The sequence below is a fragment of the Pituophis catenifer genome, unplaced genomic scaffold, assembly GCF_029215685.1.
Source record: "Pituophis catenifer annectens isolate HBS135680 unplaced genomic scaffold, rPitCat1.0.hap2 SCAF_1, whole genome shotgun sequence".
Lineage (NCBI taxonomy): Eukaryota > Metazoa > Chordata > Lepidosauria > Squamata > Colubridae > Pituophis > Pituophis catenifer.
The window spans coordinates 276955617-277059440 of record NW_027256881.1 but is presented as its reverse complement, the minus strand read 5'-3'; the positions used below and the strand labels follow the sequence as shown (position 1 = coordinate 277059440).

The 103824-nt window shown below is 39.4% G+C and overlaps 4 protein-coding genes across 6 annotated transcripts; 2 read left to right on the top strand and 2 right to left on the bottom strand.

The window, feature by feature from the left end:
• The first annotated feature begins 333 nt into the window (after positions 1 to 333).
• On the top strand, positions 334 to 16668 carry RAPSN (receptor associated protein of the synapse). 2 transcript variants are annotated; one of them, XM_070931243.1, is made up of 8 exons: positions 334 to 549; positions 5684 to 6022; positions 7772 to 7930; positions 8573 to 8671; positions 8748 to 8870; positions 10616 to 10669; positions 11577 to 11776; positions 15539 to 16668. In XM_070931243.1, the coding sequence occupies exons 1-8, from the start codon at positions 334 to 336 to the stop codon at positions 15609 to 15611; spliced, it is 1263 nt and encodes a 420-aa protein (XP_070787344.1). In that variant the 3' UTR covers positions 15612 to 16668. The 2 variants fall into 2 exon arrangements, with proteins under 2 accessions (XP_070787344.1, XP_070787345.1); XM_070931244.1 differs by having other exon boundaries at positions 358 to 549; positions 5699 to 6022.
• Positions 16669 to 20691: 4023 nt separating this feature from the next.
• Positions 20692 to 29321, top strand: PSMC3 (proteasome 26S subunit, ATPase 3). Its single transcript, XM_070936844.1, has 12 exons — positions 20692 to 20774; positions 20980 to 21060; positions 22551 to 22676; positions 23514 to 23618; positions 24494 to 24556; positions 25324 to 25461; positions 25621 to 25764; positions 26485 to 26633; positions 27573 to 27669; positions 28004 to 28149; positions 28904 to 28985; positions 29134 to 29321. Exons 1-12 carry the CDS (start codon positions 20748 to 20750, stop codon positions 29242 to 29244), a joined length of 1269 nt encoding a protein of 422 aa, XP_070792945.1. The 5' UTR covers positions 20692 to 20747; the 3' UTR covers positions 29245 to 29321.
• A 2247-nt stretch (positions 29322 to 31568) lies between these two features.
• LOC139307888 (transmembrane protein 178B-like) lies at positions 31569 to 59293 on the bottom strand. The gene is made up of 4 exons (XM_070931242.1): positions 58900 to 59293; positions 40046 to 40159; positions 36173 to 36310; positions 31569 to 32985 (listed from the first exon to the last, which is right to left on the bottom strand). The coding sequence occupies exons 1-4, from the start codon at positions 59291 to 59293 to the stop codon at positions 32741 to 32743; spliced, it is 891 nt and encodes a 296-aa protein (XP_070787343.1). The 3' UTR covers positions 31569 to 32740.
• An 8150-nt stretch (positions 59294 to 67443) lies between these two features.
• Positions 67444 to 100929, bottom strand: SLC39A13 (solute carrier family 39 member 13). 2 transcript variants are annotated; one of them, XR_011599979.1, is made up of 11 exons: positions 100873 to 100929; positions 86310 to 86612; positions 85319 to 85432; positions 82648 to 82769; positions 81281 to 81433; positions 77630 to 77719; positions 75414 to 75464; positions 73747 to 73879; positions 73530 to 73629; positions 68069 to 69597; positions 67444 to 67664 (listed from the first exon to the last, which is right to left on the bottom strand). XR_011599979.1 is itself a non-coding variant. In XM_070936794.1 (10 exons), exons 2-10 carry the CDS (start codon positions 86578 to 86580, stop codon positions 69522 to 69524), a joined length of 1110 nt encoding a protein of 369 aa, XP_070792895.1. In that variant the 5' UTR covers positions 86581 to 86612; positions 100873 to 100929; the 3' UTR covers positions 67444 to 69521. The 2 variants fall into 2 exon arrangements, 1 of the variants encoding a protein (XP_070792895.1); XM_070936794.1 differs by having other exon boundaries at positions 67444 to 69597.
• Positions 100930 to 103824: the final 2895 nt, after the last annotated feature.

Sequence of the window (103824 nt, the reverse complement as noted above, 5' to 3'; positions counted from 1 at the left end):
CAGCCACTTAGGCTCTTTCCTGCTTTCCTCACTGTGCTTTTCTTGTCTTCCACTTTGTTTGTGGCCTGGGTTGTAGAAAGCTCTGGTAGGATAGCAGCACCGAGGATGCTATTCTAGAAGATCAGGGTGGTTGCATTAACATTTGGGTGGGCCTTTCTTTCTCATCTCCGATTGACATTCCTCCAGGCTGAGCCATCTGAGATTCCGGTGGGCCCTGAGCTTTGGCACCATGCAGTCCATCCTCCTGTTTTAGCACCAACTTCACTGTAATTGTTTCTTTTAGCCCATCTAAACAGCCACTCCGACAGGTCTGCTCTTCCGACAAGTTGGTATATGCAGCTCCGGAGCACAAAGAAGATGGGACAGGACCAGACCAAGCAGCAGATAGAAAAAGGACTCCAACTGTATCAGTCCAGTCAGACAGAAAAGGCCCTTCAAGTCTGGTTGCGGGTTTTGGAAAAGAGCACAGATGCAGCTGGCAGGTTTCGAGTTCTGGGATGCCTCATCACTGCTCACTCGGAGATGGGCCGGTACAAAGATATGTTAAAGGTAAAGCATTCTGATTGGCTGCATGTCTTTTTCTCTTGCTATGTTACGGAGAGGATGGTGGGTAGAAAAGTAGGGCTCCAGATTACAGTTCAGCCACAATCAAACAGTAAACATAGCTGTTTGACATTGGGATTCTTTTAAAATTGCAGATCCTGAAGCCCTGCCAAATTCTTGCCTTTGAAAATTGCCACTCTGCATTTTCACCTGCAGTCCTAGACCTAATGAGCAATCTAAAAGTTTCTCATCTGCAGAATTAAGTATGTTGGGTATTACAGCGTTAGCCATTTGCATATGTACCTGAGGGTTGTGTGGTTTTGCAAAGCTGAGATGCCGTATTCTGTGGCTCTCCTTAATTTTGTAGAATTGTCAGCTGTATAAAATAACTGTAGATTAAACAGTACCGTATATGTGTGTGCAGGTGTGTGTGTGTGTACACAAACACATAGTTTATACTAGTGAAGGTAGCTTCCAAATGGCACATCATTAGATTTTTCAGCATTATTTATTTGAATAGAACATTCTCTTTTTTTCTGTTCAAAATAACTACTTTCACAACGTGATGATTGCCGTAGAAGCCACCCAGATCTCTTTTCAGAGTGAGATGGGTAGCATATAAATCTAATAAATGAATAGATGCGCTGAGAAGTTGTTTTCTATTAAATGTTGCTTTGGAAGATCTTAAATTCGAGATCTTCTTACTTTTGGGTAAATACTGCAGAAATCTGTCATCATTTTCAATATACGTGGCCTTGAATCCAAAAGTCTTTTCTTTTTAATTATTATTTCTGTTTGAGGGGTGAGGAGTTTTACAAGGCAATCCAGAAATCCAGAGTTGAGATGAGATGTGAATTACGATTTTTCTATTCTCGATTCATTATCTTGTGGATGCAACTTTAGATCTTCTGGAAAGTAGGAAAGAGAAACCTGTGGAAAATCTAATGTAGTATTGAGTTAGAACTCTGATCCCCCAACACCACTGGTGTTGTACAGTGTACAGACTTACAACAGTTCATTTAGTGACTGTTTGAAGTTACAATGGAACTGAAAATAGTAACTTATGACCATTTTTCACACAACCATTGCAGCATCCCCATGTGGTTGCAGTGTCCTAGGGTCATGTGATCACCTTTTGCGACCTTCTGACAAGCAAAATAAATGAGAAAGCCAGATTCACTTAACAACCGTATTACTATTTTAACAACAGTGGCAAGCAAGGTCCTAAAATGGGGCAAAATTCACTTAACAAATGTCTTGGTTAGCAACTGAAATTTTGGGCTCAGTTGTAGTGGTAAATCGAGGACTACCTGTATTTGTTTTAGAAACATACCCATTATCTGATTAAAGATTATAGAGACTGCTATATTTGTATTGTACAATTTGGGTTGCAAATGGTTTTAAGAAGTTTATTAAGGGATCAAGACTGATAAGCCTGTGGGCTTTCAATTAAGGTATATTTGTGTTAATGGGCCCCTTGATGAAATATTGAGGAACAATATTTCTTGCAGATGTAGTAGTAACTTGGTTGTAGAGCAGGGTTTAGGATTTAAATCTACATCCAAATGGGATCTATAAACATTAAAAAAGAGAGGTTCAACTACTTTTGGAGGGACTGACTAGAGCAGGGATGTCAAACTCATGTCGTCATGGAGGCATCATGTGACGTATTGGGACTTTTTTCCCCTTCGCTAAACCGGGTGTGGGCGTGGCAACGCATCCGGCCTGTGGGCTGGGAGTTTGACATCCCTGGACTAAAGATTTCTAACATTAATTCTTCAGTTTATGGGAAGATTTTTTTAAACTAACTATGAGAGATCATGCATAGAATAAAAGATTAGAGTGTTGTTATAACAGCTGATACCAGTTGCTGATTGGATGATAGGAAAATAAACATTTTATAAGGAAGAAGAGTTCATCCATCCATTGATATTTTGAGGAGCATTCTAGATTGCAAATTTGTATTATTAGGTTTTCAGTCCCATGTTTAAAATCCTCCGCTCTCTTTTTTAATAAGATGTTACAAAAAGCAGGCTGGGGAGAGGAATAAAAAGACATAATGCTGAAGTCAGTAAATTTGTGTGTTCATAAATTGTAATATAAGTTCCATAAATTCACAGAAGTTTGAACCTGATGTGTTGATCTGACTCCAGACTATTAGGATGGATGGTGTTTTTGAAAACACAATATGCAAGTAGATATTCTTTCAGATGTTTTGAAGGGGACTATATTCAGAGTATCTATACAGCTTTTATAAGATTTAAACTAGCTGGATACCCATGCTTTGCTACGAAACTATGTGATGGGGCTTGATAAACTGACACTTACAGCTTGAAACTTAATGAGTAGTTACAATCGGCCCCTCCTCTCCCCTTCTCTCCCTCAGCCTTGCCCCACAGAATCTTCCCCTATCCTATCCCCTTCTCTCCCTCAGACTTGCCCCACAGAAGCCTCTCCTATCCTATTCCCTTCTCTCCCTCAGCCTTGCCCCACAGAAGCCTCTCCTATCCTATTCCCTTCTCTCCCTCAGCCTTGCCTGACAGAATCCTCCCCTATCCTATCCCCTTCTCTCCCTCAGCCTTGCTCCACAGAATCTTCCCCTATCCTATCCCCTTCTCTCCCTCAGCCTTGCCACCCAGAAGCCTGTCCTATGCTATCCCGTACTCTCCAGAGTTATTTTCAAGTTGGGAGGGGGGAGTAGAACGTCTAACTAATTAGCATCAGAGCCTGTTATAATAATATAGGAAATACTAATGCTCTGATGGTCATTTCGAAAAATCCTTTCTTAGTGAGCACCTAGAAGCCAAGAGGAACATACGTGGCAAATTTCAAGTTTGTAGGCTTTACGGTTTTGGAGATTTCATGAGTGGTTTTCGTTTTTATATATATAGATTGATAACGTATTAAAGTAGTTTGGTTAAAATGGTAGGAATCAAAGGAAAAAAAATAAATTGGGGTCTGAAAGGGATTTTCCGATTATTATAATTTATTTTTATCCTGATTTCCTCCAAAGAACTCAAGTGAAATTTGTTCTGTGAACTCCATTGCCAATTGAGTATTTCAGTCCATATCTCCACAGTTCTGGTTATAACAGTACTTTCTGTGCTGAATTAACTCTTTAGTCTATTCTGGCAGAATTCATCACAGACAATTTGCTTAGAAGTGCTGTGCAAAGCATTTGAAAGAGGCCCTTTGCAAAACACATCCCAAAGAATATGGCTAGTTTAACACTTTGCACACAGGTACCCTGCTCTAGTACTAACTTATATGCAAAATGTCTATTTCGAATGCTTTGTACAGCCCTGTTGTTCAGGAACTGATTTACAGAATATGTTTTATCTATAGGGTTAAAGGGTTTATCCGGGCAGTTGCCACAAAATAACACTTAATTAGAAAACACATACATACATACATACATACATACATACATACATACATACAGTAGATAGCAATAGCATTTAGACTTACATACTTCTTCACAGTGCTTTACAGCCCTCTGTAAGCGGTTTACATAGTCAACATATTGCCCCCAACAGCCTGGGTCCTCATTTTACCAATCTCAGTAGGATGGAAGGCTAAATCAACCTTGAGGCAGTCAGAATCGAATTCCCGGAATAAGCAGTGAGTTAGGCTTCAACACCACTGTGCCACCACAGCTTAATACATACATACATACATACATACATACATACATACATACATACATACATGATAGCAACACTAACTGTAAATCACCCTGAGTCCTAGGATAAGAACAGATCAGCTAGAAGCTGACTGGGATATGAAAAGAGGCATTAGAAGGCCTGTAGGAAGAAAATAAAATGCCGTTTGAGAATGCAAATATGTAAGGCTTACTTTAATTTATATAGGATTTTAGGAAAGAGAAGAAATTGCTTTTTCTTTTGTACTGTTAAGTACAGTATTAAGAGTTAAATACTACTTCAGAAATACTCTTCTCTCTTTTCATATGATTCCCCTTTGTCTTCAAAACAAACTGTTCATCAGGGTTAGAAATGTCTAGAGGAAGGGGAAGGAGCTCCTTCTGAACCTTCTCCATACAGGTCAGCATTTCAGTTTTCTGCCAGAAGTTAATTGAAGACTGGTTTTAAAAGCATTTTATTGCTTATACTGAAAGAGAGACTCCTAAATATCCAGATGCTGTGGATATAGCTTTACTCAGTATGAGTACTAGGCAACTGTAGCCCGGATCCATTTAATTTCTTTCTTGAACATGTACAGAGAAAGAAATTAGTAAAACAAAATCACCAAGACAAGGCTGTATGTAAAAATACATTAATAGGAAATAAAAACAACAGGTTATTTAATGTAATATTATTTAGCTTACTTACACAATTTTCCTTTCATCATTTCTAAATTTCATTTAAGTGAAAAGAAAAACAACCATATCCTTTTTAATTTTTTATTAAAAATTGGATTATTTTTCCAAAAGCAGACAATCAAAGCATATGCAAATATGATAACGACATTCCTTAGCATTTGACTGCTTTCCTGAGACACTATTTTGCACATGGCGCCATTTGCTTTATAGCAAAAAAACAAGGTAAGTTTTGTAACCCTGAGCCTTGTCTGCCACAGAGTAGGTCCAAATTGTCAACTCCAATTGTCAACTCCAAATCCAATTGTCTATCTTGATGTGAATATTGTGGTTGGCTCCATTCTGAATTCATTATAGTTGGTGAAAGTGTCAGAGCCACCAGACATGGCAAAATTAGCCAGTTTGATTAGAGAGAGATGAATAATTACATTTATCAGTGATTGGAAACCCCTTTTGAACTTTTTACTAAAAAAATGAACTTATGATTTATGGGTTTATGGTTAGCTTCTGGAAAGAAGGAAATTATGAAGTAACCTTAGAGAAAAAAAGTGTAAAATATAAATGCCTTTATAACAGCTGCCCAAAAGATCAGAAGCCACTTCTTTATTTTTTTTTTCTATTTTCTTTTACTTATTCACTATACCTTCTTATTTTCTTTGTTTCTTTTTTGTATTGGTTTTAATCTTGTTTAAAAATTAATCAATAAAATTAAATAAATAATCAATAAAATTACACAAATTCATTATGACTGAAGTTTAGGATTAGATTTGTTTCTTCTTAAATGTTATGTTCTTTTGCTAAAAGTTTGCAGTCATGCAGATTGACACTGCCCGAGAACTGGAGGATCCTGACTACCTTACTGAGAGCTACCTGAATTTGGCACGGAGCAACGAGAAGCTTTGCGAATTCCCCAAAACCATCTCCTATTGTAAGACCTGCCTGAACATGCGAGGTACAACATTGGGCCTGCAACTAAATGGCCAAGTCAACCTCAGCATGGGCAATGCCTACCTTGGCCTCAGTGTCTTCCAAAAAGCTCTGGAGTGTTTTGAGAAAGCTCTACGATATGCACACAACAATGATGACAAGATGCTTGAGTGTCGCGTCTGTTGCAGCCTAGGAAATTTCTACACACACCTCAAAGTGAGTATTGCAGAAATGACAAGAAAATGTAGATCAGAAGTTTTAGAAATGCAGATGGAAGAAAAGGAAATGGAGACACTTTTCCAACTGTCTGGAGGATTGTACAGATGGTAGATTGAACCTAGAATGCAGGGGTTTCCACCTGTTTTCTTTCTGTGAACCATAACTTTGTGATCTGAAGCTTGTGAGGACCATCACATAAATCAGAGCTCAAGTGCATGGTGTTTGGGGAAACAGTGCCATACACCAGGGTGGGCAACTGTGGCCCTTTTACAACCTGTGGACTTCAACTCCCAGAATTCTTGAGATAGCCAAGCTAGCTCAGGAATTCTGGGAGTTGAAGTCCACAGGTTGTAAAAGGGCCACAGTTGCCCACCCCTGCCATACACGACTCCTCTAAAATGGTATCTCTGGGATGGCAACATTAAATAAAAAATAATGTTTTGATTAGGTAAGGCCTGAAATCTTGCAAATTTGCTTAGTTTCACAACTTTTTAGAATTATGATCTAAAATCTTTGAGACATCAGGGAAAACGTGAAAATATTGTGTGGCTTTGTAATATTGTGGAATTTTGGCTATTAGTTTGGTGCCCACACAAGGTCCTAGATACAACCCTTCGTAATCTCCTGCCTCAATGGAACTATTGTTTCAACTCACATATTTAGATAGGGAAAATCTTCCAGAAAAAGTTAGATTGTTGTATCACAGATTGCCATTTTGGTCATGCATATTATTTGTCAGAAAATTAGATGTTGATTAGCTAATGGAAAGACTTAAATAGTATTTTTCTAATTTTATCATTCTATTTTATTAAAGTCTATTTTTGGATATGAAACAAAAGAACACTGAGAAATCATAGTAAATATCAGTAATATTTTTCACCAGTCTAACAATAAACGTAAGAAAGGAAAAAGCTTTTCTGATATTTCAAGGATTTGATCACACAATCATTTTCATATTATAGCTTAAGGTAGTAACACATAATATGATCACATACAACCTATTCTATGCTAATGCTTATGGATCCATTTGTGAGACAAGATTATCAAATGTATAACTTAATATCTATTACAAATTGCTGTATGTAAAGTTCTTGGAGAACATTCTTTATTTTGATAATGTTTTGAACATGAAATTTAAAGCATTTAGCTATTTCTAGGAAAATTCATGCCCTCAACATTAACATTGCTTATTTTGGTATAAATTTGGATAAGTTTACTTACAATAATCATTTTTCAATCTTCTTATTGTGAACTCAAATGAAGTGCAAGGACTTGCCTTATCTTAACAGAGACTTAGGATATATAGACTAGATTTCCTACTTAGTGGAAACTTGCCATATTGAACTCTCATTACACATTTCAGAATGTGTACATGTATAATCCACATGTGTTACAGTACTATCACCAGTTCATTTTTTTAACCAGAAAAATATAATTAATGGGGTAATCTTATATTCCAAAGAATTTACCATTCCCAAACTCCATGTTAGTGCTTCTTATAAAAGCAGGTTGAAACCATGGCTTTTTTCACTATAATTTTTAAAGCAATCAATCTAGGTTACAAGTTGTCATAAACATTATTCTTTGGTGGATTTATATCCTACCATTAACCATAGAAAAATCAAAACCAGTCAAAACAGCTTAAAAGATTTCATAGCTTTAAACAATCATAGCTTTTATCATTTCTGCAGCCTTTCTGTATCTTTCCTTTCAACCTCACTCCTTGCTTCTTCTTCTCTTTTCAAGGATTATGAAAAAGCTCTGTTTTTCCCATGCAAGGCAGCAGAGCTGGTGAATGATTATGGAAAGGGCTGGAGTTTAAAGTACCGAGCAATGAGCCAGTTCTACATGGCCGTAGCCTATCGAAAGCTGGGGCGCTTGCCAGATGCTATGGAATGCTGTGAGGTACAAGCACAGGTTTTTGGAGTAGGGGGAAGTCTACTTGGTAAAGTTAAAGGGCTCTCCAGTTTTGGGGGAGGGGTGTTAAGTTGCATCACTTTCTGAAGAAAGCAGATTTGACTACATTGAGTTATGCTTAAACCACTTTTTTGTTTAGACTATTGCAGCAAACCGATTAGTTTTTGGTGTGTTTTGTTGGCTGTACTACAGCCATCTTGCAGTAACTGCATCCACTGTCAATACAGTTGTTTTTGGTTATAAAGCCCCGTTATGGGGCAAAAAAATTGAAAGCCATCTTTATCTATAAACATCAGTACACGCCACTATTTTTTAGTAAGAACACAGATTATTTTCTTTGGTGGAAGAAAGTGGTTTTTGAACTGCGAAGGAACCCAATAAAACTCCGAAGCAATGGCAAAGTATTTTGACTGTTTGAGGAAGGTCCAAGCTGCATAACCTACCTCTTCCTTCAACCATTTATTTTGTTGAAACAATTTGGGAGAAGGGATGCTGTCTTTAATGTGGGTTGTGAATAGGACAAGACATCATTTCCTTCACTCAGATGCCCATTTCTTAGGTCACAATTTAGAACCTAGTATGTGATAGAAGTTCAACTTGAGTTCAAATTCTGAAAGCTTGTCTTATTAGGAGTCAATGAAGACTGCCCTTCAGCATGGAGATCGTCCTTTGCAAGCACAGTGCCTGCTCTGCTTCGCTGATATCCACCGCAGCCGTGCAGATGTACAGGTATGACCCTCTCCTATGAAAGAGGCTGCCTGAGAGCAGTAGTGGACAGCAACTGACACATTTTCTTACAACCCAGACAGCTTTTCCCCGCTATGATTCCTCCATGAGCATCATGACTGAGATTGGAAACCGTCTGGGACAAGTTCAGGTGCTGCTTGGTGTAGCCAAGTGCTGGTTGATGCAAAAGGACCTCGACAAGGTCAGTAGTAAGCTGAAACTACAGCCTATTAGATTCATTTGCATTTTTATGAGCCACCAAAATGGGCTCTAAAATGCACGAAGTTTTTTTTTCCCTATGGACAATCTTTCTGTCCACATAGTAACATCCATACCGAGGAAACAAGTGTTCAGCTTGTATTCAAAACTGTTTATCCAATGTACCCTTTAATGAATACCCTAGTTGTGTGACACAGTTATCTCTAAGCAAAATGAATAAATGGAGTAGTGCTGGGATTCATCATGGGCTGCCTTAACAAATATGATTTACTCATTGTAGTTGAGCATCTAGAAATGATCAACTTAAAGTTGTTTTCTCATAAGATATGCTGACCCCAGAAGTATACATGCCGTTTCCTTTCTGACATTGCAGAAGACACTAAAAACCATTGCTTATCAGCAGGTCTTAGGCCCAGAATGAGAACCTGTGGGCTACCCAGCTAGTTTTAGGGCTATAGTTGGTTTAATGTGAAGAGCATTATTAACATTTATTAGGGTTATTAACTATGACTTGTACACTGACCAGAGTCTACTGATAATATATACATAAATATAAATAGTTATGTATAATTTGGATACCATGTAATCTTGGCTCTTGGCAATTTCATAAACATAGGCAGTTTTCTTGCAAACATTGTGGAAGTGGTTTGACATTTCTTCTTGCAGGATGCTTTTCAAATCCCTAGGGCTGACTGTCAGGTCTAGGGCTGAGAGTGACTGACACAAAATGACCCATCTGGCTCAGTAGTGGGATTCAAATCCCGGCACTACCGGTTCGCTATTGGGAGCGTGCAGGTGCTTGCTTTGTGCGCACGCGGGACACAAAGTTCTGTGCAGAAGAACTGCACATGCGCAGAATGTTCTGTGCATGCGCAGTGCGTTTTTGATGAAATCTGGGTGGGTGGGTGGGTGGAGCCTCCCGCCGCCGCTACCGGTTTGCCTGAACCGGGGCGAACCGGTAGTAACCCACCCCTGATCTGGCTTCTATTCCTGTCTTCTTGCTCTTAATCCAGTGTCTTTAATTACTACAGCAAACTGGTTCTTTTGTGTACATGTACATGTGTATGTGTATATGTATTTATGTATATATTTTATAGAGTATATACACAATAGTTTTGCATATGTGTAGTATTTATTTACCTATTCTAAAATAGAGGGAGTAAATCTTTCTTTGTATTACCTAGACTTTCAGGGATTAGGTTAATGCAGTTCTCCCTATCTTGGCACCCTCTGAACCTCAGGTACATATCACAGATTCAAGCAACAAGTTCTTCAGAACCACCACGTATTTCAAGACATCTTACATACCTTGGCACCTCACCCTCTTCACCTATAAACACTTCGTATCATGGGGCCTGATTACTTGATGGACTACCTTTCCTTTGGTTAAACTGTGTCGTCTATTAGCACCCAGGAAGCAAGCCTTTTATGGTTGTAGCACTTACTCTTAAACAGCATCCTTCCTGAGATCTGCATGGCTCCTGCCCTGATCGTGTTCAAGATGTCTTTGAAAACCTGGCTTTTCCTCCAGGCCTTGGGTTTGGATAGTTATCAAGTCCTAGGATTTTATTTGTCTGGGTGTTTTTCCCTGGATGCACATGACTTACATTCATATTGTTTTATTATTTTAATTATCTTAATTATCATTAAGATAATTATCTTAATGTTGTAAAATGCCCAAAGTTTTATGGAGTTGACTCAAATACATGTATGTTCTGCTTTCTACAGGCATTAGAAAATATTGAGAGGGCTCATGAGCTGGCAGAGGGACTAGGAAACAAAGTAAGTTGTCCCGTCTGCATTTTTTTTTACTATATCCATGATAAACTGTAAGTTCTGTTTAATGCGAGTTTATCTATGTATGTCATAATTCTGCCTGATAACAGACCTCCAAGGTTTTGAAAATGTAATTACGTACCCAAATATTATGTTGAATCATTAATAACCCACTAATATTATGAGGGAGGGATAAACAGTGATGGCCCATATTTGTGTTCCAACCCTTTAGACATTGTTGATGAGGTTCTGTCACTCATCAGAAAAATAGCTCTCCCATGAGGGTTACATAGCAGAATGGAAAGCTAGCATCAGATGTTTTGATTCTGGGTAGTGGGGCATCTCCTAAAGTGGAATAATTGCAGCTCCTGACTTCTGAACAGTAGGGTATTTAATTATGGCTTTGGAAAGATGATGCTAGGAAAGACTATATCTTAACCCAAAGATCCTGAAACAATTCAAACCTATAGTTTTTGTGGTATCAGGGATATCCACACAAAATTTCTTGCACTGAGAAATCCAAGCCCTAAACATTCTACGTTGCTAGCATTATTCACGTGGAACTCATCAGAAGGGAGGATTTTGAAAAAAAGTGATTGCTGAATGTATAAGATAAAATGAAGAGTGAAATCACCCATTTTCCCCCAAAGTACAAATAGGAATGGTAAGAAGCAGTTTGGGAAGAGGAGGCAACAGATGGCCAAAGAAAAGAAGGATCTGTCTGACAGTTGGTGAGCTTCTGCTAAATAAATTAAAAAGCAGCAGAAGGGATGAGAAAACATCACATTTCAAACACTTAAAAGATGCCATGCTTTGGATAATCAGGAACTAGGAATGAGCTGGGCCCATGGAGTGCCTCCTTTATAATGTTCTCTTCATGTGATTATTTTTCTTTGTCTTCTCTTTTCTGCAGCTTTGCCTGCTGAAGGTTCATTGCCTCTGTGAAGGGATCTATCGCACAAAGGGTCAGCAGAGGGAACTTCGTAATCACGTGGTGAAGTTTCACGAATGTGTTGAGGAAATGGAACTCTACTGTGGCATGTGTGGTGAATCCATTGGTGACAGGAACCACCAGCTCCAGGCATTGCCCTGTTCCCACGTTTTCCATTTAAAGTAAGGGGCAAAAGGGGGGAATGCAAACCATGCTGGAATAAGAGAAAGCAAAACCCTAAAGGCAAAAAAGGGGATGTAATTCCTCCAGAATGAATGAAACAAGGAAGTTCTGTATTATCATTCATGATTTTTAAAAATCCCTTTCTACCACTCCATTGAAACAACAACTTATCTCTGAAACCTTTATCCTTGAAAGCTGGGATACTTTTCCCAAAATTGATTTTTAATCTCCTACTTAGATTTCCTTCTCAAGAATGCATTATTTTATCAATGTCTTAGCTGGCTTCTTATATCCTTATAGTCCAATTTTAATGAGTTCTGACTTAGGTATAATATCTGTCTACTTAGAGGTAGAATCAGGGGAACAAGCTTGAGAGTCAGACTCCCAAAACTCATGACCCATTGAGCCAAACACAGTTATCAGCTGTGGTTAACAACTTGCCAGCAGCCCTGCCTATCCAAAAATAGACAAAGCAGGTATATATTAAGCATGCAGCGGAATGTTCTAACTTGGTCAGAAGCTGCATTTAATTAGACATCACAAGTTGTCCAGTCCTTTGCTACACAACGTGATTGAATTGAATGTGTGTTGCGATTATTCCCTTTTTTTCCTGGTGCTTTCTCATTCAGTCATCTATGCATTAGAAAGCTGAGAGCTAGAAAACTAACAAGCTAGAATTGCAGAGATGTTAACAAATGTGCTTTCCATTTAAAATATGCACTTGAAGAAACAATTTAGCTGAAAACTTAATACTATTACATACACAAAACCTGTATATGTAGTATATGCACATACTACATATATGTAATGAGAGAGAGAGGGAGACAACAAGCACTGGCATTCTTGTTCTGTTATTGGAACATTCAGAATGTGCAGGGTTTGAGAAATATTATCAGCTACATGTAACGTTTCCTCTTCTGGATGTAGAATCCATGCACATAACAATTGAATTGGGTTGAAAGATAAGGTGAGTACTTTTCTGTACCAGGTAGTCCTCGACTTATGACAACAATTGAGCCCAAAATTTCTGTTACTAAGTGAGACAGCTGTTCAGCGACTTTTGTCCCATTTTACAACCTTTCTTACCACAGTTGTTAAGTGAGTCACTGCATTGTTGTTAACTTAGTAATACAGTTATTAACTGAATCTGGCTTCCCCATTGACTGTTTGTCAGAAGGTCACATGACTTTGGGATATTGCAGCCATCATAAATATGAATCAGTTTCCAAGCATCACCTTTAGGATATCCTAAAATCAGGTAAAAACCAAGAACTAGTACCATATACTTATCAGTCAAAAAATAAGTTGCATCAGGGTGGCATAGACTCAACTGCATTAACTGTGGACCTAATGGGAAGCTTTCGGGTCATTCCTTCTTCAGGTTTTAATTTGTACTGTGCATAAAAAGCATTGTTCACCGCCCCGAGTCCTTCGGGAGAGGGGGCGGTATAAAAATTTAATAAATAAATAAATAAATAAATAAATTGTTAAGAATTGATAACCTGTGTTACCCTCCCCTCAACTGAAATAAATACCGTATTTTTCAGATTATAAAATGCACTCCCCCCCCCAAAGTGGGTGGAAATGTCTGTGCGTCTTATACAGCAAATATTGCGGCGGGGGGGTGTTGGTGCGCTGATCAGCCGATGAATGGGCCGCAGCAGCAGCAAGCGAACAGTGGTGGCGGCGAACGGGCGGCGGCAACAGGAAGCAGAGGCCAATTTTTTTTTTCTTGTTTTCCTTCTCTAAAGCTAATGTGCTTCTTATAGTCCGGAGTGTTTTATAGTCCAAAAAATACGGTATATAGAATCATAAAAGCAAAATATAAATAGATTCTGAATCTACCTCTGGATTGGAAGAATTGCTTCAAACAAAATGCCTAAAATTGATGGTAAGAAATAGTCTGTTTAGATTTAACTGCTGTATCATGAGAAGCGATGCACATTGGCAGATCAAATAGATGCAGGAGATCTAGAAAAGCGTTGATATATTTATCCTGTTTTTCTTTTCAAACTGAGCACTCAACCTGAGTAAAGGAATAACTTGGACAGCCTTTTGTAAACAGAGCTATCAGGGCCCACATTACAAGAAAAATAGCAAATGAACTCATGGATGAGTGCTTTTGGAAGCCAGGGTCTGACAGCGAGGTTAACTTTAGACTGCACTAAATAGCACTGCAAATATTCAGAAACCAAAATATTTCTGGGAAACAAGTTGCCCTGGCCATGACAAATAGTGAATGAGCTAAAACACATAGTGTTGCAAAGCTGTTCAGCCTTCTTCAGTAAAGAAAACGGGATCTGCAACAGTTTTGGCAAACAGCAAAATGAAACAAGTAACTACTGTCTTTAAAATTAAAAGTCAGATGTGTGGCAAAATGCTCTTAAGAAGAATGTTCACTGCTTAACATGTTAATCATTGTCTGTTGAGAGAAATGAAGGAAGGAAGATTAACACTTTGGAAAATCTAGTTCAGGGACAGGGAATCTTTAGTTCATTCTTGTACGTGGCCCTACAGAGGCCTTGCCTTATAAGAAGAGAATGTTATGAGCAACCATCCTCTGCCTATTTTAATTCTCAAGGAGATGGGTAGCCACCTCACCATGCATTAACAGCTGGATCAAGACATCACCCTAAGGAATGTAAGAGATAAATTGTATATTAGAGTAAATGCATTCAGTTACTAGGTTTTCTGTCACCTAAACCAGTTTCTCTTCTTATAAATCTGGTTAAAGAAGATAAGGTGAAAATCTTGATTTTGGCTGTAAATGGCTGCAGAGTTCGACATTAATTTTAGCAAGACATTTTTTTCCTCTTGGGGATAGAAGTTAATTTCATGTTAGTGATCTAGACCATGGCAACCAAATAGTCATCAGTGCCACATTTCAACACTACCTACAGAAAAAAATGTTCAGATGTTTTGTGCTTGTACAGTAATACTTTGCAAATTGCAACCCTCTCTTTTTTCCTGGGATCAAAGGAAAACATTACAGGTACAGATAAAAAGTAGTGGTTCTTTTTCCAGTGTTAACCAGATTATTTTTATGTGGTAAAAAAAATTAATGCAAGAAGAAAATAAATTGGATCCAGTGTACTTTGTTACTAGGTCTCTTTAAAATCAGAACAAATTATCATTCTAGTCCTATTGCAATCAGAGATTAACATTCATCAAATTTTATTCTGCATTGCAACAATATATGTTGCTAAACACAGAGAGCTGGGTTATTCCCAAGTAGCTTGTGAATATATAGGATTGTGGAAGAGAGGGCAGAAGGTTCATTATTGCTGATATAATTAATAATTTTTAAAAAGGTAAGTACCTAAATATTGTAGCTTTAAGAGACCAAATATAGCAATATTCAATATATCCTCAAAGCACAAAAAAGCAGCAGTTAAAATGATGTTCATATTATTGGTTCCCTTCTTGAAGTAATCAAGTAAAATGAAATGCTTCTCAGTTAATTCAAATAATTTCAAATGAGTGAATTCCAATTAAATTAACATTGTTTCAATTATTGTTTATTTCAAGTATGTATTTTAATTATATTTGTTTATGTTGCATTTCTTTATAGGAATAGAAAGATAAGATAGCCTTAAAATATTAAGGAATATATTACAGTATTTAAAACAATCACTTCAATGAAAAATGCAGGAAATCACAGCAGAAAAAGTCATGACCTCCTCCATCAGGATTTGGAATATAAAATTGAACATTACTCAGACTCCTGCCTAAGATATTCCCTACTGTCTTTTCCACTGCAGGTGCCTGCAAACTAATGGAACACGAGGTTGCCCCAACTGCCGGCGTTCATCAGTTAAACCAGGGTTTGTGTGATCTGCTGATGAACTGTTGACCTAAGAGAATTCATCCAGTAGGCGTGAAAAGATGGAGCACTGGACCAGTTCTGTTACATGATCTAGAGATGAAACCCATCATATAGATACAAAATCTCCTACAGAATTGGTGGCAAATGAAGACCTAGATCTTTGTCATGACTTTTCACACATCTGACTTTTTACACCTCTTCCAGGAATTCTGTGTTATCTCCTTTTTCAAAGGAGAGACAATAAGCCACCTTCGCTCCTTCAACAACGTGTTAACTTGACCTTCCACAATCTCAATTTAATTTTAATTTTAATTTTGTGCTTCTTTTGATAGCTTCCTTCAGGGCCAACTCTGACACTCATACTTCACTTCTTTTTATTCATTCCTCATGGGAAGCATACTGATCCTGCCTACATACATAATGCTTCTTGGACTGGTACAGTATTGCTTTCTTGTAGGCATGGTGACAGCTACTCTTTTCCAGACATTGCTTGAAGTTACTTCAACTTAACATTCTGAGTGATGTTTTTCGTAATTTATATTGGTACCTAACAGCTGTTAATGCTTTAAAACAACTGTTAAGCCATTCATAATATGTCTTTTTCCATTTGCAAAGAATATTTCCCAACTTGATGCTCTCCAAATGATTTCCAGAATTTTTGGGTAGCCTGGGAATTATGGGATTGAAAGTCCAAATTGTCTGGAAGGAGCCAGATTGGGCAATTTTATGTCAGTCAAGAGACTGTGATGTCTCACCTGCCTCTCTGCAATGTAACTCTTTCAGTATGTCTCTATTTTCAGTGTATAGGCTCCTTCAGTTCTTCTGAAAGTATCTGATACCTTTAGTTTGCCTACATTCTCACAGAACATTCAATTTCTGCATGGGACTGGGGGGGTGGGGGGAGCCTTGTAGTGTCCCAGGGAATGTTTCTTGCCTTTGTGTTCCTTTCCCATCATCTTGTAATGTTACATGGGCAGTGATCGGTCCAATCATGGAATTGTCAGCAATATATGTATACTTTCTGTAAACTGTTTATACTGGAATAAATAAAATCATAGCCTAGAAGTGAGTGTTTTCTAAAGTTGTAGCTATGTTTTCATCTTTCAGAAACCGCAGAAAGAAAGAAAAAAGATGTATTTTGACTAAATATATATGTATGTTGTGGGGGATATATATTAGTGATGGTATGAATCATCTGAAAAATGGCCCAAAGGCACTAGCAAAGAAAGATCAAGGACAGATACTTGTATGCCCAGGGCACGATCAAGATAAGGGCAGATTTAGAACCTACAATATTCTAGGGAGCTAGAAGATTCTATAGTTCATAGAATTATATGTTGAAGGAATACAGGCAGAATTCAAGAAGCTGGAGTTGGAGGAAGGAGCGTAGGAAAGAGGCATCAGCAGGGGCTCAAGAGAAGGAAGGAATATAAAGGAAATGAGAAGTAGAAAATAAAAGCAGAAGTGAATTGAAGCAACTGGGATATAAAGGTCAAGAATATAAATAGGAGATAGAAAAGTAAAAATTACAGCTTTAGAGGGGAATACAAAATTAAGAGAATAAAGAGTTAATAGACCATATATTACTTTTACTTAGTTTGATTCAAGTAAACTTGACCTCATAAATTAAGGTACGGCATCATTGCAGGGATATTAAGATAGAAATAAGATTACAGAGAAAATATAGAAATCAAAAATACAAAATTATATATTATAAAGAACAAATGTATGAAAGACAATAAAGTAAAAGCTATGGAATAAGCTATGGAGTAATGATTAAAGTGTAACTGAAAAGGTATAGCAAAAGTTCAAAGTTTTACTTGGCAGATACTCATCAATTTGTTGGAAATCCATCCTAACTAGCTGAGTTGTGGATGAAGATCTCTCAACATATCTATACCAAGTTTACTTTACACCAAACTGCTCTAACATATACTCTGTTCTGATTCTTGATGTGTAACAATATACAATTCTCAATAATGGGAAAGGGGGAGAACAGAAATCAGCCACCACTTATAAAAAGCTTTGCTTCTTTTCTAATTAGTCAGTCTTTGTTTTGCCTAAGTTTGTACCAACCCTGAACTATAACAACCTTAGTAAGGCTCCCCTTATTCGTGATAAAGAGAATCTAGTAACTTGCACAAACATTCTAGGATATTTTCTAATTCCACAAACAGGCATTTTGTTAATTTGACCTGACCATCTTTTTACTGATGCAATGCAGTAGAAAAGCAAGTGATGTATATTAACTGTTAATTTGTTAATAGAAAAATGGAAACATAGTCACTAATAGGAAATGCACTGGTTTTGTGTTTAAGTATTTAATAAACATACTTTTTTACATAAACTATCTGCAGTCCTATAAGCAGTAGCATTTTTAAGACAAATCTACCAGCTTTTGTGATCAGTTTTCTTTTAAACAGCTGAAAAATACTTTATAAAAATATAGATACCAATCTACTGTTCTCCAGGTTTATTAGGACTACAACCTGCAAGACAACAAAAAATACAAGCTTTCTTGATAAAGTTCTATGGAAACATATTTATCCCTCTTATCTGGATTTTCCACATTTTTGCTACTAAATACTATCAGCTTCATCTTGTTCCTACCAATATCAAAAGGGAATGTGAGTAAACAAAGTTTGGTGCTTGTTTTCATATATTCCATAAAGTCATCAATTGTGTGATATGTCCATGTAATAGAATAATCTTTACATTCAGTAGTTGCATCACCTTTAGTTGGAGTAACTGCAATCAGATTCTTCTTGTAATTGGTAATCCCTCTTATGCATGCTTAATTTTACCATTACCCCAATACCAAATCATAGAAAAATATTAGTAGCATATATGACATTGCTCATAGACAAATGTCAGTGGAGGAGATAGTGATTTTAAACAAATTCTTTATACAGTTCATAGTGATGAATTGTAGCTGGGAAAGGAAATGGTACAGACCTCTATTTTAGCATTCACAGTTACGAATCCCATGATACAAATAGGTGTGGGAACAGTATACCATGATCCAACTACAATGGTTGAAAAGTTGAGCAGGAGTTGCAATGCCTATGCTAAGAAAATGCCAAATAGCACCTGAATCTGCATATACACCTCTCAGGCATGAGATTTAATTTAGGAGATACTCCAGCTCTTTTTTTTGTAGCAAAATTGGCTTGTTATTTTAAAACTGAAACCCTGGGAAAACAATAATCCGTTGTGTCTGAGCTGGAAAGAAATGACAAATATTCTTTCTTTGAAAGCTCTGATAAACAGCTGGAATTACCCCACAGAACTGTTCTACTTCTTTTGCTACATCTAATATTCATTGTATCCTTGTATAAGTGCATTTTATAACAGTCTGGAATTATACGTTAGGTATGTCCTTGTATTCTCTTCTTTAATATCTTAACAATAACCATAATTAGGATGGAGAAATTCTGCTTACCATAGCACCATCTTGTGATCTACTGGGAGCATTAGATTTTTAACGGATTTCTTTAAAAAAAAAAAAACAATTGAACCTGCAGCATCAAAAAGCCTTCAAAATGAGCCTTGATAGTACAAGGGTTTAGTGCACCCTGTTATTAACACAGCTGCCTGCAATTTCTGCTGGTTCGAATCTCTCCAAGGCTCAAGGTTGACTCAGCCTTCCATCCTTTCTAAGGTAGGTGAAATGAGGACCCAGTTTGTGGGGGCAATAAGCTGACTTTGTATAAAATATACAAAAGAATGAAGGCTATTGCTTAACGCATTGTAAGCCGCCCTGAGTCTCCGGAGAAGGGCAGCATATAAATCAAATTTAAAAAAAAAATTTTTTTTAAATATTTTATAGTTTTGATTATTTTTTTCTCTAATAAGATTGATTTATCTCACAGAAGGGCAGAATAGCTGAAATCTCTGACACTATGGCCTTATGGTAGCTTTCACACTGTAAAGCCAAGCGATTCCATTAGATGAGTGATTTAATTTTTACATTTTCATTGGCAGTAAAGCATTACAGGTGATCAGCCTTCCCCCCCCCCCACTTTCTGGAGTTAAAAGAGGAAATACTTCCTGGAGATAAATGGTGGTAAAAGAAACCACCGAGGCACACTATTGCAAGGAGGCAAAGTTGATTTTACAAAACATAATAGAATAGAATAGAATAGAATAGAATAGAATAGAATAGAATAGAATAGAATAGAATAGAATAGAATAGAATAGAATAGAATAGAATAGTTTATTGGAAAAGTGTGATTGGACACACAAGGAATTTGTCTTGGTGCATACGCTCTCAGTGTACATAAAAGAAAAGATACATACCTTCGTCAAGAATCATAAGGTACAACACTTAATGATAGTCATAGGGAAACTGTCAATATAAACCTTAAGGATACCAGCAACAAGGTTACAGTCATACAGTCATAAGTGGGAGGAGAAGGGTGATAGGAACAATTTCTTGCCTTTGAACACATGCTGCAACAGCAACCGGTATCTGTCCGGGTATAAGATACAAGAACAAAAAAAAAAAAAAGCCAAATTAAATTAAGAGCATTCTTAGTCTAAATTTGGGGGAGGGGGGGAGGTTGGGGTTTCAAACTTGGCAACTTTTTTAAGATGTGAGAACTTCAACTCCCAGAATTCCCCAGTTAGCATGTGGGAATCATTTGCGGGGGAAAAAAGGTTTTTTTAAAAAAATTGAAAACCATGGGTGCAATTTCAGACCAACACTAAAGGCGCCTTATCACGTCCGTGGTCCGCTCACACGGGTGGCGGCGTTTTCTTCCGGGCACCGAGAAAATCCGCCTTAGGTGAAACCACGTGCCGACTCTGTTTATTTATTTTTTTTATCTCTACTGGCTCCAGGCGGGCTTCCGCTCTTGCCCCTGACTAAGATGGCGGCGAAATCTCAGCCGCGGAACTGAGGAAATGCCACCCCCTCAGCAAATTTGGACGGCGATCACGTGATCAGGACACCGCAGATTCGACAAGTAGCTCCAAGTTAACTAATTAAATTGAAAGGGCGGCGGAGGCCAACGTGGTGGCGACGCTAACAGAAAAAAAGAGTTGGGTTTCACGGCAGGGGAGAGAACCCTTGTTTTTCCTCCAGCGTGTGGTATCTGCTCCCCAGAATTCAAAGGTCAGCTCTTCTCCTGAGGGGGAGAAAAATGGCGTCGGTTTGGGATGAGGCGGAGGTAAGTAAAGCCGGGGACGGTATTATTGCCGAGAATGAGGGGCCGGCGGGCAATATTAGTAGTGAGTGCAGTCGCTTTGTGATGTATGTGTGTGTGGGGGGAGGGGGGGCTTGCAGAGATTCCCTCAGGGAGCAGGCCTGGCTGTGAAGGTCCGTGATCGGCAGAGCCTGTTTGCCTTTTGCCATGACTGGCTATTTCTCTCTAGGATGGCATCGGGGAAGAGGTGTTGAAGATGTCCACGGAAGAGATCGTCCAGCGAACCCGCCTGCTGGATAGTGAAATCAAGGTCGGTTTAACTGGAGTTTCCCGCCTTGGGAACCTGGGCTTAAAAGTTTCTCTTCTTTCTAGGGTGCCTACAAATTGTACTGGGTGCCTTTGCGATTCGGGCCCTCTGAGTGTTTTATATATCTATATATATAATATCTACATCTATCTATCTAATATATATAATTTGTATAAAATATAATGTGTATATACACAAATATGTGTATGTATGTATGTGTATGTATGTATGTATTTATTTATTTATTTATTTAATTTGTATACCGCCCTTCTCCCGGAAGGGACTCAGGGCGGTGAACAGCCAAAATTAAAAAACATACAAATGCAAAAGTTAAGATAATTAAAAGAATTAAATCACTGGCTACCCAATTTAAAACCCCAAATCCATAAAATTTAAAATCCCAATTAAAACCATTTAGGCTAGGCCGGCTTGATGAAATAAAAACGTCTTCAGGGCTTTACGGAAGGTCCGGAGGTCCGGGATCAATCGTATTCCAGGAGGCAGCTCATTCCACAGTATGTATGTATATATATGTATGTATATATATATATGCATTATTGTTTCAGCCAGGGTTTTTCCTACATAAATCAAGATGTTTCTATAGCCATAGTTCAGTGAAATCCCAATTCACTATTTTCTAGGCTTTATCAGACATTCACCAGCATTTTGCTGTCTGTTGTAAGACTTAAGGGAGACTGAACTATGGCTATAGAAACATCTTGACTTACGTAGGAAAAACCCTGGCTGAAACAATAATTATATATGTATGTGTGTGTGTGTGTGTGTGTGTGTATGTAGGTCTTTGGTTATTCGGGTTTTCTCCCGTGTAAAATTGGAAGTGTCTACATGGTGTGCCAATAGATCATTAGGTGACTAGTGGGATGGCAGAAGTGGTGGAGCTGGTGGTGGCAGTGAGGTTTGGAGGAACTCGGCATAAATCTTGTGTCATATTTATTACTTTTTTTAAAATGCTGGTAAATTGCCTTTTTAATGCACTATGGGTTGCATAATTATGATGTAATTTATTTAAAAGTTGGCCGTTCAACCCAATTCTAAATGTGTTTACTGAACTAACAGGTACAAAACTTAATTTGGTTCATGGAAAGTTCACCCATTCTGGCATATTCCCACAAGATGTATCTCCTATCTTTAGCTAATATTGTAGTAGTGTGGGTATGAAATAAAGTGGCCTTTATTTTGTATTTCTCTTATTATCACATGAATGCATAATAGTCATTTACTGATTCTCATGCAGTTTTCACAAGAGCTTGCTTGCTACGCAATATTTTTAAAACTAATTGCTGATTTGGTTTTTCCTCAGAAAATGAATTCCACAAAACCGATTACCTCTGTTAAAACCAAGTTATTTTGCTATTTCATTTTATTTTTGACTCATTTGGTTCCTAGCATTTTCCCCATTTTCATTATCTTATTCCAGATTTGCAGGAAAGCTGATAATTGTTTTTTTAAGAATAATTGTTCTGGATTTTCAGATCATGAAGAGTGAAGTACTGAGAGTAACTCATGAGCTACAAGCAATGAAAGACAAGATTAAAGAAAATAGTGAAAAGATCAAAGTGAATAAAACTCTGCCATACCTTGTATCCAATGTCATAGAGGTATGTTTTTTATAGTATAATATATAGCCTATAGCATCTATATTATAATTTTTGTGCGAGTGAATTCCCTGAAGAAAAGAATAGGAAATGGGGTGTGCAAAATGAGATTATTATAACTTGGTCCTGCTTAAAAAAGAGGTCACTTTTTAATAATCTGAGTTGATATTCTTTCTTGTTATAATTTCTCAGATGCAATCCAAAAGATTTATGAAAGAGAATAATGAGTGTTATTTCAAAGTAAGCATATATAAATCGGTGATTACAATCAAATCAGGAATCCTGTTTTTTAAAAAAACTCAGGAAAATGTTGGAAGAAATTATTCTTGAAGTGGGATGATGGGTGATGCTAAATTGCAGATACAAGAGTCAAATTTGTTTTTATCTTGCTAACCTGGCTGTTTTCAGAGAAAGGTCAATATAAAAATTAAATATTTTTATAGTACAGGTAGGCTGTTATAGGTGAAGTTGATTCTGTAAACATTCCCCTTTCAGGAAGAAATAAGATCATTGCCACAATTTGCTTCTTAGGCTAAAATAAGTGATCTACTGCCTGATTACATCAATTAAGATTTATAAAAAGTAGATGATTTTATTACTTTATAGTTTATTTATCCATTTATTTCTGTGAGGGCCCTGCTTTCCTCAACAAAAGAAAGTATTATTTTTTGAGAGGTGGGTCTGTAACATTTTGAAGAGCTTGTAGGAGAACAACTGCATTAGACTGACTAAATATCTAGTGCCTTTGTCCACTGCTGTGTATTTCAGGAGTACATTGTGATAACATTATATGCTTGACCAATATAACTATGTTTGCATCTGATCTTTTTTCATCTTTAGCTTCTGGATGTTGACCCCAATGACCAGGAAGAGGATGGAGCAAATATTGATCTTGATTCACAAAGGAAGGGCAAGTGTGCTGTCATCAAAACCTCTACTCGACAGGTGAACGCAGCATAACAAAGTACTTTTAATTATATAAACATATGTTGCCTTATGTTGAATTTATATTTTATCGAATTTATATTTTATAAATTCAACACAAAAATAGTTTGTCACTAAAGCGGAAGCAGTATCCTCCGTCCTATAATTGGGTAGACCAGGTTGCCCTGATAGACGGGTCTTGCCGAAAAAACACTTGATGTTGCCCTATATTAATAAGATCCAGTTCAATCTTGACAATTCCAACTGGCCGGGGCTCTCAACAATATGTGTTACTTGACATCTTTCTCACTAATGATGCCTAGAATTGAATATAATTTCTTGAACATGGAAAGAACAGTTGAATGATACTACTATATGGTTTGATTTGGTGAATCTCATGATAGTCGAAATTCATCTTCTCCAAGTGGACGTCGTCCAGATGCGCATCCTTCAGCTTCCAGATTTCTCAGTAATGGCCATGTTTAAGAATTCTAAAGTTTATTTATCTGGACTAGAGGATGTCCAGCTTGAAGATTAGTCAGGATCGTAGTGTGATCTGCTAAAAGTCTACCCTCTTCGTGTTCCCACTCAAGGATGTGCTTAAAATGTATGAATTCAGACATTTTTGAGAATTAGTTTTAAACTGAAATGTTCTATTTTGGTTTTTGACATTTTAAGGTTATATGTTAGATGTAGAATATATTTTAACCCCTTTGCGCCTCTGCATAAAAAGGCAAAGTTGAAATAAATACTGTAATTAAGATAAACTATTTTGTTCTTAACAAGCATCTGCAATTTTAATCTAGGACATCCTACATCTAAAGTGAAAATATGCGAACAATTCTGATACGATTTAGGCCAAGCTGAAAACATTTTTGTTGCCTCTTATTCAACAGACTTACTTTTTGCCTGTGATTGGGTTAGTTGATGCTGAAAAGTTAAAGCCTGGAGATCTAGTGGTAAGTAGTTACTATGCTGCATAAGAATGAAGAACCAAATATACACCTTTATTTTAAAAACAAAGCAACTTCATAGATAACCCCACTGTTCCTATGACTTTCACAGTATTTGTAAACTTGCTTATTCCAGTTAATCCTTATGACTGCAATATTTATTCAGTCCTTAGTAGGCCTCCCTTGCAATGTGGTTGGGAAGTATGCTAATCACTAGTTTCAAGTATGGCAGATAAATGAATTCGGATTACAAACATCTATAGTTCATTATATCTTTAATAATATCTTAATAGTTCTTTAACAGACAAACAGCCTAATATTGTTTTAATAATATATAATGTATTTTCTGTAAGTCTGAATCTTGGCATATTTAATTTCAGCTGTAATTTAAATTACCATTTTGTTTTGTACCATCTACCGTTACTGCTTTTCTCTCATCTCAAAGCTGTTTAGTGCCTTAAAATAACACAAAAAAAGCTTGCATCTTCTTTCTCATTTTAATAGAATAAATTGATACAGTACTGCTCATTGTATTTAATGTTCTGAAATAATAGCTTTAAGGGCAAATTTAATTTTTCTCAAGCGACTGAGAATAATGTATTCTGCCCTCTTTTTTTCCTCCCCTGCCTTTTCATATTACTATGTTGTGAATCCATTTTGTGTATAATAGGAGTAGAGTTCTCCACCCTCTTAATAACTGCATGAGTAAGATGTGAGAAAAATGGGGGAGAAGTAGAATTCAAAAAAGCATTTTTGTGGATTTCTGTTCGCAGGGAGTGAACAAAGACTCTTATCTGATTTTGGAAACCTTGCCCACAGAGTACGACTCAAGGGTGAAAGCCATGGAAGTGGATGAGAGACCTACAGAACAATACAGTGATATTGGAGGGCTAGATAAACAAATCCAAGAGGTAATGAGAGGCTACTGTTTCTTTAGCTTAATATTTACAGAGCTTTGAAAATGTTTTAGGTGTTTTTAAAATGCTAACCTGTTCCGTAATCAAGATGACAAGAGCCAGCAGGGATTCATCAGTTAAGAAGATGATTTCATTTACTTTTTGTTTCTACAGCTGGTAGAAGCGATAGTTCTGCCAATGAATCATAAAGAGAAATTTGAAAACCTGGGAATCCAACCTCCTAAAGGAGTGCTCATGTATGGACCTCCAGGAACAGGAAAGACCCTCTTGGCCAGAGCTTGTGCTGCTCAGACAAAGGTAGAATCGATGTGCTTGCTGATGGCTTCTCGGAATTTATGGAATGCTTCAGGGTTTCTTTTTTAAAATTAAAGACATTGTACTGACAGTGAACCTAGTCCCCTAATTTTTAATTTAGTATTTGCTCTGTTGTGCTCTATGAAAATTTATTTTCTATACTGGTTAGCTTTTCTTGAACTTTGGTCTCCAGCATTTTAAAACGGCTATAAAGAAACTGAATTTAGAAGACAAGTACCAGGACAATAAGCCTAAAAACCAAACTTCAGGAGGAGGAGTTGAAGGAACTGTAGACAATTGTTTGAAGAAGAAGAGAATAAAGGGAAATGTGTTAGTAGTCCACAAAAAGCATGTGACAAAATTTTTTTGCTTAAAACAGTGTTAGATGCCCTCTTGCCAGAAATTTTGGGAGCTGGATGGCCACCTGTGATTTGGTCGTTTCCATATTGAATATGGGGCTGAACTAAATTACTCCAACATTATAGATTGCAAAATATTACCTTTAATACCATTTCTGTTATTACCTAGAGTACTACACTAAGGCAGAATATACCATGTTTCCCCGAAAATAAGACCCCGTGTTATATTTTTCTGAACCCTGAAATAAGCGCTTAGTCTTACTGCCATGCGCTCAAAAGCCCGATTGGACTTATTATCAGGGAATGTCATATTTTGTGGGAAACAGGGTAGAGTACACATATCTTATTTCTTGCCTTGTTTTAGGCTACATTCTTGAAACTAGCTGGTCCACAATTGGTGCAGATGTTTATTGGTGACGGAGCCAAGTTGGTCCGAGATGCCTTTGCATTGGCCAAGGAGAAAGCACCTTCTATCATCTTTATTGATGAACTTGATGCCATTGGCACAAAGAGGTAAGAGCTGGATTCTCAGTCTACAAGTTTTGAGTTAGAGCCGGCATTCTTCATATATCCCAACTATGACAGTGGTGTTCCTTTAGAGATCAATTCTTAATTAGTATCACCTCCAACTCTTCAAGAATATATACTGTATACGTTTTTTAATTTACAACTTGCATGTGGTAGGGAACAATTTTCAGCATATACTATATGCTGGCTACTATACTAGTAAGATCGGGTAACTGGGAATTCTTTGTTTATGAAATGCAATGTGAGGTTTGCAGTAAAGTCCAGTGTGAAGTGTACCTACTGAATAGCAACCGCTTACGACCAATTACGAGACAGTCCATTCTGTTACTGCCATCTTCATTTTTAATCAGTTCAACTCATTGAGATGCTTTTGGACTTTTTTCTCAGGGGGCCCAGATTCTCTTTTATTGGTTTCTCTTTGCTGCTCTGTTCAAATTTGTTATGGCTTAATGCTCTTGGATGGAAGAGCAAAATACAGAAAGGGACAAAAACTGATAAGAGTCACTGCATTTTACCCTCTGTTCTACAGCTGTAGTATCTTGAAATTTAGATACATGGGTCCTTGTAACATCTATTTTGAGGTGGAAGAAGGCAGTGTTTGTTTGAGTTTTTTATAGTTGCCAGTCATAATTCTCAATGTACATTGGCTGTCAACTGAAGGACAAAATTCTATGGCCTCAGCATAGAAGAATACTGTATATTAGACCCCCTTCCTCTGTTAGTCCATTAATGCTGATATAGGAGGAAACAATATTTACATAAAAACATGATATGCTAAATACATGGGCTATGAGAACATGGAATGATTTTTTGTTGTTATTACTTCAAAGTAGTGTTTTAATTAAGTCTATATATATTTCTACAGAAAATGGTAATAAAACAGAAAATGGGTAATAAAAAATAAATCTTTGTTTTTCCCACCAGATTTGACAGTGAAAAAGCTGGTGATCGTGAAGTACAGAGGACCATGTTGGAATTGCTTAATCAGCTTGATGGGTTTCAACCCAACACACAAGTCAAGGTAACTCTTTGCCTGCCATTAATATAGGAAGCAGTTCTTCCTATATAATAATAATATTTGTAAGCAGTTATTATAGAGTAGCTTTAGAAATCAGATTGGTAACCAAGCTGAAGTTTTTTAATAGCTTTGAGTCATTATTTTAAAAATATTTTATTAGCCTGTGGTGCAGGATGAACAGGGCTAGAATGTTAATCTTTTTTTGAAGAAAAATGTGTATACCATATCCAGGGGTTACATGAAAGCTAAGGACTGATCGCATCTATTACCATAATTTTAATAGTTGTAGTATATAGAATGTGCGTGTGCCCAACTACAAAGTATGTCCTTTATCCAGGTGATTGCTGCAACCAATCGTGTTGATATCCTAGATCCTGCTTTGCTACGCTCAGGACGGTTAGACCGCAAGATTGAATTCCCAATGCCCAATGAAGAGGCCAGAGCCAGGATTATGCAGATCCATTCACGCAAAATGAATGTCAGGTATTAAGCAGAAGGGGAATGTAATTTGGATGATGTTGGCTGCATTATGAATTATTCAGAGTATGCCATAATTACCATATTTTTCGCGCTATAAAACATACCAGACCATAAGACACACATTAGCTTTAGAGAAGGGGGAAAAAATCTGCCTCCCAGCATCCATCCATATTCATCTGGCTAGTGTCCTTGCAGCAAACAGCCTGATCAGCTTCAGCACATTATCGCAGTCCCAGCACGTGGCTCGTCAGGGTTCTGCTCTGTTGCGCCCACCATCGGTCAGCTGAGCTGCCACTGCCTGGGAACACTGGAGCATTTGCCGCCGCACCAACCCCTCTCCCCACGCCGCAATATTCACTCTATAAGACACACACACATTTCCACCCACTTTTTTGAGGGTGGAAATGTGTCTTATTGTGCAAAAATATGGTAGTTGCCTCTGAATATGGCATTCACTAAAAACTACTACACTTTTTCTGAATTTTAGCTATTTTGTGAAAAGCAAGTTCCTAATCTATATGACTGTGAAGATAGTACTAAAATATTACAGTAATAAAAACAGATGCTACAACAAAAGTTGAATTTTAGATTCAGAATTAAGTCAGGTCTTCATTTCTTGTCCTTCCCTATTTCTAGGAAAATGAAAATAAAGTAAGGGCGAATTGGTATGGGTTACATGGGTTATGTTCAACATTAAGTCATATATCTTTCCCACTGAGTTTTGTTTTTTTTTAAATGAAACTCTTGTTTTCTGCAGTCCTGATGTGAATTATGAAGAGCTGGCACGATGCACAGATGACTTCAATGGTGCACAGTGCAAGGCTGTGTGTGTGGAAGCGGTAAGTAGGTTTGGTCAGTTTCCATTGGAAATCTGTTTTTTCCCCTAACTGCTGACCTATGGAGACTTTGTAAAACAAAAGAGTTATAGTTTCTTATGTCAGTTATATTGAACTTTTGCTGAATGATTTTTCCCCCTTCTTGGGTCAGGGAATGATTGCCCTTCGGCACGGAGCAACGGAACTTACCCATGAAGATTACATGGAAGGAATTTTGGAGGTGCAGGCCAAGAAAAAAGCCAATTTGCAATATTATGCCTGATTTTTGCTCCTAAATTGGTTATTAAAGCCTTGATACAAAAAGTTCAGAGTTGTAACTTTTGCAACTGAGTTCATTGTGTGAACTCCTTTCATTTATGAAAAAAATAAATTAATAAAAAATGTTTCCTCTGACTGAGACTGCCGTTATATTTAGTTGAAGATGGAGAACAAATATTAATTATGCAGGATGTTCGTTCTTTCATTAATCTCTTCAAACACCAACATGTGTACAACCGATGTTATCTCTTGCTTTTGTGCTTGAATCTTTGGTACACTTTCACAATTTGTCTTCGGTTGTTAACAATTAGCATTCCACGTCTTACGTATAGGATTCTGAAGATACCTATATAAATTTTCAACTAAAGACAAAATCTGTAAACCATTTGATATGAAACTATATTTCTTTTTATCTCTGTGGTAAAACTTAATTTTTTTCATTTAAAATTGAAGATGAGGAGCAATAAGGAGCCAAAGATTTCTGCAGGGATTGGGAATATCTCAATTTATAACCTATATATATAAAGAGAGAGGTTAACAGTCCTTGAAATACACACCATCTAGAACAAGAGATCTATCTATTTCTGTCACCACAGAAAAAAAAATTCTCCTTTGTTATCCCTGTTTGGCTGTGGCCTGAAAAAGCAAATTGATGCCTGAGCATCCTCATTGGTAAAAAACAGAATTGGACTTCTCTGCAGTTTCTTTGATCCCATTTAGTACCCTTGTCCAAGGCTCAAACCAATTTTGTAACTAGTTTCCTGCTTTGAATATGAATACACACACATACATACACTTGAGGATTTTTAATGACATTTGCTATGTTAATTTGGTATAAATTCATTTATAGTGTTCACTCTTTTGTTTGTCTGTTGTTAAAGGATGTGTTCTCCCCCCCCCCCCCTTTCCCCTCAGTTGCATTAGTTTTCTATTTGGACAAAAGTTTATTAATTGAGAAAAAATTTTAACTCTAATGTTCTCTCTGATGTGATTTGATAACTCATCCTCTTGAATTTGATAGCACTTTCTCAGATTTGATGCATAATATACATTCTAACATCTATTGCATTTTTAAAGTAATATTCTGGCATTTTGGAAACAACTGATCCTCTTGATTCTCCCTTTTTCTTGAACAAGTGATCTCATTTTCTTTAACATTTCTTTAATCCTTTTTGCTGTAGCTTTATGGGTGCCCTTTCCTATCAGTTCAATCACTTTTTGACAGGACCTTAGTAGTCCCTAGGGAGATCCTCAGTCATCCAGGTCATGGTTCTCTCAAACATGCTTTTCAAAAGGCAACTGGACTTTCTTGGTTTTTTTTCCCCTTGAAAACAAACTGGAGAAGATAAAATGTTTTCAAGGAAAAAAACCAAGAAAATCCACTTGCCTCTAAGTCTATAATCATTCCTTAAATGATTAAATTTAACACTTAAATTGTCTTTTAAGGATATAAAAACATGTTTTTGTAATGGTTGGAACATCTGTTTTTTATAGATGTTTTTATTGTGAAAGGGTGATTAGCAATAGCACTTAGACTTATATACCACTTCCTAGTGCTTTGCAGCTTCCTCTAAGCAGTTTACAGAGTCAGCATATTGCCCCCAACAATCTGGATCCCCATTTTACCGACCTTGGAAGGAGGGAAGATTGAATCAACCTTGAGCGTGTCGGGATTGAACTGCTGGCAGTTGACGGAGCCTGCAATATGCATTTTATTCACTGCACCACCATGACTCTCTTAGATTAAAGTCTTCGTTTATAGGTGCCCGTTGAATTTCATTGCCAATCTGAAAATCACTATTAGAAAAGCATTAATATGTTCTTTGTTTGGGGACATTTTACAGATAACAATTCTATAAGTTTATGTGAAAATGCTGATTTGTCGGAATATATGTTATCATTGATAAGTAGGCTGACAGCTTCCCACTAAATGGCCTCCAATGTATTACAGTAAATCATCAGTTCCTGCTTCCCTCTGTTCACTTCTTACGTTGGGTACATATGTAATTGGTAGACAACAGATTGCTTACCTGGTCAGATAAATAATAAAAAACATTAAGAGGGGAGGAAAAGTCAGCAACTCCTTATTCTGCCAAATTGGTCCTGATTCCAAATGCTTGTTTACCTTGAGATTTGGTTCCCAGGACTGATACTTTTCATCCGATGATGCTTCCTTATTCCAGTAGAGATACTAAATAGAATGCAACAGGGTTTTGTTTTGCAGCTATAACACTTAGAAGAAATCTAAAGCCAGAGAATTGCTCTCCTTTTAACGTAACCAAGCCTTTTAATTTAATGCCTCTTGAAATGTACAACTTCCATTTAAAAATCACATTTGCCATGAATACATTAACTTTAGCACTGAGTAATTAATTACATGCCACTTCAAAATACAATGTAAACAGCCCTTCAACAAAGGGTTCTGTGCAGTCTTTGGGGGAGACAGTAAAGAAGTACAATGAGGAAAGACCAGGGCTTCCCTTCAGCACCATTGTTGATGTTCCTGAGTTAGGCTCAGCTTGTTAATCATCTGTATACTGTGGATCCCTCTCATGAGTTATGCCTCCTTATGTGTTAACAAGAGAAAATGTCAGATTTTTAGGGTCTGTGCTCCTTTTCCAAAACAAAGTTTCTTCTGTATTCTGGAAGGATTGAAAGTGGACCATAAATCTTAGGTTGCCTTTTAGAGCAGCTACACGATTTGAAGAGGGGGCCTGGCTCCCTTGCTCACTTCACTTGCGGTTTTTTTTTCCCCTTTGCAAATGAACATAGGGTTCTTACTTTAGTCAACAAGATTGTTGCAAGGGAGCAAAGGACCACATCAGATTTGTGCAACCCTTGACCTGGTTCCACAGTTGGGGTGATTACATCATTGCAACTTGCCCCCTTGTGGAAATATTCTTTAAGCATCTGAAGGTCTAATACGCACTTTACTCCAAGGTGCTTAATGCATATTTGACTTCCAGAACTAACAAGATACAGATACTGAACAGCCTGGATTGAGAATATTTCCCTCTCTTGAATGTTTAAAGCCTTCATCTGGACCAAGGATTTCTGCAGGGTGATGGGCCAATTCAAAGCATTGGGTCTCTGCTCAAAAGAGAATCAGTTCTGAGACTGGGCAGATTTTTTTTCCTTGGCTTTCCCTTCTAATGGATCTTCCAGTTCTTGGAAATAAAGCTCCTTGGCATCAAACAGAATTCACACTGGCTTCTGCTCCTAAGAAAAAGCTGACGCCGTTTAAACGATCAACAGGTCTTATAGCACCACAAGCCTATTTAACAGAAAACTGCCTTGTAGAAAAAAACAGGACTAAGAATTAACCCAGACGGTTGATGTGAATTCAGAAACAGGCAGAGAGAAGAATCATGGGCTGGCATTCCTCCAGGACTTTGCCAAAGCAACCCCTTAGTTCTAACCTGGTTTGCAGATCTCAAAATGTCCACACTGTGTTCTGGTAACGGGCGGTGGGCTAATAAGACTCGCTGGTATTCTCCACATCACACAGCTCCATTTTCCTGTCTGGGTTTCTGTACAACAGTCCGAGGGGTATTGAGAGAAGGAGCGAGGGTGCATAAGAATCCGGCCAGCAGTGTCAGTCCCAGGCCGCCCCAAGCGCAGAACATGGACCAGCCATAGCCATGGCTGATGTCCTCTGGTAATCCATAAACATACCGAGGGTAGCGAGACAGCTCAAAATTTATCCCTGCCACGCACGTGCAAAGGGAAATGATGCAGCATGTCCCTGAGAAGGAGGAGAAAGAGAGAGAGAGAGGGAAAAAAAACAAGAGCAATGTGTAACATCTTTCCTGCCAAAGGCAGAATCAGGCATGTGAAGCTGCCAGTTTTTATCTTTGTCAGCAGCCTTAAAAAAAATAGAGAAATGAAATAACTTTCTTGTACAGACAGATTCCTGATTTTTCCTCAGGCTCATTACTCTTTGATTCCTGCTCTTTCCTTGGCATGCAGCTGACTGGGCGTTTTTACTGCTGTTTTGGATTCTTTGATCTTTACATTTTGAATATTTATCTGCAAGGAGATCCTCAGGGTATAGTCCCAAAAGCCAAAATGGCTGTGATGGCACAGTGGAAACTCGCCCATTTGTGTGTGTGTGTGTGTGTGTGTGTGTGTGTGTGTGTTGCACATGCAGTGGGCATTTAAATAAAGGTTAAGTCTCAATCACACTGTTGTGGCCACCATTGACTTTTGGGAGCATATTTTGTAGACACCCTGCTTGTCTGAACTCTTCTATCAACTGTTGTTCCTTTAAAGTCAGCCTGCATATTAATCTGGCCACACAAAAGCTGCACACTCAGTAAAAGCACAGTAATATTCAGATTTTAGAGAATGGTTCTGGGGATTACCGTAAAAACTTTCAAGGAAAAAGACTGAGCATATGACACAACTGCAATGCTTCTATACTCCCTATAACTAGCAATTTCATGAAAAGCCACTAACCTCTGTATATCTAACATTCTAAATGCTAGTAATAGAGAAAGGGAACACACAGTCTTTGTGGTATTACTCTCTTATTTTGGTAAATAGAAACACTCCTATATCTCAGTAGTTAGTAGTATTTGTTTACATCAGTCCCATGTAGTTTTGGTCAGCTAAAACACATTTTTTTTAAAAAAGTATTCATATGCTTTGATGTTATAAAACTCGAAATGTACTTTATACATAAATATGCATTTGTGTTAATTTTAAAATTTACAGAAATAGGATTCTTTCATTACTGCTTTGATCCATGCAATTTTGTTCCAACCTGAAATGCATGTGATCTGTTTCTAATTTTGTTATAAATCAATTGACACAGATGAATTATCTGGTGCTTTAATCATTTTGTTTGTAATTACTTGCCAGGTAAATAAATATACTTTTTTCAACAGTGGCCAAACACTGCTTCATTTTTCAATTAAGAGGTTTAACCATCCAATCCTGTCAATATGAAAATGGTAGGTAGTTTAGTTTGCTTGTTCTCTTCCTTTTGAACTGTCAACTCTTTAACTGCCCCCCCCCATAGCTATGCTTTTAATGATCATCAGATTGTACTGTTTGTATTAAAGTAGTGAGTTAATTTCTAAACCAGTGACCATTGATAAGTATAAAAGTTTGGTTGTTTTTTTATTTCATTCGTTTGTATTTTTAGTTTGTGCTTGCATTTTCTGGTTTTTTATTTTAAAAAAAAAACAATTAAACATTGTTTTGTTCATCATTTTTAATTAAATTAAAATTTTAGTTAAAGTTAGTGGGGGGGGAAATGAAGTTAAATTTAAATTTTAAAATTTAAAAAGCAACCCTCAGACTCTCAGCCATGAACAAAGCACAGCAATTTTTTTTTTTCTAAATCTGAAGTATGAGTTAATGCAAAGGAGAGGCAATGAGAGGAGACTTTTTAATCAGTACTTTAAAAAGATAGTCTGTCTTCGGGCTATAATTCTACAATATATGTCCCTTTCCCTTCATACTAGGGAAAGATTAATCATGTATTAATTCTGCCTCTAACTACAGCTTATAGCACAGCCATAAGGGAGTGTTAAAAAGCTAACAACCCTAGAAAGCGAGACAGGAAACAAATTATATCACAGAGGCAAGCTATTCAGTTGATGCAGAACGTTTACAGCTGTGGCTTCAATGAGATGTGGCCTTCCAACAATTGCCTCTGGACTTCCATAGAAAACCCTGAAACCTTTACTTCTTCCTGCAAACCGTGCTATGACTCTGAAAGATTGCTTTAGAGATGGACAATGTGGGGGCTCCCTTAGTTCTGCACTGCAACTCCCAGCATCCATCAAATTAGCTAGGTTAGCAAGGGCTAGTGAGAATCAGGGATCTGCAGGTGATATCTGCAGAAGTAAACAATGCCCATATGTAATCTTTAAGGAGAGGAAAACCTTGTATCTAGCAAAGAAACCCAAACGTGTTTTTTTCAAGAGGCAACTGGACTTTCTGGTTTTTCTTTGAAGATGTTTCACTTCTCATCCAGGAAGCTTCTCCAGCTCTGACTGGATAGTGGCGAATGGAAGGATTTATATTCCTTGCAGACAGCTGGTCATTTGCATGCTTTTAGAGAGTTGTTGAGGCCACTTGGAGGTTTGTCCGTGTCCTGGGTCACCTGAGTAGTGCAAATGGGTGTAGAGCTTTGTTGGAATGGCTGAAAGGACTGTGTTGTAGACTGGAGACAGATGATGTTGTATCTCTCCCCCTCTATTGAGAGAGAGGGCTGTTCAAAATTGACAACACAGTGCTTTCAGCAGTTCCAAGAAAGCACCACATCCATTTGCACTACCCAGGTGACCCTGAGGACACGGATAAACCTCCAAGTGGCCTCAACAACTCTCTAAAAGCATGCAAATGACCAGCTGTCTGCAAGGAATATAAATCCTTCCATTCGCCACTATCCAGTCAGAGCTGGAGAAGCTTCCTGGATGAGAAGTGAAACATCTTCAAAGAAAAACCAGAAAGTCTAGTTGCCTCTTGAAAAAGCACCTTTGAAGCAATCAAGACCAGGATGATTAAGAATCTCTATAAATATTTAGCATGAAACCAGCAGCATACTCTGTCTTCATGCCCGCAAATCAACATCGCGCTAGATTTCTACCTATTTAACCGGCATGGAAAGTTTAGGTTGCAGTATATTAGATGAACACTATTATTGTGTTAATTCATTCCTTTGAAAATTCTCAAAACATTTTAAAGTTGAGTTGGTCAAAAAATATTTGAGCTGGTACAAGTACCATAGAGTCAGAAATTACCGAATGACTGATGATGATGGTACAAAGAATGGCATTCTGGCTTCCATGTTCTTTTCGTCTACGTACTCTGTTCTTCTGTTAAGGCATGGATTCATTGCATAAAATGCATATTACAAGTGCCAGGATTATATCCAAAAATATTTTGAACAATAATAACATTTTTTAAAAAAAAATTACCTCCCATAAGGAAGAGCAGACCAGCTACATATTGCATGAGCTCATGCTGTTGACAGCAACCTAGCATGCCAATGATCCATCCAAAGAGGATTATGGACACCGCCATACCGATGAAGCCAGCTGTCATTCTCCGCAGGTCTGAGAGGAGGCATTGTTGGTGCATGGAAGAAAGAAGAGGGAGAACAGAAGAGGAAGAAAACCCACAGAGATCCATGTGGACAACTTTAGAGCAGTCTTTTCAAAGCTGACACCCTCTAGATGTATGTAGACTACAGATGTAGTCCCAAAGGTGTTTTTTCAAACGGCAACTGAACTTTCTGGTTTTTGTTTGAAGACGATTCACTTCTCATCCAAAAAGTCTCTTCAGCTCTGACTGGATGGTGGGGAATGTAAGGATTTATTCTCCTTGCAGACAGATGGTCATTTGCATTCTTTTAGTGAGTTAAGGCTACCTGGAGGTTTATCTGGGTTGTCAGGGTCATCAGGCAAATGGGGGTGGCGCCTTCTTGGAACTGCTGAAAGGACTGTGTTGTAGACTGGAGATAGATGGTGTCCTATCCCTCCCCCTCTGTTGAGAGAGGACTGTTCAGTTTTCACATAGATGGCCTCTTTGACCCCTCTTTCAAACCAGAGGTTGCCTCTGTCCAAAATGTGTCTTCAAAAGAGTGACCACTGTCTTTTAAATGCAGATGAATTGCTGAAACTTGTCCTGATGGGTTTGTACTCCTATGTTGTGCCATGTGTTTATGAAGCAGTTGTTTCAAAGACACCCATTTGCCTGATGACCCTGATGACACAGATAAACCTCCAGGTGACCTTAACAACTCGCTAAAAGAATGCAAATGACCAGCTATCTGCAAGGAGTATAAATCCTCCCATTCCTCACCATCCAGTCAGAGCTGAAGAAGCTTCTTGGAAGAGAAGTGAAACGTCTTCAAAGAAAAACCAGAAAGTCCAGTTGCCTCTTGAAAAAGCCCCTTTGGGACAACCATGACCCAGATGACTGAGAATCTCCATAGACACTACAGCTATAGTTTTTGAGAGCCGATAAGCATCCTAAATCCAGCACAAATAGAAAAACACAAAGGTGTGAAAAAGGCTGCTCTAGAAATCAGCAATATAAGTTCTCCTTAGGACAGGATGTTCGTGGATTTTGGGAACTATAGAAAGCAATTAAGAAAACAAACCAAGCAAGGCCTTAGCACATCCTAAAATTATAAGGTCTCCTCTTAACTAAATCATTATCTTGCAAAGGAGGGATTAACTCTGTAAATCTGCCCCTCTGAAAATATTCTTTTTGTATGTGCTATTCTGTTTTCCTGGGATCATCTATGACTCTACAGGCTATTTGTCGGACCACCTGCAACCAGCGTCAACTTCCCATTGCCTGATACGCTCTCACAGAGAGGGCCTACTCAGGGTGCTGTCGGCTAGACAATGTCGGCTGGTGACACCCAGGGGTAGAGCCTTCTCTGTGAGCGCCCCCACCCTTTGGAATCAACTTCCCTTGGGGCTCCGGTTGGCCCCTGACCTTCGTACCTTCCGCCGTGAATTGAAAACCTAGCTATTTATGTCCCCCGGCCTGGACTGATGGGGTAGTATTTTTTTAATTTTTAAAGTACTTTTCTGATATTTTTTATGTATATTTGTTGGTTTTAACAGTCGCTTGGTCGATTGTCATTGTGAGCCGCCCTGAATCCTCGGAGATAGGGTGGCATACAAACTTTATAAAATAAAATAAATAATTTAGGCAATTTCCTTGAATGTTCAAACAGTCAGGTGGTTCTGTAAGTGCAGCGCAGTGCAATGCAGAGCAATCAGGCTGTGAATATGGGATCATCTATGATTTGTTGTAGAAGACATTATGTCATGATGTAATACTGCCATAGTCTCAGAGGACATTACGTTATGATGTACTGCTGCCACTGTCTCAATCTGATTGCCTCTTGACAAGAGCTCATAAGGATTCAAGAAGGTAAACAGATTAGGCAAATGGGAGGGGAATAATGGGAGTAGCCTAATAAATGATTGAGATTGTGGTAGTGAAGACATGGGGGAGGTTAAGGTTTCGCCAATCTTATGCTCTCCAGATGTATTAGATTTCAACCACCGTAAAGGATTTTCATCTGCACTGGAGAGCAACAGATTATAGCAACAATTTTCTCTGAATTAAGGTAGATTATCACTCAGATTTGAGTTCTAGATTTGATTTTCTGATCAAATTGCAAGGATCTATTGCTTCCTTGACAAAAATATTAAAAATTGATTGCTTAGTCAGGGTAGAACTTCATTTTTGGCCTTTTTTTTAAAAAAAAAAAAAGAGGGGCAAGTATTGCAACAAGTCAAGTTGTGCCACACAAATGGATAAGATCAGAATTTTGGTTTCTTTCCTTGGGAGAAGGACGATATGTTTTAACCACATGGGTCAAAGCTATTTTAGAGTTTACATAACCATTTCTACAGGTTTCTTACTGCAAAATAGTAGGCAATCACACAGGTGTAATCAAACAAGGTTCTAGGGCTGCCAAAATGTTTTGGCAGAGCTGCATGAGATCATGACTCAGCCTCAAATTCCCTTGCTGGTATAAGGTATAAACTAACTTAAAATGATGATCCCAGAGAAATAAGCTCTTGAACATTATATAATAAGCATTGTAGGGATATATCTGGCTTGAAAGTCAGGAACACTTGAACAAAAATATGCAAGATTCTTCCTGCAGCTTTCAATTCAGAATGAAATATGTGTCATAATGTCTTACAAATTGCTTTAACTCTTCAGAGCCTTTTTGGTAGAGGTAACTGCAGAACAGGTAGATTTGCTCGATCTAGATAAGTGATTGCTGCTTATGCTTTTTTCATTGCTTCCATTATATGATTAAAACTGTAATTCCCTACAACCATCTTTTTGAGGCTTTGCTTTCTGGTTGTTTTAGATGTAAACATGTACATTTTCAGCCATCTAAGAGTAACATATATTTACTTCAATCCTCTTCAACTGAATAATTGGAAATTCTGGGAAGAAAGATGGAAAGAAAGATGGTAAGCGGCTGATTTAGTTCCTTGCTTCTGAAAGAAACTAAACTATTCCAATGCAAGAACTTATATTCACTTACTTCTTGCTGAGATATTCAAATGTTAAATATGGAAACAAATTAGCAGACCATCCTTGAGCAAACATGGAATATGCATGTTTGGCACATATGGAAAACAAATACATCTGGTGCAAGACTATATCTCTCATTGATGTGCTAACATTCATGTCTATCTTTCTCTACAGAAACAAAGCATGCAAGCAAGATAGATGATAGATAGATAGATAGATAGATGATAGATAGATAGATAGATAGATAGATAGATAGATAGATAGATGATATAGATATAGATAGATGGTAGGTAGGTATGTATCAGTGGTGGGTTTCAAAACTGTTTATTACCGGTTCTGTGTCTGGCCTGCTGGTCATGGCATGGTTTGGTGGGCATGGCGGGGGAAGGATACTGTAAAATCTGCATTCCCTCCCCAATCCAGGGATTTGGGAGGCAGAGACTAGATGTGGGTGGGACCAGTCAGAATTTTTCCTACCAGTTCTCCGAACTACTCAAGAACTGGTCAGAACCTTCTGAAACTCATCTCTGGTATGTATGTATGTATGTAGGTAGGTAGGTAGGTAGGTGGGTGGGTGGGTGGGTGGGTGGGTGGATGGATGGATAGATAGATAGATAGATAGATAGATAGATAGATAGATAGATAGATAGATAGATAGATATAGATGAGTGAGAGTGTGAAAGACAGAAAGTCCTAGGAGAGACCTAAGGATGATTCACCCAAATAGCCATTTGATTCTGATAACGCACATACGTGCTTGGGATACTTACGGAGAGCATGCCATTCATCCTGGCGGATGGTATTTGTAACATTAATAGGCAGGTTGCGTGGCAGGGAAGATGATGTGTAATGATATTTCACAGCTGTGCATCGTTGAATGACTCCTGCAAAGAAAAATTCAGTGTGCAGTTGGGGATTCTGTAGCTGACCAATGACATTTGTAACACTGCTTTCCCTTTACTGGCCATAAATCAGATTAAACCTCTTCTGTAGCCGAGAAACTAAATTAAGAAGTTACTGGTTAGACTCACACACACACACACACACACACACACACACACACACACACACACGCTATTATTTGTCTTAGTTATAGTTTCTTTTTTCTTTTTTGCAAAAAAAAAAATAGTTTATTGAAAAAAGATTAAAACACAGAACACCAATATATTAAACACACACACACACACACACACACACACACACAAAAAGGCTGAATGCTAATTGGTACAGTACAATAATTTTGATTTCCCACCCTTTGAGAAACAGGGCAAAAGAATTTTAAACTGTTAAACTACTAAACCTACTTATAAATTGTTAGCCTGTCATTGGTAAACTATATTAATAACAAAGTAGTTAATGGAAAAAACAACAATAATGAACATATTATGTAAAAGTATAAAAGTAATAAAAATGTGAACAGTAATAGGAGAAAGACAAAGCTGAAATTCCAAAACCCTCAGCCAACAAGCTGTTATTGTAATCAGCTTGTAGAAAATTTACCATGACTTTATTCCCTTATCATCCCAAATGTTAACCTTAATTGGTCCTGGATCAAATATCCAAGATTGTTTCTTTTTACTATCTCTTATCAATTGCTGATTGATTGAATGTAAGAGAGTTGGAAGGGACCTTGGAGATCATGTAGTCCATCCCCCTGCTCACGCAGGAGACCTTAGGTCCAGTCTCCAAAGCTAATCTATCTTCCCCCAAAATTCCAGATAAAACCATTCCTCAAATGTACGAAATCCGTTTCCCATTCTCCATCAAATCCCCTAAAGAAAAACCATTTGCACTTGTCAGCCCAAAGAGTTTCTCTGCTATTATATAAAAGTACAGTGTTAAGCTTCCAAGAGATGTATGGAGTCAGCTCCATAATTTTTGCTTGATGCCCAGGCTCTATAATGTCTGAGTCTATATTTCTTCCTGGACATTTTGCAGCTGGGAAATCACATTTCTTCTTCTCAAAGTTCTCTACCATCTGTGTTATTTTCATATCTGTATTTCCTCCCAACAAATCTGCTGCTTTAAAAACAAATTATTCTTGCTGGCTTTAAAAAATTGTTTTGCGCAAAGTTTGTAAGTTAATCAAACTCTTTTTGGGTAAAAAAATCAACTAAGGATTGCATCTTCTTAGCCAGAGTCTGTTTTCCCCCTTGGGTGTCAGCCTCCTCCTCCTCTCTGCAATCTGAACTGTTGTTGGCTCAAAGCAGGGAGAGAGCAGGGAGGCAGTGAAAAAGAGAGGGAAGATATTTTCTGGCCATTTGATCAAAAATGTTTTTGCAAGTTAATAAAGTACAAACCCAAAGTCACGTGCGTCTTTCCGTACAGAAGGCAGAAAGGAATGAAAACGGTCAAATAAATCAAAGAAGGAAAAGAGAAAGAATCCAGCTGGGTTGAAATAAATCCGCATTCAACTAGTCAATTAACATTTAAAAATAAAAAGCAAAAGTTCAGAAAGTGGAAGTTAAAAGAACCAGCTTGCTTACAAATATGTCTGCTAGTCGAAAGAGGTTTAAAAGGTCCTTGACTTTTCAGCTACTCCCTCACAAGGAGTTGCAAATCTTCAAGATTCCCCTTCCTGGGTTAGGTCTGCAGCTGTTCAAAAGTCGTCTTGGGTCTTTCCTAAGTGCCCCCATCAAATCCAGAGAGCAAGGCTGCCAAAAAACCCCCAGCTCTGGCAGCAAACACAACAGATCATGAATAAGAGAAAGAAAATTCTCACCCTACAGCAGCCATTGGGTCTAGCTAATTTTAGTTTCTTAAATAAGCCATAATATCCAGTTTCATTAGTTATTATCAAGCCACAATGGTTCAGAAGTATGTAATACTTATACAGAACAGACATACCCCATTATTTTTACATTACCTGAATCCAGTAAGTATTTCTATATGCTGTACAGGTAGTGCTTGATTTATGACTACAGTTTTTTTTTTTTAATTTGATTTATATGCCGCCCTTCTCCGGAGACTCAGGGCGGCTTACAATGTGTTAAGCAATAGCCTTCAAACTTTTGTATATTTATACAAAGTCAGCTTATTGCCCCCACAAACTGGGTCCTCATTTAACGTACCTTAGAAAGGATGGAAGGCTGAGTCAACCTTGAGCCTGGTAAGATTCGAACCTGCAGAAATTGCAGGCAGCTGTGTTAATAACAGGGTGCATTAAACCACTGTACTACCAAGGCTCAGTTGGGACTGTTACATACTTAGGCAGTTAAGTGAATCATGACCTTTTCGCCCTCGTTATTAAATGAATCACTGCAGTTGTTAAATGAAGCATGCTAATGTTAAGTGAATCTGGCTTCGCCCATTCAATTTGCTTGTAGGAAGCTGGCTGGGAAGGTCACAAATGGCAATCCTATGACCCCCAGGATGCCGCAACCATCGTAAATATATGCCAGTTTTGATCAATTGATCATGGGAATGCTACAATGGTTGTAAGTGTAAATGTAAGGATGGGTTGTGAGCAGTGGTGGGATTCAGCCAGCTTGCACCACTTCGGGAGAACCGGTTGTTAACTTTCTGAGCAGTTTGGCAAACTGATCGTTGGAAGAAATCATTAGGGCAGAGAACCAGTTGTTAAATTACTTGAATCCCACCAGTGGTTGTAAGCCACTTTTTTTCAATGCTGTTGTAACTTGGAACAGTCCCTGAACAAAATGTTGTAAGTTGAGCTCTACCTGTATACTAAGTTGATAATGCTATAATGCTGATATATCCCCTAAAGAGGAACTATTGACATGCAATGGGCTAAATTGTCAGTTGTAAATATATTGAGAGCAAAAACGGAGGTCTGCTACAGAAGAAAAGAGCAGAATTCAAGAAGCTTTTGAATTAATATTGCGATTTCACTCTTGGGCACTTTTGAATGGAACTGAATTGTATACTATGTGACTTACAAAGGTCTTCTATTAAGTCTGCCCACAAATAGCCTTTTATAAGTTGTTTTGCACTAGATAATCATTAGGACGCCAAACCACAGAATTGGCAATGCGTGACTCTATTGTTAATCATGTAATTTCAGTACATTACACAATCCGGCTTTCCTCTTAGCACAATCTTTACTGGCTTTGGTAAGTCAAAGAGGATTCAAGCATCTAAAATTCTGGCATGAATTAATTCCTTATATTTGTTTTCCCAGCATTGTTTCTGATTGATTTGTCATCACTTGTTTCAATTACAACACAAGATAAGATAATGTTTACTGGTCTGCTATTAGGTCTGTGCAAATACCTTTGGCCTGCTTCAGAACTCATAACCAGAAAGAACCTGACTCCTAGTTCAGACCTGGAATGGGTCTACAACAACTCATTATCTCCAACTTGCCATGGCCAACTTGCTCCAGCCAACTAGTCATGGGAAATTTGCTATGGCCAACTCGCCACAGGCCAACTCGCCATGGGACAAGAGTTACACTAATATCGAAAAAATAGTGCAATAGAATCATTAAAGAAAGGATGCCAAAGGAGAGACCAAATGAAATGTGAATGATAAAAATTAAAATATTTTAAAACCATTTTAAATAATTAAATTGAATTGTTGAATTGTCCCGCAGTGAGTTGTCCTGTGGCAAGTTGGCTATGGCAAGTTGTCCCATTCTGCCCTAAAACGATGGCCCCCAATTCTCTTACCTGGTTCCAAAGTATGATTCTAATATTCAAATCATGAGATGTCCGATCTAATGTAGTCTTTGCAAACTTAGAAAAAAATCTGTTTAACGAACATTAGACAAACAGTATTGCTTTTCTCAGTTGTAAGAGAATGATGAAAATCAGTAAAAGGCATAATTGCATTGTCTCTTTTCCTAAAGGTCTAAAAATTAATCTTTGCTGGCTTTTTACAAAGGGAAATTAGGACAGAAAATGTTTTATATGTAAATAAGTGGCCTTTCCAAATGTGATTAAATTTTGGATGCAGTGGTGATGATAATGCAGTTTTATTAAACTAGATAACTCATGATCTGTTAAATTGTTTCAGAGATATTTCTTCACTAGATTCCTCAGTGCTTTTAACAATGGCAGAACTTCTAAAGTATTGTAAAAGTTCTTAAAAATTCAGGGAGGTATTAAGAAATGCATCTGGACTGCAAGTAGCCCAACCTGAACTGTATAGCCCAGTCAAACATCAGCAGTTGACCACAGGAAATGTTTTATGAAATTTTCTATCATGTCATAAAACGCTTAATGCTAATTTTTATGTCATAAAACGTTTTATAAAATTTGCCAAATTTCAGTTCCATGGGAATCATAGGTCCCAGATTTTGGATGCATTCTGTAAGTTAGCCCACTTAAGTTGCTTTTGCTGAAAAAGTTCTGCCCTTTGATGCATCACTTCTGCCAGTTAAAGGTTATAGACGCAAGAGTTTTAGTAGTATGTAGATATACTTCAGCATCAGAATGGTAGTAAGACTGTAACCCTTTCTATGCCCACATAATGCAGCCCAGAGGTGGGTTTCAGCAGGTTCTGATCAGCTCTGGAGAACCAGTAGCAGAAATTTTGAGTAGTTCGGAGAACCGGTAAATACCACCTCTGACTGGCCCCACCCCCATCTATTCTCTACCTCCCGAGTCCCAGCTGATCGGGGTGAAATGGGGATTTTGCAGTATCCTTTCCCCTGCCATGCCCACCAAGCCATGCTCATCAAGCCATGCCACGCCCACTAAGCCATACCCACAGAACCCTGTAGTAAAAAATTTTGAAACCCACCACTGATGCAGCCCCATCACACAGCTATAAACCTTAATCTCATCAGGCTGGAGTCCAATTAGAATTTTTGAGTTAGAAAAGGCCTTTGTACTATTCAGTCTTTCAATGCAAGGATCCAAATAAAAGCATCCCAGATTGCTAGCTGCCGAGATTCTGCTTGTAAAAAGAAAATAATATGTTCTCTGTTTCTGAAAACATCCAGTTGTTTACGTTAGGGTTCTTCCTACCATGTTTCTCCTCCTTTTTTTGGTGTGGGGGGGTGATATTTTTTTGTAGCTTAAAAGAAGACTCCTACAGTACATAGTTTGGTGAATGTTTTCTACTGATATTTGATTTCTTTTAAAAAATGCTACTTCAGCAGCCTCTATAGTGGTCCTCAGTTCTGCCAAAGTGGTGTCACAGGCATGCTGACATCATCATATGTTTGACTCATGGATTTAAGTCACAGCATTTGTGTAATGATGTCATGCCCTTCCTTTATCGCCTTCATCCCCTTAGGGATGCCCCTCTGCTATTTCACCAATGTCTATAATCTCTTCATTTTAGTGATCTTTCTGAAACTTCTTTGCAGTTCTCCAAGTCTGAATTTCAACCTAAACACGACATGGTGCCTGTGTACCGTAGAGAGATTAGCCTGGGTTTCTACAGTTGTTAGGTACAATGTTATAATTGGTTCCTTCCCCATCTGTGCAGAAAGAAGTAATAATTCTTGTGACAATCTGTCTCTCTATCATTCAAATTACAAGTTCTGGATAAAAGCAGAAGCACATTCTGTGTTTTAAAGGAAAACAATTCTCTGTTCTGGTGCTCTTTTTTGATTGACTTCAACAAAATCAGAAGATCCAGGACCTTAAAACATAAATATAACTGTATAACTTTTCTTCTCTGCATATTTGGTCCTGAATTGCAGTCGTTCTTTGTTGAGTTTTTCAAGTGTCTTCAGTGCTTCTGGTACAGAGATGCAATGGGGCAATTTGTCCTCAGATGTGACACACTCAGGACATCAGCTTGTCTGAGGACAGTTTTTCCCTTAAAATCATGATTTCCTATTTCTGATCCAAGGACCACTGGATCAATGCTCTGGTGGCCCCTATTGCAAATGTCAAAATAAAAATAAATATCAAAATTATCAATATCTTGGTATTGATAATTCACTTTCTTATTCAAAAGTTTGAGAGATTTGAGTCAAAAGTTTGAGGTGGCTCCACCAATATGTCATGAAGTTTAGCAATTTGCCATTGTTTCTGCTAGATGCTACTGCAGACATTGAAGATAACCTGCAGATGTTATCTGCAATTTTAACTCTTAAGGTATATTTATTATGTATCAAATTTATATGATAAGCCTTACAGTTGGGGAAGGAAAATGGCTCCGCGGTTAAAAACGCTGAGCTGACAGCCCGGGTTCAAGGCTCAAGTGCTACAGTATATGACAGGATGAACTTGTCTCAGTTCCTGCCCACCCAGCAATTCGAAATCATGCAAATGCAAGTAGATAAATAGGTACCACTTTGATGGGAAGGTAATATGTTCTGTGTGCCTCAGCATGTAGTCATGCTGGCCATATGACCACAGTAGTGTGTTCGGACAACGCTAGCTCCCTTGGCTAAGAAACAGAGATGAACACCGCCCAAAATGACTGGAGAGGGGAAACCTTTACCTTTATCTTTATAAATCTTCCTCTGATGACACCGTGATATGTGTAAAATAAAAGCTGGGAATCAGTGCCTTATGAATTCAATTCTAGATCTATAACTATAGCAGAAATGCTGATACTAAAATGACAGTAGCACATATGAGATGGCTCTGTCTGTGGTTTTTCACTGCTCGGTAAGATTATTACCCATAGGAACCTGGCGCTAAAAATAAATATAATATTCCCAGAATACTGAGAGGATACTTCACAACTGCATTATCTTATCACAACAAGACATGGATTAATCAATGCTGTTCACCAAACCTATCATTTTGTAATATCAGGAAAGCAAACCCAGTCCACTCAACTGAAAACCATCCTTGCTCAATGTATATCATACATTATACATGTCATATGTCTGTCAATTTTTTTATCAGGCTGATATCCACTCTGATGTCTCCGTGTGAAGAGATGTCACTTCATTTACACTGAATACTTGGGATGTGAGACATGTTCTTCTTCCCTTGGTCATCTGTTTTACCTTAGCTTGTCTTTTAACATTAAATCTGTTTTTATCAAATTGATATCTGTCGAAGAACTGTGATCTTTTTGTCCCAAGAGTCAAATTAGCATTTGAACGGCAAGTGGCCGGACAGCAGTGGTGAAATCTAAAATTTGTTACTACCGGTTCTGTGGGCATGGCTTGGTGGGCGGGGGGGGTAATGTAACTGGGTAGGCATGGCCAATTTTTTTTAAAACTTTTAAAACCATTTTTTCTACAACCTCTTCGGCGAAGAGGTTGTAAAAAAATGCTTTCAAAAGGCTCTAACGATCCCAGCTGAGTTGCCTGATCATCAAAGGGTTTTTTTAAAAACCCTCTGCCGATCAGGCAACTCACCTTGGATTGTCAGAGCCATTTAAAAGAAAAAAAGCCTCTGATGATCGTGCGGCTCAGCTGGGCATGGGGGAGGCAGGGATTTTTGCTACCGGTTCTCCGAACCACCCGCCTCCATCGCTACCGGATTGGGCGATCCAGTCTGAACCAGGAGCATTTCACTCCTGCCGGACAGAGTTTGTTTCTATGTAAGAAAGAGAGAAAAAGTCTAAAACTGATTAATTTGAAAATTGAAAACACAATTAAGTTGAATGAATACAGGTATCCTCAAATTATGACCACAATTAAGCTCAAAATTTCCATTGCTAAGCAAGGAAGATGTTAAGTGAGTTGCACCTCATTTTATGATCTTTATTGCCACATTTGTTAAGTGAATCACTGCAATTGTTAAGCAAATCATATTAAGTTAATCAATTAAGGCAAATAGGACTCTCTATTTAGCAAGGGTGTATATTGAGTGAATCTGGCTTCCCCCGCTGACATTGCTTGTTGGGAAGTCAGTTGGAAACGTTACAACTGATGATCACATGACAGTGCAATGGTCATAAATACATGCCAATTGCAAAGTATCCAAATTTTAATTATGTGACCAGGGAGATGCTGCAATGGTCATAAGTGTGAAAAATGGTCATCAGTCAATTTTTTCAGTGCTGTTGTAACTTTGAACGGTCACCAAATGAATGATTGTAAGTCAAGAATACTACCTGTATTCTTCCCCTATGTTTAATGGTTTTCTCCTCCTGTCCTGTTTTAATTAATTAATTAATTCATTTATTGGAACCACTATGCCTGTGATGGCGAACCTATGGCACGGGTGCCACAGGTGGCACACGGAGCCATATCTGTGGGCACGCGAGCGTTGCCCTACCTCAGCCCAACACGCATGTGTGCGCTGGCCAGCTGATTTTTGGGCCTTCCGGGTCCACCAGAAGTCTGTTTCTGGTCTTCTGGAGGGCCTCTGGGGGAGTGGGGAAGGCTGTTTTCGCCCTCCCCAGGCTCCTAGAAAGGCTCTGGAGCCTGGGGAGGGCAAAAAAATGGGCCTACCGGGCCCACCGTGCCATCACGTGCCAAAAGCGGGCGGAGAGCGTGTGTGTGTGTCACGTGCTCATGCATGGGGGGACAGGACGCATTGAATTATAGGTGTGGGCATGGGCGTGCGCAATCCCCCCCCCACTACCCCTGCTTTTGGCAGATGACGGCAAAAAGGTTAGCCATCACTGCACTATGCTATTCCAATCCAACAGGATTCTGTTAAAAAGTACAAAGTGGTAGTAACTACCAGAGGGTGCTGGGAGCTGCACCCAAGGAACCATCCTCAGTTCTGGGGCTCCCTTGCTAGCAACTAAAATTCAAAAACAGTAAATTTTAATTTAAAAATTAATTCTTTTGAGTTGTAACCTAAAAGTGAAGTGTACTACCATATTTTAAAAATGCGCCTTTAGTCAGCAGAAGTTAGTTTATTTCGTGTCACTCAGAAAACTGCTTCCTGTATGCCAACTGTGAGCGATGTATTGTGGTCAGGGCTGTTTCTTAAAAGATTAAGCAGGGAAAGTACAAAAAAGAAAAAGGCTGTAGCCAAGAGACCAGATACAAATTGTGAGATCGGGATTCTACTGTATTTGCTGTGGACATGGGTCCATACCAGTGGTGGGTTGCCCCCAGTTCGCACCGGTTCTATAGAACCGGTAGTAAAAGTGGCAAGAGGCTCCGCCCACTGACCCTGATGTCACCAAAACACTTCTGCGCATGTGCAGAAGCTTCTGCGTGAGCAAAGCGCATGCGTGCGTGCGGCCCCGCTGCGAACCGGTAGTAAAGGTATGAACCCACCCCTGGTCCATACATTCTCCTCCTGCCCCCAAACCACAATGGCTAAAGTGATGTGACCTTTTATCAGGTTCGCCTGATCCGCCAGTTGCGGCCCTTTCTTGATCGGGATTCCTTGTGCACAGTCACTCATGCCCTCGTAACCTCTCGCCTTGATTACTGCAATGCTCTCTACATGGGGCTCCCCTTGAGGAGCACCCGGAGGCTCCAACTGGTCCAGAAAGCAGCAGCGCGGGTAGTGACGGGAGCAGCGTGGCGCTCCCATGTAACACCGCTCCTGCGTGAGCTGCACTGGCTCCCGGTGGTCTTCCGGGTGCGCTTCAAGGTGTTGGTTATCACCTTTAAAGCGCTCCATGGCATAGGGCCTAGCTATCTTCGAGACCACCTACTGCCACCGACGACCTCCCACCGACCCGTGCGCTCCCACAGAGAGGGCCTCCTCGGGGTGCCATCAGCCAAACAATGCAGGCTGGTGACCCCCAGGGGGAGGGCCTTCTCTGTGGGGGCATCTACCCTCTGGAATCAGTTGCCCCCTGAGATAAGGAGAATCCATGACCTCAGTGCCTTCCGCCGTGCCCTTAAAACTTTCTTTTTTCAACAAGCCGGGCTGGCTTAATTTCTTTTTAAGGGTTTTTTAATTGTTCTGTTTTGCTTATCGTTTTAATTAATGGGGCCAAATCTATATATATTTTTAAATGTGTTTTAATATTTGTATTTGATGTTTTTATCTGGCTGTTCACCACCCTGAGTCCTCAGGGAGAAGGGCGGTATACAAATTCAAAAATAAAATAAAATAAAATAAAATAAAATAAATTGGGAGGAGCGAATCTGAAGGCATGCTAGCCTCGTAGGCTGGCAGTCTCCAAAATCTATTACACAAAATGGAAATCACAATCCAAAATAGAGTTAAGCTTAAGATGCTGGATTTAATGGGTTTATACACACCTAATGTGATATTGGATTTTAGCTTTATTATATCCAATATGTGCATTAGCTTTGGTAGAGTCACAGTGGAGAGAGAGGGCGACCAAAAGAATGGGTTTTAAATTCCTTGAGATCATTGGTGGACACACAAAGCTTTTAGCTAGAAGGGAGGAGGGCCTATCACTGAGAAGAAAATATTATGCAGAGGGAAATCAATTAATAAAATAAAATAAATGAATTGCCTTTCAGTGGATAAAATCAGCATGGAAACTTAACAAAGGCAGAAGATGCATACTGTATGGGCGAGGATTAAATGCAGGAGAGCAGCTGATGGTTTTATAATAGATTCTGGAAACAGAATACTGCAGCTTTACTTTCGCTACAAAGGTAGGAACAGGAGAATCTCGACATTATTTAGCGCCACAGGGCTTAACAAAGGCAGTGTTTGACAAATCCCTTTCCCAAAGCACAAACAATCAAAAAAACAAGGAGACAGGAATAGGAAAGGGAAAACGGAGGCAAGAATAACTTGTGGCATGCAGCATATTCTATCAAATACTGATGTATTTGTTTCTAGATGGAAAGATCTAAAGGGATGAATTTTGAGAAGGGATTCTAGAGATGCGTTTGGGGTGGGTGGGTGTGCCAATTCCAAATTTAAGGGAAAACAAAGGAGAGGCCATGTATTCTAGTCCCACCTTAGTCCCAAAGCCAGCTGATTGGCCCCATACCAACCTCTCTCTCTCTCTCAACCCTAGGAAGAATGAAGCAAGGGCAAACAATTTCGGAAATTGTACCAAGAAATCTGCAAGGATTTGTCCAGGCAGGTGCCAGGAGTAAAAAATGGACCTGAAGGCATATACCTCACAAAAGAATAATAATATATGCAGTGGTGTAATTTAATTTTTTTTACTACCGGTTCTGTGGGCGTGGCTCAGTGGGCATGGTGTGACTTGGTGGGTGTGGCTAAGTGGGCGTGGCAGGGGAAGGATACTGCAAAATCCCCATTCCCTCCCCACTCCTGGGGGAAGGATATTGCAAAATCTCCATTCCCACCCCACTCTGGGGCCAGCCAGAGGTGGTATTTGTCAGTTCTCCAAACTATTCAAAATTTCCACTACCAGTTCTCCAGAACCTGTCAGAACCTGCTGGATTTCACCAACAGGTAAATATATGGCAAATAGAATTATTGTTTACTGGAACTGGAATTCTTTTCAAACAATCATCTATGCTGCCACAGTGGTTAGAATTCAGTATTGCAGGCTAATTCAGCTCAATGCCAGGAGTTCAATCTTGACTGGCTCTAGGTTGACTCAGCCTTCCATCCTTCTGAGGTCGGTAAAATGAGGACCCAAATTCTTGGGGGCAATATGCTGATTCTGTAAACTGCTTAGAGAGTGCTGTGAAGGCTAAGTGCTATTGCTATCTTTGGAGAAGCTTACCAAACTAGAGCCTGAAGGAGATTCTATGGTAGAATGTAATCATACTTAGTTCTGCTCTTTCGTTGATCCCATATTAGAAGCACTTTGCCCCCCACCTACTTTAATGGAATAGGACAGTGTGTTCTACATCAATCCCCAGAGAGAATGACACCCACTCCAGCATTGGTCCCAGCACACCTCAATTTCCTCTTCCACTTCAGTGGAATGGCACTAGTGGTTAAGTGTTCTACAGGCTGCCCAATGACATGAATTACCCTACCAGTGAAGCAATAGGCAGAGGACTTTTCAAGTGGTTTCAACCAGCAATACTTTTGCACTCTGATCTGTTGTGAATTATTCCCAAATCACCTTAGGCAGTTTTCTTCCATTTTTCTTTAGATTTAATGTGTGCCACATAGTTTATTGTTCAAGAATGATTTTTTGATGGGAAAAAAAGTTCTGGAAGTGGATGAAAAAGGCTAAAGAAAGTTGCCATCAGGATGAATGATTTAAGAAAACTCACGTGGAATGAAGCTGAAGGGAAGAGATGCTAGATGAAGTATTTTAGAGATTTGAATGGGAATTCCAAACAATTGAAATAAATGTTATCAATGTTAGTATACAAGAAAAAAAATGAGTGAAGCAAAGTCCTAAATGTTGTTAGAATGTTGAAAAATGGTAAAGCTGTAGGAGCAGAAGATATAACAGGAGAACTGTTCAAATGCAGAAGTAAAAGAATAACAAAATAAAGTTGGAAGGGAACTTGGAGGTTCTCTAGTCAAACCCTATGTTCAAGCAGGAAATCCTATACCATTTCAGACAAATGCTTGTCCAATCTCTTCTTAAAAACATCCAGTGTTGGAGCATTCACAACTTCTGGAAGTAAGTCATTCTACTGATTAAGTATTCTAACTTTCAGGAAATTCTCCTTAGACCTATGTTGGTTCTCTCCTTGATTAGTTTTCATCCATTCCCGTCTTGTCCTTCCTTGTTGATTGTGGATCAACAATGCAACTGTTGATCCACAAAGTAGCAAAGTGAAAAGTACAAAAGCTATAGATGAATCAGTTTGTTAAATGTGCCTTGGAAAGTTTTTGGTAGAATTCTAATCAATGGACTATGAAATGTAATAACAAGGAAAATTTGGGAAATGCGATATGGCTTTATACAAGACTTTATGGCTTTAGGCAGATCCATGTTTTGCTTTTCAGAAACTCATTAAGTACAGTATTATATAACTATTGGTTTAGAGAAAACATATTCTTCATTGGTATGGAATAGAAGGGTGGTTTCTTAGCATGAGAAGAATCGTATAATCATATATGAAGAAAAGCATAAATGGGAATAAATGGAATGCTTAGCAAATGATTGAAGTAGTTGTGCTTCACAGAAAAAAATGGAAAGAACAATTGTGACTTATACACAAGTGGATTAAAAATAAGAGCAAGTTGATGAAAGTACATTTTTGTAAAAAGTTGAAAGAAGGAGATTTCAAAAATTGTGGTTGAATGGAATCAATTGGATCTTAAAAGAAAAGAGGTGTAAAGAACAAAAGGCCATGTATGGGTAGTCCTTGACTTACAACCACAATTGAGCCCAAAATTTCCATTGCTAATCAAGATTGTTGTTAAGTGAATTTTACCCCATTTTACGACATTTCTTGCCACAGTTGTTAAGTGAACCATTGCAGTTGTTAGGTTGGTGAATCTGGCTTCTCCATTGACTTTGCTTGTCATAAGGTTGCAAAAGTTTATCACATAACCCCAGGACACTGCAAACCATCATAAATGCATGCTAGTTGCCAAGTGTCCAAATTTTGATCACATGACCAAGGGGATGCTGTAACAGTCATAAGCATAAAAAAGGTCATAGTCACTTTTTTTCAGTACCATTGTAATTTCAGATGGTCACCAAAGAAATGGTTGTAATCAATATGCAGCCATGTAAGTTCTCTGTCTATAATTATTGTCTAAATTAATTACTTTTGTAATTATTATTTCAAATTTGTTTTTAGCTATTATACATACAGGTAGTTCTCTATTTGTGGCCATTCCTTTAACAACCATTTGAGCTAATGACAAGACATAAATATGACTCACAACTGTTCCGAGTTTATAATCATTGCAGCTTCCCTGTGATCCTGTGATCAAAATTTGAGCACATGGCAACTGGTCTCCATTTACAATAGTTGCAGCATAACAGGGTCATGTGATCACCACTGGTGATGTTCCCAGGGGGGGCCTATGACAATATGCCATGGCCAACTCACTGCAGGACAACTTGTCATGGCCATCTCACCACAGGACAACCCACTGCAGGACAAGAGTTACACTAATATCAAAGAAATGGTGAAATTAAAGAAAGATGCAAAAGCAGGGACAGAATGAAATGGAATGGAAAAAATTAAAATATTTGTTATTTATTTTAAATAACATTTAAATTAATTAAATAGAATTGTTAAAGCTGTCCTGCAGTGAGTTGAGCCACGGAAAGTTGGCTGTGGCAAGTTGTCCCATTCCCAGGGGTCTTCCAACAAGCAAAGTCATTGCTTAATGACTGTAGCAAAAAGGGTAGTCAAATCAGGTGTGACTCACTTCTCAATTTCATCATTGATGGAAGTTACAGTCCCAACAGAGGTTGTAAGTCAAGGACTACCTGTAGTAATGCTGAAGAGCAGGATATGTTTTTAGGAAGCAGAAGAATTATTCATTCTCCTTATCTGTAAGCTGTAGATGTTGCACTTTTCAGAAATGTAAGGTGATCAAGTGAAATTTCTGATATTGTTTATATCAGAATAACATATTGTTGTATATATCATAACCAATCCATTATTTTTGCAATTTCCACAACTGTTTTATCTGAAGGATATCCTTTGCAAAAAACCTGTGTGATTCGGTGATTATCATAAAAAGCTCAACAGTGTCAGCCTTTGGCTCCTGAGTCAGTGATGTAGAAAAATGAAGATAACCGTTATCTCCTTTGAGTAGCACAAGGCAATAACCATGCTTCATAAAAAGCTCTTGGGGGCATGTCAAAAATATCGGGATGGAGGGAAAAAATGTTATTTTTTAAGTAAGATTAGACATTAAAATTAAAAAATTAAAAGAAGAAAGTAGACCGGTAGACACATCCATTATTATTTAACAGTCAGAACCAAATCACTTAGTAACAAATGCCAGACAATACATCAAAAATGCTTTGTTTAAGTCTCTACTACTTAGTCCTCTGGAAAATGCCTACAGCTGCATCTGGATTTAAAAATCAGTAATGGCACCCACTATCATATTTTGGATTACTTCTTATAGCTTGACCATGCAGCTCAAGAACCCTTTCACTGCCCCCCAAGAAGAGGGCAAGCCATTCATTTATTTAATTACCTATGTGACTTATATATAGCCACTTAACTTGCATTTGTGACTCTTGGCCCCTAAATCAAAGAGCAAAAAATAGTCCACAACAGTAAAACAATAATAGGCATAGCACCACAAATAGAATACAACAAAGGCCAAACCACAAGTTTATTCATAATCCCAAACCATTGCAGAATGGACTCACCCAACACCCTGGCACAATGCCCAGTAGAAAGACAGATTTTCAGGGCTTTACAGAAGGCTAACCAAACTGGAAATATTTGAATCTTGGGGAGTGTGATTCAAAGAGCAGGTGCCTCACATGGCATTCCTTCATAGAAAGGACACAAAGTATGTCTACCCAATCAGCTTTTATGAGATAAGTAATCGGAGATAGGTGGTAGTCCAACTTGTGGTATGACAGCTTTTATAGACAGTAACCAGTACCTTGAATTGCATATTCAAGGTACAGTTGACAAAGTGGTGGGTATACCAGATGGGTATACCAGAGTTAATTAATTAATAAATACTCACACATACTCACACACAAAGACACACACATGACTATCTAGAAGCTTCATTCTTCACCAAATGTAACTTCTAGATAGTATTTAAGGATAGCATTATGAATTACAATAATAGAAATGAGAGGTGTCCAAGGCATGAGTAACCCTCAGAAGAGTTGCCTAAACTAGGAAAGGGTGGAATTTGTACACAAGACAGATTGGTGCATAGGATGGATTTGCTCTTCAAACAAGATAACAGAATCTGACAGGCTTCCCAAATTGCATACCAGCATACTGGAGGAGTGTTATCCCATCCAAAATTAAAGTTGTAATATTCCCAGAATATAGTCTTTCCCTCTTCATCAATCCTGTGGGAATGTTTAGTTTTTCTTGGGATTTTGGAAGATGAACACCAAATTCCTAGATTCCTAGAGCACTATTGAAGGATGACGAACAATAAATCCAACTGAAGATATGTAAGGCCCATCGTTAAAATTACATTGAATTAATAAAAGTGGCAAAACAGTTATTTTCCCATTCTTATTGTGTCCCATGACTTCTGAGGGAAATGTACTGGAGGCTTAAGGCTATTAATCAGGTTCATTTGTTTAATTAGATTCCCAGCACTTGGGTTAATTAAAGTCTCTGGGGACATAATACATGGTTGGATCTATTTGGTGTAAAATTCGTCTTTGACAGAGGGGACAGTTGTGATTTCCTTGAAGGAGGTGGTGATGCACAACCTCTTCAAGTAGTCATTGATGGATCCAATGGTTCTGAACATTTTCATCCAATTTCCAATCTTCCCTTTTTGGATAAGGTTGTTGAGAAGATACTAAGTCTACAACTTTTGAGGGCTTTTGAGCAAGTCTATTATCTAAACCCATTGAGCTCAGGCCAATGCATAGTATAAAGATCACACTTGTTGATAACCTCTGGTGAACCCATCCTTTCAGAGAGCTCTCTTTGATCTCTTTTAGTACCATTGACCAATGGTCTTTTAGTACCATTGATCAAGGAATCCTCTTGGACCAGCTATGGGGTTTGAAAATAGGAAGAAGTACGTGTTGTCCTTTCTTTGTGGCTGGTTACAGTCATGCTCACGGATTGGGAGCGATCTAGCCCCAAATGACCATGTTTGGAAGCAGGCTTTGGGCTCCACATACTCATTACTACTGTTTAACATCTTTATGAGCCTGAGGAATAGGACAGGGTCATAGAAAGTTGAGCCCTGCCATCTGCATGCCGCCTCATATCCTTTCTGGTTGATTAAAGAATCCTAGGAGACAACATGTCATTGGGTCTAGTTGGTAGTGATCCCTCCTTGTGGGAATGAACAGTGTTGTCTGCTTTGAAGGAAGCTGCAGTTTTCCCTCTCCTCAAAAGGTCATCAATCTAATAATTCTGGACAATTTTCATCCCATTTCCAATCCTCCTTTTTCAGAAAGGTTGTTGCAAAGTTGAAAAGCTCACTATACCAAAGGGCCCTGAAGGAAATGGATTATCTGGACATCATTCAGTGTAGGTTCAGGCCAGAATATAGCACCAAGGTAATATTACTCATGCTTGTGGAAAACTTCTGGTAAGGGATTGTGTCTCTGTTTATTAGTGACTTTCAATACCATTGATCCCTGAACTAGTTCAGGGAGTTGGTAATGGGGGTCATTGTTCTTCAACAGTTCTCTTCCTTGCAAAAGCTTATGAATCATGTAGCCTCTTAAAACTCTTCCAAGCCTTGAGAAGCCCAGAAAACAGATATTTAAAAAAATCACCCCAGCTGGGTCAGTGATGCCACAATATCATTAGCCATATCCCTTGGAGCCTCTCCCGGATCAAAAATGACTTTTATGACTCATAAAAGATATACTGTATAATACATGCTTAGGGTTTGGATTTGTTGCTCTAATGTTCAACACCAGAAGAGCAGGTAGAATTCTTTGAATAATCTCATTGCATAAATTCTGTGTTTACTGAGCAGAAAAAATATCTCCACTTAGTCGAGCAAATTAATCTCCTACAAACTATCACATTCCTATATATGCATGAGTCAAGAAACTGGCATAGGCTAACTAACCTGTTACATACAGAACATCACAAGCACCTGTCTTAACTATATTGGACAAAGTAGCCAATGCCTGGACAGAGAAATAAATGGGTAGAAATCTGACATCAGACATGTCACTATTTTAAAAACATAAGGGAAACCATCTGTGACTGCTCTCAAAATTCTGCAGGAAAAGAATTACAACAATTTATTTCATTATAATAATTATAAAATATCAGAGCCACAATTAATTGAAAATGATTAAACAAAGGGAACTCTCTAATGCCAGGATATCTGCATGCCACACTCAGCAATTGTTTTCTGAATGGTCCCTACCAATAAGCAATTATCATTTTCTGCAACTCCTGTATTTCATTTCTCTCTGACTCCACAATTTAGTTTCTCTCTCCACCCCACCCCCAAATCACATAGACATGGCCCAGAGTTGTATTCTAGGGATTTGATAAGATGGATTGTATTCCATAATGTTTATGCAGTAATAAGTGTATTAGCTGAATATGATGATAGAAGACTCTGGTTTTGATGTAATAGAAGGATAATGTTTCCAGGGGTATACAGAATCAAATAAGGGCTCCTAATTCTAAGCAGATGGAAGACGTTTTGATAAGGGATGTGTTCATATGAAAAAATCAAATATGAAAAATTAAATCAGCTTATCATCCATCCATCCAGCCCCAGCAGTGCTTCCTCAAATGCTGCAATCACCAAAAACCTTGCCAATCGTATCCACAATCAGTTGGTTCATCTAAAGTCCCCAGAATTTGCACAGAGGACCACCGTAATTATTTTTTCATGTTCATGGCAACTCTATAGGTGACTAGGGGCGTGCATGCACATAGCAACCGAAAATTCTACAGAGTCTGAAACACTAGAAATCCGGAGCTAAGGAAGTAGACCCATTTTATGAATCCTAGACTTGTGAAGAGTCGGTTCTACGGTCAGCTCTTCTTGAGCCTTCTAGCCACCTTGTGATGAAAGAAAAGGCTTCAGGACCTCGGAAATTTCGAGGATAATCCGCGGGAGGAGGGACCAAGAGGGTACCCTCCAAATAAAGGGCTGGGGAGGGTGGGGGGTGCCGTTATCACAGCACAACCGAGCTCAACAGCTAAGCTACAAAGAGCGACACTTGGAGGTAGCTCCCTCTGCGGTTCAGCACCCTGGCCAGCGACATTCCCGGGGCGCCTTAAAGAGTATATAGAGCTGGAAGAGAAAGGCGCCCAAGCCCCTCGCCCCGTCGCTCAGCCTGCCTAACCTGCCCACTGAACGGGGCGCGTCGCTCGCTCGTTGCCCCTCCGCACCTTTCCGGATAAGCTCCTCGCTCTCGGGTTCGAAGCCTGCGCGGTGACAGCGCCGCCACAAGCCGGAGACGGTGGAGTTGAAGCGGCGGCCGCACTGCGATTCCAAGGCAGCCGCAGCAACCGGGAGCCGAGCCGATGGTGGAGTCTGGCCGGCCACCAGGGCCCGAGGCGGTCGGGCGCGGAGTGGAAGATGCGGGCTGGGCGCTGACATGGAACCCGGCGGGTCGTTGCTATTGGCGTTGCGCTTGTGGCCGAAACCCCGGCAGCGCTCCCGGTGTCGCCGTGCGTCGGTCTCATACCAGGAGTCGGTGCCGATGGCCACGGTCAGCAGGGCCAGGGCGGCGGCGGCCAGCAGCAGCCCCGAGCAGCTCAGCGCCTGAGCCGCGGCCGCCATCTTCCCCGCGCCGCCGCCGCCGCCGCCGCCGAGTCGCGCCGCCCGCCACTGCTGCTCCCCCTGCAGCCCGGCCGGGGGGCCACAGCGCCAGCCAGCCAGTCAGCCACCGGGCCCGTTCCTCCCCACCCACCCCTGCAGGCTCTCGTGGCTTCCTTACCCCCCGGGCTTAAATTATGGGGCCGGGTGGGATGGGACGGGACCAGCGCCAGGCTCCTTTTGCGCAAGACAGGGACGGGCTGGAGGAGAGAAAGAGAAATCCCCCTCCCCCCTCGCCTTCCTTCCCACCCAAAAAAAGTAGATTTCGGGCTAGTTCAACCCTGGGTGCGAGTTTCTGCATAATAAATCTCGGAGTAGCCTTTATTCTATATTTGAAATGACTATTTACATATATGACCGCTGACAGGATTCCATCCTAGGCGCATGTTGCTCATGGTATGTAGGTGTGTGTGTGTAGGTGTGGCCCAATGGTGTGTGACACACCGTCGTCAGAATTGCTACAAGCTGCTGACCTCTGAGTATCAGGACCACGGACTTCTAGGATGTTTTGAATGGGAAAATATTCTGAAGGGGACTAAAAAAAAATGGCTTCTTTCTCTTCATTTCACTATATGCAAAGAACACCAAGGCCAGCTTCAGATAGCTTTGTCCTTCAGCTTGTTTGGCACCATCTTGCTGGTGTCCCGTGGGCTGGGTTCTGTCTTCCCATAGAAGCACTCCCTTCCCATGGCCAACCAAAAAAAAATAGCAACCCACAATAATCCACCTTCCTCCCTTTACATGTATTTTTCTTGAGGAGGGAGAATGGCCTTTTTGGAGGGAAGCAGGAAAGATGTCCTTCAGAGCAACTAGGGAGTTTCAATGGGGGAGGGGGCAACAAAGCAGATGTTTTCATCAGTAGGAACTGCACTCAAGTCCAGTGGAAATGGCTGAATGGACATACAGTATGTCAGCCAGTTCATTAATCCCTGGCTTCCTCAGTTGGGTCAGTCCTTGCTGCTCCATCAACAGCTTTTCTGGCTGGGTCATTGGAGATTTTGGAGCACTGGGGGTGGGGGGGAGGAGGTTAGATTTCCTTCTTGGAGTCCATATCTACTAATTTGCTTCTGCCATTTGTTTTGCTTTAGAGACTTGAAGAGGTGGAGTGGGTGGAGTATAACTCTGAAAAGCTCCTCCATTGTTCTTCTTGGATTGGGCAAACCATAGAAGCAGGAACACTGGACCTCAAAATACCACCATTATAGGTAGTAGGAAGAGGAACCTGTTACAACATTACCCCATCTGTGTAAAAGCAAATGGATAGTCTCATGGACCGAAGGCTGGAAATTGGGAATAAAATTATCCATGCTTTTTGATCTGGTTAATGCAGGCATCTGCAACCTTCAGCCTTTGAACTGCACAGTACTTCAGACTCTCGTGCTGTCTTATATTTAAAATTGAGCTGCAGCTTTGAGTTTTGGAAATGTGCCAAAATGCTGCTAAACAGGTGCTTTCAACAGTCAAAATAATTCTGTTGCTGCTTTTAATGGCAGCAGAACTACAGCACTCTGCTCCTGATCGTTGGGGGAGGGACTAGGGGATGAAAGCGTCATTGCTTCCTCTTTCCTTCCAGGGAAAAGGGCTCAAAATGGAGCAAGAAATCAGTGATTTTTTCAGCCATTGGAAAAGATGCTCTCCAGAGCAGGAAAAAGCATAGGTGTGAGAAAAAAGAAAAGTATGATATAGGTCTGTCTGTATGTCTGTCTGTCTGTTTATCTATCTATCTATCTATCTATCTATCTATCTATCTATCTATCTATCTATCATCTATCTACCTCCATATGCAGGTCAACCCCCCAAGATCTAGGTACCTGGAGCATCTTCCAAAATGGTTCACCACTTTGGCTATCCCACTCAGGAGAAGGAGAGAAAGGTAGAGGAGGAGATATTATAAGGGATTATGAAATTATTCATGGTATGGCACAAAGGTACTGTATACAGAAAGGGGTTTCTACCCCACCACTTAATATCTAAGTGATGGCAACAGTATTTTGACCAGACAAAAGTTTACTATCTTGATATCTTGGTCTGTTGTGTGGATGTTTGGGTGGTTTAGGGGTGGAGAATTTGTGGTGGGTGGGAGTGTGTTTGGGGATTGTTATGTGTGTTGGACCTGGTCTTTGGGTGTTAAGAGAAATTCGTTGTATGGGTATACTGTATATACACGTACAATGACAATAAAGTTATTATTATCTTGCAGTGACTTTAAAAAGTGCCTTATCATTTCTGCTTACTGCCCCATATAGGATCTTCATATTGATTCCTATCACTGATTCTGTAAGATAGCCAGATATCACTGCCATTCCTTTAAATGATCTAGTCATTTTTCTTTCTTTTCCTCCTTTTTGTTTCCTTAGTCTCACTGGCTCAAGGTTGACTCAGCCTTTCATCCTTCTGAGGTCGGAAAATGAGGATTTGGATTCTTGGGGAAAATATGCTGACTCTGTAAACTGCTTGGAGAGGACTGTAAAAGCACTGTGAAGCGGTATATAAATCTAAGTGCTATTTCTATTGCTAAGTCAACGAAAACCAATCTAAAAAAATCAATTCTTCAAAGAAGTGGATGTTTGGACTTTTCATTTGAAGTCTGAATTTCTATGCCCCCCCCCGCCTCATCTGGGCCATTCCTTTCAGTACAACATTGCGGGGATTGGAATCTCTCTGGAAATGCATAATCTATAACAATAATTCCTGTATATGGCACTATAATTCTGAAAAAGGAAAAGACATTGTCACAAATAATATCAACCACTACTCTTTAGAGAGAATTCCTTTATATATTGCACTTCATTGGCTAGCCTTATGAATTCTATTGGGTACATTTACAATAAAAGCTTGTTTAACTGTTGTCATATAGAATAGCAACATCATAACAGAAATACTTAAGAGACAATGCTTGAAATATTCTGAAGTTCCAGAGGATCTACTTCATTTTTTTGTAAAGGATGTGCTTGCAGATTTTGAAACTTCTGCATTTTCTCAGCACAATGTTCAATAAACAGAGGAAGGCATTAGTTGAATGCAGGAAGAAAGAGGGAAAAAACAGTATGTAAAAAGCTATGCACAATCCATCACAGTCATCCCTTGTTCTCATTGAGATGGATAGTTTATGGTGGATTCCACTGCAGTAAAACTTGTAATAGCACCGATTGTTGTGAATACTATGTTGTCTCTCTGCAACAAACACTGGAGACCTTGCCAACAAATGTATCAATCAATGGTTATTAGCCATATTGGCTACATGGAATCTCTGCATTTAGAGGCTCAATGCCCAGGAATACTAGTTTCTAGAGAGCAATAATAAGAAGGCACCAATGTTTCCAACCATCTGGTTGCCTTCAGTGAGAAGCAATATATTCAGCTAAATGGATTTGATCTTCAGTGAGCTAGAGGGCAGGAATAAAATCAATGGACGAAAACGAAGAGAAATAGATCTGAGTTACCCCAAAGAGAAAATGTCCAAATGGTAAAAAAGTGTCCTGGTCAGCAATAGCAGCCTTTGGGAAGCAGTCAATTTGTCCTTGTGAGATGGCCATCTATCAGAGGTACGGTGGCACGTTGGTAGAATAAAGTTCTCTTTGAAGAAAAAGGGCCACACATTATACAAAATGAATTGGGCCACACCACACATATGGAGAACGCTAGGGAAATTGGAGAGGTTTCATTTAAAAAAAAAAAGATGTCTCTTTTTTAAGGTTTGCTAAATAATCTCAAAACAGCAGTAAAGATGCCACCAACTTTTTGGCAAGAGTAATTGGAGAGGACTGTAGGAGGCTCAAAAGCAGGGAAGGGGACTGAACCAAACGACAGCTCATGGCCTTAAATTGCCTGCTACTTTTGAAGCAGAGCTATTTTTATATCAGGAGAGATTTGGACTAAATTCCATCCAGTGAACTTTGCAATTTTGTGATCTAACCTAGCAGTGCTCTTTTTATACCCTGCATGGAAGAATACATGGAAACTGCATAAATTTCTCCAAACTTCTAATCAAAATCACTAGATCTCTTTTTTAAAAAAAACTAAACTAAACAAATAAGCCTCATGTAAAGCAAGCTGATTTGATAGTTTTAAATGTAGAAAGATTATCTCCACTATTTCAGCCATGTAATTGTTGTTGTTATTATTAATAGACCCACTTGCTTCTTTTAGAGTTAAATCTCAATAAAGTTAATCCCACTGGATAGTTTGGAATTATGTATACTATCTGACCATAGATACTGTTTGCTTCATCTCTGTTAAATCGAGAATTAAAATTAATGGATGTTGAGGGACTGCAACTCCCTACAACACTCCAACATTACTGAGAATATTCAGGGTCTGGAGAATATCATCACTTTCTATAAAACGTTTAGCTTGTTTTGTCATTGTAGATAATCCTTGGTTTATGACAACAACTGGGACCATAATTTCCATCGTAAGTAGGTGCAGTCATATAGCAAATCATCACCTGACTGGACCCAATTCTATGACCATTTTAGTGTGGTCGTGAATCACTCGTTAAACAAATCAGGTAGTTGTTAAGCTAATCACATTGTGGCTAAGTGAATCTAGATACCCAATCAACACTTATTGTCAGAAACTGGCTGGAAAAATCACAACAATCACGTGACCAGAGGATGCTGCAACCAATTGCCAATGCAAACAGGTTGCCGAGTGCCCAAATTGCAATCATGTGCAAGGACAGAGTATAAATTACTTTTGCTCTGAGGCCATTTTAACTTTAAACAAATGGGGTAAGTCAAGGACTGATCAGTTCTTATTGGAAGAGATTCCAAAATTGAGCTCAACTGAGACTCTGCTTTTAAAATGAGAGAAATGATAAGTTGTTGCTAGAGCAACCTGGCCTTGGCTGATTTATGAGATCACTGGTCAATATGGAGAGCATACCAACTTGGATACAGCAATAGACCTGGTATTTGCCTGAACACTCAGGACAAAATAAAGCCGTTAGTAAAGATGAGCAATGCAAAGAGCCACTTCATTCATCCACACCATGACCACCTAAATTTGGCTGAACTGAGTTGAGGCGATGAGGAAGGAAGAGGAGCAATCAGTGCAGCCATATGGCAGATTTAAGACTGCTGGGATTCCATCTTCATTTCAGCTCTCTTTTATCAGGACTTTTTCAATGTCTACCTGGGTTTCAATTTAATCTGTTCACCAGAACTCAGAGGCAAAGGATCATTGCTTTCATTAATCTTGCCTACAATGGTTTTATAATAGAATAAATATTTTTGTGCTATTCCACAGGCTCTTGACAGAGTTCAGATTAATATGGTTACTTCTTCAAGATTTTCCTCTTCCTAAAATGTTTGGAAGCCATGAGCCTTGGTGGTACAGGGGTTTAAAGCACCCTGTTATTAAGCTTATTAAGACCAGCTGCCTGCAATTACTGCAGGGTTCGAATCTCGCCAAGGCTCAAGGTTGACTCAGCCTTCCATCCTTTCTAAGGTAGGTGAAATGAGGACCCAGTTGTGGGGGCAATAAGCTGACTTTGTATAAATATACAAAAGGATGAAGGCTATTGCTGAGCACATTGTAAGCCGCCCTGAGTCTTCGGAGAAGGGCAGCATATAAATCAAATTAAAAAAATAAAAATAAAAAAATAAATAAAGCCCAATGCAGCAGTCGCCTGCCATTTTTATTCCCTAAGAGACTATGAGACTTAGAGGCAGACTTGGGACCAAAAAAAAGCGAGACAAAACTAAAAGCTGCTTTAAAATTGAAATTTATAAAGTCGGGTAGGTGGAGAGCCTGCCGAGCATTAAGGGCGGTTTCCATAAGCACACTGAGGCCAATAGGCATCCTGCGAACTTGATTTTCTCCTGCAATAAAACCTTGTCATTTTGAAGTGCTTTCAGAGACTGTCATAAATGAAACAGTAGAGGGGCTTGTAACACATACTCTCTCCCCCTCCCTCCCCTCCCCTTTTCTCTCATCCCTTCCTGTAAAGGAATGGCAGACGGAGATACTATGCTACATGTTGAGCTGCAATTGTTTTTCATCCAGCAGATCTGTAGCTATTACCAACCCATCCCTAGACCAAATCATCTCGTGTCTTTGTAACCCTAGTCCTCTGAATGTAGAGTGCCCTGGGGAGAGAGAGGTTTCTGTCATTGGATTTATCCCTTCTTAGAGGTGCCTCTCCAAACAAAATGTATGGTCCTTGGGACATCCTTCCGGAGATGCAGGACTACAGTGCCAGGCTCAAGCATCTTTATTGTAGTTTTATTCTGCTTCCCTTAAAAATCTCTCAACAGTGCTCACATGACAATAAATTGATTTAAACAGTAAAAATAACAGAATAATGGACTTGGACCGGACCTTGGAGATCTTTTAGTCCAAACCCTACTCAGGCAGCAAATCCTATACTTGTGATGGCGAACCTATGGCATGCATGCTCAAAGTGGCACACGAAGCCATGTAGCATGGCCTTGCCTGTTTTGTCTTCCAGGTTTCTGGCATGCACGCACACGTGACGATCAGCTGTCTGTGCGCACGGCAGTGCTGAAAACCAGTGTTTTCGGCTGATTGTTGGGTGTGCATGCGCGCCAGAACCCAGAACTTCAGCTTTTCCGGAGCGTGGCCCCAACGATCGTGGGTGCAATGTTTCCGCGCATCCTTTTCGCCATCACTGTCCTATATCATTTCAGATAAATCATTGTCCAATCCTTTCTTAAAAACCTCCAGTGTTGGAGCACCCACAACTTCTGAAGGCAAGTTGTTCCATTGATTTAATTGTTCTCACTATCAGGAAATTTATCCTTAGTTCTAGGCTGGATCTCTTTTTGATAATCTTCAATCCATTGCTCCTTGTCCTGCCTTCAGGTGCTTTGAAGAATAGGTTGACTCCCACTTCTTTGTTTGCAGTCCCCTAGATATTGGAACACTGCTATCATGTCACCCCAGTCTTTCTTTTCATTAAACCAGACATATCAATTTCTGCAACCATTCTTTACATGTTTCAGCCTCCTGTCCCCTCATCATCTATTGCTCTTCTCTGCATTCTTTCCAGAATCTCAACATCTAGAGCAGGGCTGTCAAACTCGGGCTGGATGCGTCACACGCTGGCCACGCCCATGCCCTGTTTAGCAAAGGGGGGGAAAGTCCCGAGTGACACCATGACATGAGTTTGACACCCCTGATCTAGAGTGTCAGCATCAACATATCAAAAGTATATATTTAATTCTCTTTTAATGAAATATAAGTTTTAAAGTGAATGACCCTGTCTTCTCCTTATGATAAATATCTCAAGGGCTGGAAAGAAGAGCCAAATATTCAACACCTTCTTAAAACTTACAGTGGGAGACTGATTAGATCCCAAAGGAGATGGCCAGCCACCCCAAAGGCCTGCTTCTGGACCACTAAACCTCCTGAGGCCACCAAGACTCCTGTTCCTGGTGAAACTCACAGATGAGTAGATTCAATCTGGTGGAGCCTAGGATCCAAGTCATATAAGACATAAATAGGATTTTGAATTTAAGCACAGTAAAGGGTTCCTTCCTTAACTTTTGTCCAGATTGTTGCAAAACCAGAAACAGGACAAGCTTTAACCAAGGGAAAAATGGAAGATCAGAGGCAAATGCAGGTTTTGTTTTATGGGCTCATGTAGCTGATTTTGCCTTCTGTTAAGTCTTGACTCAGGAATAAATCCATGAAAGATGGCTGTTGACAGATCTATTTGGTTTTGATCAAGTGAAATCTGTATGTCCACAGGATATACAAGCCAGAATATAGGTGCTAAAGATAGATAATGGGGATAGGGTCTTTCAAAGTTCACTGGATGAAATATTGATGTGATCCAACATGGTTTCTCCCTCCTTTCTCATCTGCTTTTTATGAATTGTGATAAATTCTCCCCCGAGCAATGGCTTATCTATCATACTTTAGTAGACAGTGGACTTCTACAACTGGATTTTCTCCAGATATGTTGAACAGTAATTCTCATAATCAGAAGGCTAAATTATATGGGAAGGGTAAATTATATGACCTTTTTCTTCGTTCCAACAACTTCCTCCTATTTAAAAGCGAGATATATGCAAGAGCACAATGAAAGAGCAGAAGCATACGTGTGAATAAAAGGCCACATTCAGATTTTTAAAATTTAATCTCTATTGCCTCCGTGTGAAACCGAAGAAGGTGAATGCACAAAAGCTAGTATTAAATAATGCCCAAAAGTGATAAGTATTGCAGAAATATTAACCATCGTGCTTGTCTGTAGCATTGTGAGCCAGTTCCAAATGCAGTAGAAACTTCTTCCTTTGGACTCTGCATGGCCACTTCACTTCACGCCAATGCTCCCCAGTATCTGCAAATTCACTCCAGGCAGCCTGGGCTGCAAGCCAACAATAACAGCTCAGAGATTAATGAGTCAATGTCACCCACTTTGCATTCCTAAACAGTGAGCAGAAAATTCCTGCTGCAGCTTGCAGCCTACATCAGACTTAACCCTGATTCCAATAGCATGATCTTCTATGTACTCTCTCATTCCGGGAATGCACTACTAGAGGCTCTTAATAATGCTGGTCGGAATGTAAAGGGCAACAAGTATTCTTGGAAAATATTAGCTAGGGTGCATAAAAAAGGAATAAAACACACAAGGGATGAGTAGGGAAAGGTGCCCTTTTGGCACTCTGTACTGGGAACAACTGAAAGCAACTTTGGAAGAGACCAACTCTTCAGACAGACAGATTCATAAAGAGAGGGTGTTTCATTATGAGAGTCAATAAAACAGATTACCTGCATCTAGTGTTGCTTTATGGAGGAATTGATCAAAATAGGTGAACATCTTTCAGCGAGCCACCACAGTAACAACAAAGGAAAGAAAATAGAGCTGTTATCTATGTATATTTAAGGCTGCTACACCTATTGCATTTCTCTCTATGCTGCCCATGTGTGTTTCTTATCAAGTACTTTCTTATCCACGGTAGGAGAATGTAGGTTTGTCTTACCTTTTAAATAGTTACCACATGAGTCAAAAAGGAAGCTGTAGCCAAAAAGCTGTAGAACAAGACTAATCCTGCTGCTTTTAAGCTACCTCACGGCCAGAATAAATTAAAACCTTTTTCACGGAGTGCTACATTTGGAAGAAGGATATTGTTGGCCTTCTTAGGTTATATCTTCTAGTTGTGGGGCCTGAGAGGTTTTTGGGGTTGAGTTCCAACGTTCCCAGTTACTGTTGATGTTCTAGTTGTGAGAAAAAGTGATAGCTAGAAATAGGATTATTAAATAATCCGTGTAGGCATTTCCAATGTAATTCCTGATTTCATAATAAAAATGTGTCGAAGAAGCCTAAGAAAGGCTCAGCTGAATCCAGTCAAATTTTCAGTTACCCACCTTTAGAAGTAACAAATCATCAATTCTAGAACCAGGTTAGGAAACCTGGATACCCCTTCAGATGTTTTGGATCGCCAAACCAAGTCCCTTGTTAATGGCCATACTGGCTGGGATAAATGGAAGCTGGAATTCCATACAGGTAGAGGGAATGAGATTGTCTATCTCAGAAAAAGTGCAAAGATGCTTTTATGGGAAGGGACGACTTCAAAGTAGCAGGAAACACGCTTCAGTCCCTCCTGTCTCCATTTTTAAAAGGATTTCAGAGAGGAAAGAACTGGAAAAGCTCTCTAGCTGAAACAATGAAGTATCTGCCAGTCCAGATATACTGAGCTAAATGGGGAGATTCCAACATATGTCAAATAACAACCAAGTATTTTGCTGCTGGTGAGGTACTTGAGCCCAGGAGAGAAAAAAAATACATACATATATATATATATTGCCTGCATGCAATGCAGGGCTGCAATCTTGCTTTCTGTTTCACTCTGGAGTTTTGTCCAAGCGATCCCAGCACAGAGACTGGTCCAACAGGCACACCACCATCAGTCCCACTAAAAGAGGCCCTTCCCTTCAACTGCTGTTTTTTTTTTCCTTTAAATTATTATTATTATTTAAAAAAGAGACTCTGACACTTCTAAAAAAAAAAAACCTCTCATCTTTTCTCAAAATTTTTGGATGTCTAGCTTTGTGCCGTTTAAGAAGAAAAAGAAGAAAAGGCGCTTCCTTTGTTCACCATCCCTGAGCAGCAGTCAGATCCGCAGGCACACGAGGAAGAAAGATTCCTGGGTGTCCCTGACTCCTTTGTAACACTTCAGAGGGAGGCAGCTTTGTGAAACAGCAGAAAAGAAGCCGGAGCCCCTCATTCGGTAGTGAAGGAGAAAAGCACCATGACAACGATGCCGGCGCAAAGGCAGAGGACTTGTTGCACGGAGTTCCTAGGCAAGGGAAGGAGAAGAGAAGGACAGGCATGACATGTATTCCAGCCTCACCCTCTTATATTTTTTTTTTTATCTTTCCCGGAGCTTCAAGGCAATTACTATAGAGCCACTGTATAGAGAAATACAGATAAAAGTATATAAAAAAGAGATTATATTGTGGTACTTAAATGCTTGTATTTATACAACATGCTTAAAGACCAAACAGATGCCTTTGAAATGCCAAGTTTTGGGGTTGGGGGGTGGGTGGGCTAGGGCTTTCCATGTTGAATTAAACCCAGCCTTTTGCTAAGAGCTTACGATTCAACGTATTTTAACTAAGAGTTTATGATTCAAGGTTTATGGGAGGCTAGAAAATAGCTTAACTCAGTAAACCAGGTTAAATGGGCTGTATGAATGCATTCGTAGTGTCAGACGTGGACAGGGGAAACGGAAGTTCAAGTTTTTATTTGAACATGGACATCCCTGGGTGACTGTAGTCTAGTCACCCAGGGATGTAACATGTGGACTCCTCGGCAGGGCCGGATTTTCCTATAGGCTAACTAGGCTTCAGCCTAGGGCCTCAAGATCAAGAGGGGCCTACACAGTGGTGGGATTCTGGGGGTTCTAGGGGGTTCGGCCGAGCCCTTTGTTAAATTGCTGGCTTGCCCGCCCCTCGCCTCCCACCCGCGCGGCGCCAGCCTACCGTAGCCAGGGGTGGGCAATTGTGGCTCTTTTACAACCTGTGGACTTCAACTTCCAGAATTCCTGAGACAGCTTGGCTGTCTGAGGAATTCTGGGAGTTGAAGGCCACAGGTTGTAAAAGAGCCACAATTGCCCACCCCTTCCCTAGCCTGAGTTCCGCTGCCTGGGATCCACGTGGTTCCCCACCGGCTCCGGACGCAAGAGAGCAGGATGGAGAAAGCAGCTTCCACGCCTTCACTCACCCTCACTCTGCTCTGTTGGATCGTCGGCCGTTCGCTTACCCCGCCCACTCCCCATCTGTTGCTGCCTCCGATGGCTAGAGGAAAAAAAAAACTTCAAATTCTTGCCGCAGGGCTTCAAAGGGCCGCCCTAGAGCCAGTGCTGCAGCCGAACCCTTTGTTAAATTGCTGGCTTGCCCCGCCCCTCCGCACCACTATTTATTGCCAATAAATAGTGGTGGGCGAGGGGCGGGGGAGCCAGCAATTTAACAAAGGGTTCGGTGTTTTTTTTGTAATTTTATTGGCCCCCGGAGCTTCAGCATAGGCTAATTAGCCCTTGCTTAGATCGGCTCCCGACCCCCAGCTGATTTGCTCTCAGCTGTTTTGCTCACGGATCTGCTCCTTGCTTGCAAAGAGTGCTGATTTTTTCCCCCCAAGCTATACTGAAAAACGAAAGAGAAAGTAAAGCAGGCTGTTGGCTTTGCACGTTGGAAAATTAGGCAGGCAGATTTCTTTTTCCTCACCAAAAAAGGTAGGTGCAAACAACAGGAAATTTAGGGAAAAAGAGGAGATTTTAAAACACAAAAGAAAAAAAGCTCTATTTAACTAGGGAATTGTAATAATTGAGATACTATTAATTGTATATTGTGTTGAAAGCAGAAATGGTTAAGTTGTGGTTTGGAGGAATATATGGGGGAAATTATTTGGTTTATTATTATTGGTAAATATAATTAATTGATTTGTAAGAAATTGGATTGCATGGAAATAATTGGAATATTCATGTTCATATTGATTAATATACAAAAAAGGTAGTTATATTAAAAAAGGTAGATTTATATTAAAATGTTGAATTCATATTAAACAACTGTAATATTACATAATTAACCAATGTGAGTATGGATATAAAAATAGATGACAATGGGAAGGGGTATGATATAGAATAGAAGGGAAAAATTGAATTTGATTAAGATTAGAGATGAGGATGAGGGTAATATTGGTTTTTTACAAAAATAGATGAGGAATAAATATGGCAAAAAGGAAATATAGAAATTGTAAATTTAATTGAAATGACTAAACACTGTTTAAATTTGTGAACCGGCCAAATACTCTGTTCAAAGAAAATACATTGTATGTTTGTATGTGTGTTTCTAATTATTGTTATTTATTCATATTTGTTCTCTTTTATTCTTTAAAGTTTAACAATTCATTCTTTATCTTAATATCTTTATATTTGTTTGGGGTTGGCTTTCTTCCCTTTCATCTTTTTTATTGTACAGCAATCTTTCTCCTCAAACCTTACCACCTCTCTTTTCTTTCCTTCTTACTTTCTCTTCCTCCCCCTCTTCTTCTCCTTCCTACTTCCTCTTCCTTTCTCCTTCTCCTCCTCTCTTCCTCCCTCTCTCTCCTCCTCTAATTTCCCTTCCCTTGCTTCATCCCTCTCTATTGCTGTATCCTTTTATGCATATGGACTACTCAGAGGGCTGAAAAAGTTATTTCTGACTGGTCCTCGCACTTTTGATCAGTCCTCGAACTTACGACTGTCCTCACATTTTACACTTTTGCCCTATCTTGTCACCATGGTGAAGAGAAGCAGTTGTGAAATGAGTGACATGGTTGTTAAGAAAGCTGCACGGGCATAAATGTGAGGATGGTCATAAGTGTGAGGACCGGTCAAAAGTGCGAGGCCCAGTCAGAAATGACTTTTTTCAGCCCTCTGGGTAGTCCTTTTGTGCATATGGACTACTCAGAGGGCTGAAAAAGTTATTTTTGACTGGTCCTCGCACTTTTGACCAGTCCTCAAACTTACAACTGTCCTCACATTTTACGTTTTTGCCCTATCTTGTCACCATGGTGAAGAAAAGCAGTTGTGAAATGAGTGACATGGTTGTTAAGAAAGCTGCACGGGCATAAATGTGAGGATGGTCATAAGTGTGAGGACTGGTCAAAAGTGCGAGGCCCAGTCAGAAATGACTTTTTTCAGCCTTCTGAAAAAAGTCTATGCACATAGCCACGCCCACCCGGTCACATGACGAGCTACCCACGCCTACACAGTCACATGACCAGCTAGCCACGCCCACCCAGTCACATGATTGCCAAGCCACACCTCCAACTAAGCCACGCCCACAGAACCTGTTGTTAAAAAATTGAATCCCACCATTGGTGAAAGGGCCTCATAAGTGGAATAGCCTAGGGCCTCTTTCAATCTAAATCCAGCCCTGCTCCTCGGAGATGAGAAACTAAGGTTGAGAAACACTGGTTCTCTCCCCCCCCCTCTCTCTCTCTCTCTGTCTATATATGTATATGTATATGTATATGTATATGTATATGTATATGTATATGTATATGTATATGTATATGTATATGTATATGTATATGTATATATGTATGTGTATACACACACAGGGACGCAGTGGCTCAGTGGCTAAGACGCTGAGCTTGTCGATCGAAAGGTCGGCAGTTCAGTGGTTTGAATCTCTAGTGCCGCATAACAGGGTGAGCTCCCATTACTTGTCCCAGCTTCTGCCAACCTAGCAGTTCGAAAGCACGTAAAAAATGCAAGTAGAAAAATAGGGACCACTTTTTGTGGGAAGGTAACAGTGTTTCATGTGCCTTTGGCATTTAGTCATGCCGGCCACATGACCACGGAGACATCTTCGGACGTGCTGGCTCTTCGGCTTTGAAACGGAGATGAGCACCGCCCCCTAGAGTCGGGAACAACTAGCATATATGTCCGAGCAGAACCTTTAACTTTACCTTTTTATACACACACACACACATATTTACAGAGACCGAGAGATTTATAGAGAGATTTGAATCTATCAAATTCTCTTTCCAAATTCTCCTCAGGAACAGATCCACCTGTGTAGCAATCCTCAGCAGTGAAGGCAAAGGAATTTAATAGACCCTTCCTCATTAAAAAAAAATGCCATAAAAGCTTTTCTAGTCTTTGGGGTTTCAAATGATTCCTTTTGAAAAGCTGTTCAAGCTTTTCTTCATTAAAAAAATAATAATAATTAGAGCAACTCTTACCAAACATTCTTCTCTTCTAAGAGATCAGGCACCACATTTACCAAAGCAATGTACAGGAATCCTCCAGAGGTGAAAGGGAGAATCCAAGCGATGGTTTCCCCTGAAGAGATAATGAACAGCATGTTACGAACCAAGGGATGCCCATATTTCACATTCTACTGAGAGCCGAAAGGAATGGAGCTTCTCAGCCATCTGCTCTGCGTTTGAAGAACCTTACCTGTCCCTTTTGGTGACTGAGTACAGATGGCAAAGCAAGCACCCAGGATGCCCCCAAGGGCTGTAGAGAGTTGTAGCTTGGCTGCACTCCAGCGATCAAATCCAGCCCGGAGGAGAATGACAAAATCACCCACCTACAGATAGGGAAAACAGAATGTAGCATCTGGAAGTAAGGCACCCAATCGGAAAATGGTTATGGTGGCTGCAGCATGTTACTTAAGGTAGCTGTTCCATGGAGGGTGGGTTTCGCCTAAAACCAGGCTCCGGGTGGGTTAATCAACTGTGGCTTAGTAATTTGTTTGTTATTTTTATTGAATAAGTAGGAAAACAAGAGAAAAAGACTATACAGACAGTCCTCAACTTAAACAAACCATTTGTTTAGAAACCATTTGAAGTTACAATGGGACTGAAAAAAACTTGACTTATAATCAGTCCTCACACTTATGACCATTACACCATCCCTAGGGTCAAGGGATCAAAATTCGGATGCTTGGCAACTGGCGTGCATTTATGACAGTTGCAGCATCTCAGGGTCACATGATCACCATTTGCGAACTTCCCAGCTGGCTTCCAACAAGCGAAGTCAATGTGGGAAGCCAGATTCATTTAATGACTGCATGATTCACTTAACAAGAGCAGTGACTCATTGAACAACCATGGCAAAACTGTCATAAAATTGGGTGCAACTCACTCAACAACCATCTTGCTTAGGAATGGAAAGTTTAGTACCAATCGTGTCCATAAGTCAAGGATTACATAGTAACCTAGTAATCTTTAACTCATTTATGCTGCTATTTATCTTTTTTTGCTGTTGTTGTGGTTGCTGTTAATATTATTATTACTGTGGCGTAAGTATGTGCTAAGGGTGCCCTCGTATTTAAGTAGCTCTTAAGAGACAGGGAAAAAAGAAGGAGAAAAAAAAATGTAGAGGGACTACTGGAATGTTTTTTTCTATAATGTCGATAGATAATATTGATATTATGCAGAAGATTGTCCCAAAGGTGCTTTTTCAAGAGGCGACTGGACTTTCTGGTTTTCTTTGAAGACATTTCGCTTCTCATCCAAGAAGCTTCTTCAGCTCTTCTTCATGCAGAAGATCCAATTTATGGGATGAATTGTTCCACCAACTATATCTCAGCCTGAGATTTACTGTGATAAGATAGGCTTGAAACATTTTAATAAATATGTACAATTGAAGAAATTCCAAGATTCAGAGCTGGGGTAATTAATGACAAAGCCTAAGCTAAGATGCAAGGCATTGCATTTTCTCCAACATAGAGTCCTGGAAATGCATTGAAACATCTGGTATAACCTAATATGTCTGGAGAACACCAGATTGGGAACATGATTTTCGCCTTAAAGAAGAAGACGACTCTTCTGGTTGCTTAACAAGAAGGGATGCTAAGCAATATTTACCGTCTGCTAACCCCTCATTTTCGCAATGAAGAAACAAAAAGATCAAGATGTCTTCACACCTATTGGTGGCCTCTCCCCTCTCTTCCAATATTAGTTTTCATGCTGTTTTATGAACAGAAGAAAATATTTCTCCGCTTTTGGCTTACATCAGCCTGCAAAGCTCTCTGTGTTACCGATGCTGTGTATATGTACCCAGGATTTCTGCTCAACGTGAGCTCCGCTTCCCAGCACACATATTCCAGACGCACTCACCTCGTGGGGTATTTCATGTAGAAGAATTGCCAGGGTTGTAAGGAGTCCAACCTAAAAAATCAAGGAGACAAAACTAGCTACGAGAAGGTTTTTATAGCTCAACATAGTTCTCCCTGAGACAGTGAGCTATGCAGCTTTAGCATTTAGAGTACTTCTAGGAAACATTCAAGTGGAATTTGGAGGCTTTGTTGTAAATATTAAAGAAGAATGTTAAAAAAATGATGAAATTGTTTCCTAAATATTATACAGACCTTCTAAAGAAGTATAGATAGACAAATCTGTGGCCCATGACCTCATGTGGTCCTCCACCTGAAACAATAAAGCCTAAAGATTCCTTCTTCCTATTTTCTTACTGGCCAATTGATCCTTTTAATCAGCTACATAGCTATCTGGCACAAATCGCTAGCTTTCTGTTGCCATAATCAACAGGAAACTAAACAATCCAAACTTTGCCAGCCATGTGACTATTTGATCAGTTGACTGAAGGAATCAAATCCCGGATTTCCTGCTGCTGGCAATGCCATGGATCAAGTTATCTGTTTACAGAGGAAGGAGTACGATGGAGAGGAAGGAGCTTAAGTGAATACTGTGTGTTTGATGGGTTGCATTAAGTGTATGCGTTACAATGAGTTTTCATGTTCCCCTAGTTTGGCCATCACATCCCTTTCATGTTTATACATCACAAGCCATCCAGATTTTATCTGGCATTGGATGGCACTGAAATAAAATGAATCATCATCATCCTATGTAATCTTGGTGGCAAAAGTTATATTTCTGTAGATACGATTAAAATGTCAGAAGAGTCCATATAACAGTTAAGGCAGCTTACAAAATTAAATATGTATATAAACGAAAAAAGCAATTAACCTAGCAAGCAAGTGACAAACAGTGCTGACCTTTTAAGAAAGATACCATATGAATCCTACATTTTGCAGCCAGATAGCAGTCTAACTGCCATGCTTTACATTCATTACAGTTCTTGGAATCTTCTCAAGAGCAGACAAGTCAGCTCTCTTTGCTGCATTAGTCCATGATCTGCCACTACATGTTCAATCTAGTTTGCCCTAAGAGTTCTTCCGCTTGCATTTGAAACCTCCTCTATTGTACTTTATTGGGAAGAAGGCAGTTCATCTGGGTTCTCTCCTAATTTCACAGATCTGCCAAGGCTTTAACTCTGTTGCCCAAATGAAAGCAAGAAATTCTCCAAGCATATTTAGCGAACTCTTGGATCTATTAAGTGCTGGGCCAGACTATTTTAATTCTATGATGGTTTACAACAGCCATTAAACTAAACTGACCAGACAGTAATCTGTCCATGAGAATGGAATTAAAACAGTTCCTCCATCTTGGGACCATGGGAACCAATCAAATACCACACCTGCTATATGTCCTATATAAATGCCGCCAGAAGAAATTGAGCTAGACCAATGATCACGGTGGGCCTGCAATCCTAAACCATTCCTACTGCACAACTTCAGCTGCCCTGAGTCTTTGGAGAGGGGCGGCATATAAATTTAATTAATTAAATTAATTAAATTCAGTGTGGACACTATAGTCTTTCAAAACAAGAAGTTAGGATAGTCGTCTACCAGATATCATCCTGATTAGCTGATTGTTGTGCAACAAGATTGTCACTGCGTTTTTTTATTTACCAGCTGAGCTCTCATTTCTGGACTATCTGACTTTCCGTAGCTTGCCAAGAATCCTTATCAGTAAGCTAAACTGCGCATGTACTCCACCCACATTCCTTCACACACTTTCTTTTTGTTCTCTTGCCAAGGAAGGTCCGGCTGCTGAGAAGCAGCTGGCACGAACTTTATTTCAAAATGTAACTAATTAGATCAGTAAGATGTTTTATTTTTTTCCTTACAATAAATATGAGTTTAATTAGAAGATGTATTCCGGTTTTATTTTTCAAAAGTATACACAAGGAAAATGCCACGATCCAGGCAATTACCCCAGGAAGGTAACGGGGCTGATTGCCTCTGACAAAGATGAACAGTACACCACAGTATCCCTGCACTGCCAAAGCCACAACCCAAAGGTAGCAATAGATATTCAATATAAGTAGACTGGATGTTGGATAGAGATGGAATTTTTAGTACATTTGTGTTAAGAGTAAAGGAAGCAATATATTTGCGGAATAGGGTACATTTCTTTTTAAATCATCTTCACGTTGTTAAAGGAGAGCCAGTCTCCTAAATAAGTGAACTTACCTTTCTGCTAACCAGGAAGCTAGCTGCCACTGCCAAGCCATGTGTGAAATTATCTATTGTATTAGCCAAGAGATTGAGATATCCACTCATCTGCCCAGGGCAAAGGGAAGGGGTGAAGAAGAAGAAGAAGAACAAAAAGAAAGGAATTCAAAAGATTAACCAACATACAGTAGATAGCCATTTTCACAAGCAAAGCAGAAAACATGTATTCCATTCCTAGTTTTTGCTTACATGTACTTTAGCTTTTGCATAAATGTTTTGTATAATGTTGCTTACGCTAGATGAGCACAGCTTAATGTCATCCCCATATATGTATGTATAGCACAGTTGTGTGGAAAGGCCCATCTAGTCTGTATGTTTCAATGAATTCTGATGTTGACAGAGCCTGACACAACAGCTTCATGATATAAAGCTAAACACAATATATTTCTATACATTTGAATGTATACTTAGTATTTATGAGCTGTTGACAACAATGAACATGGCAAGTGCAGATGAATAAACTACAGTTGATTCAGGGTTACTTTGTTCTAGCTCTAATGTTTTTAATAAGGCAAAAAAGGTGATCAATCTCTATCAATAAAATCAATACCACAGAAGAACAATATTCTGATCCTTCTCACCTCTCAAGTCGTGATTGTTGTCATTTCTACTTCTGACAACCACTGGATTTCTCCAAAGAGCTGTCGGAACATTTATAAATGAAGCTAATTCACTGTTACAAAGCGGGGAAAAGGTATAAAAAATATTGAACCAATTCCAGCTAGCGATTTTGACTGAGAGGGACAGAGTTAAGAAATGGATATTCTGAAAAACAGAATCCACGTATCAACGCAAACAACCTGTTTGCAAGTTCAGCTAAAGCTGGAATAGTTATCAGAAGTTCATCGCATCGCTTCTGCAACACTGATCTATCTGCTTGGAAGATTTGTCAGAATTCTGTCACTGTAGTTTTCTTTCATCTTTGTCATTAAAGACAGGCAGAAGAAAACCTTAATCCAGGAAAATTTGGAACAAAGGGCTTTATAGTGATGAAATAAAAATTGAATTGTTCAGTCACAACCACATAAGATATACTCAGAGAAACATCTGAAGAAAAATGGTTTCTTGGCCAACAATTATTGTTCTGGGCTTATGTGGCAGAGAGCAGCACTAGAAATATTGTCCAGATGGCATGGTTCCATCTAAATATCACTGGGTCCCAAAACTAACAACTCGCTGTCAGTGAAGAAACTAAAGCTAAAAAGAAGTTGGATATTTCAACATGATCTGAAATATATGTCCAAAGCAACCATGAGTTATTTACAAGAAAGATAAAGCTTTTAGTACTGGCCTTCACACTACCCAGATTTGAGTATTATGGAAAACCCTGTGAGGAGATTGTGGCATGTCAGTTTTAGGGGCCTGTAGTTCTGCTCATGTGAGCCAGCCTTTGCAGTGAATAAGAGGGGGAAAGGGGGCTCAGTTTTGGCCCTGAATTGCAGCTGGGCTATCATTAATGGCTGATGTGCAGACTTGGCTGCTAGCTGGTCTGATGTTGAGACAGCAGTCCCGTTGCTCCAGAGATGTGGGGGGGGGGAGAGAGAGACCCTCCTCCTCCCCCCCTCCTTGTTGAGGGGTATGCTGCTGATCTGGCTAAAAATTGGAAAGGGAGAAAAGGAGAGGAGAGAGAGGGAAAGTCTGTCCACAGAACAAATAGAGTGGCTGGACAGAAAAGTTGGAGAAAGAAGTTAAATGTGTGAGGCAGTTGTTGGCTTCTAACTGGGAAGGGAGAAGAAAGGTCCAGGGGTGGCTTTTCTGAAAGAAAAGAAATGAAGGCCCAAAGGGACTAGAGCTTTACCCAAGACCCTGGAATGAGAAGGACTGGCTGCAGGCAACCGTTCACCAAGGGCAATGAGTGGATCAGCTGTCATGGAGAAGCTGTGGTCTTTGGGAAAGGACTGGGCACCCCGTGACAGGTTCTTTGCCTGATAGAGAAGCAGCAGGAGAATGTCAAGCCATGTTGAGCACTCTCTCTCCCTCTTATCAAACCCAAAAATGAGGAAGAGAATCAGAAAGAAAAGGGGAGGAAGGAGAGATAGTGGGAGACTAGGAGGAAACCCAACACTGGCTCAACAGTGGGACTGAGTTATAAATATTTGTTACAAATATTTGTCGTAAATAATTTTTTTAAAAAGCAAAAAAGCCTCCACTGTTTTGCAAAAGAACAATACATCATCAGTTCAAAAAGAATCCCCACCACATGGCGACAGAGCTAGGAAAGATCTGTAAGAGAGAGTAGGGGGATATACCGAATGAATACAGTAGAAAGACCTTTCATTGGCTACAGGAAACATGTAGAAACTGTTATTCTTGCCAAAAGAGGTATTACAAAGTTCTGACTAAATGCCCAACTTCTGAAATTTGCCATATTCACTGCTATCTTAGCCTGAATTGGGAAGGACTGCATATGAAGAGGAACTATGGTTTCAGGTCTGCAGGAAATTGTTGTGTTTACCTTTGTAGAGGTTTTTGTGTGCTAGCTTTTGTTCATTTAGGGATCCACTGAATCATACAGCTTGATTAAGGTGCCTAAACTTTTGCATGCAATTGTATTCACATATGGGCATTCTTATTATATGCCAGTCTATGACTGGAATAAGGATCTGGAATAAAGATCTTTTATTTTTCTCTCAGTGGAAATTTAGATACTATAAACGTATTTGCATTGATAAAGAAATGAATAAAGATCTGGATTTGAATGTGGGAACAAGGAGGCACATTGCTTTGGAAATAGCAACATGGAATTAAATGATGGTCCCTAGAAACACACAAACACAAAATTCAGCAGATTCAGCATTACTGTGTTTTGACGGGCATAATTCTATATGCCCTGATAGTTCTCAACAGGAACACAGCATGTCTGACCGAGCTCCTTTCTCCTCAATTGGAAAGTGTATTTTTAAGAATACAGAGTCCAGGCACTGCAGGAAATAGCATTCCTCTAGTGATTGTAGAGTTAAGAACATTGTTAGAATCCAGATACTGACTATTTATTAGAGCTGTGCAACAATCTGAATTCAGAGAGGGGAAAAAAAGGAATTTGGCATGTGTCTGCGTACACATGTCACCCCTCTTGGAACATCTTTAAATCAAATGTGTCTTTTGCTTCTTTGTGGAAATACCAGCAGGTATTATAAATCAACTTTCCCCCTTTGAATCCAGATCACTTACTTAGTCCTATTCTCTCTCTAAATGTAGCATGATAAAGAATTAAAGTTAAGGAGGATATACATGGCACCAGGCATATGGGGCACTGAGATGGGAGATGGAACCTTAGTTCAGTGGCAGAGGACATCTTTTGTATATGCAAAATCTCAGATGCAATCCTGGGCATCTCCTATACAAGGAGGCAGCCAGAACAGAGGAGTCTTCCACATGTGAAATGGGATATACAGGGCTGGGTATCTTAATAGTCTCAGTCAATATAAAGCAGCTTTATGTTTTATAGTACAAAGATTAACAAATGGAAAGTTTGCTCGTCTTTAGAATCCTCTCCCACTTGCTTATTTTCAGCAGGCCATGAACTTCTTTTGAGCGTTTTTCTTCAAGTGATCTATTTTATCTCTCTATGGACCATGGATCTCTAGAGGCCATCAATAAATGTTTTACCTTGATTTTCTGAGTTGATGATGAGAGTAAATGAGAAGACCCATTACAATGAGCAGGGCTGGACTTCTTTCTTTGGACTGGAGTGTTTGCATCTTGCATAGATAAACTGCCACCATTCAGGGTCTTTTCAGTAACTGGTTTGCAATTATTGATCTAAAATCATGGAGAAGTGGCTGAACTTTATCCATGTCCATCAAACAATGGCTAAGAGATTTCTCTTATTCCCTTTAAAAGATCCCATTCCAAAGGCAATGCACAAGGCATCGTTTTGAATATTTACTAGGCAAGAATACAGCCACACAAATTAAACACACATTTATATACTTCAAACATTGCTGTGGAAGGAAAATCAATATCATTTACTTCAGTCTCTCTAACTCCACTCCAAAAGACAGACACTTAAAAAAAGAACCATGAAAAATGTATATTTTGAAATTTGCAAAACATGTATATACTAGGACAGGGGTCTGCAACCTTAAACACTCAAAGAGCCATTTGGACCAGTTTCCCACAGAAAAGAAAACACCAGGAGCCACAAAACCATTCCTGTGCCTGACTATTTCTTGAGCGGCCACAAAACTAGCATATGTAGTTGAATTAAATGTTCTGTTTTTTTTCTGAAACTTTTCTTTTCTTGGATTTATCCATGGTTGGCCTACCGGGGGTTGAAAAGCTCAATAAATTGCATGCCGGCGGGTGTTGCACATCGGCAGTTGTGACACATATTTTGAGTGACAGGGAGCCACAGCAGTGGGGTGAAAGAGCCACATGCAGCTCCAGAGCCGCAGGTCGCTGACACCTGTATTAGGATAATGTAGGCTTTTGAATCCATTTCCAAAAAGATGCTTCAAGTGCACAAGGGCATATATGTAGCATCTGCCCACGACTCTTTAAAAGCAACTGTGCCTTTCCATGGGACCGTCCTCCAAAGTTGCCTGATCCCAGGCAACAATATGGGTACTTTGAAAAACAGCAGACAGATGCTACATCTGTATCCTTCTGCGCTGTAAAACCTATTTTTGGTATCAAATCTGAAGCACCGCATAGTTATAAGGTATAACACATACAACTTTTAGAAACTAGATATTTGCACAGTATATGCTCAGTGCAGAAGCAAAGAGAGGTTAGAATTGGAAAAGACAGAAATTCGACACAGTGCTCAAGGCTCTTCACTATTAGCAGAAGATTCCTGTGGGGCACAATAAATGGATGCTTTTCTTCTCCCCCAAAGTTTGTATACACTGAATTCCTAACCTATGAAGGAGGCTTCAAAGAGACAGATGGGATAAAGTGTCATGCGGAGCAAAGAACAGCATATCATGCCATATCTAAAGCAAATTCAAGTGCTCCTTCCACAGTCCACTCACCAAGTTGGTGCTTCCTTGTTTTTCACTATCTGGGAACATCTTCTGCACACTCAGGAAGGTCAGTAAGCCAATGATCACCCAGAGCCCCAGAAGCTTCTGCTGTTGGAAGCTCTGCCCTTCTCCTTGTAAGGGTGGGGAGAAGAAGTAGAGCAATCAGTTCCTACTGTACACCTAAAAATCACGGTTGCACAGGATGATTCTTCCCAGCTCTAAGCATCCCCAAGGAAACTAATTTTGTAGAGGGCAAGTTTCATTGCTTTATTGTCACCAAAACTGGGTACCAGAAAACAAAAAACAAAATCCTAAGGCTCCTACACTCCAGGTATCAAATAATGCAATTTAAAATATTTGCTATTATTCCTGCTACATAAAATACCCTCTTTTCACTAGGTTACCATAAAATACCCTTTTTTCACTAGATTACTTCTGATTCATCAGAGAGTGTCTTGGTTTTAGGTCTAGGAAAAATAAAATATTTGGCACTCAAGAGTTAGGTAAGGAATTTATCTGTTGCAATAGATCAATGAATTACTATTGAATTACAGAGGGCCACAAAGTACTTGGGGCTGCAAGGATTGTCATAAATATAACATTATATAAATTTGTACCATGGGTAACCAACTGTCGCCATAAGCCATGTGGGTCTGCAGCTGTGAGGAGACCTGGTTTCCCTGCCCAACCCCTACGATCAGTTGACCAGCCAGTATAATTAATGGCAAGAAACTAGACCATCTGGTCTTGGCTGGTCAGTGATCACATGATCAGCTAGCTGGCAGGGATCAGGTTACTAATTTCCTATTAGTAGGAAAACAACCATCTGCAATGGCTTGGTAGCAGGAGAGAGGCAAGATGCATTTGAAGGGTTTCACAAGTGGGTGAACCAAAGTATTGTGCAAATATGGCCTCTGCCTCCAACCAACAACTGATACAGGTAGTTCTTGCTTAGCACTCACAATTAAGGCCAACAACTCCAACACCTAAGTTACTAAGTGGAAAATCACATGACTGTAACAGGCTTATAACTTCATTTCCCCTTTGGTCATTAAGTGAAAACATAATTTATTATTTTACTTCAGCCTTCTTTATTAACTTGCCAGTTATGAAACACACAAATGGCAACCAAATGACTGTGGGATGTTGCAACAGTCATAAATGTGAGGATTGGTCACAAAGCTATTTTTTATAACCTCTTACATTTGAATAGTTGCTAAACAAGGCAACCTGTGAGACTTTTCAGAGTTGAAAAGTCTGTCCACACACAACACAGTCTGACTGGCAATTCTGACTGCAAGAAGAGGATATACCTTGGAAATTTTGCAGCAGAGCCAAAAATTATCTGTATAAAGAAATTCTGATTACATACTCAGAGTTGCAAACATAAAATACACCAATGGGCTCGAAATATTCTACGTAGTACAAGATTTAAAAAATCACTAGATCAAAAGAAATAGCAAAATCAAAAGATTACTAATTTTGGCTTCTCAGATGTTGATATTATCCCATCATCCTCTGTTATTTTGATTAGTGATAAACGACTATGTTAGCTACGGTCTATCAATTTCTGAGAACTAAAACTGGAAATCACTGCTTTTGAGTTTTGGTACAAAGGCAGCTTTTTTTCAATGAGATATTTATAGATGCACATAATTTGAAAAGGTATGATCTATTTATAATCAGCCTACACTAAAGATTGTGATCAAGGCCTAATTGATCTATTTAGATTATAAGATTAATATAATCTAGTGATAATATAGTATCCAGCATGGAGTTTATACTCTTGAAAAAAAAATCTTGTTTTCACCTTTCTAAAAGTTTAGATTGCAGTTAATCACTTGAAATTATTTTTAAAAAAGTTAAGAGCCTGTACGTTTGCATAACTCTGTTTCTTTCTGGCTACTACTATATATTTAACTCTTTTTCTTCCTAGAGCCTTCATCTATGTAATTTCTTGCCTATCTAGGTTTTGCTACAGAGTGTTGATTTTGTTTTGAAAGCCCGAGTCCTGAAACTTTTATGCATTAGTCTTCAAACAAGACAAGGATTTATTGAATAAAGAACCATGTACAACTCTGCATGTTCAAAGCTGGAAATTTAGCATCCAAGCCTTCTTAAATTATATGCACAGCAGGAAACCTGCAGCTTGCAATAGCTAATGCATCTTCCTGGCATAGTTTGGCAAGTTCTTAAATGGTACCTTTGATTAAACGGACTACAGTCAGCTTCAAGCTCTTGACTGCAGCCGAGCAAGCCTGACAGGCAGACACGTGTGAGATGATGAAGCCCAGAGGCCAGATAAGAAAACAAATGGAGACACATTCCAGAAGAGTCGCTAGGGACGACAGTTTTAAGAAAGATAGACTCTGCAAATTCAAAGCAGACAGCAAAACAAGGACAGGTGCCTCGCTTCCTGGTCAGAAGATCCCACTTCTACTAATCAATCTATTAATTATAGGGCTTCACTCCCTCGCCATCCAAGAGTGTTACAGTACACAGAGGGTTCAGGAGTTTTTTTCTTTATTACGCCTACAGCTCTGCCTGATTCTTTATCATACCAGGCCTTTCTATGATTGCAACCTCAGAAAATGAGTCCATTCTAGAATCTATAACATTATCTTCATAGATGGGATGAAATGGACTTGTCCCATTATCTTGATATAGGCCTGGGTGTTACCTGCAGCAGCACTACAAGTGTAGGACCAGGCTTCCGGAAGGAGGTGGAGAAACACATTACCCAGAAGTCCACCGACAGCAAAGCTCAGCAGCTGCTTCATTCGATGCGATCCCTCTGAAAAACAAACGACAGCCAGTCACTTCAGGGCTTGGTCTTATTCTCCTCCACATGACAAGTCTGAGAGGACATTTGCATACAAAAAGATAGCTGCTATTTAATTAGCTCAGATCCATTGCTTCCAACAAAGCACTGATATATTTTAAACCTCTAAATTGTGCCTGCCAGCTGGAAGACCCTGGCATCTGCACTTTTGAGAGCAGGAAAAGCTGCACACTGGAAGGTTCCCACTGCCATCTGTGCTGGACCCAACAGAAAAAAGCAAGACAGTTGATGCCTGGCCCTTTGGCAAATAAACAAATTGGGGATATTCCAAAGATCCAATCGCTTGCTAGAGAAATTAATATATTGATTGATTTAACACACTGTTAAGAGGAACAGACATACAAACTGGGTGGGCACTGTCTGGCAAAAACTGAAAAGCCACTGAGAAGGTTGGCTTTCTTGTGGTCAGTGAGGAGGAAGGCTTCAATCTTCCGTCTAATATTTTGGTCAATGCTATAACTAATGGAAATCAAATAGTACAAACTGCTAAAGTATACATGCAAAATCACTTCCTTATCTTCCTTTAAGTAAATCAGAGAATTCCACTTGTTCGGTTGTGAAATGTGGGTTAACAGGATAAAGTATGATGGGTGAAGTCCAATGTGACTTTTAAACTATTGACTGAACAAAACACGAGGCCTCACCTTTAGCTGTGAAGTTACTTTGCAAAACGACAGAACTGATCATTACTACATTTCGAGAAGGCCATAAAGAGCACTCAGTTACTGCTTTCAAAATACATGCTACCTCTGGTAGTCACTGATCAGTGAGAACAGGCACAAATGACAGCCAAGATTAACAAGAATGCTTTGCTGAAGAACTGACCTACCTTCTGATTTCAATGCTGCTCCCACCTCGAAAGGAACGAACAGTAGAGGAAGAACCCCACTCAACCCAACCATGAGAGAACCAATCAGAGAACAGATCCAGGCATCCAGGCGTTCTTCACTGAATACGGCTCCCCAGGATCCACCATCTTTTTCACATAAGGAGTTCGTCCCTGGGGTTGCCTGGCTCAGTGAAAGATCCTGGGCCTGACAGACAACATTAAGCAACAGGAAAAAGAGAATTCCACAGAGGAGCAACCTTTCCCCCATCATGGCTCTGTGGAATCAGCCTGGCTGGATAATCCCTGAAAGCAAGAGAGAAAAAAAAAAGATTAGCCACTCTATACCCAGCTTTTTGTTTCTTTTCTACTATCAGTAAGTTGAAAATCACCTTTCTCACAGCATTCTCCTTGCTCCCGTTCAGATTACGTCTCTTTTTATTTCAAGGAGAATAACGTTAATCCAGTTTTGTTGACTTTCAATAGGGAAATGTCACTCAGCGCAGTTCCTGACTGACTGCTCTTATGTATGTAAGAGGCAAGCAAATAAAGATATTTATGAGGTAATTTCTCATGCCCTCACTTATAAGGCTAATTGAGGAGACATCGAGGGACTTTTTAAGATCCAAAAGAATTAAGATCTCATCCCCATAATTAACACTTAACATTGATGTAAATGTGTGATTTAAAAAATATTTAGATCAGGACTGCAATGAGGGAAGGCTACAAGATTAAGAGTGAATTATTTTATTTCATAAACAGTTTTGAAAATAAATCCGGTGGGGCTCATCTACATTTATTTGCTTTTCAAAGGTAGTCATGCAATTGTTCGCCTAATGGCCTAATGGCCAGCAGTCAGTCAACAACAACATAGTCTTTGAGAGTAACATATACCATCTCAAAGCCACCACAGAATTATAATAGGGACAGTGATGGGGCACACTCATTCCCAGGTATTGTATGTGTTTGTCATCTGCCGAGAAAAACCCTCACTTCTAAAGAAAGAACATTGGAGAAGAGAGGATATACGCCTTTGGCTCAGCTGAGAAACCAATTGCCAGTTAGCTCCTCCCCTTCCTGAACAGATTCCATCTACCAGGCCTTAGGGCTGAAGAAACATTGTTAGGAAGAGACATCCATTCTTGTGCTCCTTGAACTCTCAGCAGTTTTCTATTCTGTTGACTATGATGTCCTTCTGAGTTGGCTCCATGGATTGGGGATTGGGAGCCCTATTTTATCTCTATTTGTCTGGGGCCAGTTCCAGACAACGTTGATTAGGGAAATCATCCCTAGGCCCCTCCTTTTTGAGGTTCAGCAGGGTTCTTCTTTCTCTCTTGTTCAACATACATAAAACTGTGGGGTGAGGTCATCCACTGGTTTGGGTTCAGTATCATCAGTAAGTTGATTATCCTCAATTATATATTTCAATCCCAGACTAGCAGAGTGAGGCTGTTAAGGTTCTGTCCCAGTATCTGGAGTCATGTAGGTTTAGATAGGGAAGACCTATCTCCCACTTCAGTTCTACCAAGATCAAATAGCTGTGGGTATTTGGGCCACCCAGACCTAGGAATATTCCATTTTTATACTTTGGATGGGGTAGCATTTCCCCCTTCAACATTGGTGTGCAATCTAGGGGTCTTCCTGGATTCACAGAGCTTAAAGAGGAGGTGGTAGCTCTCTCAAGAAGCCCTTTGCACAACTCCATATGGTGCATCATTTGAGTCCTTTCCTATATTGCAGGGTGCTTCAATCATTCATGCCCTTGTAACACGACTCTGTCTACCTGGGGCTGCCCTTGAAGACCACCCAGAACCTTCAATTGGTCCAGAATGCAGTGGTGGAAGCAGTAATTGTTATGCTCATGTAGTATCTTTGTCAGTTTGCTCCCAGGTGTGATTCAAGTTGCTGGCTGCTACCTATAAAGTTCTACGTAGCATAGTTATGGGACTATGGTTAATTGAGGGACTGTCTTTTCTCATAACATCTGCCCAGTTAATTCAATCTTGTGGGATTGGTGCACTCCAGGTTCCTTCAATTAAACAAGATAAACCTATTGAGACCTCAGAAGTGCACCTTTTCTTCAGCAGTGCGTGCCCAGGGGTGGGCTGCTGGGGGTTCGGGAGATCCTCTAGCTTAGATTCTGTGCGGTTCAGAAAACTTCCAAATCCTCCTCCTGGCTGGCCCCGCCCACCCTGCCCCTCCTCCCAGGAGTCCCCATGCAGCTTGTTTTGGATGCAGGTAAGTGCAGGGCATGCAGGGCGCGCAGAGAGGCTCGGGGAGGGCAAAAAATGGGCCTACTGGAAGTTCAGGAGGGCCTCCAGAGCCTTGGGAGGCTATTTTCGTTCTCCCGGAGGCTCGAGGAAAGCCTCTGAAGCCTGGGAAGGGCAAACCCCCCCTCCCGTGGTGCAGGAGGCCAACTAGGCCACGCCCACACCCACCCAGCAACTGGACAGAGAACCCCTTGCTAAAATTTTTGAAGCCCACCCCTGTGCATGTTCTCTGGAAGTCCCCACCGCCACCAGATCCAGATGGCCTAATTCTGCTGTTGTTTAGAAGGGATGTGAAGACCTGGCTTTTCACCCAGCCTCTGGCAAGGGTAAGTGAGACCCTTGGTTTCAATCTATCTTGTCTGTCATGTTTGCCATCTTTTATCTTTCTTTTTCATGTTTTATTGATTTTATTGTAATCTCTTTGATTGTTGTGAAATGCCCAGAGTCATTGAGAGTTGGGCAGCATACAAGTTTAATAAATCATCATCATCATTATTGCATTTTCAGCAGTTGCATTTACAGAAACTAAGAACACTATAGGATCTTGACAGATCTGATGATATTCAAGACAAATACATACTCTTCTGATACATATACTACAATGGCCTCACATGGCCAAATTGTCTCTTTAAACAATCAAATTAAGCCATGTTGGATTAGTCTTGTCTAGAAAGAAAATCAAAAACTCAATCCTTCCTCCCAAACAGTTTGAACCCCAAACACAGAAATAAAGCTATTATGTTAAAGTCACAGCCAACACATATTTAGGACTTCTGGCTGACTATATCTGACATGCGATATTAAACTGTTTCTTAGAGTGAATTTCTATGAGACACTCAAGTCTTATTCCATTCAGCACATACAATCCTTCTATCAGCAGTGAATGGTCCCATTCATTAAACTGCCTATGGGTGAAAGCCAACTGGTGTAGGCAAAGCACTCTGCAACACAAAATGTGTGACCCTACCATTGGTCACAATTAAACAATTGTTTTAAGGAGCAATCTGGGATAGCAATTTTTCAGCCATCCCTCTATTGGAAGACATTGGATTCTCTCCTAAATTTGGTAGAGGACTCTGTCCTATGGCTGGAGTCAATTGTTAATCAGGTCATTTTTTATACATGGAATTAACCTGAATATTCTTCTATATCCCTCAACACCAAAGTGGTAAAAGAGAAGTTAAGAAACAGACTACTCCAGAGTTTTTTATGTTCGGGAGTCTTCTCTCTCTCTCTCTCTCTCCCTCTCTCTCTCTCCCTCCCCCCCTCTCTCTCACACACATACACTACAATACACGGAAGTACTATTTTTAGATGTCACGCCCATAACAAACAAAGTGAACAAATGGTCATTTGCAAAAGGATACTAAAATAGAATTTCTATTTACATGGACAGTACTAGGAGATAAATCAAGTATATCTTAATCAAGTTTGTGATCTACTTAAGACTTCTCAAAAATATTAAATGAACATTTTGTTAAAACCACCAAAAGAATTCTAATAGCCTCAATACCTTGCGAGCATCGGAAATAACAATGTAATACCCAGATATATTACATCTGGGAGTTTGATTTTTATTATTGTTGTTGTTGCTGTTGTTACTGACACATGAATTACTATTTGGGGAGGCAGAGCTGAGCCAAGCAGGGAATCCAGCCAGAGCCAAAAGGTGGTAAAGATATCAGTTCTCTTTCCGAAACCCCCTTTTTTCTTTTTGATCCCCTTCTTTTTCTTCCTCCGAAGCAGCAGGCTGCAGGGAAGAGACGGATATCTCTTATTATCAGCAACTTGAACTACTCTTAGGTTTTTGAAATTCCTGTAAATCAAAAACCAGTGTGTGGGTCTAATGTCTTAATTGTTTCTTTGCTGCCCATACAGAATTTGCTGCATGGACACTACCAAGATAAGTTGTTTCAGCCACAAGTTATAGAGCATTTTCTGTAAGTTGTGTTACCATCAAGCTGTAGCTAGTAGTGACTTGGGAACATGAAGCAAGAGCAGTATGCTTCTATGTGGAGCAGGACAAGAAATACTTGTCATCTACCAGCGGTGATGATACCGTGTTTCCCCAAAAATAAGACCCTGTCTTATATTTTTTTGAAGCCTGAAATAAGCGCTTGGCCTTATTTTCAGGGAGGTCTTATTATTTTGGGGCGCATGGAGGAAACCAGAGGAAATGGCGGGGATCGGCTGCGCATGCATTTAAATATTTTTGGGGAGAGCTTATTTTCAGGGGGTGTTAGTTTAGTGCATGCGCTCAATAGCCCAATTGGGCTTATTATCAGGGGATGTCTTATTTTAGGGGAAATAGAGTAGCAAACTGGGACAACATCTCAAATTTATAAATGGGAAACCCTTAATGAAAGGCCTACCTCTATCTTCTTTTAATGTGATCTCTACTGTTATTTTTTTTTTATTAAATAAAAACTAATTAAAGGGAAGTTGTATAGAAGTATGGTATTCCTATTTTAACTATGCCTCTAATTACAACACAAAGTATCCTATACACATATATGCAGTCTATGGGCATTACGCATGCATTTTCCTTAAGATGAGACATCAAGGGAAACATTTTTAGAGCTCCTTGCAACTCAAATAAATGGTTTCCAAAGGAGGGGGAGGATCACATATTCCTTTACAAATCATCAAGTTTCAGATGAGCAATTTCTGCCTGTCAATCAACTTAAAGAAAACTTGACTATATTTAACTCCGCCTGTGATTGCCCAGGGAAAAAGCTTGAATGCAAAAAACATACAGCCTCATGACCTAAGGACTCATTTGAGGTCATCCAGAAGCTGACTCAGAGCACATTCCATGCTGGAATTCCAAGAAAAGATTTGTCTCGGAGCAATGCTGCGATGACTGGCTGGGGAGCAGCTGTCTTCCTAAAGGCATATTATCTGTGGAAGACCTTAAGCAATAAACTGCAGGGTGTGAATAACTTCTCCAAGTCAATGAGAACAACATGTCACTGGAGAAACAACACTAGACGAGAAAACAATAATGTGGCTTTTATCGGTGTATCTATTTAAATGATTTTAAAAAAGCTTTTCTTCCCCCAGCTTAGTGTCCTTCAAACATTTTATGACTATAACACAGTGGTGGGTTGCCCCCGGTTCGCACAGGTTCTATAGAACCGGTTGTAAAACCGGCGGGAGGCTCTGCCCACTGACCCCGATGTCATCAACATGCTTCTGCGCATGTGCGCGGCCCCGTTACGAACCGGTAGTAAAGGTAAGTAGAACCCACCCGTTACAACACCTAGAATTCCTGAACTGCATAATTATAAGCTTGGGACTATGTTCCATGTCACATTTGTCCCTCTAGCCAAGCAGGACATTTTCAGAGCGTGTTCTGCTCATCAAATTCAGAGAAGGGAAGGTTCCAGATGTCATCATTTTCCAAACCTTCCCATATTTTTCTGGTTCTTCCTCCATCTTTAATTTTTTTGTCTTTTAATCCCAGAAATTTGACTAAGGAAGAAAAACAGAATAGCTGCACGGTGTCTTCTAATTTGCCTGCAATGGCAGCTTTCTGTCCTCAGCTAAGCTTCCATCGCTTTCGTGCATCTCCAATTCTCCAATGCACATTTGTTGCAATATTTTCAGGATCAGACTCAATAAAGATAATAGAAGTTAGAGATTTAAATATATCTCTTTTTAATCATAATAGGCATTCTATATTCTCTGAATATTCAAGATAGAAGCAAGGAAAATGGGGAGGATGGCTCCTTATATATACAAGGGGTGGAGCCAGGAATGGGAGTGGTAAATTATGAATACATTAAAGTCCAAAGAATAAGTTAACCCCTGATGTTCCATATATACATTATTTACACATTAGAGAATAAGGCATTTACATCTGACAAATCCCCCTCTAAATGCCGGTTCGTTATACAACACCAGTTACATTCAGATTCAGGACAATATAATACATATAATTTAGAAGTTAAATATTTGTGTTGTTTAGAAGGTAAGGGTTTTGTTAATATATCAGCTAATTGTTCAGAAGTATCACAATGTATTGCTTTGATGAATCCGTCTTGAGATAGTTGTCTCACGTGCTTAAATTTTATATCAATATGCCTGGACCTTTGTCCAATTGCATCGGATCTAGATATTTCAATGGCCGCTTTATTGTCTTCATGCATAATAAATGGTAAAGTAGGTTTCTTCCAAACATCTGTGATCAAATCATTGAACCATACAAGGTTATTTGCAGCTTTAGACAAGCAAACATATTCCGCTTCTGTGGTAGAAGTGGCTACCAGTTCTTGTTTACCAGTATACCAGTAAACTGGACAATCGTTCAATAGAAAAACATAACCAGAGATACTCTTTCTGCATGATGTATCACCAGCCCAATCTGCATCAGCATAACAAGTAATTTTTGGTTCTTTGTCATTATTTGGTTCCAATATTAAACAAAAATCTAATGTACTTTTCAGATATCTTAAAATTCTTTTGACAGCTTCCCAATGATACAAGGTTGGTTTGCTAACATATCTTGACAATAAATTGAGAGGTAATGCAATATCTGGCCTAGTCCAATTAGATATATAAAGGAGTGAACCTATAACTGATCTGTAAAATGTGTTGTCTTTAAACTCAGGGGAAGATTCATCAGTGTTTCTAAGAAAATCAGTTTGCATAGGTGTGTCACATGTTTTGGCATTATTTAAGTTACATTTGTTTAGGAGTTCAATAATTTTATCTTTCTGAGTAAGTTTGAATCCCCTTTTAGTTTTGTTAATTTGTACACCAAGGTATTTATTCACTCTACCTAGTGATTTCAATGAGAAATGTTCGTTTAACTTATTTACAAAGATTTCCCTGCTCTCTTTATGCTTTCCAATATATAAAATATCGTCCACATAAATTAATACAAATTCAATATGATCATTACTCTTTTTTACAAAGAAACAGTTATCAGCAGTGGTGGCGTTGAAATTCATGGTCTTAAGTACTTTTACCAAACAATCGTACCATCTTTTGCCAGATTGCTTCAATCCGTACAAACTCTTATTTAATAACCAAATTTCGTTCTTATTAGTGTATTGACTGTGTGGTGCTCTTACATATATTTCCTTATCTAATTTTGCGTGTAAGTATGCAGTCTGTATGTCATATTGAAACACGTCCAGATTGAGTGCAGATGCTACTACAAGAGCTGTTTTGACACTCTCTGTTCTCACTGTTGGTGAATAAGTGTCAGTATAGTCTTCTGGATATTTTTGTGCATAACCTTGTGCAACTAGTCTGGCCTTGTATAAGGTATTACCTCCTTCCAAATTCTTAATTTTATAAATCCACCTGGTACCTATAATTGTTTTATCCTTAGGTGCGATCGCAGGTGTAAATACATTTAATTCTTGTAAACTTTCCATCTCTTTTTCCATAGCTAGTTCCCATTTTTCTCTTTCTTCACGGGGAAGTTTCAATACTTCCTCATATGTATTAGGTGTTATTTGTTCTCCATCCATATGCATTATGTAATCTTTGTATTTATTTGGTATTTGGTTTCTATTGTTTCTAATATTTCTTTCAGGTTTGCTATGGTTGTCATGCAAATATCTGGCTTCCTTTTTTGTTAATGTGTCTGTCTTTATTTTATGCTGACTATTTGTCCAAGTTTTGGTTTTGTTCTTACTTTTGTTAATATTTTGATTTTCTGTTGTTCCTTCCTCGCAAGATATATTATCTTTGCTTTTATTAGGAAATATTTCATTAAGGTGCAATTTAGACCAATTGGCCTGCTCATGGAACACAGCTGTTCTGGATACTATAAATTTGTTATTATTATCAATGAATCTGTACCCTTTGGTTCCAGTTTCGTATCCCATGAATCTTAATCTCCTGGATACGTTTTCTCCCTTTCTTCTCAATTGTTTAGGTATGTGTACGTCTGCAGTAACTCCAAATATGTGCATGTGTGCTAATTTGGGTTTTCTATTGTACATCACCTCATATGGTGTCTTATTCACAATACTGGACCATGTTCTATTTTGAGTGTAATTTGAATAATGTAAGGCTTCTGACCAAAATTGTTTGCCTAAACCAGCATCCTCTAATGTGCATCTAATCATGGTTTGTAGTGTGGAATTCTTTCTCTCTGCAATCCCATTTTGAAATGCAGAAAATGGATTGGACGTGAAATGTAGCATCCCTCTATCCTTTAACCATTGGGAGAATTCTTTAGACATGAATTCACATCCCCTATCTGTCATAATTTGTTTTATTCTGATATTATGCTGTGTTTCTATGCGTTTGTAGAATTCCTTAAATTTCTGAAAGGTTTCATCCTTGTGCTTTAATGTGTAAACAAAACCATAGCGACTGTAATCATCCACTATTGTTAGGAAGTAACGTTTTCTATAGGTAATTGATGGAGTTAATGGACCAACTAAGTCCATATGTACCAAATCAAAAATATTGTTAGTTGATCTGTTAGATTTTTTTGGTCTGGGACTGGTTTTTAGTTTGGTGGATTTACATACTGAGCATTCCAAATAATTTTCACAATTTTTTATTTTGACACCTTCTGCGTGTTCAGTCATTTTTTGTACTACGGGAAAGCTTGCATGTCCTAACTTCCTATGTAAGATGTGAGCACACTCATCATGAATTGGTTTACCTATTTTTGGTTTCTTCTCATTGTGTGTATTTTTGTTATCATGAGTTATTTTACATTCATCATTGTCACTGTTACTGACATTTTCATCATCTGCTTCAATACAATCTTCCATATTTGAATCAATGTTATGTAACCATCTTTCTTTGGTTATCAGATAGGGTAGACCCCCTTTTATCATCACAGTACCTACATTTGTTTTGTTCTTTTCTATAGTTGCTTTCCCCTTTGAGAAAACTATATTGATGTCAGATTCTCTGCTTAGTTTTATAGCACTCAGTATGTTGTGAGGTATTTCTGGGATTAATAATACCCCCTCTATTTTCCCTAAACCAGGCAAGGTCACATTTCCTCTGCCTAATACTTGAACCTTTTCTTGATTAGCTACCTTTATCACAAACTTATCTTCTGTAAATGAAGTTAATATACTTTTGTTGTTAGTGGTGTGATTTGTTGCACCAGAATCAATAAGCCAATTATTGTTCTCATCTTGTTGTGTTCTGGTGCTGTCTTGTTTATTTAGCCCATTTAGTGACCCAGATTTTCTCTCTTTTGAATTTTCTCTACCCCCTCTACTTTCTCTGTAATTTGGTGGACTTCTATATTTGTGTCTATCTGTGGAAGATTGTCTGTAATTGTATTTGCTCCTATATTCTGGCCTATGTCTCTCCCTTGGGACTTTGGGACAGTCTCTTCTACTGTGTTCCCTGGATCCACAATTGTGGCATCTAAAGGCCTCATTATATTTATCTTGAAAGACTACTTTCCTAAAAGATTTGTGTTCTGTTTGGTTACTGGAACGATTTTTTCTTGAATTGTCTTCTGCTATCAATTTGTTAGATAGACTTTCTATTGATAAATATCCCAAATTAATGGTATCTAAGTGTGACATAAAGCTATCCCATGATGGATCAAGTGAATTGATAATAACACTTTTCATTGTTTGATCTGAAATCACTTCCCCCCTCAATTGCAGCTCAGCTCTTATTTTGTTTAGATTTATCAAATGCTCACTTATAGAAACCCCTGGTTTCACTCTAGAAGAAAAGAAATCCTTAGACATTCTTGTGGTTGTGGCTACGCTATCGCTGTGAAATAGATTAAACATGCATTGAATTATTTCTGATACAGTTAGGTTTGGTTTGATGCTATGATACATTGCAGGAGACACGCTAGAAATTATTATGAAAAATGCTCTATGATGTAAACAATCTATTTTTAAAGTCCAAGGTCTTCTTGGAGGACTAGTTATAAAGAATAGTAAATTTTCTTTCATGAAAATAACCTGAAGCTGTTGGTACCACTCTTGTAAATTAATGCCATCAACTCTAAGTTTTGGGAAGTCACTGGGTAAGTTCCCCACATTATTTTGTCCATTACTTACAACCTGAGGCAGTCCGTGGTCTCTCAAGTGCAGGAAATTACAGAACGGCATTGGGATGCTTGTAACGAGTCTGCGCGGTTCTCTGGCCAGTTCAAGTCTTTCGGGGCCGTCTACGTAGTTTTGCACATGCGCGTTGCTCATTTCTTCTTTGGCGCCGTTGTGGAAGGTTCTCTCCATTTCAGCTCTCTCGATCCGCTCCTCTTCAGATGAGTCGGTCTCTGGCTCGGTTTTTGGGGCTTTGGTGATGGCGACGGTTCTTCTCTTTCTCTTGTGTGCGCTGGCACTCGATTCTGTCTGCGGTGTAGGACGGAATCGGCATGGCTCTCTGGGCTCGGGTGTCGTCGTTTTCGAAGTCAGGATGGGAGCGTGCAGATCTTGAGTTGTCGGTTTGATTTCTTGCTTCTTCGTTGATGTCTTGGAGATTTTCAATCTTGGCCCAAAAGCAGCAAAAAGCGTTTTCATTGCTGACTTTACTTGAGACTTTGTTAAATCGTCTTCACTTTCTGATTTTGGTTCATCTGAAGAGTTTGAGACTTCTTTTTCACTTTCTTCGTCTGATAGCGTTTTTCGCGCCAGAAATTTTGAACTGAGCGTTTTGATTGGCTCTGCTTCACTCTCTTTTGAAGTTCGTTGAAACCAAGATGGCTGCCGTTCAAAATTTCGCGCGAGGTCACATCTTTTCTTTTTTACAACTATTTTCTCAGTAGTCATTTCACTCACAGTTTTTTGATCTTTGGGTTTTTCTTTAATGACGTTTTTCTCTCTCGCTGCTCCGCTGTTCCTCAGCATCTCCTGGAGGTCCGCGATGAGGCTTTCATCATTCTTTTGGCTTTTTAGTATCTTTAATATCTCTGACCTGAGTTCGTTATTTTCTATCTCAATTTTTTCCTGGTCGTTGTTTTCACTCATCAGTTCTTCTTCTTCAGTGGTGTATTCTTCGGATTCTCTCGAAATCGCATTAGTGGATTCGTTGATCATCTCTTGATCAGTTTCTATTTCTTTGCTGTAGGCCCTGGTGTTGGGCCTATCTTTCTTGGACATTTTTAATTACTTATTGAGTCAATTAACCATCCTCTGCTACCAGCTTGTTGCAATATTTTCAGGATCAGACTCAATAAAGATAATAGAAGTTAGAGATTTAAATATATCTCTTTTTAATCATAATAGGCATTCTATATTCTCTGAATATTCAAGATAGAAGCAAGGAAAATGGGGAGGATGGCTCCTTATATATACAAGGGGTGGAGCCAGGAATGGGAGTGGTAAATTATGAATACATTAAAGTCCAAAGAATAAGTTAACCCCTGATGTTCCATATATACATTATTTACACATTAGAGAATAAGGCATTTACATCTGACAACATTATTATTGGAAATATAAATTTGCACATTAAAGAGAAGAAGCAAAAGAAGAAGTAGTCCAGAATATTAATCACATGGGAGATTCTTGGAGCTGCTAGGTGGTACAGTCAGAACTTCTTCCCATGTTTCCGCCCCACTACATACACAGCTGAAAACAGGATGTCCATTAACATTTTTTCCAGCTGATCTCTTGTCCAACAAGCCATTCTGGAAAAAGAAATAAATTATAGGCACTCTCTCTGGAAGCCCATGTCTTGTCTATAATTATGCAAGTGCTTGCAGACAAAATGTCATTTTATTTTCTATGGCGGAAATAGAAATAGCAATGAGCAAATTCATTCCCAGAGCTTTTTTTATAGTTCAGCAGCAAGCGACTGCAATTCTACTGAAAATCCTGATCTTCTGCCAATAGCTACAGCTACAGAGCTTCCAATCATTGTAGCTGCACCACTGAAAGATTCAAAACATCCCCTCAGGATTTTCCATTCTCAGCATCTTCCCCTAATGACTACTGTATCCCATTCCCAGATAGCACTTCTAATCCTACAGGTGTACAGTTCACCATCCTTTCTTAAATAAAAATGAAATGCATTACAATTTTAGATTACTTTTGATCAAGCCCTTCCACTAATACATTGAGGTCTGATCTAACCCGACAGCCTTTTCCTAAAGGTATCAGATGCCAATATTGCTCCATCTTAAAGTAGCATATTTGATACATATAGTTGGCAGGAATTTTATAGCCATGCAATTCAAATTTCTCACCACGGAAAAAAACCTTTCTAATTTTACAGTATTTATTTTGTGATGTTTTCTGTTTTTTCGCTAGTTCTGCTAGTCGCAGCCCGACAAGTTCTGCCAACAGAAACCAACCACTGGAAATCTTATTAGATCCTACATTAAGACAGATATTTTTCAAGTTAGGCAATGTGATTTCAACCTCAAAGCCAAGAAACAAATGAAAACTTTACAGAAACTAAATTCTCTATCCCATAAATTTTGTGTTTTGCTACACTTCTGCAGAATCATGCAAACAGAAACCACTATGTATTATTAGCATAATTTGCTAGTCAGATAGCAATACATCCATGAGCTCAAATTAGCCAACAATAATCCACTCGCAATAGAGAGATCATTTCCCTAAACTATCTAGAATATCTAAGCAATACCAATTCTTTTTTTCTGAATTTCTTGTTATAACTTTTTTGCAACCAATGCAATCAATCACCGTGGATAATCCTATGCGTAACTCATGACAAACCCCCTTTAAAACCATCTACAATATTGGTGCTCAACATATCATTTGGTCAGGATTTTTCTAAGTTACAAATTAGTTACAAATTATTAAGTACATAAAGGATTTTTCTTTTCAGTACTTGGAATATGTTGGAATACATTTTTAGTTTTAATCAAAACAGAAAAGTCATCATATCATTTTTTCTACACATCTGCTTGATGCTAGGCTGCAGTCTTTTGGGAGAAAAAAAAAAGCTGTTGTTAATAGTCTCCTTCCCCAGGTTAACAGGATAAATTATATAAATTAGGCCTGGCTGAAAAAAGACTGAGGTATGTATCATTTCAACATTTACATTTTCTTAATTGGCCAGGCTGGGATCATACAACTACAATACCAACACCACCTATGAATTGGTTCCTGTGTTTATCTAGTGTCATTCAGATGTACTGAACTATTATTCTTACAACTCCTATAAATAACATCCAGCTTTAATCATACTAAATGGAAGCTATGGGTTTTGTGTAATTCAGCAAGGAAATCATTATAGTGAAGAAAAATTGTGACATGCAATTAAACTGGATTCTGTCACTCACATTTGACACCACTATTTTACTTTCCTGCTCCATTCCTATGTATATTTCACATTTCAGACTATACTTTCGCGGCATCTGATGAAGTAAACTTTAGTCCATAAAAGGTTACAGTAAAACAAATCTGTGGCCTATTTCACTCTCTTACATCTGATAAGGCCGTTCTAGGTGATCAGACCTCATTAAACATCACAATATGAAATCCACTTGTTTCTCCAGTATAGCTGTTTCCATATCCCATATCATTAATTTACTTCTGAATGTATAAACTGTTGGACAGATTTGACAGGAGCAGCTGGCATGCTAAAACTGCTACTGATGTGAAATAAGGCAACAAAGACTGAATGTAAAATCAGATAGTAACTAAAATTAAGTAGGGCTGATGTGAGACATCACTGTGATAACTTTCATTTTAAAACAGTTGTAGTTTTTATCAGTAGAATAAGTTGTATTTTTTTCTGGATACTGCTATCGACTGCCTTGCTTTAAATTGCAAGGTAAATAGTGATGACTACAAGTTTGCATTTTAGCACACTATCTTGATAATCTATGATTCTTACTGGTCAAAACTTTGATAAAGTTGAGTCTTTGGGCTATTTTCTATCTGAAGATAAAATGATGAGGTAGGAAGACAAATGTCCCAGCCCTTCTCCCACAGGGTTAGAAAAGAATTTGAAATTAACTCTAAAACACTCTGGAAGTCTACCAAGGTTCGCCATCACAAAAGTCCAGCCCTTAAAAAGCAACCGACCAGGCTTTTAATTAATCATAGGGATAATGAAAGTAAATGCAAGAAGAGCAACGGATTAAACGTGGAAAAAACGCAAGAGCCGCCTTAGCCCCCAGGCATCAAGCAATTTAGCTGGATTGCTGTTCTCCCCTGTTGCTCGGGCATCTCTCGCAGCATCCTCATCGATTCCACGCCGGCGCGCGTATTGCCCTCAAATAGCCCCTTGGCCCGACCCGATCCAATCCAATCCTTCAGCCCCCCCAGGAGGGAAAGGGAAGCTGTTTTCTCCCTTAGGGACGACTCCGACCTATGTTCTCCCACCCACTCCACCCTACCCCCGAACAGGGCTGAATGCATTACCGTCTGACACCCGGGAGCTCCAGATTGCCCCTGCCATCCAGCGCGCCTCTGCTCTGGGCTCTCCCGCCCCTCCAGCCTCAGCTCCGCCTCCCAAACTTAGCCACGTCGGACACATCCCCCCCTCGAATCCAGCCTCCCCACTCCGGCGGAGGCTTTAGCAGATGCACCACTTCCGACGTAGTTACTGAAGGGGGGAACCTTAGCCGAAGCGCACTGAGCCGATAACTAAAAGAGTAGAAAAAGCGATCGGAGCTGGGAACGGGCGCGTTCCAAAAGTTGCTCGCGTTCGTTAAGAGTTTGTTCTGCGAATCCGGTCGGAGTTGCGATCCCTGTTTCCGCAGTGCGGGACTCAGGAGACTTCAGCTTTTGGATCACAACCTCGTCCCCTCTCCCGCCATCCTATGCTCCATATCTCGAGCCGGGCAAGCATTTTGGGTTTTGCGCAACTCAGACTAGTGATGAGTTAGCGGCTGCGGTTAAGAGCTGGGTTGTGCTCGCCTCCTTCTGCGGGATGTCTTTATCTTTATCTTTATTTGATTTATATATCGCCCTACTCCCGAAGGACTCAGAGCGGTGAACAGCCAAACGATAAAATACATAATAAATACAAAATTTAAAAACAGAATAAAACCGAATTAAACAATTTGGCCCAGATAGATTTAAAACACCCCAATCATTTAAAAACAGATTAAAATTTTCATATTAAAAAGAAAAAGGGAAAAGATTAAGCCAGGCCCGCCTGGTGGAATAAAAAGATCTTGAGAGCGCGGCGGAAGGTGCGCAGATCCAGGATCCTCCGTATCTCCGGGGGTAGCTCATTCCAGATAGTAGGTGCCCACACAGAGAAGGCTCTCCCCCTAGGGACCGCCAGTCGACATTGTTTGGCTGACAGCACCCGGAGGAGCCCCTCTCTATGAGACCGTACTGGCCGGTGGGAGGCTATTGGTGGTAGTAGGCGGTCCCATAGGTAACCAGGTCCTAAGCCATTACTAAAGGTGGTAACCAAAACCTTGAAGCACACCTGGAAGACCACCGGGAGCCAGTGCAGCTCACACAGGAGAGGTGTTACATGGGAATGCCACGTCGCTCCCATTACCACCCGCGCGGCCGCACTCTGCGCCAGTTGGAGCCTCCAGGTGCTCCTCAAGGAGAGCCCCATGTAGAGAGCGTTACAATAGTCTAGGCGGGATGTCTTGGACAATGAAGGCAGTGTTCCCTGGTTGGTGTGTTTGTTGCCCAGGGAACCCAGTGGATCTTATCCTCACTTAGGAAGTTAAGGGAAAAGATCTCGCTATTAAAGCAAAGGGGGAGCCGGGAAATAATCTTGGTCGGCCTCTGGCAAACCAGCATCACCTGTCCACGAGAGCAATGTACATTTTTCAGATTTTTGGATACTGGATCAGTTGAATTATTTGAAACAGTCTGAAAGCAGGTGTACCTTAGTATTTATTGCTGGCTAAAGTTCTTGTTAAGACCTGGATAAAGTGCATGCAGCTTGTAACTGATAATAGACTTGCCCTGCAGTTATCTAGCATTTATTGAATGATAATTTATGGAAATTTGGATGAGTACCCGGGTATCTCCTGCTTGCAGATGTGGGAAGTCCCCCCCCCAGAAGAATGAAATATTTTGGGGACTATTAAAAGAGGCAGAATATTATATTTTCCCAAAGGGAGAAATGGAGAACCATGCTCTTAAAGACAAAAAAGACTCAGTCTTTCTTAATAGCTCCCAGCAGATATTTTGTGCCCATTAAGAAAGATTGGGCCAGCTGATTCACAAGACTGAAGAACTTCACCTCTGAGGTGATGGGGATTAAGGACAGGACATGAAACAATACCTGTCCATTAAGAAAGGCAGGATAGAGGCAATAGATAACATGATAAAATCAGTTACACATGCCTGACAAGATTAGGTTCAGAAAGCTGATAATTAAGACCCATCATGAAACAAGTAAAACCAATCAAATAATAAAAACACACAAAGCAAGCCTCCAGATTACAAAATACTGTAAAAAAGTCCTGTATAAAAGCCCATGTAAACCCAAACCAATTGGTCAGCTGTCCCAAAACCCATGCTATGTGTGTGTGTGTTGGTTCTCCTCATCAATAAACTTCCCAATCAGCCTCCATGTTATTTCCAGTGTCTTTCTCCCAACTTGGAACAGAACTAGGAGGATTTTCCTTCCAACACAGATGATGGCTGGATTTCAGTTCCCGTAATCTCCAAGAATGCTGCCTGGCACCAGATTGAATAAGAGAACATGTTATAGTGAAAAATAAAATACTACATAGCATAATAAGTGCATTTTCTCCCTATTCTTTTTTTACTTTTTAATGATATTCTACTGCCATAAGGATTTTCAAGTTATGTGATGAAAGGTAGATACTTTGGAAGTTGGAGGGTATAAGCTGGTTAAGTGATCTATTAAAAATGTGCAGCTGCTTAAGTGATCTATTAAAAATTAGTTGAATGTAATGAGTCTGTAACTCAAAATTATTTAATTTGATTTTATTCTATTTTTTAAATTTTGTATTGTATGTGTTTTTATTGTTTGGCTGTGCACCGCCCTGAGTCCTTCGGGAGTAGGGCGGTATAGAAATCTAATAAAATGAAAAAATGAAATGAAATTACAGACTCTAATTTTCATTAGATGAAAAGCATTGATCAACAACTTGAAATACTCCTAGTTTGTTACCAGGAGAAAAGTATGTTCAACTAGCAGCCTGATATGCCAGCTATGATTTTACCGGGGGCAAAACAGGTTTATCTCAGTGACTCATTTCCTGTTAATCCCTTTTAACTACTCTTGGCTACAGGTCCATAAAAGATTCCTTTCTCACTTCTCTAAGCACCATTATTTAAATTAAGCTGGAATGGCTTTACTTGTTGGTGCCACCTGAAGGTTTTTTCCCTAGTGTGATAATCAGAATAGAGCCTTCTTAGGAACAA

Coding starts and splice junctions, on each gene's coding strand:
- RAPSN (XM_070931243.1), top strand. CDS start 334: ATGCAGCTCCGGAGCACAAAGAAGATGGGACAGGACCAGACCAAGCAG. Junction 6,023..7,771: donor ATTTCTACACACACCTCAAA/GTGAGTATTGCA, acceptor TCTCTTTTCAAG/GATTATGAAAAAGCTCTGTT. Junction 8,871..10,615: donor TGCAAAAGGACCTCGACAAG/GTCAGTAGTAAG, acceptor TGCTTTCTACAG/GCATTAGAAAATATTGAGAG.
- PSMC3 (XM_070936844.1), top strand. CDS start 20,748: ATGGCGTCGGTTTGGGATGAGGCGGAG. Junction 23,619..24,493: donor TCAAAACCTCTACTCGACAG/GTGAACGCAGCA, acceptor CTTATTCAACAG/ACTTACTTTTTGCCTGTGAT. Junction 28,986..29,133: donor AGGCTGTGTGTGTGGAAGCG/GTAAGTAGGTTT, acceptor TTCTTGGGTCAG/GGAATGATTGCCCTTCGGCA.
- LOC139307888 (XM_070931242.1), bottom strand. CDS start 59,293: ATGGCGGCCGCGGCTCAGGCGCTGAGCTGCTCGGGGCTGCTGCTGGCC. Junction 36,311..40,045: donor GGATGAATGGCATGCTCTCC/GTAAGTATCCCA, acceptor GCCTCCTCTCAG/ACCTGCGGAGAATGACAGCT. Junction 32,986..36,172: donor TCTGCTCTTCCTTATGGGAG/GTAATTTTTTTT, acceptor CCTCCTTCTCAG/GGACATGCTGCATCATTTCC.
- SLC39A13 (XM_070936794.1), bottom strand. CDS start 86,580: ATGATGGGGGAAAGGTTGCTCCTCTGTGGAATTCTCTTTTTCCTGTTG. Junction 85,433..86,309: donor AGCAGCATTGAAATCAGAAG/GTAGGTCAGTTC, acceptor TTTGTTTTTCAG/AGGGATCGCATCGAATGAAG. Junction 73,630..73,746: donor TCAGTCACCAAAAGGGACAG/GTAAGGTTCTTC, acceptor TTATCTCTTCAG/GGGAAACCATCGCTTGGATT.